This window comes from Uloborus diversus, unplaced genomic scaffold (assembly GCF_026930045.1).
Source record: "Uloborus diversus isolate 005 unplaced genomic scaffold, Udiv.v.3.1 scaffold_652, whole genome shotgun sequence".
NCBI classification, from domain to species: domain Eukaryota; kingdom Metazoa; phylum Arthropoda; class Arachnida; order Araneae; family Uloboridae; genus Uloborus; species Uloborus diversus.
In genome coordinates this window covers 1-111,446 of record NW_026558849.1, presented here as the reverse complement: position 1 = coordinate 111,446, position 111,446 = coordinate 1, and the positions used below count along the sequence as shown (strand labels likewise).

At 33.0% G+C, this 111,446-nt stretch overlaps 1 protein-coding gene across 1 annotated transcript; it reads right to left on the bottom strand.

Annotated features, from left to right (window-relative positions):
* Window positions 1–36,547: 36,547 nt before the first annotated feature.
* On the bottom strand, window positions 36,548–107,890 carry LOC129233720 (uncharacterized). The gene is made up of 11 exons (XM_054867698.1): window positions 107,039–107,890; window positions 102,123–102,200; window positions 99,685–99,771; window positions 63,115–63,188; window positions 62,096–62,333; window positions 57,976–58,124; window positions 52,016–52,192; window positions 45,215–45,324; window positions 42,361–42,554; window positions 38,590–38,957; window positions 36,548–36,659 (listed from the first exon to the last, which is right to left on the bottom strand). The coding sequence occupies exons 1-11, from the start codon at window positions 107,888–107,890 to the stop codon at window positions 36,548–36,550; spliced, it is 2,439 nt and encodes an 812-aa protein (XP_054723673.1).
* Window positions 107,891–111,446: the final 3,556 nt, after the last annotated feature.

Here is a 111,446-nt window from a genome sequence, read left to right as displayed (position 1 = left end):
ATCCGCGTTCTCATTCCTAATGTAATGTAATATAAAATTAACTTTATTCAAATTAGAATAACTTCTCAACTCTTTCGGCACGTGTAAAGTTTCAGTTTTAGGTTGGCATCCTTTGATGCCCAATCATATGCAAATGAGGCAAGTATAAATAGTGAACGATTCCAATCGTTCTCTCTCTCTTCTTTTGTGTTCGTCAGCCTCTTGTGAGTGAGGTCCGATAGGTGTTGGGGGGTTGCGAACTCCGCCTCCACTTATGGCCGGGTTTTATTCTTAAGAACTTATTTTTGTTAGTTATATTTATTTTAGTTACTATTGACCAATAAATTCTTGGTAAGATTTTAACAAGTTTCCAATGTTCATTTCTTCACATTAATATTTGATTCTGCACCTTCCACTGTGTGATATTATCTCTGCTTGTATAAGCATGTATCATTGTTGACTGACTTACGAACTTTAGCCCTTCGGCTTTTCGTTTAAACATCGTAAGTTATCACAGGAAACATGTTTTCTTGCCCAGCATAAGCATGTGGTTTTTCAACAGTTTTGAATTGATGATATTTGTTGCGCTGTTCCCTCCAGATCAGTAGACGCCCTGAATAATCCAATGTACATCTGGACTCGTCTGTGATCAGCACAGAAGCCATTGCTGCTGGGTCCAGGAAACATGTTTTCTTGCCCAGCATAAGCATGTGGTTTTTCAACAGTTTTGAATTGATGATATTTGTTGCGCTGTTCCCTCCAGATCAGTAGACGCCCTGAATAATCCAATGTAAATCTGGACTCGTCTGTGATCAGCACAGAAGCCATTGCTGCTGGGTCCGGGAAACATGTTTTCTTGCCCAGCATAAGCATGTGGTTTTTCAACAGTTTTGAATTGATGATATTTGTTGCGCTGTTCCCTCCAGATCAGTAGACGCCCTGAATAATCCAATGTAAATCTGGACTCGTCTGTGATCAGCACAGAAGCCATTGCTGCTGGGTCCAGGAAACATGTTTTCTTGCCCAGCATAAGCATGTGGTTTTTCAACAGTTTTGAATTGATGATATTTGTTGCGCTGTTCCCTCCAGATCAGTAGACGCCCTGAATAATCCAATGTAAATCTGGACTCGTCTGTGATCAGCACAGAAGCCATTGCTGCTGGGTCCGGGAAACATGTTTTCTTGCCCAGCATAAGCGGATCCTTCGCTTTGATCCGTTGTGGGGAACACACACAACTGGTCGTCTTGCATACAGACCTGCATTGAAAAGACAATTTCCCACCGTAGTAGCTAAGAATCTTCTTCCTGTTGACACAAAGTGGCACAAACTTGGACATAGTTACATACTGTGGCGTGTTGGTAGTATGTGTGGCATGCTGAGTGGGAAGCAAGTAGTTACCAGGGGTAAACTTAACATTTTTTATTTACACAGCTACAGTAGAAGACCGTTATAACGCTGACCTATATAACGCAATTCTCTATAAAACGCGCAACTTTTCAGAAGTGAACAATATGTTTTGAAGTTTAAAAAATCCCTCTGTTTTGCTTTGCAAGCATTAAAATTGTAAGGCAAATCAAATTTTGAAATAGTTTCTCATCTTTCCATCTTAATTCAAAGCTTTTAAAGGAAAATTAGTACTTACAGTAAATAGAAAATACCAGATGGCTCTTGAAAATGCAGCTGTTATGCAAACCATGAAGCTAGCAGAAGTGCAGAATAATGCACTTTCTTTTGATTGTGAAACATATTTATTTGTGAACAACTAATTGTAATATTGGTGCTTTAATACTCATTGCAGATAAAACTCATTCTGAAGTGCTAATGTATACATATTGATAACTTACGATGTTTAAACGAAAAGCCGAAGGGCTAAATTTCGTAAGTCAGTCAACAATGTTACATGCTTATACAAGCAGAGATAATATCACACAGTCACACAGTAGAAGGTGCAGAATCAAATATTTATGTGAAGAAATGAACATTGGAAACTTGTTAAAATCTTACCAAGAATTTATTGGTCAATAGTAACTAAAATAAAATATAACTAACAAAACTAAGTTATTAAGAATAAAACCCGGCCATAAGTGGAGGCGGAGTTCGCAACTCCCCAACACCTATCGGACCTAACTCACAAGAGGCTGACGAACACCAAAGAAGAGAGAGAGAACGATTGAAATCGTTCACTATTTATACTTGCCTCATTTGCATATGATTGGGCATCAAAGGATGCCAACCTAAAACTGAAACTTTACATGTGCCGAAAGAGTTGAGAAGTTAATCTAATTTGAATAAAGTTAATTTTATATTACATTACATTAGGAATGAGAACGCGGATAAATATCGTTTACCGATGTCTATCATATCCCCCCTTCTCATTCAGTAATGTTATTAAACTTTAAATTTTTATACAATTTTAATAGATTCAAAAATAACCCAAAAAATCCACAAAGGGCCAGGCTTAATCTTTTACAAAAAATTTAACAATAAACAAATAAACAAATATGGATATATATCCATCATAATACATCATCCATCAGCAGCTGCAGCTCAATACATCACCGCTTATTTGATTGAAGTTCTTTCTCAAAAAAGTCCTTCTTGCCTATTGATGATCCACAGTCCAAGGAAATAGTAAGTCCAAGATTAACATTTCCACTGCAAACTATCTTCTCAAACTGTAATTGACAAAAATACTCGAAACAGTATCTTTGAAATAGATGGGCACAATGATTTTACAAAAAAAATTTTTTTTTTCACAATGACAAAATTATTTAAAACGCTTAGTTTCCAAAAATAAACTCCTGTCATTGAATCAAATTCCTCCATCTCAAAGATTACACCAACGAGAAATTTGAAAAGAATTTCAGTTGTTACAAAAATATTTATACTTTAATACCCCATTTTATTTATTATACTAAACAATTTAATACCATTAAAAATTAACAAAATATTTGTTCACAAAAACGATTCAGTTCAAAACGGGTCTGCGGCTTCGTAAAAATATCGGCCCTATTGGATTTACTACCTACATGTTTTACGGTAAAAATGTCCCGTTGAATCAAATCACGAACAAAAAATAATTTTACATCAATATGTTTTGTACGGTGATTTTCAATCGGAGATTTAACAAAGTCAATGGCTGATTGATTATCAACATACATTACAGATTTAATTTTACTTTTTCTAACAATTCCCCAGCGTAAACATTCGTTTAATACACGGTCAAACCACATAAGCTCTTTAGACACTTCACAAAGGGCCACAAACTCACTTTCCATAGTGGAAAGGCTAATACAACGTTCCTTGAAGGTTCGCCATTCAATCGGCGCATTATCCAACAAAATTAACTGCCCCCCGAGTGAAGTTCGATCATCTCGATTAGCTGCGTAATCGGCGTCAGAAAAAGCTATTAATTGGGTTCTATTACAATTTAATTTAAGTTTTAAATCTTTTGTTTGAAAAACATAACCCAGAAGTTTTAAAAGACCGTTCCAATGAATGACACCAGGGTTGCTTTGAAATTGACTGAAGATATTGACCGCATAACAAATGTCCGGTCTCGTTCTGCTCGCAATGAAAGAAAGACAACCCAACAAATTACGATAAGGAATCTTTGACATTTCAAATTTTTCATTTTCTGTATTAGGACAATTCGATTTCGAAAAAACAGTACCTTTACAAATCGGCAATGATGAAACCGGAAAATTAAAATGTTTGAATTTTTCAAAAACTTCAATGATATATTTAGTTTGAAACAAATTCAAACCATTTTCAGTTCTTTCAAATTCAACACCTAACAGTTTTTTCGTTTTACCGAGAACTTTTAAGTCAAAATTTTTCCTAAGTAAATTTAAAACATGATTTAAATTCTTTTCTTTCCGTGCGAGCAAAACAATATCGTCAACATACAACAATAAAATGACACATGAATTATAAATATAAACACAATTACATTCTTCAAATTTCTGAAAACCAATTTTCAATAAAACACTGTTTATCTCAAAAAACCACATACGGCCACTCTGGTGCAAACCGTAAATTGCTTTATTAAGCTTACAAACTAGATTTTCTTTCCCTTCTATTGCAAAACCCGGTGGTTGTCTCATAAAGATGCATTCTTTTAGAGGTGCATATAAATAAGCATTTTTCACATCGCACTGCAAATCGAACCAACCTTCTGATATTTTCAAGGAAAAGAAAAACCGAACCAATGAAAAATGAATCGTCGGACTAAAAGTCTGATCGTACGATTCAGGGGATTGTGCATATCCCTGAGCAACAAGTCTCCCACGATATCTAACAATTTTTCCCGATTCATCTCTCTTAACATTGAAAACCCATCTCGATCCGATTGGTTTTTCATTTGCAGGCAAAGGTGTTAAATCCCACACTTTTCTAGAATGCATAACCTCTAATTCATCCCTCATTGAATCTAACCACTGGTCCTTTTGCTTAGATTTAAGAACCTGTTTGTAATTCTTAGGAATTACAATTTCATCATCTAGTCATAAGTTACATAAATTTAAATGAACAGTTTGATCAGAAATTTCACCTTGATATAAATTTTTACCATTAAAATCAAATAAATGTGGCTTAAACAAAATAGCATTTTTAGAACAATATTTTTCAACATCATTTAAAGAACGTAATCGTTTAGAAGAATGTTTCTCATAAAAATAAATATCAGTACGAGATTTATCTGACCTTGGGATTGCTTTCCTTACCCATTCTGTTTCACGCAGCTGGGCGCGTGGTGGGTTTTCCCCATTTTCACTCAAGTCAGAATTCGAATCTGATTCATCCCCGCTCGTCTCCCTTTCACTCTCATCAGAAGATAAGAATTTAGACGGCGTACTCGGGCTTTCACTTCCGTTATCAGATTCGGAATTCGATTCATTTTCTGAATTTTGAGAATTTGATTGAATATTTGACCATTTGAGACAGGGACCCAGCACAGCTCCACTAGAGTCACTCTCTGATATATTTTTAAAAGCTTCTTTGTAATAAACATTTTCATTAAAATTTACATTTATACTTTCAAAAATTTTTCCGCTTTCGGGAATCCAGATACGAAAACCCTTAGTGTTAAATGCATAGCCCAAAAATATACCTTTTTTGGCTTTAACATCAAGTTTATGTCTTTGCTGACGGGGTGTTCCAAGATAACACAAAACACCGAAAGGTTTGACGTGCCTAGCACTTGGCTTACGTCCACCATATAACTCAAAAGGTGTTTTAGTTTGTCCTGAGTGACAAATCCTATTCCAAGTATAATTGAAATACAGCATAGCATCCGGCCAAAATCTTTTACTTAGCCCGCTTTCTTCCAATAATACTGTTGCAGCATTAGCGGCTGAGCGATTGTACACTTCGGCCAAACCGTTCATCTCTGGACTGAAAATATTGGTTAACTCATGTTTTATACCGTTATCCAAACAATAGTTGTCAAAAACTTTATTTACGAATTCTCCCCCGTTGTCAGTTCTAACAGCTTTTACTTTAAGATTTAAAAATCTTTCAGCACGCTTTATGTGCCTTATGAAAATTTCTGGTACTTTGCTCTTTTCACTAATTGGATACAAAGCAGATTTACGTGAAAAATCATCAATGATTGATAAATAAAAACGTTCCCCCTTATTTCCCTTAATATTACATGGACCCCACACATCAGCATGAAGTAATTCAAGGGGACACTTAGACCGTATTTTACCTATTGGTTTAAATGAAACACGTTTAAATTTACCAATTTTACAATTTTCACAATCTATTTTTACATTTTTGAATTTAGGCAGGCCATGGACACACTCAAATTCACCGCTCTTTCTGATACTATCGGTGTTAATATGTGCCAGCCTTCTATGCCACAATTCTAATTTTTCTACATTAGAGCATTCAATTTTCTCATTTTCGAAATGATCATTACTTTTATTTGGTTTTATACTTTCTTGATACGATTTATTATACAAAATTTGAGGTTTTACAAAATAAATGCCATTTCTTAAAATTGCTCTAAATATAAATCCATTTCGACCAGATATCGTCACGGAGCCGTTTCCCCCTTCAAACTTAGCACCCCCCTTATCGAATTTAGTACCCGATAACAAATTTTGACGTAGATTAGGAGAGTACATTACATCTTTTAAAACAATGATAGTATCATCAAACTTTAATTTCACAGTTCCCATCCCCAAAATGGGGAAAGTTTCATTTCTAACGGCTACAGCCATTTCTTTGTTTCGCAATGGTTTAAAGTCCTCAAACGCACTACGAATGTTGACGAAATGATGGGTGGAACCAGTGTCAAAAATAAATTCATTTGGGTCTTCTGATACTTCATTTAGATGTACTTCGGAAATGAAAAAGTTCTGGTACTCACATGTTTCCTTTTCCACTGATGGGGAACTGCACCTCGCAGTTTTCTTGTTCGCCTTCCTCTTGTTCCGGATTGGTGATCTTGACTTTCTGTTACGTTGTTCGAGGTCCTTGTCAACTCTATGTTGACACACATTCCGCTTGTGGCCGGGTTTATTACAGTTAAAACAAATTAGTTTCCCTTTTACTCTTTTCTTGTCAAAATTACCCGGTTTCTTTACAAAGTTAGCCCTGCCGATAATTTTATCGTCCTCATCTTTTAGTCGAATTCGCGATTCCTCGGCAATAAGTTCGCTGACTACTTTATTAAATGTGAATTCCTGTGCAGTAGTTCTAAGAATAACTTGACAAATATTGTCGAATTCCGAGGGCAAATGACGCAAAATTTGAAAAATCAAATAGTTTTCAGAGAAATTCGCGTCTATAGCCTTAATTCTTTCGAAAATTTGCCGAGTACGGGCAGCGAAAAGATTTATCGACTCTTCCTCTTTTATACGACATTGGGATAACTCTGAAAACAATGTCATGTGCTGACAACGATTGTCAGGAAAGAAGTGATCTTTCAAAGCCCTCCAGGCATCAGCCGCGTTGACCTGATTTTCGATTATCTTTTTGAAATTTTTCTCCAAATTTAAATAAATTATGGATAGAGCCACATCCTGTCGATTTTGAAAATTACGAATCTCTTGCTCAGTAGCCTTTTTTTTCATCATTAGAAAAAGGTTCTTTTTCAACGCCCCTAATAATATTCCACAGACCTCGTTCCATTAGGACAAATTTAATATCAGATGACCAACTCACATAGTTGTCAGACCTTAATTTTTCGATAGGAACACTCTGGGATGCCATGATTGATAAGAATAAGAAAAACGCCAAAAAATAAAAAAACCTAATTGCAAAAAACAACCAACAAAATCTCAAAATATCCCCGAAAAAAAAACCTAAATAGTGCAACTGTTACAGCTTCCCCCCTGGAACAAGTCCAGGTCTTCCGCTGAATTTAGCAGCCACTATTCTGCCTAACACCAAACCAACTATATCCCCCCATAAAATGCAAACGAAACGTCTGAGAAAATTATACTACACATGGCTTAAAGATTCGATACAAATTTCCAAAAAGTAAAAGAAAAGCTTCTATTTTCAGTTTTCATTCAACGCCGATGCGGGGAAAACAATTTGAAAAGATTTCCAAACACTTGTCATCTACCGATTCAGCAAAAAGACAAGTCAGTTACAACATTCCATTTCATCACAAAAACACGAAGTCTAATACTCTACTCTGCTGACAATTCGAAAACATCTTAATACATCATGATACTGAACACGTAATTGTTATGATACAATTGGGTAGGGCTGGGCCCATAACCTTTATGATAACTTACGATGTTTAAACGAAAAGCCGAAGGGCTAAATTTCGTAAGTCAGTCAACAATGTTACATGCTTATACAAGCAGAGATAATATCACACAGTGGAAGGTGCAGAATCAAATATTAATGTGAAGAAATGAACATTGGAAACTTGTTAAAATCTTACCAAGAATTTATTGGTCAATAGTAACTAAAATAAAATATAACTAACAAAACTAAGTTATTAAGAATAAAACCCGGCCATAAGTGGAGGCGGAGTTCGCAACTCCCCAACACCTATCGGACCTAACTCACAAGAGGCTGACGAACACCAAAGAAGAGAGAGAGAACGATTGAAATCGTTCACTATTTATACTTGCCTCATTTGCATATGATTGGGCATCAAAGGATGCCAACCTAAAACTGAAACTTTACATGTGCCGAAAGAGTTGAGAAGTTAATCTAATTTGAATAAAGTTAATTTTATATTACATTACATTAGGAATGAGAACGCGGATAAATATCGTTTACCGATGTCTATCACATATATTCTGAATATTAGTTTCAAAATTTGTGAAATGATCTATATAACGCAAAAATCTGTATAACGCAAGAGCTCTGGTCCCAAGGTGTGCGTTATAACGGTCTTCTACTGTATTTACAAGATGCAGAAATACACAATTGATCCGTAGTTAGATAGATTTCTGGAGAGTCAGAAAGCATGACTGACCTCTCCATAGTTTTTGAATGTTCTCCTCGTTTCCAAGTCAGCCGCGCCCCAGCCCCGCAAAATTCATCTCCCCTTTTTCTTGGAAAACAAACGGGGATTCTCTCTTTCCTTTCCCAAGCTGGCTGCAGGTCCATGGATGCAGGTGGCCATTTTGGGAACGGAATGTTAAACTTGAGCCAAAATGGCCAAAGGTCAGCTTGGGGGCGGAACATAGTATTTTATGGATTTGAAAGAATTCGATGCAGCTGGCTTCAAAGCGTGGGAATGAGTAAAAAAGTGTGGGAAACAGTGGCATCCGTTGACAAAAAGCGTACTATGCCACAATACGCTCCGTTTTTAATTATATAAGATAAGTCTTTTGTGCGTAATTAAGTGTGGCACATGTCATTATATCTATATAGCACATAAGAAAATAGCTATGTGATATTCAAGGAATAGAGGAGAGACAAGCTCAAAAGTTACTTAATTCATAGCGTAGTTAAAAAAAATTACGAAATTGAGACTCCATTTAGAAATTTACAAACCTAAGCTCCCCGAAGAGTAAAAATACTCAGAAGTATAACTACATGTTTAGGGTTTTTTTTTATGAGCTGAATTTTATTGTAAAAAATACAATTTAAAATGTTTTTAAAAAATGTAAAAACAAACTTTTTTTTAGAATTAAGCTGAAGTTTTAAACGTTTTTTTATATTTTGGCGACGATTAAAATATTTAATTGATCTTTAGGGGTAGAAAAGAACCTAACTTATAATAGACTTATTATGGGTTGAAATTTGACTCTTTTGTATTGCATTAAACACGTGTTATTTTTACATTGATATTCTTACTTATTTAAGTAGGAAATAGGATTTTAGACTCTTTTAGAGTTGGTTTTTCTTACCTCTTCCCACTAAATCTTGGAGGGAGGGGATGGTAGAATTTAAACTGCTCCTATTTGGTACTAATAATAGTTAGCATTTATTAATGTATGATGATTAAGAGTTTGAGATTATGAATGAGGTAACATTTATATTAATTAAATTGCTTTCTTTTCAGCCAATTTTTTTCCTTTTCCCTTCTCTTAAAATGTCCCATTTTAATTAACTTGGAACCTAAAACAATCAACAGAGAGATAGGGCTGTTGTTATAAACATGGGTGCCACTCTAAAAATTGGCCAGGACTGAAAAGCGCGTGGCTCCATTTCGCGACACCAAAACGTTAGCGCTTAGTTTGTTTGATGTTTTAGACATATATAATGCTAATTTTTGATGCTGTAACTACATAGGGAAACCGAATTGGAAGATTAAGTAAAAATTAAAACCTAAAATAAAAAAAAATAACATATCATTGTCCAAGATTTTTTGGAGGTAAAAGCAGAAAAAGAACTTAATAATAAAATACACTAAAAAACTTACTATTTGCTACAGCAGAAAAAAAGTTTCAGATTTTATAGTTCATATTTCATACAAAAAAATAGTAGTTAAAAAAAATTCAGGTATGAGATTCTTGGCTATAAGATGCATTGTGATAAAAACTTTAATAAAATTTTCCAGATTAAGATAAGAATGGTTGGAATCAACAGATTGAGTGACTTATTTAATTATTTTTTGGAAAAAAAAAACAGCTTATCTTTTTAACTTTAGCACATGGGCCAGTTTTTTGTCCTCAGAAGAATAAGACCTTTTTTGAGAGTGAGAGATTCAAAAGTAAAGATTTGTTTCATCTATAAAAATGATTTTGAACATGGGAAAAAAAAATTCGATGTCCGAAATTTTTGAAAAGACGGAATTCCGTCCCTTGGACGGAAGTGTGGCAGCCATGGTTATAAATATGATATACACATATGAAAAAACAGGCTCGTTTGGTTCTAGATAAACAACTTTATATATATTGCAACAATTTAGCCTCAGAATAGCAACGGTATTTAATGTCAAGCAAAACTGCAAGCCTCAACAAATGCCTAAATCTTTTGCCAACCATTATCTTGATGAACTTTACTCTGCAGTTGTTTGAACTTCAATGTTTAACAAAATTAAATATTTGTAAATGTCATTAGCATGTCTCTCTTGTTTCAAACTTCATTTATTTTTGATCAAAATTTAATTTTAAGAATAGAAATGCTTTAAAACTGAAGCCAACAGTTAATTAGGTGTATTTCGAGTTTATCTTATATAATCAAAAACTGAGCGTATGTACCTCTGTATGTACCTATAGGATAAGACCATTTTTTTAAATAATTTGTTTAAGTGTAATATTTTTAAAAAATTACTTTAACCAGCGCTTTTTTTTTTTTTTGAGAAATCACGATTGCTTATTGTCCTCACTTGACCGTCTTTGATGTCCAATTCCTTTTTCAGCCTGGACCAGGGGCCTCTGCAACACCACCGTCCACCGACCTCTGCAGGCGCGGCTCCTCTGGTCCTGAGCTATCCGCTTCTTCTGGTCAGAGCTGTCCATGTCCTACACACACGCACGCTCACACACGCCTACGTGCATACACACAAGTCTATGCGCACACACAACTATGAACACGTAACCGCCCAGGAGGAGGGCCAGACTTGGGAGGACAAGAGCCGTTTCTAGAAACAATAACTCCAATGAGTAGGGTCCTGTCGCAGTTCATGATTGCGAAAAACATAATTTGAATTCAAAATTTCAGAATTCAAATTAATTTTCTTTTTTTTTTCCAATCTTGACAATCATACAGCCACCAGTAAAATCATCTAAGGGATATCAGGAAGACAAAACGAAATTTGCAAGTTTGACAGTTGATTCTTTCCAGGAAAACTCTGCCTTTGAGAAACAACGATCCTCATAGGCCAAACCTTTTCAATCGCTTATAAGCACTATCATGTGACGAACAACGTCGTGAATCCAGAATTAGCAAACGCACAACACGTCACACCACGTATTAAAATGAATCTCGTGAGCCAGGACGCATTTAAAACTTCAAAATATTTTTCAATGTCGTAATTAACATGGAAAAATATGGAAAGGGAAATGAAATTCAAAACCAATAATTGTTGTTATCGATGCTTCCTTTTTTAATTGCGTCTGTTTTTCAAAAAACAACTTCCGACTATTTGGCTTCAAATTTGTAACATTGTCATTAATCGTGTTTTTTTATTTGTAACATTAATAAAACTGCGGACCACAAGCCGCCGGATGTAGCCCGCGGGCCGTTGGTTGAGCACTACTGCAATAAGCTAAACTGGCGAATAATAGGAAAGGTTATTTTTTCAGAAGAAATAAAAAATTCCAAAATAAACAAGCGAATCAATTTAATGTCATTGATGTACGAAATGGGAGAGTTCAGAACCAGTGAAAACCTATAATTGGGGCAAACCCAACCTGGCAGCATTGTAATGTTGTGGTTAGGATCTGCGTAGCCTTCACAATGCTGCCAGGTTAGGTTTGCCCCTTCTATGGTGATCTTCATCTACTTTCCTGGTGCACCTCGTTTCTTTACTGTTAAGTTTCGCCATGCCCGGAAGCATTTAAACAACCCTTACTCTGTCAGGAGACTATGTTAAAGTTCTGAGGCCCCTGATTGGACAAAGCGAAATGACTAGCACGCACATACGGCGGCCATGTTTTTTTCTTTCGTCCAACACGTATAAACAAATTTCGTTTTCATTTAATTCACACTTTAATGGATACATTTTCTTTTTCAGTTTCGAATAATGGCTACCGAATCTTGTTTGGAAATGAAACTTCCCCCTTCTTTTAGTAACTGTATTATAAATAAGAAGTGTAATATTATTACTATACACAACGACATAAAAAATGTGAAGCAGTGCAACAAATGGGTGAAAGAATTTGGACTTCAGGCAAATACGAAATGGAACTCAAGGTCTTCAGTTCCTCAGGGAAAGAGAATTGTGTTCGTTAGTACTAATGTTTTCTTTGGGTTTATATTCTAATAAATATTGTGTTTACGTAAACTCTGATAAAATTACCAATTCATATTCGTTCTACAGTGCTGCCATCTATCTGTGTATTAATATGTGAAAATTTTAGAAATGCATTAAAATAAAACCGGAAACACATTCTGCTTTTTATATATTTGTAATGCAACTAAAATAAAAGTTGCTTTGAAGTCATTCTTTCATTTATTTTTTTCATTTCAAGAGCATTCATTTCTTAAGCTGATCAAAACATGCTAACAACAACACGTAATCAATTTGAAGTATTACATTTAAAGATAAAATTTTAAAACCAAGCAATAATTTTTTTTTCTGTAAAAATTTTTCAATTTAATTTACGCTAAATGCTGCTTAAAGACAAAAACTACCACTAAATTTAAAAATTAATGTTTCTTATTTTTATATCTCGTACGTTTATTTTCCTTATAAGAAAAAAATAACGATTAAAACCCCTAAAATGCATTAGAATGCAGTAGACCCTCGTTTTACGCAGGGGTTACGTTCTACGGAAATGCCACGTAAATTGAGACCTAATAATAGCGTTAAAATAGGGGTTTGGTTCGGCAGATAACAAAATACTTCATGCTGGTGATGACTAATTCTGTGATAAGCTTAATGTGTACTTATATCGACTTTTATGCACAACATGCATAAAGAAAACATAAATTAATTTCGTGTTCTGTTTATAAAGAGGAGCTGGCTAGGATAGTCTTTTGGCAGTCATTAAGAATTTTACTCTAAATCTTTGCAGAACATTATAACGCATCCATGATCACTTGTGTCATTTCCATGATAGAATCTTCTTCCACTAACAAATCAGAAAGATCATTTCTATTGCCTAGGAATGGCTATAAATTTTCAATGTGAACGTTTTTGGTTGTGCGTTACCGACGTCGGTATCCTTGTTGGTTTTGGCCTCCTGTGTCACTCCCGAAAGCTCTTCTTCCCCAGTGAGTTCTGAACTGTGTGAGTTTAATAACTTTATTTCTGGAGAAAGCTCTGGAACAAATTGCATAAAATGTCTCCAGTGGTCCAAACTCGATTACTAGCTGGCCACGCCAAAATGCAGTTGATTACGCATAATCTGCAATTTTTAGGAGTTAGGATTTTGAAAGAGGCAAAAAATTTATCTGTTTGCATTGCCGCATCCGCGTAAAACCGAAACTCATCCGTATAAAATAAAATAAAGGTGTCAAATCTTAAACCGCGTATAATCGAAACCATGTAAAAGAAACCCTTACTGCACACCCTCAGTTCAAAAATAAGTTTACTGCACTTATTTTTGATGTGAATTTCCTTATTGATTTAAAAAAAAGAAACATTTTAATTCAAAATGTAAAATCACCAAATTCAATTTAGAACTACTCTTTTTAAAATTTTAGCTTAAAAAACACATGCATTTTATATATTGTATTTTCTAATCTTATTAAAAACACTAAACATTATTACCAAACAATACAAAAACTAGTTAAAAATTATTTTGTGGAAGAAAATCTTTTATAGAAGAAAAAAATTAAAATTTAAAAGTCTACATAGTAAATTTTTCCAAGTGTTTTAAATATATACCAAAACTGAGTTTATGCGAGTATAAAATACTACAATGTATACATAGATGGCAGCACATAAAATTCTTCCCCTTTTTTTTCAATTCAAAAAGTCAGCAAAGAACAAATTAATAGAATTTTTTTTTTCTAATGAGTAGTATTCAATGAATGCAGAAAGAAATTGCAGAGTTGAAAGAATAAACAGGTAGTCATTGTTCGAAATGGAAAAGGAAAATAGATACATTCAAGCATGAATTGAATAAAAACAAAATTAGTTCAAATGTGTTGAATGAACGAAAAAACATGGCCGCCGTATGTCGCTTTGTCCAATCAGGGGCTTCAAAACTTTAACATGGTCCCCTGACAGAGTAAGGTTTGTTTAAATGCTGCCCGGAACATCATACCCTCGATAACCCCGATTTCTTGCTGCTCAGCTTATGTAGTGACTACTCAAGGTTGAAATTTGGAACTGCGGTACTAGTTACGGAGGAACTGCAAATACATTTGCAGTTCCATGGTAGTCTCATATCATGCAACATGATAGTCTCATAGGTGGCTTGTATGGAGGGCACTTTCAAACGTAAACAGGTTTTGCTCTTCCAATTTTCGACGTTCAAAATTAACGATCGATCGAAGGATGATCAAATGAATCTATTCATGTGTTTAACAAATAATTGACTAGAAAAATGTGTGTTGTATATTGTTCTGATGTTGTTACTTCAAAAAATAAAAATGGAACTTTGAATTGGAGAAGGAAGGTCTTACAGTGGCCATCCTTGCGATTTTTGGGGTCGTATACCCAATGTTTTAGAGAAAGCCATGAAAAGTTCAGTTCCGCAATTTAAAAAAAAAAAAGTCAGCTTCCGGGGAGCCACCCACGTAACCTGCCGCCTCCCCCATACACATTAACACACTTATTGGCGCACCGGTCGCCTATGGGTAGGCCTCCCGCCGGTGATCTTACCATTACAAACTCATTTAAATATGACACAGTAACACCCACCTCCCTCCAAAAAATACATCATTACGTTAAGTAGTAATAAGTATATAAAGTAAATTTGTTACTACTTAACTTTAACGGCAGTTTTTTTTTGTTTTTTTTTTTACATAAAATATGCAGCTAAAAGAATAAAAGAAAAGGGAAGACACTTGGATATTAAATTTTGCAGTACTTTAATTTCTTTTCTAATTTAACATTGTTGAATGTGTACAAAAGGATGACGTATTTAATAAAAAAAAAAAAAAGTACTTTAATTTCTAAAGTGTTACACCATTTGATGTATTAAACATTGTTCAAAAACAACTTAATTAAAATGAATCATTGTATTCAAAGTTTTATAGTCCTTAGCACTTAAAGATAAAAAGTAAAAAATCAAGCAATATTTGAATTCACTCCTCAATTTTAATGATGATAAAATTATTCATTAGTTACGGAAGAGACAAAGAGTTGACTGCTAGAATGAATTCTTAGGCTCATCTTCGGGATTCCTGAATGAGGAAACTGCTTGGAAGAAATTTTACAAGAAGATAGTTTTTACTAGAATAGAACCTCAAATGTGCTGGCTGCGAACATTTTTTTAACAAACATTTCAGGATGGATTCCCTAGAAGTCTTAAAATTGCTGAATGAGTAAAATCCTCAGATCAAACTTCACAGTCATCTGGTTTTTACCAGCTTATAGACTCTGGTGTCTTTTAAAATTTTCTATTTGAGACAAATTCTCACACAGCCAACTTCACAGTCACATAGTTTCTACCATCTTAGATTCTTGGTGTAAGATTTTTTATTTGAGAAAACTCTCACAAAAAACCTCAGAGTCATCTGGTTTTTACCATGTTATGTTCTGGTGTCTTTTAAGATTTTTTATTTAAGAAAACTTCACACAACAAACTTCGCAGTCATCTGATTTTTACCATCTAAGATTCTGGTGCCTTTTACGATTTTCACACAACATATTTCATAGTCATCTGGTTTCTACCATCTTAGATTCTGGTGTCTTTTAAGATTTTCACACAACAAACTTCACAGTCATCTGGTTTTTACCACCTTAGATTCTGGTGTCTTTTCAGATTTTCTATTTGAGAAAACTTCTCCCACAACAACCTTCACAGTCATCTGATTTTTACTATTTTAGATTCTGGTATCTTTTAAGATTTTCTACTAGAGAAAACTTCTCACACAGCAAACTTTGCAGTCATCTGCTTTTTACCATCTTAGATTCTGGTGTCTTTTAAGATTTTCTGTTTGAGAAAACTTCTCACACAACAAACTTCACAGTTATCCGGTTCTTATCATCTTAGATTCTGGTGTCTTTTAAGATTTTCTATTTAAGTAAACTTCACGCAACAAACTTCGCAGTCATGGGTGCAAGATCTTCCGTCTCAGGGCGGATTTCCGTCTTGGACAAATTTCCGAGACGGAGGTTGGGACGGAAAGAAATTCGATGACTTTCTAAAAGAAAAATTGAGTGTTTGAAAAATATGCTTTAATTACTGGACCGTTCCATAACCACGAATTGACATCGACATTCTCTCGGTTTCCGCCATGGGCTTGTTTTGTTTGCAACGTGCTTTTGGAGGAGTGGCTTCTCGGCTCGGGCTGTTTGACTTTTTTTAGGTATAGCTCTGTTATTTCCAACTCACTTCATTGCAGACCGAGGAGTTGCTCGATATTATCCCTGATTTTTCGAAATAATCGACTGTAATTGAAAATTTAGCCTTCTCTCACGCTATTTTCGATCATTTTTCGTTTTTTTCATTTGCGGTTTTTTTTTTTGCAAACTTTACACGCATAAATGAAAATTATGTACGGTCTTAAAATGTCTTAGCGTTGAATCTGAATCACCGATTGAGAGTGATTGCTGACAAGATGAAATGTTTTCGCCACAGCAAAGGGCGTCCACATAGCAGGTAAAACGGAAACTATCAGGGATTTTGAATATTTCAATGAAAATGGGAATTTTGGATATAATCGAGGGGAAATTTCAAGCTGGTTTGAAACACCAATGGGCAACCGTTCCTGCATTTTTAACAAAGACTCCAGGAATCACTAAATTCCAATGTCATTGAATCTAACACTCGCTAGAATGGAAATATGGCAGGGGGGGGGGTAGAGAAAGGAAAGGAGAAAAATAACGGCAGCACGAATTTGCGAAAAAACGCTGCTCTTGCAAAGAGGGTAATCACTTCGCAAATTAACCCACGATACTGAGGTCTTAAAACGTTGATATCTTGGACAATCTAAGAGGGGGGGGGGGAGGTGTCACTCAAGGGTTACAGTATAAAATATCAAAAAACTGAATTGAAAGCCATTTTTGAAGCTAGGAGTGGTTCGATATTTCTCCTCTGCAAACTCTTAAAAATTTAAAAGTCAAAGTTTTAGGCTGTCTTTAATGATGTAAAAGGGGAGAGGGGGAGGTTTTAAAAAAAAATCAAAAATTGGATTCTTAAAAACACTAGTTTAGGCAATCTTTGGTGAATTTATGAGAAATGGTTTTGGTGTTTTAACATAAAAATGTTTTGTAGCTGATGTATTAAAAACTATTTGAGGCTATAATTAAATGGACTTGAGTGAAATGGCATTTAGAACCCTCTCCAGAAAAGTGTTTGTAATTGAAGTCTTAAAACTTTTAGGCTGTCTTTGGCAAGGTCAAGAGGGAGGGAAGGGGCTCTCTTTAGGCGAAATTCCGACACTGAAGTCTTAAAAGAGCAACTTTAGACCGTCTTGGGGTTCGGGGTTCCCCTTTCCCAAAAAATATTCAAAGCTGAAGTATTCAGAACTCAGTTTTAGGTAATCTTTAAAAGACTTAAGAAGAGGGAATTCAAAGGCTTTTTCTCAATAACTTTTAGAATTTAAATTCTTAAAGCTTCGGTGATGGAAAGGGGAAACCGCAAATTTAAATCAAATTTAGTGAACTTAGGGGAAGGAGTTTGGGGGGGCCTCTCTCCCCGAAAATTTCTTCATGCTGAAGTATTGAAATGCTATTTTGGCTATTTTTGAGTGAGTTAGGGAATTCAGAGTTCTTTCTCGAAACATTTTCGAAATCGTAGTCTTACAACTTTGGGTTGTCTTTGGCGATGTGTTATAGGTAAGAGGGGTACTATTACTACAAAACAATTTAGAAACTGAAGCTTTAAAAATTGAAATTTAGGACATTTGTGGTGAATTCAGAGGAAGGGTTTCGGGAGTTCTCTTCCGAAAACGTTTTGATGCTGAAAATTTAAAGCGCTACTTTAGGCTATATTTGAGTGCCTTAAGAGGGATGTGATTCGGGAACCCTGCCTGGGGTTAGGATTCAGTTCCCCTATTTATTTTTTTAATTAATGAATATTGGAAAGCATACCTTGTTTAAAAAATATATCTAATTCACTGAAGCGATTTTTTATTGCTAATTTCACCACCTGCTGTCTTATAAAAGAATTCTTTTTCAAATGAAGACTGTGGGGGAATGGTACCAATTCATTATCATTTAGTTGGCCATACCCTTCCCTCACCTTTCCTTCATTTCTGGTTTGTTGGCGCTACCTTATGTAGACATTCCGATCAGAACTGATTTATGTTGCAAAAGTGAAAACCTTATGTCCTAAGCGATTTTATTGCTACAATAAAAATGTTTACGATCAGCAAAAACTAATGGTGCGGCGCTGCGAACCCTTTTACCCCTAAAATTATCCAACATCGTCTAAAATTGCGTTTTTGGAACTTCAATTTCGAAATGTTGCCAAAGGAGGGTTCCTGAACTCCATCCCTTCCATTATAGTGCATTCAAAAAGCGTATAAACGTTACGAAAGATGGAGAACAATTTCATTTTTGAAACTTCGATTTCTGGGAGAGCCCAGAGCACCCCCCCCCCCTTTCCTCTAATGTTTTTGAAGTTGCCCAATATATTTATTTTGGGACTATCGGTTTGAAATAATTAAAGTAAGAGTCCCTGAACCCCTCCTTTCCCAAAACTTTACCAAAATGGCCTACCATAGCGTTTTTTGGACTTCAATTTGAAAAAAATTTCTAGGGAGAGTCTCCCAGATCCCCCCTCCACTTATTGCCGGATTTTAGAATTTATGGAGTTACGATGTCAAAAAGCTTAAATATTACAAATTTAAATCAAACACAGATTCCAAAACTGGCATTGTTAAAATCTACAACATTAATACACATAAATTTTTCCTTAAGCCTGCGTGCGGACGGAGGGGGGGGGGGAAGCTGAAAATATTTTCCGTCTTGAACACATCACCAAACTTGCACCCATGTTCGCAGTCATCTGGTTTTTACCATCTTAGATTCTGGTGTCTTTTACGATTTTCACACAACAAACTTCACAGTCATCTGGTTTTTACCATCTTAGATTCTAGTGTCTTTTCAGATTTTCTATTTGAGAAAACTTCTCACACAACAAACTTTACAGTCATCTGGTTCTTACCATCTTAGATTCTGGTGCCTTTTAAGATTTTCACACAACAAAGTTCACAGTCATCTGGTTTCTACCATCTTAGATTCTGGTGCCTTTTAAGATTCTCACACAATAAACTTCACAGCCATCTGGTTTCTACCATCTTATATTCCGGTGTCTTTTAAGATTTTCTATTTGAGAAAACTTCTCACACTAAAAGCTTCACAGGCCTACTGTTTCTCGCCAGTATGGAGTCTCGTATGCGATTTCCAGGCGGAACCATCAGAAAATGTCCTTGAACAATATTCACACGCATAAGGCCTTTCGCCAGTATGAATCCTCAGATGCTTCTTCATGGATGACGAGTTAGAGAATGCCTTTGCACAAAATTGACACGGATATGGTTTCTCGCCAGTATGCATTCTTATGTGTATTGTCAAATCTGCAGCACGAGAAAAGGACTTCGAGCAATGCTCACAGGAATACGGTTTATCCCTGAGAGCATTGGGGTGAGTATGGGTCCTCACGTGTGTCCTTAAGTTTGAAATGTCATGAAATGCCTTTGTACAATAGTCACAAGAATACGTCTTGTCGCGAGTGTGAATTCCCATGTGTCTCTTCAAGTGTGAAGCGAAAGAAAACGCCTTAGAACAATGATCACAGGCAAACGGTTTGTCACCAGTATGGTGTCTCAGGTGTGCTTTTAAATTCGAAGCGTCGGAAAATGACTTTGAGCAATGCTCACAGGAGTATGGTTTGTCACCAGTATGGGTTCTCATGTGTGACGTAAAACGAGAAGCGGAAGAAAACGCCTTGGAACAATGTTGACAGGGAAACTGTTTGTCACCAGTATGGTTTTTCACATGTGCTTTTAAATTTGAAGCGTCGGAAAACGTCTTTGAGCAATATTCGCAGGAGTACGGTTTAACACCAGTATGGGTTCTCATGTGTGACGCAAAACGTGAAGCGGAAGAAAATTTCTTTGAGCAATGCTCACACAAATACTTCTTTTTTGCCGACTGGACACCCGAATGATGTTCCATTGCCAAACACGGTAAGTGTTTTTACAATGACCTATAAAGACAATGAATTCTCAAATGTTCTTTCACTCTTTAAACACTTGAAAATCCCTAAAGTCAGTTACAACATAACTTATTTGCATAAATAAGAGCTTACTGTCCGTAAAACAACTTGCGAAAGTAGAAACTTAAAAAGCACTGGTCTTCTTAACGCGGGTAGTCAATGTACCTTTAAAAAGGGGGTTTGAAGAATGTAAAAAGAACAAGATCTTCTTCCCATTAGTCTTGGCTGATAGATTTTATCACAGATGACAAGTCTTTTTGTTATTATTATTATTGACAAGTCTTTTTATTATTATTAAGTTGGAGTCATGAATATTTCGTTTCTTTTCATATTTCAGTTTTTCTGCTTACCGGTTATAATATATCTCATAAATAGCTATATTGTGATAAAGAACTATGTATTACAAGCTGGCACAAACCTTGACTTGGACGTTTTTTCATAAGCAGTCGTATATTTTTTTCAACTTACTGAACTTATAAAACTTACTGCATACACAAAGACTTCCAAATCACACTTTTTACTTTCTTGTTTTCTTGTCAGTCGAGAAAAAAAGTAGTGACTGGTGTGTTGTCACGAGATTTACTTGAGTGAATGGGAGTTTCATGAGAATTTTTAAACTACCTCACGATTGAATGCTTTTTCAATCCTTCAGTTTCAGGTTGCACGCGATTGTCCAAATCAGAAAAAAAAGAAGACGATAACAAGCAGGAATTTTCAGTTTATGAAAATAATGAAATGATGACAACAATGTGAAATGCTTAACAGAGCTCAAACGAGAAGTATCGTGTCAGGCAGCAACTTTGTCTCATCTGATTCAGAACGTCAGAGTTCACGCAAAACAAAACTTTTGCTGGCACGTAGAGTACAATACAATAAGGCTGAAAACCGAATTAGTGTACGTCAGATATTTCTTCTTTCGTCTATTGCACTAAGTTCATTTAAGCGTAACAAAGTGAAAGACGAGCCATGAAATAAACTGAGGTTCGTCAAACGATTTCTTGTCAGTGGTGACTTGCTTGTAGTTTTTCTCATAAATGATGAATACTTACACTTTCAGAGTGATCAAGTTGATTTTTCCAATGGCATTAAGATGAATCTAGTTTTTCCTGAGCAGGATTGAATATGTGAATTTCAATGCATAAAATTTACGAAAAGCGTGATGAACTAACCATAAAATTACATTTTTGAATATGCTTCTTCAAATAATTGTCTTGATAAAACTTCTTAGCTGAAACATGTGTATCAGGTGAGTATGAATAGAGTGTATTATAGTCTGACATCATCCTTCTTCAAATCTGACAAAAAGCATTCCATATAATTGCTGGAAAAAAACGAAAAGAATTAGAGTATAATAAAAAATAACTTTAAGTACAAACGAAACAAAATATTTCAAATTCTATATCGAAAGTAAAACTATTCTGATGGATAAAAAAAATTTATTGATAAAATGTAAACAAAAAAACATTAAACGGCTTACAAAATACCATTTAACGATTAAAAAACAAACACAAGGGTTACCGAACAGTTCTTTATGGCATCCAGATACAGTAAAAAGTGTCTACAACGATACTGTCGGGACCTAAAAAAAATATCGTAATAGACAGGTTATCATTATAGTCGGTTTGATTATTCATGCTGACATTTTGCTGGGGCCAAAAAAAAATATTGTTATAGACAGTATCGTTATACACAGGTTTCACTGTACTGCAATTTCGCCGTGTTACGCCTCATTCTCAATGTGTTATACAACAGTGTGTACAAAGAGATAACATTTGACGTTATGATTGAAGGAGAATCATTAGTGTTCCAAAAAGCAAATTTCAGATTACTGCAGACAAGTGTTTCGGCCTTACAAGGGACGCCCTTTTCAATGCAAAAGAAATGAGCTTACGGATGAGTTCTTCGAATGGGCGGAACAGATCTCGGATTTCCAGGTCCCTTTATCTTGTCTCAAAAACTTTTAGAAGTTTTATAAAATTTATAAGTTGTAAAACTTAGAAATGTAATCTTCACGGTCACAAGTTAAGTTTGTGACATCCAAGTGTTTGCTTCCGAAAAAAAAAAAGGAATATCAGAAGATATTTGGTAATTAAGTAGTTGGAAATTGTGTAAATTTAATATTTAAACAATTTAAACTAGCATCGAGAGACAATTCAACTTAGTTTAATTCAAAAATTACAAGCACTTCGGAGCTTACGAATGAAAAACCCCACAAAAACCAAAAGTCAGATAAACAAACAGCCTCAAATGAAAATAGCGGATTCACCAAACACCAATGAGAGAATTATAAACCAATGCAGAACCAATAGGAATGCAAACGAAGAGAAGGAGTTTTCTCACAGGTATAGTACAAGGAAAAGAAAGAATTCGATTGGATGAAGAATAAGCCTCCCCCCCCCCCAAAAAAAACGTCAAAAACTGTGATCTGCACGAAAAGAACTAATTCCAATTTTCTTAAAAAATTGGAGGTTGACTCAATTTTTTCATTACATTTCCCTCCCAACCAAATTCATTTGAAACGAGGTAAAGAGCTTGCGCCCATATGCCTCATTAAAAATGTCCACTCGCTCAAAGAAAAGAAAAAGCTGAATGGAAGAAAAAACATCAGGAAATAAAACAAACCAAAAACAAAAATTTTCAGAAAAAAAAAATAGAAGGAAAAGGGAAAATGTTAACCGCATCACCAAAAACAAGTTATAAATAAACAAAGCAAGATTGATAAAAATGAGTGAAAAAATAAAAATATTCAAAATAGAAACAAAATGGATGGGGAAAAGAACATCATTATGGATATGCAAGCCAGACAGTAGAAAAATACGAAACAGCTATAAGATCATTAACTTAGAACGGTTCTTCAATATTTGGATATATTCCCAAAAGTCAAGATCTGATGAATTGGGGCATTTTTGGGTAATTTGATAATAGTTAAAATCAAAAGAGTGATTCAAATTCCAACCATGCAGGGCAATATTTTTGGAAAATGTTCCCACTCTTTCAGATTTCCCCTCACTGTGCAGGAACTCTGTTTATGATTATCGAATCCGAAATTCCCTACGAAGTGAAAGAAAAAGCAATATTTTAGTTTGCACTAGCGCAAAAAAAAAAAAAAAAAAAGTAATAAGGCGTAAGTAAGTTTCTGTATAAAAAGTAAAAAATCAGAACCCTTGGTGTTCTCATTTGGCGCGACACTCCGATACTGTGACTTTGATTTGCCTCAAAATGGCGACTGGCGTCCATTTAATGGAAAACTACGAGGAAAAGAGATCGAAAGTTAAAACATTTCTCCAAAATTAGACATTTATTAGCTCTAATTAGCTATGTCGCCCAGCTTTGCACGGTCTACGGTCCACCTCGAAAATAGAAGTTATGTCAATAAACAAATAAATCAGTAAAGTTTCGGGGCAGATTGCGAAAAAATAACCAAAAAGGAAACGTTTTAAATCCCCCGATTACAGGAAATGCCTCATGGTACATTGGCAACTTCTGGGGGGTGGCAAATTCACTCTATTTCTATGTTTTTTTCGTTAAAACTCGACACAAAAACTTGAAGGAAGATGGTAGGGGTGGCAGTTTCAAGATTTGTCCCGGCCATGGAAAAATCGTAGATCCGGCGTTGACAAAAGGTCCATATATTCAGAGTTGCCAACTTTTGAAAAACTAAATTAGTGCCAGAGTTTTATGCGGGGAGGGGGGGGGGGACAAAGCGAAACATTTAATTACGAATGTAACAGACACAATGAATAATTTACAGTTAAATTTATTACAGGGTAAGAAACACTTTACTCTGAAAAAAAGTACTTACAACAGAAATTATATTTTTTAAACATGAGTTGTGGAAAATTTATTTTGTTTATTTTTTATCAGACATTTGGAATTTTATTCAGTCATTTAGAATGTTATTGAGAAAAGTAATACTATCTAAAGATTGAAAATCTTCCTGTGATTTTAAAAAACACACACACACAAAAAAAAAAAAAAAATCGTAGGTTTTGGACACGTTTTTGAAGCATCGTAGTTTAAGAAGAAACTACGATTTTTTCGTAGCAATTGGCAGTTCTGTATCATATATCGAACATTTCGGAAACAAAACTTGTGCAGTTTCATTCTCCAGTGAAGTCAGCATTGTTTACTGAATCGGTAATAATTTGTTTCAATAAAGTTTCTAAAACTCGGAGGGAATGTTGATATGCATTACGAAAGCATTAAGAGCATTAGACAGTGACTGAAAATAAATATATTTTTATAAAATGTATTTCTGTAACAAGGGATTATCTCACATATTAACAGCTCTGAACTAACCCGATTTTGTTGTTAATTGTTACAAAATGAAGGGCAAGTTTTGTAATTTTTCGGATTTTTTAAAAATACATTGCAGAAAAGTGTATGTAGGGGAATGTGAGGCGAAATGAAATAGACAAGTTGACTGAGCTTTTTCAAAGTGAACAAATAGGAAATTTATTTTGAAAATTACAGTGCATAAAGAAAGAACGTTGTATTTTATAATAAACCTTGCATTGAAACATTTTTTTTAGTTTTGGCACTAAGTTTGCCTTCAAAAAAAAAAAGTGGGAATTTTTCACTTTTTTTTTTTCATGGGGCAAAAGTGAGAAATAAAATATTTTTCTAAAGAAATATTTTCTATTCGATCATGAAACATATCTCTGAAAGTAAATCAGTAAGTAAAAGGTTGAATGAATAAATGAAAAGGTTCTGAAAGAATAAAAGAAAAATTAAATCAATCAGTTAATGTATGGAGAAAAAACAGAGACAGTAAAGAGTGAACAAATAAGAAAAAAAGAGAATGAATGAATAAATAAGTGAATTATTAAATGTAGGAATGTAAATGAATTGATTAATAAATGAATACGTAAATGATGTAGTAAATGATTGAGTGAGTAAAAAAAAGAAAACTTTTTCACTTAGCCCCGCAATGTACTTGACTAATTGTACAAAATATTTAAAATACAAATAAGCTTAATAATCTTATACATATAAAATCTGAGTATCTATCTATCTATCTATGTCCAAGCTTCTTCTCCCGAACGACAGTGAACTGACCATCGAACCAGGTATCGATGGATTCGTCATCTTCCCGTCTTCATGTTTGGCTATTTAACATAATCCTCCGATAATAATTAGCGGAGATATCAATTAAAAATTATTAATTATGACTCTTAGATTTCAAAATAAAATCCATATTTTTCGAAGGCTTTCCTCCATTCAAATTATTATTCAGTGCTTCAACTCAACTTTCCGGATGAACGCTTTTATTAAAATTTACAGCGTGAAGAAAATCATTGAGATGAAAGATCTGTTGCCATTTCTTTTTCTCGAATATAAAGAAATAAAATTAGGCTTTTGTTTTAAGGCTTTTCCTGTAATCAGGGTATTTAAGTTGTTTACTTTTCGATTATTTTGCCGTAATCTGCAGCAAAATTTTGCTGTTTTTTTTTTTTTTGTTCAAGCCTGATTGTTAAATACGCGTCACATGACATAACTTTCATTTTCGAGGAGGACCGTGCACGTCGTAAAGTAAATGAGTGATTTACAAGTTATTTGAGTTCTTTGAGGGTTTGTACCTGGAAAACGGATTGATGTAATTCTTGTACGACCATGTGGATAGAATCCATCCAAATATTTATCTGAGTGGTATGTTGCATTAATAAACACCCGGGCAACGCCGGGTAGTAGACTATTTTATGTAAAAAGCGGATTGTTATTGTGCATAAATATTTCCGATATAGTCTATCAGATGTAATTCAGTTTAACGTGAGTAAAGATTATAGTTGATAATGCATATATTTTCCCCTTTTGTGCTGACTGAAAATGTACTCATAACTTGTATCATTGATAACGATTATTAACGTTGATGAGGTGTTTTGGCAAAAATATGTTTTACTGGTGTTTTGCAAACCTTGCTTTACGCGCATTTATTTATTCCTTAACGCGTTAGAAGCTAGTGTCAGTGTACTACAAAAGCATCAACTGGACTGCTCTTATATTTTTTAGGTAGCCCGTGCAACGCCGGGCACGCAGCTAGTAACTATATAAATACTGCACCGAATATTAGAAGGTCTCAGTTAATATTTAAAATATTAATAACAATAACCTAATTATTCTATAATAACAAAATATTTTTTTACATTCTACAATATAAGTATCAATTTTTGAACATTGCCTGTATTATCATAATGCTTTAATCTTCGGTGGTATTTTTTCCTGACTGGGAAAGACTAATTAATGTCTTACTACATAATTGAAATATTACCAGATAAGTGGCGTTAAAAGCAGAGTAAATGTTTCACCACTTCACTTCGCCCTACATTCCCCTATTTAATGAAACATTGGTCAATGAGCTTAAAAAGCAATTTGTGATTGCTCAAAAAAAAAAAAAAGAAAGAAAGAAAGAAAACCCAAACTCATTGCAGTAATATGGAATAAAATTTGAATCAAATTTGCTTAAGGAGTCCGAATGAAGGAAAAGCCATTTAGTACAGATCACATAATTTTATTAAAACGTTGCATTGTAAAACATTTTCCTGTAATTTGACCATAAAATGTATTGGCGTTAGCAGTACCTTTTATCGTAAATTTTTATTTTACTGTATAACTTTACAGTAAAAAACAAGATTGTTGTAGCTAGATGCACCATACATAAAAAAGAATTTCAAGCAGTGGGGATTGAACAAGCAATTTCCTTTTCTGCATTATGACGCACTGGCCACTACATTGAAAAGGTTTGCTGGAGATCCGGGGATTGGAAATTAGGACGAATGTCCAGACATACGTTCCTATTACACACTTCAAACCATAAATCAGCTAGAGTACCTTTTAATGCTGTAATCACTTCCTTTTTCTGGTAAATTTTGTTTCAAAACTTTTCTTTATTGTAAACACTGTTTTACAGTTACAAAATGTGTGTAGATTTTTCCTGAACTTTTAACAGTGTACGTAAATCAATTGAAGGTAGTCCAGTATTGATCACTTCAGATAATCAAGGTTTTACCGTAAAAGTTAAATTGCTAGTGAAATTAGACATCACTATCATTTCTAATAATAATTCAAGACAATGCAAAAGGCAGACAATGAAGAAATCAACATTAACACACTTCTGTTCTACCAGGACATAAAAAAAAAAAGATTGAAGGTGGCTGTTCTACCAGGACAGCCACCTTCAATCTTTTTTTTTTTTTTTGCACATATGATGAAGAAATCAGAGGTGCCCACCTGGGGGGGTGGGGGTCATTGCGCAGACTGCGTCATTGAAATTTTTAGGGGGGTGTTTTGACTGGTATTTTCAGCATTTGTGGGGGGGTCTTTACCATATTTAGGGGGTGCACCCTTGTTCTTGGGGGGGGGTACCCCTGAAGAAATAGCCATAACAGTTGATTCTGTCATTGAAACCATTGAACAATTAGATAGTATTGTTGTTGTTTAGATTTTGTAAACAATAATTCAAACAATACTGAAACATGACAAATATGTAGAGCCTGTAACATGTTTATACACATGCAGATTTTTAGTAAACACTTAACTTTTAAAATACTTTTTGCCTTTTTGATACTTATTTTGGTACATAAATGTATTGTAGATAAACTGAGACACAGTAACAAACCTTCATTCGGTGAGAATGGTTATTACTTTCACAGAAAATTTGAAGATAGTTTGAGCAAAAATTCCCATGTCTTTTGAATGTAGAGTCCGTAGCATGCTATATACATATCTTTCTATATTTTTAGAAATTCAAAACAAAAATAAACTTTTTTAAATTTTACGAGTATGTTAAGTACACACAGGACCATAAATTTACAAAACGTTTAACTTCAATATTTGCAACAATCATGAGTACAAGGCTAAAACATCCTTATGAAGTGCAGAGTCCATAACAGCCAAATTCTGTGAAATGCCCGTAGAACATTTTTAAAAAGTTCTGGGATGATGAGAAATGTTAGAGTAAAACAACCTGCGAATCAAACTTTTTGATGAGATGAGAAAGGAAAAGCAGAAAAACAGATCAATGTGCCCTAACTCCCCCTACAGCCTACAATGCAAAAGTTTATGTAATAAATTTAGACAAAAATGTAGAGGAATGGATACATGTCATCACATATAGTTAAAAACTGGAAGAAAAAAAAAACACTTCTTCTCACAACCAGGAAATATATTCAAATATGCTCAGTGTCACTAATTTAAATATTGGAAGAGAAATTTCCCACTTCTTTTCAACGCAGTATTAGAAATTAACAGTTAATATTTAGAGATCAAAAATTTTGATTTAACAGATAGACTTCCAGTCGTGGACACCAAACTTCCCGCCCCATGTTTTAGATCACATTGAAGCTCCCTCCCCCGACTCATCACGACTATGTCCCAAAGAATTAATTTTTAAAAGAAATTTTAAAATGCAAACAATTTTGTCTTTAAAATATCATTATCTTTTGAATATTTTACAGGTCCTTTTAAGTATGCTATTGGCACTGTGTAGCATTTGTATTTTTTTTTTAATGCTAGGATAAATATGCATTTGATTCATTAAAGATGGCTGCTATGTTGTTTATTATATTTTGATGCCTAGAAATTTATACTTAGCGTCATAATGATGCCTAGATCTTAATGCTTATTTCTAACACTACTTTATGAGTGCTAAGAAGAGAAATGAAATTTCTTTCACAAACTTTCAACATTGTAGCTTTTACTTGAAAAAACATATTTGGTTAATAAACGGTTTCCTAAAAAAAACATAATGGAGAACTTGGGCAGTAAAAATATGTTTGATAGTTTGGTGTGGTACAGAAGAGAAAAAAAGGAAGAAAGAAAACAGGTAGAGTAGCTTACAGGCACAAATTTATTATGATAAGCATCACAATGAAAGGATCGTATTTTTGGGTATGCTCTCGAACACACGATTGTGTTTGCATCTTTAAAACCTTCTTGTTATTAGCTATGAAAGCATTTCTGTACAGAGTTTACAAAAGGAAAAAAAATCTGCACCCAACTCATGACTGTATTAGTGAAGCATTTAAAAGTTGTGAAAGTTAAAACTCACTTGTTTCAATGAAAACATAAGCTGTTGAATAAATGAAAAGTTCGGTCAACCCTTTTGCTGGATTCCGGTAATGTGTCAAACAAATATTATTCCCGGGCAGAATTTTTAGCTGATTTCTACTTTCGCTCCAGATTTACTACAAGGAAGTAATAAAATTTTCAAACACAACCCTTTTGCGAGTCAGCATTTATTAAACATCAAACTATCAAAAGTAACTTTACAAAATTCACGCTACCACAGTAATGTAAACAAAACGAAGTTTCTTCTGGCGGTTGCAGGTAAACAACAGAGGTTAAGAAAACCCACTGAGATATATAACTGTCTGGAGTGGCACCAAATAAGATGTAAGATAAAGGGACTCTAATGAACTCTAGCAAACAGGGCTACCATAAAGTAAGAATTAATAAGGACCAAAATGATTTGGAGGCAACTGGGCACAATGTGTAGGGTCTATTCTTTTAAGTCAATGCAAAATAATGTTTGACATTTCTACAGTTGCCAGTGCTAGCCTTTGTGTATATTGCCGTGGAGCCCTGTGCAGTAGCACTGTTTGCCCATGCCTAGCCTTAGAGCAGGAATTAATAAATGGAGGGAGCAAGTTCAATCATTGGCCTAGCAAAAAGCTGATCCAAGAACCCCAAGTCACGTGACTCGACAACGACGAACGGTTGCCACGTTTTGCGTGAAACAAGTGATAGAAACCTGATTTCTTCCAATGCCTTGCTATAAAATCTATCAGATGACTTGAGGTCTATGTTTCATGAATGAAAGACTTCACACCCTCCATTTTATCTCTTCTCAATATGCCTAGCACCACCATTGTTTTTTTTATCTTCATTTTATAACTTAATGCTTTTATAGCTCAATCAAATAGTGAAGAGGATATTCGCAACTCCAATAAACTATAGGCAGCGCTGCAGTCACTGTCTAATGGCGGATGAAAGAGGTAAAAACAAACGCATGCCGTAGCTTATAACTTGCTTTGACGCTTAGTGAATGACAGTAATTTTTCATTGTGTTTGTGGGAAGCTTTCTTTTCTATTCTTCTGAAATTACATTACATCATTAACTGTCTGAAGCCTGTAATTTACCCCAAAGAAAACACGTGGAATGGAATGTTTTACCTTTTTCTTTAGTAATGTTAATCACCGCTAGGTAGCGCATTTGAGCTCTGAAGTTGCGAATTGCCTTTCTCCTCTCACACAAATTTTCAAAGAAAGAAATTGATCATTTTCCAAATAATTCTTTTTTCAGTCTTCTTAGCTACATTAAGTTTATTTATGACAAAAAAAAAAACTAGTATACTTAATTTTGCATGGAATTCAAGAAATAAAGCTTAAAATAAAGCTAATCTAGTAATGTGCGGAGATTAAATAGTTCGAGTGTAGTCAGGACCTTTAGAGCAGGAATTAGTAAATGAGGGTAGCAAGTCCAATCATCGGCTTAGCAAAAGCTCAGATCGTGAACTCAACATCGACGAATCGTCGACACGTTTTGCGTGAAACTAGCGAAAGAAACCTGAATTCTTCTGATGCTCCGCTTTATAAACTCTATTAGGTGACTAGGGGTCTTCGGTTCAAGAAAGAAAGTCTTCACCCCTCCCTTTTATCCTTTCTGAATGCTCAGGACCCGCCTATGACTTTTGAGGACACTGGGTACAAACCTTTTTGTGCCTCCCTTTTCACTCCAGGGTCTCCCATACCTAGCACTACTTATGGTTTAACCAGTTAGGTGAGACCTTGAAGAAAAGCTCAAAGGGCGCCCATATGCAAAATTTTAAGGGGGGGGGGACTCAGATATTTTCCACATGGAAACCGATTTCAGTACAGATTAGCGTTATTAAAATTTGATGTTTTTAATAAATTATTCATTACTGGCTGGAAAAGAAATGTTTTTACCTTTTTGCAAAGAAAAAAAGTACTAAAAGCAAGGAAGTTCCAATTTCTAGGGGGGGGGGGGGTAGGGGCTTGAGATCCACTTGCCCCCTCTATATGGGCACCTTGAAAAGCTCTGATTTTTTGATCCGGACTAGAAATCGAGCAATCCCTGGATTCAGCATCCATAGAGGTATAGTTTCAATTGGAGGACTTTGTGACCACGAGCATATTTAACGTCCCCCATCAGTTACCTTTTATGAAGACGGTATGTCTTCGACTGGCTAGGATAGAACCCACGACCCCCTGATCACAAGTTCGATGCCTTATCGATCAGACCACCACGGTACCCTCCCTTTGTACTGTAATTATGTTTCGGAATCATAAAGCTTTTCTTATTTGTTTTGGGCTGGAAGCACAGCATCAATGAAGCAAAAAATATTTGGAAACAATCTTCCAGCAATGAATCACTATAAAATTTACCTGTAATGATTTTTGGAAAATGTCACTAGAAACGCTCAGTGCTTAATGAGAATGGGAGCTGTTGTGCTTCGTTTAAATGTTATGTGAATTCTTACATATTATTCAAATTCAATTGATGTATCAATTGTAATACTCATGCGGAATTGGGGGGGGGGTCCTAGGGTCGTGCAACGGAAAATTTGTTTAATCTTGGTTCTAAAAAAAACATAATTTTCAAAGATTAGTATAGGTAAGACGAGCTTCTGGAGCTGACCAGCGAAAAATTGTACAAATTGTAGTTTCAAAAATGGGATTGTTTACCATTCTTTATGGTTTTTTCAAAATTGGGGCAGTAAGTAGCAAAGGGATGCATGGCAATATTAAAAATTTGGAGATAACGTGTACAAATGGTTGAGTGAACCCTCTGTAGGCAGATAAACGGCAGTATCTGCATCGGCAGAAATAAGTTGTCAAGATATTTGGAGAAATGTGTGTTGGAATTAATACTAGCAATAGGGGAATAATGGAATTGGAAAAATTCTTCAGCCGAAACCAAATAAGCAAGCTTGTACAATAAAGCTTACAGACATCAGATGACAAAAATGCAAAAAAAAAAAAAAAAATAAAAAAAAAAAAAAATAAATAAATAAATTGCAGTTTCTGCCCTTTACCTGCCCATGGCAGAATATTTGAACGTATTGATGACTAGAATTACTTGAAGCTCCCAAAATTTCAGGCTTCCAGTGTGATAAAATTATCTGCAACCTCAGCCTAAACATGGCAATTCGTTTCACAAAGCTTATCCGCCATTTTAGAGCCCTTTTTTGGGAGATCTTAGATGCTCAGGATTTAGATCTTGGAAGTTTAAAATTTGCACAGGTGAGGTTCAAAGGCATTTCTGCACCTCAGTAAAAGTTGATCTAATTTGGAGATGGTCGGGTGCAGGGCCGGATTAGCCATACAGCAGAAGTAGCAAATGCTACGGGCCCCGCACCACAAAAAAAAAAAAAAAAAAAAAAAAAAAAAAAAAAAATCCAGAAAAAAAAAAAAAAAACTACTTTCTGTACTTTAATCCGTTTAAATTTATCTCTATCTTTCTCTTTTTATTTAGATCTAGCTTTTCTAAATGCTCAGGTAAAGTAAAAATCTTATTTTTTTCGTCGGATTGCTTTCCAGAAATTTCTCTCAATTGAAGTCTTAAAAACGCAATTTCATGTAGGATTGCATCTGATGAGAGAAGTTGGGGAAAATTACTTTTCCAGTATTCATAATGTTTCGGAGATCAAAACCCGTGTATGAGACTACAAAATCATTAATAAATAAGTTGGATTATACTTGTAGATTTTGTTGTATAAAGAGTAAAAATTCTTGTTGAAAAAAAAAATGCAATTTCCAGCACCATTCAAAATGATTCATGAAAGGGGTTGGAAATTCGAAATTTGCAACTGAAACAGTAAATGCATTCATGTACACCAAGATCTTAGGGAAGAGATTAAAGACAGTTATTCGGGATTACTTGAAATCTGCAAGTTGAGTGTTTCAACAAAGCCCCCAATGAAAAATATCTCTGAATTTTTTATGTTATAAAATTAAATTGGTACCTATAATTAGGCTTGCGAGATCACCTGGTTTTCAGACAAAATTCCAGTGTCCCAGGTGGTTTACTTCATGTTCCGGTAAAAGATAAATTTGATGAAAGACGACCAAAAAAGATTTAAAATAATCAAAGGTGAAGGATTATTTAAGATAGTTACTTGGTCACTTCTAACATTGACTTGTAAAATTACTAAAATCGGATTAGCTTGTCAGAACTTTTACAAGATTGAAACCAAAATATAATTTTTAAAAAACGTACCATACAATGAAAAGTATATGTATAAATATTGTTCAATTTTTTATTCTTCATTCAAAGTGTTCCTTCTTACTAAAATAACTTGCAAATCTTACCATGTAAAATAGAAAATGTTTATCTACTTGTGTCATTTCTTCTTAACCCTATTTTAAGTTCATAATTAGTAACCATTTATTTATAGCATTGAGATTGCATTGCCCTAATAAAACTCTAAAAATTAGTCAAGGGTGTGTACCCTTTTGAATATTTTCCTTACTGGGGCGGGGGGGGGGGGGGGGGAGTATTCCGGTGCTCCCAAGTATTAAATAAAAGCTAAACATTCTAGAGGCAAGATTTATTTATAATTGATTTTATGGCCCCAATTACAAGTTCTCGTCCTCGAAACATTACAGACATAAAAATGGCAATTTCCCCCCTTATTAGATTATTAGTAGGGGAATGGAGGGCAAAGTGAAATACTGTCAGCCCCGCTTAGTCGGGTAACGGATAATTGAATACCCTGCTTATACGAATAAAACCCCCCCCCAGAACCGAATATTTCTCTACTGGTGCAATGTTAAAGATCCCTGCTTAATCGAATAATTTCCCCGGATAATTGGAGAATATTAATCAGTTTTGGCAAATATTTTTGCTGAGAAAATTTTTTAAAAAATTAAGCAAGTTAAATTATTGAATTAAAAAAAAATAATATTTTTTGATAACAATGTTCGAGAATAAAAGCAACATTCACATTCCATCAAAGTGTTTCCAACATTCTATTTTTTTTTTTGTAGTTGTCATTACCAAAAAAATAGGTGGCACAGTTGATAATTAAATTAAATATTACAAAGAATTATGGGCATTACAGACAACAACAAACTTATAAATATTCAATGTAAAACACAGCAGATGAGGAGAGAAAAAAAGAATTAGAAAAATGTCCGCAAAATAACTCGAGCAAGCAATCCACTATCATGGAGTTGTTCAAAAAAAAAAAAAATGTACTGTAAAAGGGTGCTTAGAACAAAGCGTTAATATCTCAAATTGTAAGTTACATATTTACAACTTTCATACGTACTTATGTATGCTTAATTATTATTATTCATATTATTATTTTGCTTATTTAAAAAACTTTTTACCAATAACATCAATTGCTTTCATGTTGATTTGTTATTATCACATTTTGAAACAAATGTAGCCAATTAGGAAAGGCAAAAAAAAAAAAATGTACCTGCTTAATCGAATAATATTTCTTGAAACTGATGGTATTTGTTTAAGCCGGGCCAACAGTAGTTAAGATGACTGAGCTTTTTCAAAATGCACAAATTGGAAATTTGGTTTGAAAATTGCAGTATGTAAAGAAAGAACATATTTTCTATTGGATGGTGAAAAATATTTTTAATCAAATTAATCAGTAAATAAATGGTTTAATGAATAAATGAAAAGATAACGAAACAATAAACAAATAACTAACTGAATAAATAAAATAATATATGAGGAAAAATGAGTGAGTAAAAGAATGAATGAATAAGAAAATAAGTGAATTACTAAACGAAGGAAGGTAAATAAATAAATGCATAGATGATAAATAGATGAAGGCGTAAGTGATTTTGAAAATGATTGAACAAAGAAACGAAAAAAGCTATTTCAGTATGGCCCCACATGTATTTGACAAATTGTACAAAATATTTAAAATACAAATAAGCTTAATATTAATGGACTAATTAATGCACATAATATTAGAAGGTCTCAGTTAATATTCAAAATGTTAATAGCAAGAACTTTATCATTTCATACTATCAAAAATTAATTTTTAACTTACAACAAATATTACAATGAGGATCAATTTTTGAAAATTGCCTGCATTATCATATGCTTTAATCTTCAACGGTATTTTTTTCCTGACTGGAATAAAGTACATGTGCTGCTACATAGTTAAAATATTACCAGATAGTTGGTGCTAAAAAGCAGAGTAAATATTACATCATATCCCTTTGCCCCACATTCCCTACTCTTTTTTTTAATGAGATAATTATTAAACTAAGAAATAAAAACAATCGAATTTAAAGTAACATGGGTTGTAATAGCTTCCATTTTTCAAAATAATGGAAGACTTTACAGGATGCAAAAGTATTGAAACTTAAAGCAAGGCGAGTAGTTTTCTGCAAGTAACAAAAATATGAAGAATTTTCGTAAACCCATTTTTACTTATTTGCTCTTTTATTGAGTTTCAATGACAAGTGCTGTTTATTTCTTTTAGTGAATGTTTGTGTATAATAAAATCTCGCAGTTTGGAACAAAATCGTGAATTTGGCCACTTTGTACCAGTATGTATCATAAATTGAAAATTAGCGCAGTTGTCCGATTTTCCACATCTGTATTATAGAAATAGTTTAATTTTTCTTAAGTTCAGTTTAGAAAATCCATTATGGAACGTTTGAACAACATTAAGTTACTATATTGCCATGGGCTCCCATATGCAAAATTATAAGGGGGGGGGGTGCTCTCAGATATTTTCCCCATAGAAACGGATTTCAGGACAGATTCGAGTCATTAAAATTTGTCATTTTTAATAACTTATTCATTAATGGCTGTAGAAGAAATTTTTAACAATTTTGCAAAGAAAAAAGTACTAAAAGCAAGGAAGTTCTAATTTGTAAAAGGGGGGGGGGGGGGGGGGCTCGAGCCCACACTTGTCCCTTTTTTGGGGCCTTGTATATTGCTATTTCTACTAAAGAAAATTGGCAAGGGAGATAACAGGAAATAACAAATATCTTCCTAGCTCTTGCTGGCCATAACATACTTTGTTTTTATATTTAATTTGATGTAATCGAAAATATCTTGTTCTATAAAAAGATAAATAATGTAAAAGATATGCACTCTATGTATGTAAAATTGCAAATTTTATTATCAAATATACAGTTTTTTCTTTTGATATACAGAACTGATTTAAAAAAAAATGAATGAAATATCACAATTAATTTAAAAACATGTTGCAACAACCACCAGAGATGAGGAACAATACTTTACGAAATATGGTGAAGCAAAAAGCCTTGTGGCAGATAGTTGAGGAGATTTGTTCTTTTCCTTTTTTCTGAAAAGAAAAAAATGTACAGTAGGATCAAAACAAAATTGGAAAGTGGAAAAATAAATAAATAAAAATCAATCTACCGTAGAAACGCCTCACACAGTGTGTCAAAAAAATTATAAATGCTCAGAAATTCCAAACTTAAAAATGATTGACTCACCCTTGGTACATCAAAGTAGAAAGTACCCGTTCACAACTCCAGAGCTCGAATACGCTACCCTTGAAGTGATTAACAATACTACCAAAAAAGGTAAAACATTCCATTCCAGGTGTTTTCTTTGGGGTAAATTACAGGCGTCAGACAGTTTATGGTGTTACGTAATTTCAGAATAGAAAAGAAAGCTTTTCACAAACACAATGAAAAATTACTGTCATTCACAAAGCATCAGAGCAAGATCTTAAGTTACGGCATTTGATTGTTTTACCTTTTTCATCCGCATTAGACAGTGGCTGCAGCGCCCCCTATAGTTTACTGGAGTTGCAAATTAAAAAGCATATTAAAAAGAAAGAAATTACTGTAAAAACTTCAGTATGGCTCTATCTTCTAACTTTTAAAGGAAAAAGTGAGGAAAATAAATCAGAATCCTTCATTTAAATCTAAAAAGTAGGAGAATTGGGAACATTTCGCCTTTTTTTTGTAAATAAACTCTTTACAAAGAAAGAAAATAATATTTTATGTTTGTAATCTAGAAGGAACCACAATCATATTTCTGTATGAAAGAAGTTTGTTTTCACTGTTTTTTTAATGGTTCATTTTTGCGAATATTTCTGTTATCTGTCGCTTTTATTCTTTACTAACATCAATAAAATAAGTACAAGTTTTTCACTTTTTGCTTCCTTACGTTCAATTAAAGATTTATATTATCTTCTTGCTTAACAAACGAGCTCTATTTTACTACTAATCAACTATACAAAAAATTCTCAAATAGGGAATTCAGCTTTTCTCAATTTTCCAAACAGTCCGTCATTTACTATAATTGTACCATTTATTAGGAATTCATGGAACTAAACAATTAATTAAACATTATTTTATTTCGGTCAATCTAATTTTTTTTTATTTATTTAAATAGCATATAAAAGAATTTTTCAATTTGAACCAGTAGTTCCTGAGATTAGCACGTTCAAATAAACAAACAAACACTACAGCTTTATATTATTAGTACAGATTGTTTATATGGTATTTAATAATAAGGTTTCAATCAATAGGGCATTTACTAGTACCTATGATGATTAAACGCGGGTCCAGTGGCAGCTTAAAGTGATGGAGGATACATCTGTTTTGAGTGTAAGGTAGCAAGTTGGCTTGGCGAGAAATTGACAACAATGACCAAGTTGGCATCATTTTGGACCCCAAATTTAGCAGGAAATTGCCAAGTTTGGCGACTTTTTAAACTTACAGGTCATCAATGACACATGCCATCATCAAGGTCACGTGTGCATCCAATCAAAATCACATCATCAATTATATTATCCACATACAAATATGATACAAATATATATATATATATATATATATATATATATATATATATATATATATATATATATATATATATATATATATATATATATATATGGTTGGATTTTGATTGAATAGATTTTGATTTTTACAGTCTAGGAAAAAGTGATCAATTACTGACGGACACTGGTCATTTTCTGAATGTAAATGGTCAATTACTAACAAAATCTCCTTTTTAAACTACTGGTGAAAATAATTCAAATTATAGTAAATGAAACAGAAAAATAATTAATTATCATTAATCCTGATACATTTACTGAAACAGGTTTCCCTGTGACTTTATCAGGAAAACTAAATAAACTTTTAAAAACTTCCACTAAATTCAATTACTGGCAGTTCACCCAACGTAGTTATAAAAGCATAGGCTAAAATAAATTTTGCAATTAAAATATTCATATGTTGTTTCAAAAATATTACCTTTTCTTCTTTGGTAGATACTTTCTTATTAGCTTTTTGTAATCATATGTTCTAACACAGTGATCATAACCAACAGATGCCAGAAAAGTTCCAGTTGAGTCACAAGACAGAGACAAAACACGTTCTTTGTGATCGTGCAATATTGAGGTTGATTCTCCTTTTGCAATATTCCAAACAAAAATCTTTCCTGACATGTCCCCTGATAATAAGAATTCACCGTCAACTGAAAAATGTATAGTAGTTATTTTAGCCTCATGTCCTACAAATAATCTGACAGGCTTGGCATCAACTGTTCCAAACAAGCGCAATGTTTTATCTACCGATGACGCTGTGGCTACATGCAAGTTGTTGGGGTGAAAGCGGCAAAACTGTAAAAGAGAACATATTGTTAGAGAGATTATTTCAAACCAAAATAAATAAGTAAATAATACGGACAAAGCAAGTATAAAATACTGACTCACAAAACTAAACAATGCTATGGAAAAAACTAAAGAAACTTGTTTTACATATTACTGAGTAAGTTTTAACAAAAAGGACAACTCCATAAGTTAACAAAAACAAAAAAGAGATGCATGAAATACCATGCCTTGCCTTCAATCTTCGAGTTGAATTGAACCATTGCTTTGGTTACTCGTCTCGTCAGTGCTAATTCTATATTAGCTACCAGTTTGTTTCGCACTCTTGGCTTCCTTAAGAGGTTTTCCACCTCCAGCTCAGTCATTTCCTAAGCCGGGGCTGATGAGTGCTAATAAGCACGAAACTGCAGTCCTCGGCTGGAATGACTGAGCTGGCGGTGCATTTCATGTAATTCTGCCTTAGCCCTGGCTATAGGGCGGTAACTTACTGAAAAAAGAGATGGTTTTGTTCCACTCACGAGGCAAAGCTGACATTTTGCAAAGGCTGACAAAAGAAATTAATAAAATAACAATGCACATAATTGCGTAGGCAATTCTAAACCAAAAATCTCTCAAAATGTCTCTTGAATTCTCTCCAAAGCTAGAAGGTGCTGTTTTGACCCTCTTCCCTTACATAATAAAATTAATTAAATTTTAAAAATAATTGCATGTTATTTTGGAAAATAGAACTTTCTTACGATTGAGGAACTTAATTATGATTTTTTTGCTTAATTCCAGATTTAATAGATACACAAACAAAGAATATCAGACGAGAAACGATAAAGCATTCAGGGTTTGAGACTTTGCCCCAAGTTCAATTTACATTTTTACAGGGTTCAATGAACACACAGAGTTTTTCTTTTTTTCTTTTTTTTTAAGCAGGGAAAATCGAGTTTTGTAGCAGGAGAGAGCGCTAATGTAGTAGAAAACAGAAATGTAGCAAAACCTTTTTGGTGCTTCAAGAATTTAAAAAAGAAAAAGATTTTTTTATATGAGACCTGAAAAAAAAATAGTTGACCTAAATTTTCAAACTAACGCCCCCCACTTTATGTTATTGATTTTTTGAGAAACATGTTAGCTCACAATTTATAAACCCAAATTGAATGAAGTCAGCAAAGACAATATATGTAAAATAATAAAATTCCTAAAAAAATGGCAAAAATTCAACTAAAAATCTTTTCACATCTAAGTTTGAAATCATTTCATTCAATTCATGTTTACCTTCATCCAAAATAAAAAATAACTCAAATGTAATTGTTTAAATATTGCTCATACAATTCTGCTAAATGTGTCTTCACATAAAACAAGTTTTAGTCCTTTAAAAAAAGAAAGAAAGTGGTATAGAAGAACACAAAATATATATAAAACTGAAATTCGAATAGAAGAAAAATTTTTAATAATGCAAGATTCCTAACTTCAACCTAAGTTGAACATCCGTCTATTGCCATTACCTAAAAAGAATTTTATTTTGAATGAAATATTATTACAACTATATGATTGCATAATAGACAACAATGGTAGAGTGTTACGGAAGCGGATGTATTCAGATTTCGAAATACAGAAGACCCTCGTTTTACAAAGGGGTTATTGCCCCACGGAAATGCCGCGTAAATCGAAACCGCGTAAATTGAGACCTTGTACTAGTGTTAAAATATAGGTCTGGTTCCGTAGATAACAAAATACTTCACTCTAGTGATGACTAATTGAATAATAAGTTCAATGTGTACATATATCGACTTTTATGCACAACATGCATAAAGAAAAGGTAAATTAACTTCATGTTCTGTTTATAAAGAGGAGCTGGCTATGATATTTGGCAGTCATTAAGAATTTTTCTCTGTAATTCTTTGCAGAGCATTAACGCATCCATGATCACTCTTCCTTCACTAACAAATCAGAAAGATCATTTCTGTTGCCTAGGAATGGCTCAAAATTTTCAATGTGAACGTTTTTGGTTGTGCGTCACTGACGTCGGCATCCTCTTTGATATTATGTGGGACATTGGTTGAGAGTAATGCGATCTTTAAAATGGTAGGATTTTGAAAGAAAAAAAATCTAAACTCTTTTCTTTTTTTGGCGCAGAAAATGCTAAAGTAAGACTTTTTTTTTAAGCAGCTTGTAACAGATTTTCTTGTTACGTGCCATTCCGCACAGGAGTGTGGCCTCTGTAATTACTATTAATATGATTTATATATTTAAATTTTATGAAATTGACAACAAATGTCTGGTCTATTTAATACGTAATGTTTTTCTTTTTAAATCAGTGTAAAATACAATTATTGATAGCATTATTAATTTTTTGTGACGTCACTGGGTTTCCGCTATAGTCGCATTTTTTGCAAAAAGCAAAAATATAATCTCAACTACTAAAATAAAGCAAAGCATTTTTTTGCTTTTTTGCTCAAATAAATAATTTTTCAAAATATCTTTACCAATAATAAAGCTGCAAGTCTCTCTGTCTGGATCTCTATAAGGATCCCCGTCTGTCTGGATGTCTGTGATGCGCATAGCGCTTAGTCCGTTTGACCGATTTCCATGAAATTTGGCACAAAGTTAGTTTATAGCATGAGAGTGTGCACCTCAAAGCAATTTTTTGAAAATTAGATTTTGTTCTTTTTATATTCCAATTTTAAGAACATTTTACCGAGCAAATTATCACAATGTGGACAAATAAATTACGAAATTATCATAACGTGGAACCGTAACATGGGCGAACAAATGAATATAGCAAATCGGCAAGAAATTCATCATCCATTATTTGTAAATATAGAGGCGAATCAAAAGACCTTTTAATTTTCTACTACGGGCAAAGTCGTGTGGGTACCACTAGTTAATAATAATAAACGATGTACAACCCAAGAGAGGAAGCAAGGATGGCGATAGTCAACTTAATCTTTTTTAAACATTAGAAAAATGCTTAAATTACTATTAAGTGAAATAATTATGAAAGTCTCTCTATCTGAATCTCTCTCTGTCAGGATCTCTGTGACGTGCATAGCGCCTAGACCGTTTGGCCGATTTTCATGAAATTTGGTACAAAATTAGTTTGTAGCATAGAGGTGTGCACCTTGAAGAGATTTTTGAAAAATTCAATTTTGTTCTTTTTATATTCCAATTTTAAGAACATTTTCCCCAGCAAATTATTACAACGTGGACGAGTAAATTACGAAATTATCATAACATGGGCAAGCAAATGAACATAGCAAATTGGCGAGAAAGTCACCATCCATTATTTGTATATATATATAGGTGAACCAAATGACTTTTTAGTTTCCTACTTCGGGCAAAGCCGTGCAGGTACCACTTGTTGTTAAATAAATTCAAAGAATCTTAAAACATGAGACAAAAATGTATGAAGATTAATGTATATACATACATCGACTGCATTAGAATGACCCTTGAATATATTCTTTGGACTTGTAGGATCTCCAACATGCCACAATTCAGCAACCTTTTCCTTCGAAGCGACCACAAAAAATTCAGCACAACTGCTTACATCGATGTTCAAATACATTGAAGAGTGTAGAAACTCTCCAATTAAATTAAAATCTTCAGTGCTCCATAATTTCACTGAAAGATAGAGGCATAAATATGTACATTGAAAGTAATGAAACAGTTTAACTCATTTAAATTATTAAATGAAAGTTTACTTCAAAATAATGAACATCCTAAAACCCTTGGCTTGTAGAAATTCAGTTAAAAATTATTTAAATTTTTTTTTAAATCCATAAATTCAATTAGCTGAAATTTATTCATGAAACATATTTTTTCCCTTAAAGAGGTAGTATGGTTAATTTGATACAAAAAAGCATATTTTTGACAATTTGTTTTGACAACACAGTCAATATATATTTATGTGTACAGTGACAACACAATAAAGTAACATTTCAAAGAAAGGGATGGGGGCAGTGCAATGTTGAAAAAAGATGATCCCCCCTTTTTTTTCTTTTAAAACAACATTATAAGGATTTTTTTTTTTTTTTTAATGGAAAAGGTTTTTAAATTTAAAATGATTTAAACACTTTAACACAAGTATTTTTCGAGGTAAGCAATTAGCATATTAAAAGAAGTTGCATTAAAATATCTTAAATTCAAATAAATAAATGATAGTAATATGACAAATTACTATCATTATTGGTAAATGAAAACAAATCAGGCTTTAATGAAGCATATATAAAAATTTTTTCCCATTATAGTTATTGAAATAAATGCAAACACATTAATAAACTACTCCATTTCACTTTCAATATACTTGCTTGCACTGATGAAAAAAAAGAATACTGGGCACCCTAAAAGAGTACATAAGTGCTTTATTATTAGAAGGAATATTGTGGCTTTTAACATGCTTGAGTTCAATATATTGTAAGTATATCATGGGGTATATTTGTGTGTATATTTCAACAGGCTTCCGACACTGAAATAATTTAAATGTTAAAATTGCCGAAATAAGATTATGACATGTTCAGTAAGTAAGTTCAATAAGTTGAGTTTCAATAAGATTGGTAAGTAAGTTGAATAAATTCAATAATTCAAATTTGCCACACTTCTATAAATTCTAATATTACCTTACTATAAAGACATTGAGATTTATAAAAAAATAGCAAGCTGAAGGATTGCACTTCTTAGCAGTGGCAAACGCAGGATTTTCTCAAGGGGACGATTCATTTTTTTCACAAACTAATGTGAACACTGTTTGTCCCCCCCCCCCCTCAACTCCAGTTGGAAATTTTAGCTAATATGCAATCTTAGAAATTACTTTGGGGAGGCAAAAACAAATTTTGCAGACCTTTCTAATTTATCTTAGTTTTTAAGTCACAAATGCTCAAATAAACAAGGAAATAAGTTTCATTACTAATAATACCTTTTGTTACTTAATTACAGTGTTATACTCTTAATATGAACCTAGTTGAAAGTGCAAGTTTTGCACAAAAAATGAGGGCCAATGCTGTTCTGCCGTGAGAATTTATCGGATCTGTAGTTCAAAAAAAAAAAAACACAATTTTAGTCCATCTTTGGTGATGTTGGAAATTTCAGAGGCCCCCTCCCAGAAAATTTGGGAAATTTATTTCTTAAAAATGTAATTGCAGGCCATCTTTGGTTAAATTACTAGTAAGAATATGTTTAAAGATGCACATATGGAAAATTAAAAAAAATTGCACTTTAAAACACACTTTCAGACAATCTTTGATAAAGTTAGAAACAAGGAGGGTTTAGAAACTTTCTGCTCGAATTTTTAAAAGTTGAAATTTTGAAAACATGATTATATTGGCCATCTTTGTTATGATAGGCAAGGTATGGGGTTCGAGGAAACCTACCCAGCTATTTATCGAAATATTAGTCTTAAAAACTCAATTTTAGATGATCTTTGGGATATTAGGGGAGGGAAGGTTCGGGACTCTTCTCCAAAGATATTTTGAAATTATAGTTCAAAAAGACTAGTTTAGATGATCTTTGATGAGATGTTAGCAGGAGGAAAATTTCGTGGACCGTCTCCCTTTATAATTTTTAAAATTGAGCTCTTAAAACCCCAATTTTTGGCTATCTTTAGTGGTGAGTGATGTTTTCATAACTTTATTTTAAATAAATGAATACGTCAGCAGTTTTGTTACCCCTAGCAGTGTTGCTTCCAGGAGAAAATGTTACTGCCAGACCCGTCTTAATCCAGCCATGTGGATCTATTTTTAAAAAATAAATATAAACAAATGTATAACTAAAACAAATCTGAGCAGTGATAATACATTTTGGACAATGTAGTAATTTTTGAAGCAAACTCAAAACCTAAAGGGGGGACGTTAAACCTGCCCCCCCCCCCCCCGCATATTATGCTGCTTGTTGGGTTATTGAAATGTATGCAATCGAAACTACATGCTTGCAAACACTAACTTTTCTCTTTGTGAACCCATCTAGGATAAATTATCAGTTTAAGAAATGCTGTTTTAGAGCATAAAGACAAGCACACTAAAAAGTTGTATGGTTCAGAGGAAACATTTTAAACCAGCATTTACAGTATTACACTTCTGTTTTTCCTTTTTTTTTTTAAATTTACATGGTGGAAAATGAAGTTTCTTTAGCATAACCTGTAATTTATAGCTAATATAAGAATCGAGTGTCCAAGCAATGAAAAGGTTGGAAAAAGCCCACTCTTCTTCTTTTCAAATGCAATCAAGTTTTTATTAAAGAAGCAATTCAAAGAAAAACAGCAAACATGCAACTAAAATCCAGAGTGATACCTGCATCATAGCCCGCAGAAAACAGCAGAAGGTTTGGAATATATTCCTTAGAAACTGCAAAACATAAGCCATATACAGGATGTCGATGACTTGCTAGCACCTTGAAAAGTCTATGATAACGGAAAGGAAAACTTAAACATAAAATCTAACATACTTTAGCATTTGGGTGGTTTGGCATGCAATTGATAAAAAGAAACATTTCATTTAAATGCAGTCAAGCTCCAATAATCGGAATTGATCGAAACGGATACCATTCTGTACTATTGGAAGCTCAGAATATGGCAGGGTTTGTGATTTTTTTTAAAAAATCAAAAAAGTCGGATTTTTTTATTTTAATCGGATTTTTTTATATTTTTATTAAATTTATAATTATTTATTACTTTACATTTATAAACATAATATATTATCATACAGTAGATGAATCTATTCAGCTTACTTTTCCAACTAAGATAAGTTCTCTAATTATTCAATACATGTTTAAGCTTTATTATTACGTTATAATATTTCGATAAGAAGCGATTTTGTTTTATGCTTTGCTTTAAAATATGGTTTCCATCATCATGTACATTTTAGTATAAAAGAATATGTTGAGCAATTACTTTTCTTAATTATATCAGTGTACGAGATAAATTCAAAATTTTTATTTGGTTCTATACTGAATTGAACTGAAATTTTGGAGTAAAAGCAATATTGCAAGAAGGATAATCTGTTACACACACAGAAAGATTGATCTATGTAGTTTTTTGCCTGTTGAAGTTATGATTGTATAATGCAGTGTAGTTAAATTTAGAGCAACACATTCTGAAAATGCAAAATTAATTTATAAAAATAAAATGAACTGATTTTAATTCAAATCAATTGATTTAAATCAATGATTTTTTTAAAAAAAATCAATTGGTTTAAATTATGATTTTAATCCTGATTTAAATCAAGCTGATTTAAATCAACGAACCCTGAAATATGGAAACTACACAATAAATCTGTAGGAACTTTCGAGTATCCGAGCAGTTGTGCAATTGTGGAACCATGGGGTAGTTTAGGTAAAGAGCTGCAAGTTTACAGCGATCTTTCGGCTTAGGTTGGCAAAAACTAAACTTGACAATGTGTATAAATAAAATTAGTTACATTTTCTGTTTGTTTAATAACATTTCAAAGCACAGTTTACAATAATATATATAATCTTGAGCTTTACCGATTAATTAGATTGTATTGTTCTGATGACCTGCTATATATAATATTCTAGGATTGATATAAACCCTTGTTGTTTCTAGTGCACACAATGCACCTATATAACAATAGTAGGGTAATATTGGTACAAAGTCATGTTTCCTACTGTTCTTAATAGAGATAAAGCACTGTCCCAATGTTACCCTAATCATTGGGGTAAGATTGGGACAAATTAAGTTTTATTTCATATGAAATACCACAGCAACTTGAGTTGTTCTTTTGCCATATCTTGTAAGAAGATTACTCAACTTACACACTGACGTTTTTTTTTGAGCAATCACGATTGCTTATTGTTTTCATTTGACTGTTTTTGGGGTCCTATCATTTTATTTTCCCACTGCCACCCTCTGCACCAACACGCACACACACACAAACACATACACACACAAACACACACACATACACACAACTACCCACACACTCATGCCTGCACACAGACACAAACACATGTTCCCAAACACACATACCCCCCCACCCCCCCCCCACACACATTCATACACACAACTACCCTCACACTTATGCCAGCACACAGACACAAACACACATGCCCACACACACAAACACATACACACACAAACACACATACACACAACTACCCACACACTCATGCCTGCACACAGACACAAACACATATGCCTACAAACACATACACATACCCCCCCACACACACATTCATACACACAACTACCCACACACTTATGCCAGCACACAGACACAAACACACATGCCCACACACACATACATACCCCCTACACACAAACACACATACTCCCCACACGCAAACACACACGCCTACATATACACAATCGTGATTGCAAAAAATATAATTAAATAATTTGAATTCAAGATGTCAAAATTCAAATTAATTTTTTTTTTCTTTCAGCTTTTATACTTTCAAAAAAAAAAAAAAAAAAAAAGATAAAAACAGAGTAAAACTTTGAAAAAGTGTTCAGACTACATCATCTCACCGTATATAAATGACAAAAAAAAAAAAAAAAAAAAATCAAAAGCTAGCTTCAGGAGTCTCTAAAATTTGAGGGCTTTAGGTCAATACCCACATTGCCCATGAGATAGTAAGGTCCAGGGATGGGGCCCCTTGACCTTTACGTTATTGCCCACAGGGCAGTTCTCAAAAGGTGGGAGCAAAAAGGTTAATTCTGAGCAATTTTTAAAATTTTGAAATTTGACATCAATTTTGTTTTTATTGCATAATATGTACACCTAGAACATCATGTATCAACAAAATTAATAGGTCAGTAGATATTTATAAAATTATTAATTAGCAAATTTAATGATCGGTCTGTAGGTAACAGATTTTGGACATTGATGCCCACTAGGTAACAGATTTTGAATACCATCATACAGTTGACTCTCTGTTTAACGACTTTCAAGGGACCACGAAAAATCGTCCTTAAATAGAATGCTTTTAACACTATAGTGGGCCATCTGGGACCGTGAAAAGCCGTCGTTAAATAGAGAAAGTCGTTAAATAGAGCGTTGTTAAACAGAGAGCCAACTGTAATTTAAAAATTTTGAACTTTTCCAATGAAAGTTTTTTTTTTTTTTTAATTTGGCTCTTAAAAATTAAGAGGATTAAAAAAGTACTAGAGTGGTTCTGAAAACTGGTCTCCACAAAAAGGAAATTTTGCAGACTCCATTTAACACTTTTTATTAAATACTAGCAAAAATACCCGGCGTTGCCTGGGTTAGCAATAGTTATCAGAAACAAACGTTACTTGCATTTGTTTTCTCAGGGTGGCGACAGGAACTGTGAAAAAAAGTTCCCTGACTTTTCCCTGATTTCCCTGATTAAGTTCACCAAATTTCCCTGATTTACATTACCAATAATAATGGTTTTCTTTCTTTGCTCTACTTGAAATCCATTGTATGTTTGTATAAAATGCAGTATTGTAAACATATCAAGTCAATTTTTTTGAAAAAAAAAAAAAAAAAAAAAAAACCCTACGAAACAGTATATTAAATTTTTCTACATGGAAAGATTAGAGAAACTTTACTTCCAGAAACCATTTAGCACAATAATTTTAAGAAACTATTAAAATTACTCTTAAAAACATGTGTACTTATGATAGAACTAAAAAGTAATTGAAATTATTTTGAACTAAGTTTCCAAACAGTATAATAATTGTTGCAATAATAACAAGTAATAGTGAAAGAATAGAAGTAATGTAGTTATTCTTATATAATTAATTGACATATTTATGTAAAACAGATGAAACCATTTGACATCCATTAATAGGGAGCTTTTCTCTAATCAAGAACATAGGTTTTAATGAATGAATACAGCATTTTAACAATAAAAAATAAAGATATTTAAAGTAAGAAAAAACAACGTCAAAAAAGCACAAATTGCCGAATTCAGCAGACACGTGTTTTGGCGTTTCAGGGAACGCCTTTCTCAATGCAAAACGTAATGAGCTTATGGACGAAAGACACTGGACAATGGAATAAAGTCAAGGAGCTAAGGCATTAATGAAGGCTTCCTCTTTGCCTGTATGGTTGTTTATTTTACGTAGCATTGAAAGCGTAAAAGGAAATTACAAGCTAGGTAAAATAAACAACCTAACAGACACAGAAGCAATCTTAGGAAGTTCATCCTGTGGTTAATAAGTAAGATTCAATACTTTGACGTTGAGGAAAAAAGATGCACAAATGCGGCAGTTTACAATCGCACCTCATTAATTTTACTTTTTTTTTTGAACAGATGATTGGCGGAAAATTCGTAGGGAATTAAAGTACTTAATTTTGTAAAGCAAAAAAAAAATTTTTTTTCTTCATAAAATCAATTTTCCCTGTTTTTTTGTAATTTTTTCAAAATTCCCTGATATTTCCCTGACTTTTCCCTGATTAATAAAGTTCCCTGACTTTTCCCTGATCTCCCTGATTTCCCTGATCTGTCGCCACCCTGTTTCTGTTTTAAGCGAAAGAACTTAAAACACACCTTTTTAACGTGACTTAAAATCTAGCTTCTTCCTTACTCATAAAACTAAAGTAGCAGTAAGTAAAAAGAGCAAAATAGTATTCATATAGAAACGAAAACACGAAATTTAAGCGTATACAAATTTGAAGAATTTCCGAAATATGTGAAATTAAACTTCACATGTTTAAAAAGATTCATCAGTTAATATTTATTTCTTTATTTATTTTACATTGAGTCTTACCTTCTCTGTATGTATATTGAAGAACGAACTGTTTAAAAAAATGTAACCGCGCGCCCGTGATCCCCTTAAACTTGCTTTAGTTATTTTGGAAAATTTCAATTATTGTGGGCTCTTGGTGAGATTTAAAATATTACCGAATTTGCGAGAATCGTTTTGGGATACCTTGGATAATGCTCCCCCTCCTTAATTTGAAAAACGGTATGTTACTAATTTTTGTTAAAGAGATATTGTCCCCATATGCTAAGATACTTTTGGTCACCATAAAATGGCGCTAATCAATTTCCTCCGAAATGTTTCCAAAATAAGTAGTAAAATTTGGCGATGGTTTGAATTTGTGCCAAGTTACATTAATGGAAGTTTTTGTGGTGTTTATGGATTTGCCTAATTTAGTTGCTGGATTATTTTACAGTAAAAAAAGCTTTTAAAGATTCTTTGATTGACGATATTTTGTTTGCATGGTGACAGCCGACAAACATTATTACGTAGTCTTTGACTTCAAAAACCGTGACAGTTGAAAAAACTGCCAAATGCATCCGCTACTGAAATCAACCTGCATAAATTTTAGCGAGGTTTCTGCTGTTAGATTGGATAATGATTAAAAAATCCAATCAGCACAAATAATTAAAAAAAACCATTAATTACACTAAAGTTCCGTTTAAATGGAAAATAATCAACCAAATCTATAGTTATTATTAGCCAATCTTGGGGAAAAAACGTTAATTTAAGATTTGGGTTGAGAAAAGCCTCAAACAGTCAGACGAAACACAAAAGCATTCAACAATTCTAACTATGAACTGGGAGTTGAGATGATACACTAAATAATGAATTGGGTTGAGGAAAGCCTTCGAACATGGAACAAAAAAAGCCCATAACTCGTTTTTCATACAACTTAGAACTTTCTAACAGATGCCATCTTCAGCAGAAAAATAAGCGCTTTCGATGGACACATAATTTTAATATGTGCACGTACTTTTTAACCGTCATATTGGGGCATTTATGCGAAAATTTGGACAAATTAGAATAAAAAAGGAACTATCAATCGGATTTTTATCGAACTGGTCTAAAAACCTCCCCAGTACCAAAAAGAACAAACGGTGAAAGTTTCAGCCAAATCTGCCGGTTAGTTTCTGAGATCTTAGGGAACAAATTTACCAAAGTCCATTTTTATATATATAGATTTTTTTTAATGATAACAATATAAATAGCACTTTTTCTTTGCAAGAGACAGTTCATATCAGTTGTAGTATGCACTCAAGGTGATCTGGGGGGGGGGTAATCAAAAAGCAGTTATTTTAAAAAACGTAAAATGGTTTTTCTTACAACCTTTTCTCATCGATACAGGGTGGTTATAAAATAACTTGAGGTGTTCAGAGCCCTCTAGCAATTGAAGTAGTGGAGGAAACATCGTCAAATTTCATGGGCATACATAGTAGACCATGGAATTTCGATTTCTACAATAAAAAAATAGTGCCTAAAGTCACCAACCAGGGGGGATTTTGGCGCTGGCGCTGCAAAAGTGTATTACTTGCGAATACTAAAGAATTAAATGCCAAAAAAATGCAAATTAAAAGCAAAGTGTTGCTTACAAACGAGGTTCAATAAAACCAACAAGAAATTTCAATTTGTAACAAGAGAAGAATTTTACAAAAAGTCGTCAGGAAGAAATTTCGGCGAGGCAGCAAGGATTTCTTTCTGAATAATATTCATGTAAGATGGTGCACCACCCCATGTTGGGCTTTAGGTACTGAGTGTGTGGCGGCAACATTTCTTTGATAGCAGTTTTATTAGTCATGCATTTCGTACCGTATGGAGACTGTGGTCGCCCAATCTTTCACCTTGTAATTTTTAACCATGGGGATTTCGTAACGCTGTTGTGTATCTGCGACATGTTCCCAATATCTCAACTTTCAAAACTAGAAAAATGTTACAGGTAGGCAAAATTACCCCCCCCCCCCCAGACGTGTGAAAAATGTATGCAGTACCTGAAAAACCTCAATGTTGGTCATATTGAACCTCACTTGTTGGTAAAAATCATATTTTGTGAATAAAATTGATGCATATTTTATCAGTTAGCATTTAATCCTTCAACAGTCACAGTTTCAAAGCCAAAATTCCCCCCTGGTGGCGATTTTTGGTACTAATTTTTTTTATTTCAGAAATCGAAATCCCATGGTCTGCTGTGTATGGCCATGAAATTTGGCAATGTTTCGTCCACTACTTCACTAGCTAGAGGGCTCTGAACACCTCACGTTATTTTATAACCACTCTGTATTTAAATGCAGTCTAAAAAATTTCACCAAATAGGGATAGTTAAAACTTTCCGACACAAGTGAACAAGAAAACTTTTTAAATGTACAAAATATTCAGCAGAGGTTTCACAACAAGAAATACCTACTCGTATTCATTTTCATCTTTATCAGTAGCTGAACACACAGCAGACTCAAAATCTGCTAAAGATGGGTGATCACCTACAATGTTTGTAACATCCTTCCTTCTAAATACTTGAATTAAGGAATCGTCAAAAGAGCAGGCAATGTATTTATGGTCTACTGTAACATCTACAGCACTGATGCTACAAAGAAAATGGTTTAAAAAATTTTACCACATGATTTAATAAAAACTTAGAAATTGAATTGCTATATTTCTTTTAATAAGAAATAATTTTTTTATTTCATGTAAATTGTTAGTAGGCACTTTATTTTTTCTATTCGCACACTACACAAAAAATAAAAAAAATATGTAACATTTTAAAATACAGTCGAACTCGCTTATAATGCACCCTGATTTAATGAGAACCCGGATTTAGCGAGGAAATCAGAAAGATTTGGTTGGTACAATGTTAAGTCTATAGGAGCACAACTCGCTGTTAGCGAGTAAACCCCCGCAAAAAACGAGCAACATTTTTTGGTTCATAAAATTTCTATTGACTTTCAGCTCAGCTTATCTTTTTTGAAAAAAATCCTTTGGCATTCTGAAGTCAACTGAAAGTTAGTGATAAGTTATTAAGTGATTTCTGATTTGTGTGCTGTATCAGTTTATGATCTTTACGCACAGTATCTTTTTTTTTTGAAGAATTGTTTCAAGTTAAATAAATACAATAAAGTATTTTATCACACTCAGAGGATATTGTAACTCAAATTCAAGCTAATTCTGAGGGGGAAAAAGATAATAAGCCAACGACAAATGGGAAGAACTTCAACAGGAAAAAACCTCAATATACACCATAGCTTTTGATCTGTAGAAATCATTTTAAAAACCAGGGGTGCAAATCACCAGAGTTTTGGGGCAATGAGCACTCCTTGAACACAATAACACAAGAAAAACACAATAAAACAGTGCAAAGCAAAGTAACCAACTATTTTGATACTGTACGCAACAAAGCAACTATGTCCTAATTCTTAGAAGCTTTGGGCGAACCAGTTTTTAAGAGCACTCGGTTATAACAGGCAAATATTGCAGTCCTTTTGCAATTGTAATAACTGTTTGACTGTATTACCATGACTTCCAACAAATTATCTGCAGCAGCATGCAATTTGCAGGCCTTAAAACCGGCCAGCAGAAAAAAAGAATCCTCACATAATCTGCACCAGTCTATAATCTATTGATAATATGTCAGCAAAAAAACAAAAGTTTATTTTGACTAAATATAAAATCTTAGCAACTAAATTAAAAGTGTGAAGAATGTGTAATTTTTAAGCTATGAACAATTAATCTAAAATAATACTGATTCCTTCTTGAAATCATAAATACAGTATGCTAATTACTTAAAAACAAAGAGTAAAGACATAAGCCTAAGTCAGTAATCTACAAATGGTTAGTGCAAATGGAGACTGCTTCTTCTTTGCCTGTAGGGTTGTTTATTTCACGTAGCCTGAATCATGTAAAAGAAAAATTCAGGCTATGTGAAATAAGCAACCCCAGAAGCAACAAATTCTGCTGTAAATTGAAATTCAACACTATGGCATTGAGAAAAAAGCAGATAATCTGCAAAAGCATATCATTTGCCATGTAGAATGTTTTGCCTAGTGTTGTGAACATAATAAATATTTTGTCTACGAAATGGCTGTCATTTTTGACAGTTCACAACATTACAGGCCAAAAGTAATAAAGCTTGAAGATTTACAAATTAACAAAATGCTTGTTTCATCTACGAAATTGAAAATGTAAAAATAGTATGGTGGTAATACAAGTACAATATTTAAAATATTACTCCAAGTAAAACTTGAAGGTTTATGAATTGAAAAAAAAAAAAAAAAAACACATGTTTTGATAATTATATTAAAATTGTTAAAACACTATGGTAGTAAAAGGCATAACTGGATGAGTGCATTCAGTTCTAGAGGTACATTTAATGCGTTCAATGTCTCAGTTGAATCATTGGAATGGGGGGTACTGAAAATTTCATTTTTCCATTGAACTCTGCACTCTGTCTTGTGTGAGAAATCAAACTTATTGATGAATAGTTTTGTTGCCTAATTCACAAATTTTCATCTGTATAATATGGTGGATATTGGAAAAGTAATTTTCCATCTATCAGGTACAGACTTACATGTAAAAAATTTGGCATTCAAATTTTGGATTGAACTGGGAATACAGTGGTGGTCAGAATTAAAAGGACAGCAGAAAAATTGTGCAGAAAAAAAAAGTTCTGAAATAATTCAGTGAAACTTATACACAAAATGTCTTTTTATGGTAAAAATCATTGTGTAATGCAGAACATTTGAAAATACAAAATATAAATGTTTTGCCGTGATTAATTAAAAAATGTCATTGTTAAAACTGGACAAAATTATAAGGACAACGAGCATTTTGACCTGAAAACCCTAGTAATCAATAATACCCCCCTTTTCTTTAATCACTTAAATCAGTAATTATGTAATGGAAGTTGAAGAACATTTTTGGAAACTTTAATCCTGGTTTTATTGATGGATGAAATGAGTTCTTGCTTGTTTCGACATTGAGTACCAAATAAGTAATGATTTTGATGTTTGAGAAACATATAGTTAGGCATTATTCTGCTGGAACAAATAGTTTGAACTCATAATTAACGATGATTTTTGGTTAAAAAAATACTGCTCAGTACATCAACATTACTCTCAGAATTCATTCCTCCCTGCACAAAAAATATTGATATAGTTCCCGTCCGTTGCAAAACTTCACTCAGACCATTACTGACTCTTACTTCCAAATGAACGCTTGGAGATTTGTTTTTTTTCCTCACAGAGATCGCAACAGAAGTAGCAAAAACCATCTAGTCCAACCTAATTAAACTTTTTCTCATCAGAAAACATTATTATCCCCCTTTTTACCCATAGCAATGCATTTTTGGCATACACAACCCTTGGTCTCTCATGAACTTTTTTAAGAGTCTGTCATGACATTAATTTCACACACTGAAACTATTTCTCTTTTTGTAATAGATGTTGAATAGTTTGAGAACTGCATCGTAACTTGAATTCCCATCTAATATCTCTTGATGTTTGTTTTTTGGAACAAGCTCGTCGTATCATCATTAGTTTCACACAAACAGCAACAGAAGATTTCCTACCTTTTCCTCTTTGTTGACCATATTTTCCGGAATTTTTGAGAAAACTCAAAATTACCAATCTCAATCTATTAAAATTTGTTGCGATTTGACGTACAGTACTCCGTGAAAATTTCCAAGCAACCACTTTCCTTTTCTCAAATTATTTTAAGTTTTGTACCTAGCGGGATGACTAAAAATAAAATTTAACTTTCCTGATCGCTTACTAAGAATTTATATCGTTATGTAGCGCAGGTTGCAGAACAAGAGATATGCAAATTTTGCTTTTTAGAACACACAAATCTAATTGTCCTTATAATTTTGTCCATATCACACGGATGTCTAAACTCAAACTTCCTTCTATGAGTAAGAAATTCCTCGGCATTTACTATTAGTTACGAGTCATAAAACATACTTTTCAAACAAATACAGCAAAGATGTGGTAGTTTTTCAGTTTGTCCTAATAGTTTTGACCACCACTATAGCACTGACTGAAACCACATTGAAACTGGCAAGGGAACAATAGAATAGGAACCATAGTCGTCCATATGCAAAATTTTAAGGGGGGGGGGGGTCAGAAATTTTCCCCGTGGTTTAGAAGGATATTTTCTTTGTGGAAACCGATTTCAATACAGATTAAGAGTTATTAAAACTTGAAATTTTTTTAAACTTATTCACTAAAATGGCTGCAGAAGAAATATTTTTACATTTACAGAAAGAAAAAAGCACTAAAAGCAAAAAAGTTCTAATTTCTAGGGGGGCTTGAGCCCCTCCCCCCTCATTTGGGCGCCTATGATAGGAACAAAAATGGACACTAAAAAGCCTGCTGCCAAGATAAACCGCAGAAAAGCCCTACTAAGTTCTAGTTTCATGAAATTAAGTCCTGACAAACTGCCGCAAGGCTGTCCTTGCAACTTATGAAGGATCTACTGTAATTTCGGGTAGATAAGCCGCCCTATCGTATACGCCGCAGAAGAGCATATCAAACCATGGCGCCCCACACCCTCTATATATACATATGTACGGATGCGATCATTTATTTTAGTTAGAAAAAAACTGTAACAAGCAACTGCATTTGTTAACAGATAAAAATGGAATAAACTTCGTGTAAAAAAAAATCAGAAAATGCTACAGTTTCACAAAAAAACCAGTGTTGCCAGATGACATCTACAATTGGTTGGATAAAAAGTTTTCAAATCATTGTTATACTTAGCAGTTCATTAAAAAATTGTTTACCCTTTATCAATTGATTCTTTTTTTTTTTTAAATTTATCATCGAGACATTTTAAAACATTACTCAGACTATAGGGACTCTAACTCAGAAAAGCTAGCGATTCCTCCATTTTTCAGCCTAGTGAAACGTATGTTATCATCACGAATCTGGCAACACTGGAAAGAACAACAACAGCGAAAGCGGTAAAATCGGCGCAAACTAACGCAGGTTTAAGGGTGGGAGAAATTAAATTTAATGAAAAACCTGTTTCATGGTGCAATTTGAGAGTTCTACTAGCGTTTTTTAATGAATTTTAACATTGCCACTCGATTGGGCGAACATGAAAAGCACTAAGAAAGAATGGTGGGGGGGAAATTTCTTCAGATACGCCGCCCTGGCAGATACGCCGCAGATGTTAAATTTCAACTTCAAAACACGTATAAGCCGCGGCTTATCTACCCGAAATTACGGTACTAAAAATTCCAATGGTCCTCATGGGTGAATTGAGTACAAATCTCAGTATTTGTAATATAACTGCAGCTAAGCGACATTTACATTAAGTACAGAAATAGTGTACCTGCTGCTATTCCATGCTTTCTTAAACATTGCACTTTTTACACTTTAAATAGTTTTTCAAATATTTAATATGCTAGTTGCGTTGCTTGGCTTTGCATGGTCTACATCGAAAATAAAAATTAGGTTCAGTGAAGTGTGTTAAACAATCGGGCTTGAACAAAAAAAAAATCTGTAAAATTTCTCGATATATTGCAGAGGAATAACCAAAAAGGAAAAACTTTAAATCCTCTGATCACAGAAAAAGCCTCAAAACAAAAGCAAGAACTTTATTTGTTCACGGTTGAGAAAAAAATAGCAACAAATCTTTCTTCTTAATGATTTTATTCACGCAAATTAAAACTGAGCACATGGCAGACAATAAATTTTCGATTGAAAATCCATACTCTTTTGCTTAAAAATGCTTACAACTTTTCTCCTGGAGATTTTACAGCCTTGGTGGTTTTGAAATCAGAAGGAAGTAAATCTACTTCAGGGGTATTTTTTGCAAACCATTCAAATGAGATTGAAATCAAGAAAATCTGATAATTATTTCAGGGTAGAAAGAGCGAATTAATGCCATTTTTGGCTCTCAAAATTAAAATTTTAGCTGTTCGAAACTTTTTTGGTGTTTGTCGACCGCCCCCCCCTCCCCCCCCCCCCCGTTAACAAGTACCTCGCTGCCAAATTGGTTCGAGATTTGACATAAACTGTGGATTTGTACAAGGAGCATACACACATACATACACACATAGCTATATATTCTTTGTTTTATTCATATAGATAATTCATCAACCACAGTAAAATTTGGATGAGTTTTCTCCAACAACTCTATTCTATTGAAACATCATTGTATAAAACATATACATAAGTTTTTTTTCCTGCCACGGTAGGTTTCATTTTACTTTGAAACAACACAAACTAAATGTACAAACTGAAAATATTATTATCAAATGTACCTTTATGAAATGATTTAAAAAAAAAAACTAAATTAGAAAAATAATGAAATTTTGAGCATGAAAATGACGTTAAAAGAAAGATGGAAAGAGTAAAATTTCAATAATACTTGTATGTTCCATAGGGATCCTTGTCTGCTAATTTCAGCAGTTTGTCTTTAGAGTTATGTTGCATCTTAAATGAATCTTCGGAGCCAAGCTCGTTCGAAGGAAGTCTTTCAAAAAATTTGCTAGAATTCAAGATCTTAAATATTGAATTCTGGAAAAAAAAAAGGTTCATTAAAAAACGAAAATTTCAATTATAGCTGTAGCAAAAATTTGAGATTTAATTTCTATTTCAAAATAAGAGATCCTTGATAAAAAAATGTTGTACTAGAATTAAGTTTAAAAAGTAATTGAAAAACTTCCAAATTTTGGAATTATATGTACTTTGGCAAAAATGTTGGCAGGGGTGTGAAAAAAAAAAAAAGAAGAATAGGACAACTACAAAATAATTTTTCTTGGCGAAAATTCCTTCATAACAAAACGCTTTTGTGACATTAACAACAGGGGCAATGTTCCTGACCCAAATGAGTTGGCATGGCACCTCAAAAAAAGTGGAAGATTTAGATTTACAATATTTCTTACTAGTGGTATCCGCATGGCTTTGCCCGTAGTCGAAAATTAGAAGGTCATTCAGTTCACCTGTATATTTACAAATTATGGATGACGACTTTCTCGCCAATTGGCTATGTTCATTCACTCTCCCATTCCACGTCATGATAATTTCATAATTTACTCGTCCATCTTATGATAATTTTGCTCCGGAAAATGTTCTTAAAATTGGAATAGAAAAAGAACAAAATCGAATTTTCAAAAAACCGCTTCGAGGTGCACACCCCCATGCTAAAAACTAACTTTGTGCCAAATTTCATGAAAATCGGTTGAACGGTCGCGCGTCACAGAGATCCAGACAGCCTACAGACATCCAGACAGAGAGACTTTGATCTTTATTATTAGTAAAGATTTACATTTCTACAAAGGTTGCTATAGATAAACTGCTAATTTTAGCTTCTGAGATTATGTGCTCAAGAATTTTTAAACAACTTTTTAATCAATGTAAGGAACAATTGTTTTTTTTCGCTTCTTTTTGTTTTTTTTCAAATCAAGTCTCATAATCATTTATTTTTAAAACAATTTTATTAGAATGAAAAATTATTTCACTCATTACACTTCATTGAGTAACTTTATATGAGCCTAGTGCAATAATTTATTAATTTTATTTAAAAACATGGTCTTGTGTATTGCAATAAATGGGCACGGAAAATTCGTATTTTCTATCACAACACATAAAAATCGACTATTTTGATCCAATGTGGGGAAAATTTTTAAAATTCAGTTTCTTATTGATACTTTTGCACATTGATAGTGCTTATCCGTTAAAAAAATGATAATTCACAGAGATTTTGTTTTGTACTAAGATGGCCAAAAGCTTGATCGACAAAAATGTCATTCCGTCACAAAACAAAAAATGACATAAAGAAAAATAAATCAATAAAAGTTATTTTTCCTGTTTTTGTTTCCATATTTTAACTACTAACAATGATTTGCAAAGTAAATAAATGTATGTTTAAGTGAAAATAATTTCACGGTAAATGCTTAAACTTTTGCTTATCATAAAAAATGTCACTATGCTACATATAGAATAGCCCTATAATAAACTATTCTACTTCCATTAAAAAAGACTTATGTAGAAAATAATGAAATTTTCTAAATTTCACATGATCAGCTATATTGAATAGAAAAAAAGTTAAGTTAGCCCAATGGGGTCATTTCCAAAATTTTAAAAGTATTTTTTTCTGAAAGAGCATGCTTGAAAACATAGGATCTGACTATTTTTTAAATAAGTTATTTAAGTTTAATATTTAAAAAAAATTACTTAAATCAGTGCAATTTTATTGTTTACACTTCTGTTGTGTGACATCACAAATGATGAAATGCCATTCAATGTTGCCATTCACAGAACAAAATATTTAATCCGCATTTTTACTCACAAGTATTTGCAATGATATGGTTGATAGCAAGCGTAGAGCGCAATTTTAATTCCCTGCTTGATTATCATAATGTGGAAACGTAGTAGGAAGATGCGCCAAATTGCATCATTTGCGACGTCATAAAGACCCCACCTTGTTTTAAAAATCGGACATTTAAAAAAATTAATTTAAAAAAAACTGTTGGTAAATGAAAGTATTTTCTGGGTCCATGTAATTTTTTTTTTTTTTTTTTTGCTCATTCTATCTATTTCAATGACTAAAAGTAGCACTTTTGACTGAAGGAAACCACCCCATTCAAGCAAATTGTTTCATTAATTAGATTGAAAGGCAATACAAATAAGAAAATTTTCAATTAGCAAAATCATGATGAAGGTGGCATTAAACCATTACTAGAACAATGCAGAAAAAAAAGTTTCTTTAGTTAAATCAAAAAAATTTCAGGTCAGAACTCACAATAATCAGTTTTGATTAGAAAAATATAGTGAGTGCCGGATAAATTTGTATCGGCCGCTTTAATCAACTAAATCCACAAAAACGCACTGAAATTTAGCTTGAACATTGAAAAGTTGCCGGATATTTGAATCAATTCCGCCACTTAAATGGATCAAGGGTATGTGACTACCCATTTCCCGGAAACATGTGGTACACCAGTGTAGTCTTTAATTCTTTGCCCTCTTTCAGTAAAATGTTTTTTTTTTTTTTTTTTTTTTTTTGTAAACAATGAAAATAGGGGGAGGCAAAGTGTAAAGAAAAAAAAAGAAATATGATGGAGTATTGAATGTAAAGTAAGATGGAGGGAAAAACAGTATTGATGCAATCTATAGGCTATAGGTTTCATCATTGATAGCGTTGACATAGCAGCAGCGAACTCTTATGCCTATAGTTAGTTTTATGACGTTGAATAAAGACTGCCTAAATTAATTACAACCTACTTTTAGCCATCAGCAACAGATAAAATTTTCAAAGCAGATAAATTAAAATTTAAATTTTGTAATTGCTTTTTCATCCTGTTTTACGATAGAGTTCTTTAAATTATCAAAGAATCAAAATTTTAAGCGAACGGCATAGTTTTAATAATACAGTACACTCTTGAAAATCCAAGTTAATTGGGACTCATGTCACCTCAGATTACTGAAAACTCTGATTATCCGAAAAATTCAATCAGATTGAAAATTGACACTATTCGGACGAAAAAGAAGGGACACGTTTTATTTTATTGGGCAAAGAAACAAGAAGTTCTTCTAAAAAAGGAATTTGAGCAATATGTTTTTCTTCATGCAAAACTTATGGCTCAAATTTCAACATAAACTTACCCTTTAATTGCGTCTAAACGAATTATAATTTTAGTTTTTCAGGATATCAGCCCGTATTTATGTGCTCAGTTTTAAGCAACCAAAACATCACTTTGACTGCACCTGTTACCATATTGATGAGTTGTCTGTATCTATCAGAGTGTGTATGTACAAGGTGTATCTTGCATAACACAAAAACGGTTAGTCGTGAAAAATTTCCTTTTTGAAACTCATGTTGCATTGAGTTGTGCAAATACTTTTTTATTGCACTAAGATACTCCAAACGGGATGTTAACACGTTCTTTGTCAAAAAAGAATGTCAATTTTGCGTATCAAGTTATTATCTCCAAGGCATCTTTGAATACATATCTTGTAGTCGTAATACATATCTTTAAGTCAAATATTTCGTGTCTCTTTGAGAGTTGTTGAAACAAACTTCTCAATGTCTTTTCCTCATTACCTGTTGGAAGTTAATTAGTTTTACAGAAGCAAAGTTTCTGTTCTCATATTTTAGTGAAAATATTTTTTGAGCTACTAAAACTTAAATTTAAAATATGAATGAAGCACCACAGATTAAGCAGAACCTCAAATACCCTTGATTTGATAACACTGAAATAAAGTTCTCTTAAATTGTATGTATAATTTGACATTGAGGGAAAAAAAGAAAACACAAATTTTTGCTTTATTGAATCAAAACTGTTTGAAACAAACATGATTCAAATAAACGGTGGTCACTATACTTGATACATATTATTTTAAGCATTTATCTTGTTTTAAGATTTTACTTCAGAGAAAGTAAGAGAAAGATCAGAGAAAACATCAAGGTATATTTTGACCATTGTAAATGTTAACAATGAAAGATCACATACATGCAGTAAACCAAGAAATAACTTGTTGTTACTAACCTGCCAGCTACGATCAGCTAATTTAAAATATGCATAACGTGCTGCTATATATTTACAAATTTCTGAAGGAGTCATTTCCATATTTTCAACCGATGAAAGTGCTTGCACAATCAATTGTGAATACTGAAAGCGGGGTTTTGTCGCTTCATCAGGAGAAAACTTAGCAACTAACTCTTTAGCATAAGCTTCTTCTTCCCCAACATGAAACAACTTTGAGAAAGGTTCTTCTTTGGGATTACTGGAAAAAAAAAAAGTTGTGGAGACTAAATAACAAAATAATAGAACCACAAAATGTCTTTTTTAAACAAACGCAAATGAAATAAAGATAGATGAAAAGGAGTAACCGAGGATAGATAATTGAAAAAAAAAAAAAAAAAAAATGCTAGATAGTCTACACTGCAGATTTATATTTAAGATAAAATAAGCATTTTCATTTTGGAAACAACTGTCGTCATTTTGCAGCATATTTTGGAATGGAAATTCCCATTTTATCTTTGTTTTGGACAAGAAACTTTTCTACAGTGAGGAGGTTTAACATTAGCACATTAGCTAAGAATGCTACTTTCCTAATATGTTAGCAAAGTTAAAAATTAACACACTTGAAGTTTGATTTTACTAACAGTTCACTAGTCCCAAAAAAATTTTGATTGAAAAATTGTAATATTTCAGTCCTTCTTGACATGTCTTTGAAAATGGCTAAAATATCTTTTTTACGAACTCAAAGTAAGGTTAAAGTAGTCTTCCTTAAATTTCTAGCACCAAGTACTAGAAATTTCAGGGAAGAAAATAGTTCATTTAAATTGCAGTTTCATCTTTCTCAGCCTTTACTTTCATTTCCATAAAGAAATTATTTTAAAAGAGGTCCACAGACCTTAATCTTACAGTCTAAATTTCTAGGTTTAAGTGCTTTTTTTGTATGATGCAAAACTAAAAAAAAAATATCCATAACTATTGACAGAACTTGGCATGGAAATATGTATACCATGCTTAGTACATAGTTTTTGAATACTTGGCTTTACCAATTCTCATTACTATGAAATTTTTCTGTGGTCCCAAGGACTTTGCAAAATCGAGCATCAACTGCTGATGGAACCTGGTGAGAATAAAATTTGTAATGTGAAAAAGAGATGAAAGCAGTGGGTTAATTCCATGTCTTACTCATACAACAAATTAAGAATTTTAAGATACAAATCTCTTTATCTCAAACTTATTGAAGTATTATCTCCTATTTTTTTCCCCTCATCATTACTGATTAGCATTGAAACAAACTATTCAACCTATTATTATTCATTAAAAGCTTTTCGTGACAGTTGGAAGTGTTAAAATACAAATGTGACTCACACTACATGCAAAAGGAAGTGATATTTTTGTGATGTTTATATCTTTGGATATCTTCCTCTTTAGCAAAATTAAAAATAAACCATTCATGTATCCAGAAAGTTCAAAATTAAGAAAAATATGCAATATTTATTAATATTATCAATTTTAAAGTACTAGGGGGCTTTTCCATATGTGACTCTCAAAAATAAAAAAATCTTTTCCCAGGGGAAAAGTTTTTATGACAAACATTACTGATGTGGGCAGATGAACGGCAGTATTTGCAAAAATAAGTTTTCGAGAAACAACTTTTGAATTCAATATTAACAATAGGAAAATTCTGGAATTAGATTTTTTTTTGCACTTTTTTTCAGCTGAAATCAAATACAATGGCTTGTACAATAAAGCTAACGTACAATAGGTGATAAAAATGCAAAAAGAATAAAAAATTTGCAGTTACGACTTTTACCTACCCGTGGCTGATTAGTCTTAGTTAAGTAATACACAAACCTTGGAACAGGCTTTACAATATACTGTTGAAATGAAAATTTGGTATTCATCAAAATCTCTTTGTATTGAATAAAATTATTCAAAGTGTGTTTAATGGAAGAAGGATCATCAGAGGTGGTTGAGTCCATCATTTCTTTCGGACCTAAAAGAAAAAAATAAAAGGATAGAGTAAGGATTTGTTCCATCGGTTAATTTCTTTTCAGGAGTAAAGTGTTAACCAAAGATGATCAAAGAAAAATGTTACAACTGATTGGATCACATTTCTTGAGTCACGTTGCACTTGCACTATTCTGGTTCCGCAAAGATATTACAGCTACCACGTACTTTAGTCGACAAATATAATCACAATTATAACAACTAACAAATTAGTTTGTTGAACATGCTTATCTATTGACGAAAGGTATCAGGAAAGGAAAAATATTTAGAAAGTATTAAAGGAATGGTAATACTTAAAATTATGAAAAATATTTTAAATGTACTACCATACTATTAGTGACAAAATATTCGAAGTGTCCAAAATTCGAACTTTGTCCACATGAAAGTTTCAACAGTAACAAAAGAGGAATCAAGCACATGTACACACACACACAGACACATTGTTGCTTCAAAGCAAGAGTAGGATATTTTACTGTTATTCCTGGAATAAAATTCTTCATTGATGTAGTGAGATAACAATATATATACCAGGGCATGCTGTCTATGGACCAGAAGGACTAGGCTAGTCCCTTGAATAATTATCCAGTCAAAAAGTTCAAAAAAATGTTCTTTAAATTTTTTTTTTTTTTGAAATAAAAGAACACAAGTAAAAAGGTGGGTGGGATAGTTTTGTTTCAATCAAATTCTTTTAAAGCTTTTCCGATTGCTCTTTTCCCTTTTTGCCCCACATTATTAGCTGGACTTGCTCAAGGGACTAGTTCACAGAAGCCAGTTCCTACGAACTCAATTACAAATCAAGACAGCTTGAAAGATCCTTGGCACTTGCTTTGAAACTTATATTTGATCAAATCATCCAGGCAATCTTCGCTTTAGTACCTCTTGTACTGGTTTCAAAGTGAGTTTTAAAACCTGCAAACAACTTCGAAAAGACATTTTCTTCTCTTCATTCTACCCTTCATTTTAATTTATGGAAGGGGACTTGCTTGTAGAATCAAGGCCTCTGCCCCAAGTCAATGACAAGCATGCACAGTACAATACCAGGAGTTTTGGCGAAACTTGCAGTGTTGTGAAAGAAAGCAGTGAAAACTTTCTCTTTCCTTTCTTTCTTTTTTGAATTTCCACGTTTTGGACTCCAAAGAGAAGGCAGACAATTTAGACCCTTGATCAAGAAACGTCAATTGAATTGACAATTTCAAACAGATTACATAAAATTGTTAAAAACTTTACTACTTGTAGCACCCATCGTTGTGATCTGTATTTTTGAATTTCTACATGACTATTGCACCTCTCCCCTCATCCTGTTTACTTTGCTTTTTTTTTCATTATTGCGTGTAAATAAAAGACCTCAGAATTATTAATTTTGTTATTACATGAGCAAATAATGGTAATAATAATAATAATACTTTTACCTTATTTAAGACGAAACATTTTTAAATCCAGCTCAAACTGCATTTGATATTCAATTATAAATTTATTCAAAAATAAATAATGTATAGGGGTTTTGTTTGCATCTTGATTCATCAAGTATTTTGAATTTTTTGTTCAGTCCCAACATAAGAAGTAATAGGATAACTTAAAACTGTTTAAATTTACTAACTTCTAATTCTAGTATGTGCTCCAATTTTTTTTTTTTTTTATCCTTTGAAGAAGTTTTAATCAGCATGCAAAAATATATTACATGAAAATAAATAATTTTTTCTCGGTTAAATGGTGTCTGAATTTCTTTTCCTTGGTTTTTAATAAAATTGCACTTTTGGTGAATAATAAATGCAATATACGAGGGCAAATCAAAAAGTCTTTGCACCTAATTTTTTTTTATGGCCAAAATACGGTTGTGAATACACAGTGAACATATACATTTTCAGGAGTGACCGTTACTTGAATCGTACCAGCTGTATCTGCCTTTTGCTTTGATGAGCGGAACTGCTATCAGTCATTTAAGATGGCAGTTGTTCTTTAGACGTCCACAGCTTATGAGCAGCAAAGTGTTATTCGTTTTGTATGAAACAAGGTTTGTATGAAAAAACCAATTAATCAATTATTAAATAAAAATTAAAATAAGCTAAACTTTAGCAAGATACATTGAAACAACTTCCCATTGGTTGAAATGACGTAATGTTTACAATTATAAGATGCAAAAGTATTGAATTTTCAAACCCAGGAACGTGTTCAATGCTTGAAAAATGATATAATTTGGAATGCCAATGAAACAGAAAAATTGTTTGAAAAGGATCTAAGAAAAATAAAACAATTTATACACTTTTTTCTTAATTTAGTTTTTTTTTTTGTATAATTACAACCAATGCTTAGTTTTTGCTTCAAGATGCGCAATGCATAATAAGCTAGATAAATATAGTTTCTATGCAAAATAAGTACTAATTGGCAGCCCTGACTATCCCACGACCATATTCGTTTTCATTAAAATGGTTCAATGTTCTCTTAATATAAGTAACTCTTACCTTCTACAGAAACATTTTTAACCACACGAAAGTTGAAGTAAGTACATAGTTGCAACAAAACAGAACTTTTTATTTGCTGATGCTGAAAAAAAAAAAAATAAATAAAATTAGAAAACTAAGTAAACACTACATCAAATTTGAAATAAACATTATCATTCTTTTCAACCTTTTATCAAAACACTAACTTTTCATCAAGTGCACATAAGTCATTTGTTCTTACTTGTGCCACCAAACACCTAAATTAAATCAATAATAATATTTAGGCCTTTGTTTCTGCTGTTATTTTAACCTTTACTTATACCAGTAGCGTCGCTATGGGGGGTAAAAATGCTAAAAAGCTCTTATATAAATGGTTTTTTTTTCCTATATTAAACCAATTGAGGATTAATACATTTGCACAGGCCTACCTCTTAGGCAATCAGAACTGGAATTTTAGAGCCCTTCATTCACTACAAAGCTGAAAGGAGCTTTTAGAAAGTTGAAGAACCATGAGTGCAGGAATTTACAAAAATTGCTTTTAAGCAGTTTATAATTTTTTTTTTATTAAAGGTGGGTATATTTAATTTCTCTCGTGTTCAACGATATTAATAGGATGAGAAAAATGAATAATCGAATTCTCAAAGCGAAAGTTGGTTTTGATCAGCACCGAAAACTTGGGAATTCAAGGTTTTTTCTTTTTTTTTTCAAAACACTCTACAAAAAATGTTCTCTTAGAAATTAATATTAATTAGTCATAAATGGTCTGTAGAAAGACCCAGAAAAGGAATTCGCTGCGTAAACCTGCAAACTTTGCACCCTGAGCCCAAAAACAATCGAGAAAACTCAACATGCCTGTGTAAACAAACGAACGAGAGAGGTAGGTTTAAAAACATTTTTAAGCGCTTTTTGGCATTTTTGCCCCATTTCGGGGCGGTCCTTCTCGGGTTTCACTCATCTAAGGAGTGAAACCCGAAGTGGATTGGCCCACAAATGGAGTTGTTTCTGAAAACTGGATGAAAATTTGATGTTTTTATGAAATTTTATTATTTTTTTTCTTTTGCGTTTGTGTGTGTGTGTGTGTGGGGGGGGGGGTGACACCACAAATTACCGCCCTAGGTGCCACCCATGCTAGGTATGCCACCGAATATACTAAATGTTTATATGCCCTTTACTTACCTTTTAGTAATGAGTTCTGACAGCTGAATGTGAAAAAGCATTTGTTGACAGTTGGACTAGGTTGAATGACAGTGGTTCAAGTGAGAAAATTAAAATGATTTGAATCAACATACATTTTTGTTCCTTTTTAGACCCTGTAATAAGTGTAACAATGGCTAGTACGAGAGCAAAAATTGAGCACTAACCTGAACTGCTGTTGAGAATAGCACAGGTGTATTTTCCAGACATTGGTGGGTATTTACTAATAAGTATATTTACCATTAGCATTCTTTTAATGTTTTGTTTGTGAGGTTTTTTTCCCCATTACTGGAAATTTATTATGGTAATTATGCCTAAAAACGCTAGTTTCATTCATTTAATCTGCAATAAAGTTAGTTATGCACTACACTACTAATGTTATGAGCTTTATGACCTAATAGAGCATATAACATTAATATAAGTTACTACATCTGAAGAAATAGCCCCCGCCCCCCTTTTTTTTTTGCATAATGAACTAGAATCAAAGAAGAAAAATTACTAATTACACAACCCTGCAAATTTAAACTTTTGGAAAAATACAAAATAAGTTTTTGCTCATCTTTACATTATTTGGGGTGTTGATTTCGAAAATGACCTCCATTTTCTACATCATGTCAAGATTTTTTGTAAAATGGATTTTCATTTTTGTTCAAATCTTCCACCAAAAAGTAATCCCTTAAACAATCTATCGGGCAAAAGTGGGTTTTTTGCCAATTAAATGTACAGAAAATATCCTATTGGTGAGACATATTGATTCTTCAGCAATCACTTACTTTTTATTGGTCTAAATGGAAGAAAAAGGATGAAAAATTGCCAAATTTTACTCATGCACGGAGCAAAAAAAATGGCTATATCTGAGAAATAAAAAATTTTTCAAGGAATTTTGGGGGGGCGGGGGGGGGGGGGGGAAATACAGAATACTGATTCAGATTGACTACAAAATTTCATCAAAATCAAAAATGGTACAGGAAAAATTTTTTTTTTGATTTTGTTGATTTTATATGGAATGGATCCTGTAGCCAGATTGCACTAACCTCCTCTGGAAGAGAAAAAACTCTAAGTTCTCTTGAATTTAAACAACAGTTGGCTTTCTGTTTAATGATGCTCTACTTAACGACTTTCTCTACTGAAAGACGGCTTTTTGCGGTCCCAGACGGTCCAATATAGTTTTTAAAGCATTCTATTTAAAGACACTTTCTACTTTAGGATGATATTTTGTGGTCCCTTGAAAGTCGTTAAACAGAGAGCCAACTGTATTTACATTGCATTATGGTGCAGATTCTTTTAAAAAATCACCAACATGCTATTGTAATTTGTTTTTATTAGGGTGTAACACACATAAAATGGACCAAGAGGAGCAAATATTGTGCATTAAAGTTTGAAACAAATTTGAAACAGCAAAAATTAAAACAAAAAAAGTTTCTATTTACATATATTTCTATTTATATACATAACTTGATGTAAAATTTTTATACTCAAAAGAACTTTGAGTTTATCTCTCCGAGTGGAGATTTGTGCAATCTGGCTACAAGGTCACTTCCATATAAAATCAGCAAATTTTTAGAAAATTTCGTGCCGTACCATTTTTGATTTTGTTGAAATTTAGTAGGCACTGTATGAACATTCTGCACTCAAAAATGGTTTCATTTTTTTTGGTGAAAATTTTTTTTTCCAGATATATAGCCAATTTTCCGATTTGTGGAAAAGTAAAGTTTGGCTTTTTTTATCCTTTTTCTTCCATTTTGACAAATAACAAAAAAATGTTTTAGAAAATGCTTTTTGATGGAAAATTTCAGCAAAAAAAAATAATAAATTTAGCAAAAAATCCTTACGAAATAGAACTGTTTCCATTATTTTTCCTGGAATCAGCCCCAAAAAGTACATAATATTCAGCCATTACTTTTTGTGTATATTTTTCATTGCAGGCCTGTGTTATTATAACTGATGCTCAGGATATAATCATTGTATGCCAATCTCTTCATTTTGGTGCTGAACAAGATGTTGAACAGAACAGAAACTGATTTATGGTAGTGAATCTGGTAACTATAACCAGTGGTGTTCCCATCAATTTTTCTGAGGGTACATTCCCGGTAATCCATTACGAACAATTTGTGTATGTGTTACATAAAATGCTGTATTATGTTTCTCACTTCTTACTGTTCAATCTGCATTGTATTAATCTAGTATCAGCACTTTCCTACATCGTATTTTTCACAGATTCCTAATCAGAAATTTATCAGATGTTATCTTGCTCCCTTTTCACCGGCACGTGTGAAGGTCAATGAAGGGTGTGGCATGAGTGTGGTGCTGTAAAGGTGTGGCTTATCTCCTAATTGCTGACTCGAGCCAATTGCATTAGACATGTGTAATGGGCGTTGGCATCTGGTCTTACATGGCTTTAGTGAATGATATAGTAATTAGGTGGAAGATAAAAGAATCTTCTCTTAGGTTTTTGGCCACTTGCACTCAGCGATCTGATACACGATGTTTGTGTAGTCAGAAGACTACTCTTTTCCCCTCACAATGGGATTGTATTAAAAACTAGTTTAACAGAGCTAGTCTATTAAATAATAGGAAATGATTCTTACCGGTGATATTCATTTTATCCAGGCAACTTGTATAAATAGTGCAATAGTTTTTTATAAAGCTTTTTACTTCATATTAAGAGAAGAAACAGGTTGATCATAGTAGAAATATTTTATTTAAAATGATTATGTTTTTATTTTAAGTGTTGATAGCAAATAAAGCTATTTCTTCCTTTAAAAAGTTTAAAGTCATTTAGTATACTATGCTAATTTACAAAATTATTAAAAATGGGTTTCATCCCATCATCAGTATGTGATCATATACATAGTATGTCATAATATGAAAATTTATGAAGCTTGAGGATATACGCTATATGTATAAAAAAATATTTGAGAGTATACGGCATATATGGAGTATACCCTATGGGAACACCACTGACTATGACTATATTTCTACTTTATAAAAGGCTACAAATTTGAAAGTGCTTATTAACCATTTTGTCTCTTCTTCTCTCTTTTTTAAATAATTATAGAACTGGTAAAAAGAAAAGGTAAAAGTGGAAAACAGGGAAGTTATTTTAAAAAAAAAAAAAAACTAATTTCAAGGGGGGGGGGGGAAGCTACTTTGAGATGTGTCTCTTCAGCATTAGAAATCTCAAAGCATCAAGCTCTACTAAGTTACATTAAAGAAATAATTATGCCAAAGCACTGAAAACCACTTTGGAGAGACAGCTAAAATTTTGAAAATAAAAAGAAAAGAAATTACTTATTTAAGTAATTTTAGCTGTCCTCTTCAAAGTTTACATTCTTTGGATTTTCAGTGCATAAGCTTAATTATTTATTTGATGTAGCTCAGTAGATCTGGTACTTGTTACTTTGTGATTTCCAATGCTGAAGAGTTCAATCTCAAAGCACCTTGTCCTTTTTTTAATTTTTTTCAATTTAATTTTCCGGTTTTCAACTTTAAATTTTTTTTTTGGTAGTTTTATTACAAGTTTGCCATTATTTATATATACACACAGTGAACTCACCTATAACAGTCTCTCTTAAGTGAAATGGATAATGTATGCGAATTTTTCACATGGAGCATATCTCAGAAATTATAAATTAATCTGAGGAAAGTCTAAAGTCAGAAGTTTACTTACGTACACAAAAAATGAAAAATCAACACTAGAAAAGTTAATTTACATACTTACTGTCAGAAAAGATACTAATGCTTCCATCGACTCAGGAGTAAATGAAAACATTTTTTTTAGCCTAAATATACAAATAAAATGTTAACAAGCAAATTTTCAACATTTTAAAATACTTAAGACAATTGATGCATAATAAACTGAACTTCAAATGAGCTGATTATGATGATAACAAGTAATGAAGTAGAATGTACAGTTAAACTAATTACTTTAAGACAAAATACAGGAAAAAACTTCTAATGATTAAAACACAAATGCCTTAAGTTAAAAAACACTAGCTTTACATAACTTCAGTAATGCATGCACAAATTGTATAATAATGAAAAGTAAATATAAGCAACATAAAGATTCATTAAATAGAAAAAAAATTTTTTGAATAAATGAAATTTAAAATGCATATATTAACAGTAACACTGTATAGATTTCAAACTGACGACTGCTTGCAAATATGACCACTGGTATCACTAGTTAGTGTAAAATTATACTGTGAGGCAAAAAAAAAAAAAAAACTCTCAAAATTTTTTAAGGTTTCTGACACCATTTTTGTGAATTCTTACATGAAATGACTACTTGAGTTCAAACATGATCACTGTTTTTCCATCAAATGCCACTTTTTGGGGGATCCCCCCCCCTTTCCAGTTTTTAGAGCCATTGTTTTTATTTGGAGAGGAAGGGAGCATATACTTAATTGAAAACATTTTTCTGAGTGAAAATTTGTAGAAAAGAAGCAAACTCATTGGAGTATGTCAATCCCCCCCCCCCCCAAAAAAAAAGTTTTAAAAAAATCATCAAAAACATGTTTTATAGATCCTCCATCCCTCTTATTGTATTTTTTATTTATTTATTTATTTATTTATTTTTTTGAAGTAAAATCAAAGTATTGGTCTCACTCCTATGAGCCCCATGTCTGAAAACATTGTGACATTATTATTATTTTTTTAATTAAATGTTAGAAGCATCACACCTTGCATACAAGTATCTTCAGTAAAGAACCTTTCTGCATTTTTTTTATTAATTCAAATTACATTCCCAGACATAATTAAGATTAAAAATGAACTTGCTCAGAATGTAGCATTAATATATATTTATATTTTGGGGGATGCATCGCCCCCTTGCTTATTACTTTTCAATTATATCAAGAAGTGATAAAAAATCAAGACAAAAACATGATCCCAGCTAAAATGCATAAATTGTGTAGGATTTTGCAGATTTCAGGCCATACACAAACTAACTTTAAGTGCTATCTTAAAATTGAAGAAATAAAACAATAAAAACTTCAAAGTATTTATGAATTGCCTCATAAGACTATTAAATAATTTACAATCATTTTAAAAAATTAATTTTAACTAATTATTTCAGCTGTTACTTAAAAAACTTTTAAATCCAAAAGTAATAATTGCTCTTGAAGCAACCACCACCACAAAGAACCAAAAACCAATAAACGGCGCCAATTTGGTAGGATTTTCACTAGTTAGCTAAGTCTTGTTTCCTATCAAAATGTCCGAAATCATCAGCATTTGGTTTTTACACGCTGAAAAGTTTGTATTTTTGTGTTTCTATGACGCCACGTGCCAAGCGAAATGTAAGCATTTTGCACTAACACTGCAGCAATCTTTCAGTATTTGCTTTTGGTTTACGATATTTCTTATTATTTCTTCAGTAGTATACAGTATCAAGCATATTCAGCAAAAATACAAATGTATTTTTTTGCATAAATATCTTTCTATTTTATTCCATCACTCAGCATGCATAATAATAAAACAGAACAAATACTGCAAATTATATGTAAAAACAATTGTTTGACCACTGTATCGCAATTTGGATTATTATAAACTGAAATAAAACAAGAATGGAAAATAAATTGTAATGTCAATAAAAATTGGAAAAAAAAAATCAGGAAAAATCGATGCGGATTTTGAACTTTGGTGGATTTGTGGCGCTCCACCGCATTTAATATATTTAATAAGAGTACCTTTGATATTTTCATTGTATCAATCCACATTTCGTACTATGTATGATTATAAAAACCATGTTATCCATGGATCATACGCAGCTCTAAATTGCCCTCAAATTCATTTTTTTGCACTGTATGCTATTAAGTGTTATATTCCGGAAAATATGGCTTAAAAAAATTTTTGTTTTCCTTCACCCAATTACGCAATCTGCAGACTGTCTCACGAATGTTAGTCAGTCATCGCAGCATCACCCCCGTTTAGCTTAACCAAAATGAACTCGAACGATAACACACAACTTCCTAGGATTGAATACTTTACCTATATACGGGCAAGGATGGCTCTCTTTATAATTAGCTCATTTACTCAGTTGACTCTTGTGATAACTCTTGCCATCAAATAATGTTATGATGATTGTTCTCAGTGTCTTCCATTGTGTTTGAAATTTACACAGATAATTATATCAGATTTCAATGGGTTAAGAAACATACTTGATTACCCAAATTTATCATTACAACACTCATTATTCACAATACAAATACGATACTGTAACCAGCAAGTATATAAATGAATTTAATGAGAAATAAATGGCTATTGATAAAGAACAAAGATTTACTTTATCAAGTACCTAACAGAAATTAGCATCCAGAATTCTTTTTCGGAACTTAACTTAGAACATAAATACATTGAGAAACAAAATATTCTTAATATTATACCTAATATACTCTAATATACAAGTAAAATGAAACCTGTGAATAACAATATCGTCAATAACAATAAACCTGTCTATAAGAATATCATCCTTGGTCCCAGCAAAATTTTAGCATAAATAATCAAACTGTCTATAACGACTAGCTGCGTCGCCCGGCTTTGCACAGTCCATCTTAAAAATAAAAGTTATGCCAAGTGACGCAAGTTCAACACTCAGGCTTGAACCAAAAAAAAAAGTCAGTGACATTTTGCGGCAGGTTGCGGAAAAACCCCAAAAAGTAAACATTTTAAATCCCCTGATTACAGGAAAAGCCTCAAAACAAAAACAAGAATTTTACCCGTTCATATTCGAGAAAAAAAAATGGCAACAGATCTTTCATCTCAATGATTTTCTTCACCCGCTATACATTTTAATAAAAGCGTTGTTGCGGAAAGTTGAGATGAAGCACTGAATAATAATTTGAATGGAAGAAAGCCTTCGAAAAATAGTGATTTGATTTTGAAATCTAACAGTCATAATTAATAGTTTTTAATTGATATCTCCGCTAATTATTATCGGAGGATTATGTTAAATAACCAAACATGAAGACGGGAAGATTACGCATCCATCGATACCTGGTTCGATGGTCAGTTCACTGTCGTTCGGGAGAAGAAGCTTGGACATACATAGATGCATAGATACACTCAGTGTTTAATTATATAAGAGATAACCTATATCAATATTTTTTTAGGTCCCAAAAAGTATCGTTGTAGACAGGGTTTTACTATATTTGGATTATAATTGATTAGTTAAATTAAAGGCAAGATTCTTAATTATGAACAGAATTTTTAGTTGCTGTTACAAAAAAAAAGGCTTGTATTCACTTGCCTGAGGATGATCTTTAGCAGTCATCACAGAAATCAGTCCTTTTTGAAACTTTAAAAAAGTAAATACATACAAACCAGTTCCACAATACGCTCTTTATTTCTTTATTTTCCTCAAAAGCACTTACCCTTGTAATGTATTTTCTTAATAGTATGCATGAGTTGGTTCTTTAAGCAAGGTTCTTCAATGACCAGAGACCCACCCAATAAATGAAAAGCACTCACACATGCATCTTAACCATGGATGTAAAAAACAACTCATTATGTTCTTAGATACAGGAGAAGACATTGGGTTTGTGGGAATTTGAGGTTGAAATGTGTATGTTTTCTCTTTTTGCAACAAACAATACAATTCAAATTTAAAACACCATTTGAAGGAAATAAATAACAAAACCTAAATCTCTACTTAATAAATTTTTTTGACGAACTTTCTTGATGTGTTTTCCAAAGAGCCCAAAAAAGGATCTTGATCTTGGCTTTTCAAGGTTCAAATTAGGGATGCACTGATTAATCGGGCATAATCAGTCAGCCGGCACCTAGCCCATTATTTAAAATTGGACAATATTTAGCAATTAATTAGCTGAAAAAATTTATGAGAATTTAGAACAAGAAACTGCTGAATGAATTTATTACATCTACTAACCAGGCTGCAGAGTTATAGTCTGATTGATTTTGGAGTAAAGGAGTCAGAGTCGGTGTCAAAGGCTCAAAAATTCCCCAAGGTTAGTCATTTTCCTCCAACTTTGCAGCCCTGCCTACCAATAGATTCCAATTCTTGCTGTTGTGCCCGAATTTGATCTAAATTTAGGAATAATCATGAAGGAGTGTGAATAACACATTTCTTTTCTTTTCGTTTTTTTTTTTGGAGAGGGGGGGGGGGGGAGAAATACAAATATATAAAACATATTTCTGGGAAAAGCGAAAATGAAACCAAAATTGTAAAGGGAAAAAATGAATCTAATTTTGAAAAACCAGACTTTCAGCAACTTAAAACAAAAAAAAATCTCTTAGGGGAAAAAAGGGACCACTTGCGACCCCTGACATATATAATAAATTCCACTAGCAGCATAACTTTAACAGTAAAATTCATATTTTTCCTGGAAAAATTGAGATCAAATATTTCAACCTTTAATAGTGTTTGACATATTTAGGGAAAGTAATAATTTAAAATTCAGCCTATATGTAAAAGTTGTTTTGGGCATTACTTTAAAGATATGCTTCACACCATACATTCTCTTTTGAGTTATTTGTCTTTTAACTTAGTAGCTACTTTCCAAAATTTAAAATTTGCCTTTTAGGAATAGAGAATGGGGATGTTTTCATCAGTCTGAAGTACTATTTTTGGTAATTGAAGTTGATAGAATAAGCAAAAAAAAAAAAAAAAAAAAAAAAAACATGGAACAAGAAAATCTTTTATTTTCAAAAGGTTTAATTTTTAATTATTTTTTTGAATGTCCGATTTTTCAAATAAGGCGTGATCTTTATGACGTCACCAAGTGATGAACTTTGGTGCACTACTCCACTGGCACACTGAATGCTGATGCTTGCCATCTACAGCATTTTCAGATGATGATAATAAAGAAGTGAGTTAATATTGCACTCAACGCTTGCTATCAACCATATCGTTGCCAGTACATGCGAGTAAAGAAGTGAATTAAATATTGCGCTCAGCACTAATAGCATCAGTGAATAACATGTCATCACTTGTGATGTCATGTGCATAAAAAAGGAAATTGAATCTGAGCACCGATTAAAATAATTTTTTTTAAATATTAAACTTTGTCAAATTACTTAAAAAAAGGTCAACTCTTAAGTTTTTAAGCATGCTCTTTCAGAAAAAAAATACTTTTAAAATTTCGGAAACAACCTCATTGTTTTTGTATTAAAACTTGATTACATTAGCATATTTTTGGAATGAAATATTAATTTAAAAACATGTATATATATACCTAAATTTTTTCAAAAAGTGCTGCTGTTGAAGGATATCATATGGTTCATTTTGTTTCGACTTATTTTCACAAACAGATGCAATCAGTTCTTCAAAGGCAGATTTTATGCCTGTAATTTTCTTGTCTTTTTTACCATGGAATTTTTTTTAACTGTTTGAACACTATTGCTACAGATTTATATTCTTCTTTCATTCTTGGAAATATTTTCTTCAAGTAATCCAAAGATCGTAAACCTACAAAGAAAGTACAAATATTAAAAAAATGGTTAAACTGATTATATGAACTTTTTTCATTGATTAATTGCCAGCATCGTTAACATATTCTGAATCTGTACATATTTTAAAAAATATATTCTAATACATTTTTAAGTCATTTCATAAACATGCAAATGATTTAATAAAATCAGCAGTTTCACAAAACTAATTTTGGAAATTGACACAGTCACAAAAACAATATTAAAAAATCGGAAGAGTCACAAAAATCTGCAATTTAAAATAGAAAATTTGTTTCTCTGTTTAAAATAAAATTTACAGATAAAATAAAATGTTAAGCTGAATCACAAGAACAATCACTTAAGTAGCAACTTTTATGCTATTTTTTTACCATATTGCATTTTCCAAATTTTATTGCAATCGTTTAGCATCTGTTTTGAGGGGCACTTTTCTGACAATATCCTGAATTGTCCGAAACACCAAGCCTATTGAGCTGAAGTACGATGAAATTTTCCATACCTCTTTAAGTTTTTAGCTTCTCATCCCCCTCTTCCCTTGCATCTCCAAAAATAAATCTATTAGAAATAATAGTAGATGATACTTACACTTTTCAAACTAAAATTTAAGTTGCTGTAATTTTTCTGTAACAAAAATTAGAACGTGCCTTTAAAAAAATCACTAAAACAATGCCAATAGAAAACAAGAAACAATGTCGATGCAATGCTTTCACAAAAATAGGTAGTGCGAAAAAAAAAATCTGTATTGGCTCCTGCTAACAAGAGTTTAAATTTACAAGTAACGTCAACAGCCCAGGCAAACACAGAATTGCAAACAAATACCAAACATGTCATTACAGCACACAGAGACTGCAGTTTTTTCTCTTTTTTTTTGGGGGGGGGGGGGATCACCAGTCTGGAATACCGTAAGAGAGCTGAAAACGAAAAATGTCTTAAAGGAAGTTGAGAATATTTTCACATTGATAGCTAAAAAAATATTTCAACACAAGGCCTGATGCTAAGGTGTGGGTCTTTAGTGATAGACGTCGGTAAACAATATTCAACCGCATTCTCATTCCTAATGTAATGTAACATCAGCTTTATTCAAATGAGATTGACTTCTCAACTCTTTCGGCACATGTAAAGTTGCAATTTTAGGTTGGCATCCTCTGATGCCCAATCATATGCTAATGAGGCATTAAAGTATTAATAGTGAATGATTCCAATCATTCTCTCTCTTTCTTTTTGCTCAGCCTCTTAGGTGTTAGGTCTGGTAGGTGTTGGGGAGTTATCGAACTCCTCCTCCGCTTATGACCAGGGTTAATCCTTATTAGTTTATTTGTTCGCTTATTTATTTTAGTTTCGGATGGACCAATGAATCTTTGGTAAGCTTTTAAACAAGTTTCTAATGTTCATTTCAACACACTGACATTAATTCTGTATCTTCTACTGTGTTTTATCATCTCTGCTTGTATAAGCATGTAATAATGTTGAGTGACTTCGGCTTTCCAGTTAAACGTAAGTTATCATTTAGGGTTCAAACCCTCTTTAAAAGTTTTCGATATTGTTCCAAAAATTTCGTTTCATCGCACTTTTTCTTTTTTTTTCTGCTGAAAAATGAAATTGTTATTGCTGAAGAATTAGACAACCTAACTGCTTTATCTGCAATATTTAATTTTCATGTATTTACTGCGAAAATCATTTCTTACAAAACAATTCAGTGTTTTCCTTCAGGTTTTGAATGCCCGACGCCAACAAAAACATTCAAATTCTTTGAGTTTGAAAGTACGAAACTCTCAAATGACATTTTAAAGGTATCAAAAAAATATTAATTTAAGAGGTGTGCATATCCGAATGTGCATGCATGAGTACACATTAACATTCTTTTGGGTGAGAAAAAGACATCAAATATTTAGCAGGGGTTATGTACTGTAACCCTCAGATTTTTTTCCTCAACTTTTACATTTGCTCATGTAAATGCCTTAGAGCGGCTCTCCTCATTTAAATAAACAATTGCAACAAAAATCATTAGAATATACGAATGAAAAAGAGTTTAATTGTTTATACAAATTTTGTAAGAAATGTGGTTAAAACCCTCCACGAAACAAAATTCTGGCTACGGCCTGGTTTCAGCATATCATCAATGATGATCATTTCAATAAAATGTTATGAATCGTCTATTGTACAAAACATTATTCTGGATAAATCAATGTTTTGTTTATTTTGTCTACATTATTTTGAATAAATTAATGCATATTATATAGGCGTAGCTAGGGTGGGGAAGAGGGGGCAGTCCGCCCCGGGGCGGCATATTTTTAAGGACGGCAATTCAGTGCCTTTGATGTGGAAAAAAATCTAAATGAGGGTATCATACTTTCAAAAGAAAAAACCCCTTCTAAATGTAAGTTATTGTTGTGACTACAACTGCGCTTCTCAGTGTTCAAAGTTGAAATATTTCCGTTGTGAGCCTCCCTGAACCTTCCTCATTCCCTTAACGTCCACTAAGACAGACTTGAATTGTATTTTTAAAACATAAATGTCAGAAAATATTTGAGAAAAGACCCTGACTTCCTAACGTCACCAAAAGCTAAAACTGACTTCAGTTTTGATGAAGATTCGGGAGAGAACTCCATCTCCCTAAATGTTACTCTTAACTGCGATTTATGATGCAAATTTAGAATATTTCTCCGAGATAGATGCCTAACATCCCCCCCCCCTTTTTTTTTCGTAGAAAGAATACGGATTAAATCAGTTTCCCTTTTCTTCCTTAAATGAAGTTTTCAATGTGTTCAATAACTTTTTGACAGTTTAATGTATTAGAGGTGTCTCAATGAAAGGGCGGCAAATAGAGGAACTGCCCCGGGCGGCAGAAACTAGCTATGCCACTGATTATATTATGCCTTTAGTACAGTGGTGGACAGAATTATAAGGCACCTATCTAATTTGACAGATACTGGAAGAAAAGATTCAGAGCTTAAAAATATGTTATCAAATATGTCAAAAGCATCAATTTATTCTGTTGTTATACATATTTATTTTATATTAATGATATTTTCATACAATTAAATGAAAAAAACTTAAAAACATAATGGACAAAATTATAAGACACCAAAATTTTTTTCCAAATACTGTGGTCAACATATTTAACAAATATAATGGTCATCATCTAACACGGTGTTTTAATATTTGGTAAGAGCTGCCATTGTTTTTTATAACACGAAAGATGCGATTTGGCATCAAAGCTATCAATTTTAACGAAATATCGCAAGATAGTTCTTCCCAAGCACATTTTACAGCATTCTTTAGGTCTTCGACACATATAAACTGCCTCCCATTTCGGTAAGCAGCACAAGCTAAATTCCCCCTGAGATTTTGATGTGATTTAAGTCTGGCGAGCGAGAAGGCCACTGGAGAATATCGATACTTTGCGCTGAAAGCCACTTTTTTGTTTCGTGTGATACATGAATCGGCGTCTTATCGTGCTGGTTTTCTTTAATCTTTTATGTTTTACATTTGAAGCATTGTGCAACACACTGAGAATAATTCTCCTTGAACAAATCAGTTTCAATGCATTTTTAATGCCTGTTGTAGTCTGTGTATTCTGTGTAGCGAGTGAAACCACTTGGCGTTTGTCTCCCTAAGACAAGCAAGGAGTACGTCCAGATCTTTTACTCATTGATCCATTAACTTCTTTATTCAAAACATTTCTAATTGCACATCCAGAGCGTTTAATAACTTTTGAAATATTACTACAGTATACTCCCGATTACCTGTGTGCGGATTATTCGGTTTGCGGATTATCCGTGCATCATTTCGGAATCACACTTTTCTAAAGCTTTGATGATGTTATCGATAATATCGATAACATCATTGAGGAAGTTAAAGAAATCTAAGGTTTCGAATCAGTTGACGCTGAAAATGTCGAAGAGTGGTTTAAAAGCGACAAGTGTGAATCAGGATTTCAATGTCTATCTGACGAAAATATCATTGAGCTTGTTACTGAATCAAACGCAAGTGATGCTACTGAAAACGAAGATGAAGAACATGAAGATTATACAATTTCACATTCTACTGCTCTAAAATCTGTGGAACATTTACTGGATTACATGAGGGAAAGAAGTTATTATTACGGAGAAATAATTGCAGTAAAAAAAATCGTACGGACATACGCAACAATTTAAACAAATAAAGAAAACAAAAATGTATCACCCATTTTTTTAAGCAATAAATTTCGAAGAAAAGTTCGTGGTTTGTGTGAGTATTTAGGTTTTTCTAATTTCCCCTTAAATAGTTACCCTGCATATTCCTTAAATGATTTTTCGGATTATCCGTGTTTTTCGATTATCCGTGCTAGGCCGCCCGGGTGATTAGCACGGATAATCGGGAGTATACTGTAATTGAAGCATGGTTGCATTAGATCTCCGAATTTCACTTTCTTTTAACTCTGCACCTTGTGGAACGTTTGTAATTCGGTTATCATCTGCTTTATTTAACTGCTGACGCCACAACAGTGTGCAGAAAATTAGAATAATGCACATTATTTTAGAAAAAAAAAGCAGTTGTTTTAATTAAAATGTTAAGGTGTCTTATAATTTTGTTGCATGGTATTCTTATTTATTTTTATTGAACTCCATCAAAATATTATTTCCGTGAAACAATTACGTGTGATAACAGAATAAATTTATGTTTTTGAATTATTTGAATAAACATTTTTAAGCTCTGAATATTTTCTTTCACCATTCACCAAATTAGATAAGTGTCTTATAATTGTGTCCACCACTGTACAAATAGTACTCAAACAAGCAGAAGTTTTTTTTTTCCTTGTCAGGAAAGTACCTTAATTTTTCCAGACCCATTGCATTTTCCATCTTCAGATCGCATTACATATGGTTTTGACCTTTTATGATGTAGACATGCACATCAGCATGTGATTTTGGCTTTAACTTTTACATAATACATAATAACAAAAAAGCTTTATATAACTCAACTGAAAACTTGCAGAAATGAAAACGAACATTATCTAGAGACTTACCATCAGATATACATCCATTTTTCAGGAAATGGTAAATTATACAAGTGAACAAAGGGAGCAATAGCACAGCTAAGTTCTTTTTTGAAGGGTCATTTGACTCAACGAAGCTCGAAAACCTTGAAAACAATAATAAACAATCATATAACCAACTGTGTGCATGAACATTTAAGATTAATGCATGAAAGATATAGATTGCAAACAAAATACTTTACCTTTCATACTCAAAGATAGCGTAATCATAACTAATTGGTGTTAATAAAGACTTGATTTTGTCATTTATGGAAAGAGGGAAGAAGCCCTGGGAGTAGAATGAAAATTCAGTGGCGTTCCATTTAAGGGTCGTTGAAAATTTGTCATTTCGAAGGTTCAAAAGTTCCTCCAAGGACAATTCAAAACGATCTTCACCAGATGTTTCAGTATCCTGGAAAAAAAAAATTATACTTTAGAAAAAGAAGTTCTAAATCGCTCCTTTTCATACAGATTGAAGTTAATACTGGAACATCTTTATCAAACATTTACACCAAGGATGTGAAATCAGAATATGAGGTTAACTTGTGGAGTTTGGGGGAAAAAAATTGGAGCTGTTGAATTTAAAAAATACATCAACTCCAAATCCTGGACAGTTCGAAATGAAAATTAAGTAAATTGGAAAAAATATCTATTAAATTTACAAAGTTAAATGTTTTCATTTATTGACTATATACATTAATAAATATTTATTTATTTTCTAGTTTATTGATGAGTTAATAAATAAATATAAGGGAGACTTTTTAAATATAATTTTGAGCATTGTTTCTCGACTTCATAATGTTCAAAAAATGAATTCTTGAATGATGAAATGAATCACTTCGTAATATTCATTTTTTTACATTTATGTATTTATTTCAAATGTTTAATTCCCCAAAAGTATCATTTGAGAAAGCTTCTTTTTTTTAATATGTGAACACTGGATTTTCAAACTTGTTGCTTCTACTCAAGTCAACTCAACTTCTACACAGATAAAATAAACAATATTGTATACATATTTATGCCTCTATTTATTTATTTCTTTTTTAAAGTTTCTTATACCTATATTATGTTTGAAAAAGTAAATAAATATATAAAGTTGTATCCCCCTCCCTTTACTTGTAATTAGTTTTTTCCAACAGTTTGTTCCCTGTTTGCAGTTACTATATTCAGAGCCCAACGCTTCACTGCAGGGTACTTTAAAGGTTAACTCTTTAATTGTTTCTTTATGACAGGGATGCACAACTTATGGCTCAATAGCCAAAAGTGGCCCTTGAAGCTTGTCGAATTGGCCTGCGGCCAATTCTGAAAAAAATATTTAAAAAAAAGTTTTTCGAATTTTTTTTTCATAAAAAAAATATAATAATTTTAGAAATGCTACACTCTTATTTAGAAATGTTCATCGCTCTAATTTATAATTTCAAAGTCCAATACAAGTTGATTTTACTCCCATTCATAACTACTACTACTTTCCCAAAATGGAGATTGGGTCAAAGTTACAAGGGAGAAAAAGGGGAGACTTTGAACACCATTGTTTGAGGAAAATACATGGTTTCATCAAGTATTTCTAGTTTAATATACTAGATAAATTTTATACTATCTTCGGATTCTAAAAAAATCCTTGCAAAATAACAAATGCAATTTATATCAAGGTCAGTAATAAGAAAAATTACAACTCAGTAAGGTTGTGGGTACTTGGAACAGCTTACTGGAAGAGACTGTTGTAAGCAAGGGGGTAGATAGCCTTTTAAAGGGCCAATGATCTTCATTGGAGACTAATAAATTGATTAGGACAGAAGTTCCCAAATCTCCGCGAACCCTCTCCGTAAAAATTGATTGTTCTGTATATTTTTCAGAACTCTTGTCTGGTTTTCATTTTTTACATTATAATTATTTTGAGTTATGGAAGTAAAATTCTAATTGAAATTCAATTAGAAATAAAAATGTTTAATTTGAAATATAATATTCCAGCTGTAAAAATGTGCCTCAATGTTTGCATTTTACTTAATATAGTTTTGCAACAATATGAACTTCGTCATGTACATAAAATTAATTAATGTGCTGTGTGTTTACAGCCAAGAATTCCGATGGGGGGGGGGGGGGCTTCCTGCATAAGGAAGAACTTCTTTATTTTTCATAAATGTGCTTTCTTTTTGAGTTAAAATATCGTTACTCGTCCTTTAATCTCAATTATATTTAATTTAGCTGGATAGCACCGCAGACGTTTTGGCATGGCCTTGCGGACCCCCGGGGGTCCTCGGACCACTTTGGGAAACTCTGGATTAGGATCAGCGTAGTTGGGCCCAGAGCCTGTTGCTGATCACATTTGTATTTGTATCATATTTAGCATTACTAAGACACTCCCTTTGATGCTGATACAGTTAAAAGGTGTTATACAAATTACAAAAAAAAAAAAAAATTATAAAGCAAATAGTAAATGCTCAAAGAAGAAAAAAGTCAAAGAATATTCTACAGCATTTGAAGCAGAATATTGAAAAAAAGGGGGGGGGGGGTGACCCAAGAACAGAGAATGCAAGAAATACCTTTGTATTTCAACTCAATAGGCTTTGCAATGCATAAAATTCAAGAAATTATCATGAAAAGGACAAATCAGAAACAGATGCTAAAAGATTGCAGTCCAATTACATGCAATGCGCTAAAATTGTGTAAACTTATTTTCCACATGCATACAATTAACTGTTCAGATCAGTAGTGTTCTCATGCCTTGGAAGGGTCTATAAGGCTTAGAGGTATTATTTTCTTTGTAAAACAATTCTCGATAAATTTTCAAGAAAAAAAATAATAGTATAATTTTAAAATCTAGTGAAAGACAGGAGAAAGTGATACTTAAATGAAGCCTGGGAGAAACGGGCAACAAACGGAAGAGCTGGCCATACATGGGGCAGGCCTGCTGCATGGGGGAAGAGTTAGGAGGATTGCAATAGCCAGGGTTCGAAAATATCATATTTTCAAAAGTATCCGACATTTTGATATATGTGTCATGTAGTTGCAAAACCGGCCAACTCCTCAATGTTGGGAAATATGTTTTTTCAGTGTTTTGGGTACTAAGATACATGTTGGGTACTAAGATACATGTTCCACCTATAGGATACCTAAAGTCACTGCAAAACCAGCAAAATCCTCATTTAACATGCATTTGAAAGTCATGATGTGCTGCAAACCCGGCCAAATCCTCTCCTCTGTGAGTTTCAAAACCGGCCATGTCCACATCCGCTAGATCTGGAATGTTCCTTTTCAGCTCGCATCAGTTTGTTTACCTTTCCCTGTGCTTTATAGTCGTCGTACTTAATATTGGTCAGTGGTGCGTGTTGCTTGACGGCTGGGGTGGCCAAAAAAAAAAAACCAACAATGATGTTCATGCTTCAATACTGGATGACTCGTTAAGCCCCAACCCATCAAAAAAAGTGGAAGTCATTTTCCCCATTCCTGGTCATTCTTTCATTCCTCCAGATTGTGTTTTCGCCCAAATTGAGAAGAAGTTGAAAAAAAATGAGACCCTCATTCAGCCTTCAGGATTTGACGACATTCTCTCGAAAAGTGGAACAGTGCACAAGCCAGGAAGATATTACACTGATCTTGATTGGAAGAGAACCAGCAGTACCATCCTAAAACCCACAGCACAATGGCATTTCTAATTCGCACCAATGAAGAGATTTTTCATAACCAAGCAGAATAATAAGGTGCTGGTTCAAGGAGCGATTTTCTATAGATCCTTGGTTGGAGCAAAAAAAGTCTTTATTTCCAGGTTTAGTGGTGAAGCTTCAGAAAGTGCGCAATGTCCAAAACTTACTGACCAAACATTTTGTACCAAACTGGGAGACTGACGAGCGCTTGATTTTTTACAAAAACATCTTGATGGCATCATCTGCTCAAGGTGATGGAAGCACAGGCGAAAAGGAAGAAAACAGTAGTTATAAAGAACATCAGGAAGAAATGTGTGAGCCTGTTGAAGACTATAATGCTGCAAGAGTATAAGACTGTAATTCTTAAATGTTGATATTATTTTATTTTTTATATTATTTTATTATACTTCAAAATAATTCTGGTCAGCTGTTCTGGTCTGTTTGATTTTTCAAATTATATTGTCTTACTCTTGAGCAGCAATTTTTAAGTACAAATTAGTAGCAAAACCGGCCAACTCCAAAATGAGTTGAAAAAGCGGCCAAATCCAAAATGAAAATATGAATAAATACCCCCCTCCACATACCACCATCATTTACATAAACGTTTTCCAACACCCTTCCCTAATATCACTAAAAACCGAAGAGATTTAGTTTTGACCTCGATTACGCTTGATGTAATAATAAAATGGCTTTCCCCAAAAATTTAGCTTTTTGGAGGTGGCCGGTTTTGCAACTGCACGACACATATATCGGATAGTTTGATATACATCCAAAATTTTCAATCAGCACAAACTAAAGTCTTCAAAATAGTAAATATATCTTCAAATTACTCTTGATTTTCTTACATTCTAATTGCAATATGAAGACTTAAAATTAATGTTTCTTTCATTATTTATATCTAATATTTCATTTTACATTTCTATCAATTTTAATGGAGTTCATTTAGCATTAGCTGTTTTGTTCATTTTTCTTCTGTTAGCTACTTTTACAGTTATATAGTTCAGAAATAACTAATATGCATTAGTCAGTGCACAGTCATAAGACATTTTCCTTTTTTCTGAGCAACGTCTAAAATTTAATTAAGCACTTTCAATATGAATTGAAGTTGTTACATTGCTAATAATTTTATGAATATAAAATACAAGTTAAAAAGGAATATCATATTACTTTGTTATATTGATGATGTGATTATACATTGTAAAAATATAGTACATAACTTTTTGGTTGTTTTTAATAATAAATGAACAATTTTACTATGATTAATGTGCTTTTTAAATTGAAAATACCATAGTGGAAAATATAAATGTCCAAAATATCAAAATATCATGATATTTTCAAAATAAATATTGGATATATATCGTGATATATATCGGTGAATCCTGGCGACACCTGTGTTCTCGTCTAATTAAAAACAAAAAATTATTTCTAGCTTTTGTAGTAGATGTAGCTACTTTTAGACAATTGTTTGATTCTAATTGTTGCACCAACAACAAGATTGCTTGTGTTTAATACAGAAAACCTTATTTTATACTTCAGAAGTAAATATAAATTCTGATTTCCAAATGATTTTTTTTTTTTTTTTTGCAGTCAAATTATTTGTAAAACTAGTATCATGGATGTATAATTAACTCAATGGTATTTGTAAACCAAACTATCAAATAAGCCTGAATTTGGCATACAGTAAAACCTGTAAAGTTGACCACTCTTGTAAGTTGACCACCTGTCTAAGTTGACCGCTTTTGTCAAGAACGGAATTAGTCCTATCTTATATAATGAAGGAAAACCTCTGTAACTTGACCACCTCTCTATCTTGCCCACTAATATACACCAGCTTTGGTTTGGAGTATTGTAAAAAACCCTTTGTAAGTTGACCACTAGGCAAAAGCAAATCTTTATCAGTTATGCCTCAAATAAGAAACCAGACATTTTAGAAAAACCTATGAATATTTATGCTTCCATCAAAAAACATTGGGCTACTGTTAAGTTCCAGAAAATGAGCCTAACTTCAATAAGGAGTTACTTTGTTGAAAAGTAGATTTCCAATGGTCACAAATGAACAAGAAAAAAAATCAAATGAAGAATTTGAGTCACTTTTGACTTGTTATGATTTTTTTAGGAATTGTTAATATCAAGTAAGTAGTTTTTCATAAGCAAATGAGGCATTTTTTTTTTTTTTTTTGATCAATTCACAGAAATTTTAAATTTGTATGATACTTTACACGTCATTCTGGTAAATAATTTCTAAAAATTTTTAAACATTTTTTCTTATTGTTTTAAAGTAATGTTAAACAATGAAGGTGAGTTTAAAGCATTCCAATTAATTAAAAAATGAATGCATTGGACAAGAAATGACAAAAAAAAATAAGTTTTCATTACTACCCTCTATAAGCTGACCACCTGTCTAAGTTGACCACCAAAGTAGTGCACCGCAAGTGGTCAACTTACACAGGTTTCACTGTACTTTAAGTGATAAGCATTTTTTAAAAAATAACCTGCAGCGTGTTGTATGGGACAACATAAAATGAGGACTTAAAAGATTGACGAAAGCCATAGCTGGGAGCAGTTAATTTACTGACATAAAGAGTTTTTTTTAGAAACTTTATAAATGTTGCTATAATATAAACATACCAACTAAGTTTTTTCACAGTAAATTCTTGTAATCAAGAGAAGATAGTACAGTGAAGCCTGTGTAAGTTGACCCCTTGCGTTGCACTACTTTAGTGGTCAACTTAAGCAGGTGATCAATTTATAGAGGTTGAATTACAAGATCAAATTCTGCGCCTGAAAAACAGCAGTCAACTTAGACAGGTGGTCACTTTTACAGGTTTTACTGTATAACCATCCTGCATGTGTAAACCGTATCGATAGCTTTTTTGTGATTTTGCAATTATCATACGGATAATAGTGCAGAATCTTTAATTTAAAAAAAATAAATTTAAAAAAAATGACAAAACGAAGAGCTATCTCATAGCAAGAAAATTTTCTGGAAAACTTAAAATATTTGAAAGCAGCAAATGTATCTTTTTTCTTTCTTTTAAACAGAAAGGACTTGTTCAAAAAAAAGGTAAATAAAAAAAACTTTGAAACTTGGCTATTTATGCACAGTCAATACAGAAACATTGCTCTTTCAAACCATTGCAGATAAAATTTGGTTTAATGGATCAAAATATGAAAATGAGTTTGAATAAATTTATACTAAAACTGAACAAAAAAAATATAAAATGAACTACTAATCAAAATTGTTCACTTCAATTTTATTTACAACACTTCTAATAACTTTTAAATATATGCAATATGCAAGACATGATTAAAGAAACTGTAAATTCCTAAAACTTAAAATTCTTTTTTTCCATAAATACTTACTTACAAACAGTGGACATGAGGCCCCATTAATATCATAATCATTTTCCTCAGCAGATGATTCCGAACTGGAACATAACTCCTCCTCAGGAAACTGAAATATTTATATTGTTAAAATGTATGCACATTAAGTTTTTTGAAACAAACAATAAAATAATTGCAACAAAAGTGAATTTTTAAGGAAATATGAAAAAACTGAAAGAATGCATTATGTCTACAATACTAGTATACCCCAAAGCAGAATACTTGACGATGTTCTGCAACGTAAAAACATTTGACCAAAATTGTTCTGCAATACTTCAATACTCAAGCAACGAACATGACCTTTTCCACAAATCGGGAGCCCTAAATCAAAATCGTTTCAGACAGGAAGATTTCTCTTTTTTTTTCCAGTTTTTAAAACTTCACTGTTCTATGCATTTCTGTGGAATCTAAACGGATTGAGATTCTCCAAAAATATCTTATATGCTTTCTAAAAAGCTTTTTCAAAAGAGCAGAGACACAAAATTTTTATAAAAATCCGAACCCAGTTTTCAAACTATGTTAATTTTCAAGGCATGAAGAAGCAATTAAAATAATGTTAATAAATGAATATAAACTACAAAAATAATAAACAAAATGAGTCAAGTTAGGGTAGCACATAATAAAACACTTCAAAACTTTCTAAAATGTGAGTAAAGTTTTTTAAAAACCTTTACTCACTAAACTACTTTACGTTCACTACTTTTATGCTCTAAAGTCTGTCAAATTTCTGCAGTTTCTGCAGAAATTTCAAAAGAGATCTTGTAGAATTTCTGCAGAAATTTTGTCTGAGTTTTCCTCTCACATTTGAACAAGAATTGTTCTGCAGTTCAGGCATACATAGCAAATTTGGTAGTATTCTGCTTCTGGGGCTAGTATATAGTATTACTTATGTATGTACTTATACTTATGTGCTGGTTATCAGTTCTCAAACAGCTTGTTTCTTCACCAATCAAAACTATTTTTGCAATCTCTATCAATGGATCTTTTCAGTAAAACATTAGTACAGGGTTTTCCAATAAGTTGACTTGTAATGGTTATGAAATAGGGATGTTATTTCCAAAAAAGTAGGGGTCTGATGGGGGGAAAACGTCAGTCACATTTGGATTCAGGGAATGAGAATCAGCAAGATGAGCATCCAAAGCATTTGTGAAAAGAGGGGGGAGGGTTGCTGTGCAGTGTTATTATTTTGTTCTATTGGTTTTTCTTAAGGAAATTCTCGATCTAGTAGTCTTATATTTGACATGGATTTATTACCATAATAAAGACAAAATTTGAAATATTTAAGAGTAGTCAAAAAAAAATGGATACTTTAATAATTGTACCAAAAAAGTTTAAAAGAGACCATTTCAATTAAAAAAAATTACTATTAAGCGATCCAGAAAGGGGGGGAAGAATTACTATTTGTAATAATAGCAACCACTAAAAAAAAAACAAAAAACAAGTGTAGGCATGTGCAAATTGTAGAACAAAATAGCTTTTTAGTAGTTACAGGTGCAGTCTTAACACAGTATTGGCCAGTGTTCAGATTAAAAAAGAAAGAAGATTTTTTTAAAATAATAAATAGGAATATCAGGACAAAAGACTGAAAATCAAAACAAAATATTTTTCATTACAAAAATCAACAATATCAGGAAAACTACACATTTGCCACTGCGACTCTGGCTAAATTCTCTTGGATCTGGATACATTGAACAAAACAGACAAGCATTTTTTTTTTACTGAACCGAAAGCAATACAGTACAGAAAGCACCGGTTATACGTTTCTCTTTTTATAAGTTACTAGTGGCACCCGCACGGCTTTGCCCGTAATAGAAAAAATCTAAAGGTCCTTTTGGTTAGCCTGTATATTTACAAATAATGTATGGTGAATTTTCTTCGCCAATTGGCTTGTATCCACGTTACAGTTCTACGTTTATGATAATTTCGTATCTCGCCAATTGGCTTGTACCCACGTTACAGTTCCACGTTATGATAATTTCGTATCTCGCCAATTGGCTTGTGCCCATGTTACGGTTCCACGTTATGATAATTTCGTAATTTATCATAGTTTTGTTCTTAAAATTGGAACAGAAAAAGAATTACTTGGAATTTTCGAAAAATCGCTTCGAGGTGCACACCCCCATGCTACAAACTAACTTTGTGCCAAATATCATGAAAATCGGGCCGAACGGTTTAGACGCTATGCGCGTCACAGACATCCTACAGACATCCAGACATCCCAGACATCCTCCGGACAGAGAGACATTCAGCTTTATTATTAGTAAAGACTAGTGGCACCCCGCACGGCTTCGCCCGTAATAGAAAAATTAAAGGTCTTTTGGTTCGCTTGTATATTTACAAATAATGTATGGTGAATTTTCTCGCCAATTGGCTTGTACCGACGTTACGGTTCCACGCTATGATAATTTCGTATCTCGCCAATTGGCTTGTGCCCATGTTACGGTTCCACGTTATGCTGATTTCGTAATTTATGATAGTTTTTTCTTAAAACTGGAGTAGAAAAAGAACCACATCGAATTTTCGAACAATCGCTTCGAGGTGCACACCCCCATGCTACATACTAACTTTGTGCCAAATTTCATGAAAATCGGGCCGAACGGTTTAGGCGCTATGCGCGTCACAGACATCCTACAGACATCCAGACATCCTCCGGACAGAGAGACTTTCTGCTTTATTATTAGTAAAGATTATCAATTATACGTGTTTTAAATTGGTCCCTGCAGAGTCTAATACATATTAACGTACACCTTTTATACGTTTTTTCATTTATATGCTCTTTTCATACAGTCCGTTCAAAAACGTATAAACAGTACTTCACTGTAACTGCATATCAATCAATGAGGATACATTTCTCTAACAGGGTTCGTACTCAATTTCAGTAAGAAAATGAAAGAGTTTTGGAGGAGTTTTGAAGGAGTACTTTTGGGCTGTCCTTAATGATGTCACGCCTTTTTCAACACATTTGACCCCCTTTCCCCTTTGTCAAAGTATCACACTTCACCTTACTCCCCATGACACATGTCATACTGTTCATAAATATATTGTTATAATAACTGCGTGATTTGACTTTTTGTAACCCTCTCTTAGCCTCTTGTCACAATTTCATGAACTTGTCTCCCCCTCAAGGCACGACATCACTTGTAGATGACCCTTTTTAAAAGTCAAAACTTTGATTTACAAAGCAATTGTTCTTTTTCAATCTATTTATGTATTTTTAAATATTTAAAATAACTAGAGAAATTGACTTTTGCTGCTGAGGTGGAAGGAAAAGCAAAAATCATAAAACTTAAAAACATAGGTAAGCACAATTAAAGCATGTTTTACTTCACTTATGAAATGTCTTAGTCACCTAATACTATTTTCACCTTCAACTTTTATGGCTTCTATAACCAATTTGCAAATAAAAAATCTACGAAATTACTACATTAAAATTGTCTTTTTACCTTGGCCCTTGTGACGGAATTAAGTTGTCAATCGAAGTATTTTAAGTTACTGTCATAGAGGAAGCTGTAAAAGAAGAAGTTTTGAAGGAGTTAAAACCAAAATGAAGGAGTTTGAAGGGACCTTCAAAAAAATTTCCTGAATGAAGGAGTATTGGAGGAGTTTTGAAGGAGCGTACGAACGCTGTCTAACAGTGCTGTAGCTTTTAACATGAAACCTTAGGGTTGCCACACAGCGCGGACGTTCTTCCCGAACCGGAAATTGAGATAAGGTCATCTGGTGAAATACATCAGCTCACTAAATCCACAGAGGAATCAAGCAGAAAATTTCAGCTTTTTCCCTTACACTTTTACCAGACTTATGCAAAGTATTTGGTCATTATGTACGAAGAATGAGGAGCATGTGTCATAGACAGTTTATTTCCAAATTGAAATTTTTCAGAGATAGCCCAGATATAGGTAGAAAACGAATAGTCAATGTGGTCAGAAGGAGAGCAGCTCCTTTTTATCCAGACGACCCGGGCTTCATTTCCACAAGGGGAGAAATCTACCAGGTCCCACACCTCAATGGCGATTTTAAAACATCATGCTAAAAGGCGGGGAGTTGTCAGAGAAAAGTAGAAAATAATAAATTTTAGACTACATCATGGGCACCCATATGCAAAATTTTAAAGGGGTGGCTCAGATATTTTCCCCGTGGTTTAGCAGGATGTTTTTCCCATCGAAACCGATTTCAGTGCAGATAAGAGTTATTAAAACTAATAACTTATTCATTAATGGATGGAGAATAAATGTTTTTACATTTTTGCAGAGAAAAGAGTACTAAAAGCAAGGAAGTTCTAATTTCTCGGTGGGGGGGGGGGGGGGGCTTGAGCCTCCACTCCCCCTCCCCCCATATGGGCACCCATGGACTAGATGCGATATACTGACAGCCAGGTCATCCCATCCAGAGACTGCAGTTTTGTCCTTGTTTATGTACTCATCAGTTTGGAATCTTTACTAATAATAAAGCTGAAATTCTTTCTGTCTGGATCCCTGTGACGCTCATAGCGCCTAAACCGTTAGGCCGATTTTCAAGAAATTTGGCACAAAATTAGTTTGTAGCATTGGGGTGCGCACCTCGAAGTGATTTGAAAGAAAATTCGATTTTGTTCTTTTTTATTTCAATTTTAAGAACATTTTTCCTCTCAAATGATCATAACCTGGACGAGTAAATTACCAAATTATCACAACGTGGAACCGTAACATGGGCCAGCAAATTGGCGAGAAATTCACCATCCATTATTTTTGTAAATATACAGGTGAACCAAATGACCTTTTAATTTTCTACTACAGGCAAAGCTGTGCAGGTACCACTAGTAAGGAATAACAAAGCTGGAGGCAGCTTTGGCAATAACTTACTACTTATAAGTAGACTTGAAATTAAAATCCAGTGGTCGACATCCAATGGAATCTACTTTTAATTTTCTTTAAATCCTAACCTTTGTCGGACAAATTTCACAACGCAAAAACATTATTCAGTTAGATGTCTTGTAGTTCTAAGAAATAAAGGTTACTTAGATGCATATTCTTCAATTAAGAGTTTTTCTCATTAGGTTTATTAATGCATAAAACTAGAAACATACCGAGTACTCGGTAACTACTCAGTACTCGGCCTACTCGGCCAAATTCTGATCAGATACTCGGCCAATACCGAGTAGTCGCAAAAAATTGAATATTGTTCAAGACAGATACTAAAATTTATATAAAAAAAAAGAGCAAGCATTATATTCTGCAATCATTTACAATTGAAATTTATAAGTCAAATTTAAATTTTGAGAATAATGAAGTTTGTAATGCTTCAATGAAATAAATCTTTATTTTAATGTCCCCAAAGTTAATAAAACTTATTTATTAAAAATTATGCAAAAAAGTTAAGTATAGAAAATATGGAATTTTTATATTAAAAATGGATTTTTGCTACAAACAAAAATTAGTTATAAAAAATATAAAAATACCGCTGCTTAAAAAATAAAAGGAAATAAAACAACTATAAAAGCACAGTGCAGACACGTGTTTTGGCGTTAGAAGGAATTCCTTTTGCAATGCACAAAATGGGAGCTCGTGGATTTAAAAGCATCCGACAAAAGTCGGATTTTTTTGTCGAAAGTCTTTACATTCTTTAGCTCACATGTTATGCACTGAAAAAGAGGTTCCTTGTAAAGGGGGGGGGGCAGAAACACGTGTCGGCAGTGTTCCTGCACATTCGTTTTATCTGCATTTAAAAATTATTTATGTTTGGCGGACTAGAACTATAATTGATGTAATTTGCTTTAATTCCAACTTGATTAATCATACCTTTTATTTATTTATTTTTAATTTTAAAAACAATTTTTTTGTAAAATTTTTGACACAAACAAACTTGTTTATATAATGCGTAATTAAATTTCAGCAGGAATTTATTTAAAAACTATTATATGGACAAGGAGGTCTATACTACTATTAGGGCTCGACCGATGGCCTTTTTTGGCCGATGGGCCGATGCCGATTGTTCAAAGATGACCGATGGCCGATTGTTTTACTCTAAATGGCCGATTGCCGATGGCCGATGCCGTTGGCCAATGGCAAAAAAAAATATAACGGTAATAAATTGATAACATTGTCAGGGAGTTAAAGGATCATTTATTCATTTCACTTTACTTCCTTTCTACGAATAAGGACTTGTAATCAAAAAAAAAAGTCAAATTTTGACCTAATTTCTATTTTACGATCCCCCAATTTAAACTTCAAAGTTTTTTCGGCACATCTGTACACGCATATGTACCAAACAACATATAGAGAACCAAATTATCCATTTTGAACACCTCCTCAGTTAACTATCGCAAGTTCTCTTGTGATGTCTTCATACGCGTAAACTTGCGTCACTTAAAAACGTTATGAAATAGTAAGTTGAAAACTCATACGTACGTAGTATGATCTAAAAGTTCGAGGACAAGCAATATAAAACCTTACCCTGAATAGTTCACATTACCGAAGCACATCTATCTACAAAATAATCACCTTGAAGGACTACACACTTCTGCCAACATTCGTATAGCTTTTCGAAGCACTCCTGGCAGCCATTTTTCGCAACCTCCGGTAAGATTTCTTGCGCTGTTGCTTTAATTTCATCGTGGGGAAGAAGGCGACTTTCATGTTGAGGATGCACGGTTTGATTGATCAATGTTCTGATATGACAAACAAATAACATAATGTTTCGTCGGATTTAGCTCTGTGTGACTCTTACCTGTTTCAAGCAAAAAACATTTGCATGGACGTCGCTTTCTTCCGTCAGGAGAAGATAAAGCTGCATCATAGTAGATTACGATAAAGGCTTCCAGGGAGTGTTTCCAAAAGTTATATGAACACTGGCAGAAGTACATAGTCCCTCAAGGTGACCCTTTGAAGGTGGACGTGCTTCGGTAATGTGAACTATTCTGAGTAAAGTTTTATACAGCTTGTCCCCGAAATTTTAGATCGTACTACGTACAATCTGTATAGGGTGCAGTTGCTTCTCGTTTTTGACTGTTGTATGATGATAGAGAAAGAACAACAGCCAAAAAAAAAAGGAAGAAAAACAAAGAGACAGTTTAATAATCAACTGATTTGTTTTTTTTAAATTGAGCATATAACTAAGATTTCAGCAATATTGTTATTAATGTATGGATTATGTACACTATATATAGTTAAAACACTTTAAACTATGTTGTTTAATCATTAAAGAAAAAAAAAAGAATAAAAATATGAAACCGTCAACAAATTAAGCAATTAAAGTGGAAAGATTGCACGTAGACATTTTTTAGTCATGAAATTAAACTAAAAAAGTAACAGATTACAATATTAAATCATAATAGGAACATTTTTATACTTATTTAAAATTTTTGAATAGAAAAAAATTGCATTTTTCATAAAAGCTATAACAGTGACATAATTTTTTTTCTGAAAAAAGAAATAGCCATGAAAAGAGTGAGGTTCTTAAAACGCAGCTACAGTAAAAAAAACTCGATATTTACTCCAAGTTAATAATAACTGAATGCATAAACTACTTGATATGATATTAGCACACCTAATATTGAACAATTTGATTGGTTAAAATCTTTTATGAAGCACTACAAACAAGTTAAAATTAAATTTTTCAGTTTAACAATAATTTGCTGAAATTAAAATCACTTAATAGAAAATCCTTGAAACTTTCCTATAACATATTATTAAAAATATGATGAAAACGAAAATAACTCGTTCATTGATTTTATAAAAATACATGAAAATAGTTACTTACAATAGAAAAAAATCGATCGCTATAAATGATGCAAAAAAGATGGCGCATTACAAAATAAAGATGAAACACAAATGAGAAATACGCAAAATGATATTTCTTGAGCAAAATAAATAATCGCTAAATATTTAAGAAGTGCTTGAAACGACGAGGACGGGCTGGGGAAGGGGGGTCACCCGCTGATTTTGGAGTAAATCACAACATTAAACTTCTTTCCCTACTTCGGCCTCATTTGTTTAGTACAGAACTGCTATCACCAACGTCTCGGAAGAGTTTCTGAGTCGACTTCAGCACTTCCGAAGAAAAAATTTCAAAAGTCCCTTTGATTTCCGAATTATGTCACCATTCAAAACGTAATTAGTCAATTTCTTACATTAATGCTTTAAATTCTGCCTAAACAATAGATTAAGTTTGAAAAAAAAATCTCTAATTTTATGAATGGTGTTAGTTTTAAACAACTTGGATGTGCAACTAGAGTTTAATTTCAGAAATACAGAGAGGGGGAGGGGGGGCATGCAAGAGTTCTAAAAATTACCGTCGGTTCAACGAAAATCTAACAAAATGACACAAAAACCGGTTTTGCCATCTCATATTTGTTTCCATGGTATCCAATTCAGCAATATACACTCTATAACAAAAAAATCGACGCATCAAGAAGCAATCATCCGATTGCTTTGAAATTTTGTATGCATGATTGTTTTGACCAGATCTGCAAATGATTAAAATTTGGTGTCCGATGAATGAATAGTTTGATCTCCAGGGCATCGAAACTGTGCTTCCAGCAGATGTATATAAAGAGCAGTTCTTGAACAGTTGTTAAAACTTTCAGTTTGATTGCAATTCAGATTACCTTTCCACAACTTAAAAATGCCTCGCCTCATGGTTCGTACTCATTACGAGCAACTGTCAGAGTTTAGACGAGGTCATATCAATGGATTGAAAGAGGCCGGTTGATCAAATTGGAGAATCGCTCGTCATTTGAGTTGAAGTGATGCGACGATTCGAAGATGCTGGCAAGGATGGGTAGAAAATGGCAGAGTTCAGCGTCAGGATGTTAGCGCTCGACCTAGGGTCACAACAGATCGTGATGACAGTGATTGTCCGATCAGCTGTCACAGAGCTTTCTTCATCTCTATGAACCATCAGACGTTAAACCTAAACACCAATGTCCATCATGACCATTTACAGACGACGGACAACGAAATTTACGCTCGCGCCGACCATTACACCACCTGCCACTGACGCCTACACACTGCTGAGCCAGATTACAGTGGTGCATGACTCGATCAGGTTGGAATGGTGCCGACTGGGGATGTATAGTTTTTAGCGACGAATCCTGCTTCCATCTGTGTCATGACGATCATCGAAGACGTGTTCGAAGACAACCAGGGCAGAGGACGGATCCTGGTATCCCTTTTGCACGCCGCACTGGCCCTCAACAAAGCATTATGGTCTGGGGTGCCATTTCCTTTGATAACTGGGCCCCTTTGGTCGAAATTAGAGGTACACTTACTGCACAGTGGTACGTCGAGGACATCCTAAGACTTGTTTTGTTGCCGTTCCTTTTGCAGTACCCTCGGCTGGTTTTCAGCAGGACAATGCAAGATAACGCGCGGCATGTGTTGCTATGAATTGTCTGCAAGCTTGTCAAACTCTTCCGTGGCCTGCCACATCGTCAGATCTCTCTCCCATCCAGCATGTCTAAGATATGATGGGATGGCGATAGCATCTGGCAAGGAATGTTGGTAACCTCGTCCGACAATTAGAGCGAATTTGGCCGGAAATACCGCGGGAGAACTTCCGCGAGCTTTATCGATGTTTCCCACGTCGTGCTTCAGCTTGTATCTAGGCTAGAGGCGGGTCAATACCTTATTGAACTTGTTACTGTAACTCTAACATAAATTATTCAATTTTTCTAAGAATTTAATCATTTACTATTCTGTGCATTGTCTTCCTATCCACCAATTTTCGTCTCAATCGGATCACTCCTTTTTGCTGCGTCGATTTTTTTCTTATAGAGTGTATCACCAAATGATCGTTAGTCTAAGAGGCTATATTAGTTTTGTATTGAAATAAGTAATTAATAGACATAAAAAATGAGCAAATAGGCTTTTTAGAACACCCGATCGAAAACAAAAAATGAAGTGCACAACTGGAACGTACGCGCACCCCACATGCGAAATTTTAACCTTCTACAGCTTACCATTTTTGAGTTATGACTTATGAGAGATACATACGTACATCCAGCCGCAAGAAACAACGCAATAATTAACTTGTTTGCTACCTGAATGCAGTATTAAAAACTCTTTCAGGGGTGGATAAAATAGAAATTCATACTGAAGTTTAAGTAAAAAATTTTATATGAAAACAATAACTCCGTTTACTTTGCATTAAAAAGTAAAACAGCAAAAGTCTTTTTTTTTTTCGAAAACATCGGCTAATTTCATCGGCTTTACGACGTTTTTAAGGCCGATGGGCCGATGTTTCCTGCAAGTTAGCATCGGCTGCCGATGCCGATGGCTAAATCGTTGAACCATCGGGGCCGATGCATCGGTCGAGTCCTAACTACTATTCCAATAAGATCAAAATTCATCACATGTGTGTCAGTGGTTCTTCTTAAAACATAATTGGTACTTGATAACTCGGTCGAGTAGTGAAAGGGCGAGTACACAGTACTCGGCTACTCGAGTGCTACTCCGTACGTCTCTGCATATAACAGTATGGAACAGAAAAATTTAGCTATTTTATTAGAAAAATCCTCAAAATACTTACTATAATAGATTCATCTTCACTCATACTTTCAGGTTTATCTGTAATCGGAGATATTTTTGGTATTTTTCTCAAGCAATGGTTGAAATCCTGCAAAAACACAAAATTGAAATGAGATTATCTAATAAATGTTCATTTTTATATTTTTGCATTGAATTAAAGAAAAATTACGAAACCGATTTATTAAAAAAATATAACATTCAAACACTCAACTTTTCCTTAAAAAGCTCAAATCAATTTTTAACTTTTAAAACTATGTCGGACTTTAAATGGAAACATAAAATGAATATCAAAAAATAATAATAATTCGGAACTCCAGCGCTCGAATACGCTACCTTGCAATGATTTACAAAACTGCAAATGAAACTAAAACTTTGCCACGTTGCGTTCCACGTGTGTCTGTTGACGTAAACACAGGCAGTTTGTTCTGAGTATTTATTAACGCAATCGATGTGTCTTAGTTTGCTTTCAGCTACAGAAATTAATTCGTCCCTTAGTAGTATTCTCGAGCTTCTCAAAATAATGTTAGTTTTCATTATTTCCTTAATAATTGGTGAAAGGGAAAATTCTGGGTTAACAAACTTGGATAACGTTATACAAGGTAAAAAATTTTATTGTTTTGTATGAATTTGTAAGAATATGGGGTTTTTTTTTATAATTAAACTTACCATATTTTACAGCAGCATTTAATTGGAATGGACAGTATGCAAAATATTTTCTTGAATATATTATCGTAGAACAAAATGAATAATCGAGAAAGAATTTACTTTATTCCTTTTATTCTCAGCTGAAAGGTTTCGCCAAATTTGTTTAGGGTTATAGTTTTAGTATTGTGCGAGCAAAATAGCCATGGCTAGATTTTGCGTTTTCAGTTAAACCATTTTTAATTTTTATCATGAGTAGAATAAAATGGTAGTAAGATTACAGAATTCGATAAGTGAAAAGAAATAATGGTCAATCAACTGAAAAGAAAACTACCACCATATATCCGTGAGAATTTTGTTGATGATTTGCATAACATGACACAATTAAATCGTAACTCAGAAATTAGAAAAATCGAAACAGAAAATTTTTAAATTAACCAATTCGGGAATTCGAGAGAAATAACTCAGCTACAAATGGAAAACAATAAGCGCTAGCCAAGCAAGGCAAAAAAGTATCATCTTCTTTCGATAAGTTTGTAATGTCATATTGAATTTTCTAGCATTAATTGTTATTCTTGTCAGGCCACAATTATTATTTAGTTTTATCAAGAATTGATAAATATCGAATTCAACATGGTGGAAATAGCTGCTTAGAACTACGAACTACGTAGTTTGCATTAATCTTTGACGTTTAGTAATGCTTCTTGAATTCTCATTTCTTTCTACGTGGGCCAGAATATCCACAGGACTTTGAAAATTAATTTAAAAAGAATAAAGCGAAAAAATCATACGTACGAACAAAAATCACAACACTTTTAGCATTTTCTTCGTTACCATGTGCGTTTGTTTTAGTTTTTAAGTCCGTCATTAGACAGTGACTTCAGTGCTCCCTATAGTTCGTTGGAGTTGCGAATAACTTAGTTCTAACGGGTGATCAGAAAGTGACTATACATTTGAAAAATTAATAATACACGGAGTAATGTATATAGACGGGCAAAAATTTATACGCATGTTTGAAATGACATAGGGTGTTTTTGCAACCACGAAAAATATGTTGAGACCTTGGTGTTGGATGTTATCTATTAACATCTTTATTGATGTTGGTCAATCAATGTAGACTGTAGACTTAAGGCCTCATCAGAACTAATAATTGCAAAAAGAGAGATATGGGGACCTGGTACCCATATGGCAGCCGCTGCCTGTTCCCAACCTTTTTTCTCTTGCGAATCAATTTAAATATCCGAAGGATTTTGGCGAACCCCTTGAGTAATAATTAATAAGTAACAAGCAAAAAAAAACTCTCTCTTGCAAAAACATTTGCGAGCATTTTTTACTTTAATGCTGCTCTATAGTTCAGAACAATTACGAAAACATAACTGCAAAATAAAAAAGTACAAAAATTGCTGCAAACTAAAATTATAACTAGAAAATGAATGCATAACAAATTCAACGAAAAACAAACCCAGTGATTATTTTTTATTCGGCACTGCATATAAGTTGAGCCCCTAACTTTGAACCTCATTTTCTGCAATAAATTTCTCAACTTATACGTGAGTACCTCTACCTATATATGGTAAGCGAAAAATTAAAAAAAAAAAATTCAAAGATGGGAGTCCTAATCATCCCATTTAGCCATCCAAATAGCATTGTAGTGTCCACTGTACTGTTTTTATCCTCAGCCAGGTGGCTCCAAAATTCACAGCATAATATTAATATTACTTAATGAACACAACATAATGTAAAATTACGTAACAAAACAATACTCATAATAACATCCAAGTTCAATTATGAACTCACCACTGATAAATCAGATCTTTTCTTGCTGCGTGCTTTCCAAAATTTAAGGGATTCACTAATTGGATCCTCTGATTTCTCCTGATAAAAAATAAGGAAAAAAAAAATAAGGATACATTATAAAAATGAAAATAATGTAATTTTGGCAAATATTTAAGAAACACAAAGCAGATAGGAAAGATAAAACTTACAGGACGTTCAGTCATTTTTTCAACTTCAACAGATTCATCCTAATAAAAAAATTTAAAAAAAAGAAAGGAAGAAATTGTTTAATATGTCTAACTAAACAGCATAATGAGGTCTTACCAAACTTCTATATAAAAGCATGGAAGAACCTTCTAACATTCGTTTGAAATAGATCTACTGATAAACCCATAAGACATAACATCCAGTTAAGACGAGTCTATCTGAATGAAGGGGAAAAGTAAAAATTTGATGTGCCTGCTCCGCTCGTTTGAATATGCCTCTGCTTAATTTAAAGGCTAACATACAATCTGCAAAAGCTGAAATCCCTGAAAACTAATAGACCTATCCATTTCTGCTTGTACACTATTTAATTGGTGATCAGACTGTTTATGGCGATATTGTGGTTGTCCAAATTGGTATTAAAAAATAATACAGTAGAAGACCGTTATAACGCACACCTTGGGACCAGAGCTTTTGCGTTATACAGGTTTTTGCGTTATATAGGGGAGATTAGGGATGGATGGGACAGTTTTCACAAAAATATTTCTTATAAATTATTTTCTACTGATATAACACTGAAAGTTTCAGAATAACAAATTGAAACATTTTAATATATTTAAAAAATATAAATTTCACGGTAATTATTAAAATGGTCATTTCTGAAGACAATTACAATAGCAGTAAAAATGTCCCATCCCTCCCTCATGTAAGGGAGGGATGGGACATTTTTGGAAGTTAAAATGCATATACATAGTTTTCAAAAATATTATGAAAAATGACAAAGACAGCATGTCATTTATTTATGTAAGGTTTATTGAACATTGGGAACATCTATTTTATCTAACATTATACTTTAATGAATCAGCATCAAATGAAAAATTTCTGTGCTCGACTAGTTCCACCAACCATATTTGGTGGGGGCAACTTGGCAATAATGTCTGTTTTATCAATCACAGAACTATCTGTTGTTTGTGGAAAGATAAAGTTTCCTTTTTCATTTTTCCTCATAAAGAGTACTTGAAAGGTCTCATCATTATCCTTGCTTTTAACTCTTCCAACATAATTGAAATTCCTAGATTTCTATTATCAGGGCCCGATTCAATTCATAAAATACCTTCATCAATTATTTTTATTTATTAATGTTTTAAAATGTCTAATCAGAAAAACAAAATTAATTAGTCTGAAACTTTAACACAAGTTATTAAAAAGGTACCTATTAATTTTATGGTTTATATTTGAGTAACTGGATGTTATTTTCCAATATAAAATTTCATTTTACAAAAATCTACTACATTTTCGTAAACAATACGTTTTTTCTTCGCATAATGTGCTTCATGAGAAAACAACCTGTAATGAAACCACTGTTATACCTCTTACAAAGAAGTACAGCTAACCAATTGATTGAAAGTATATTATATAGTACATAAAAGTAATAATTACATTGATAAATATTACAGGAGTAAGGAAAACTTAGTCATACTGCTGTAAACTTTCAATGTAAAGAAATTAGTTTCGAAAAAAAATCATAGAAGTTGATACAATTGTTATACATCAAGTTGATAACTTCAATGGCTTTTTATTCTGCAATTCAATTACAAAACAAGATAGTATGCCAAAAATAAAATATTAAAAAATTTGGACAATCAGTATAATTATTTAGCTGCAGATATTAAAAGGGAGGGATGGGACATGTCCCATCCCTCCCTAAACCATCCTGTCCCATCCCTCCCTTTACACAACATTTCAGTAAAATAGCTTGTTACTAGAAGCATGCTACTTTTAGGTTTAACTTAACTATTACTTTATAAAAGCTGTATTATTAGGTGCATAAAACAGCAAAAAGAATTATGTTAACATCAATAAATAAGATTGAAAACTTACCTTGAAAACAAAGTAGTTATTTACTTTTGGTGTTGTAAAATAGCTTTTTTCTGGTATACATTCATAGAACTCTGCAACTAAAATGATTTATAGCAACAAACATTGTTTTATGGTTGCTCCATTTAGTGGAAGAGTCAGAAATTGAAAACAATGTTTATTTTAAGAATAATTGAAGGAGTCCCATCCATCCCAGTGTCCCATCCATCCCTAATCTCCCCTAGATCATTTCACAAATTTTGAAACTAATATTCAGGATATATCTATATATTAGCACTTCAGAATGAGTTTTTTCTGCAATGAGTATTAAAGCACTAATATTACAGTTAGCCATTCACAAAAAAATATGTTTCACAATCGAAAGAAAGTGCATTATCCTGCACTTCTGCTAACTTCATGGTTTGCATAACAGCTGTATTTTCAAGAGCCATCTGGTATTTTCTGTTTACTATGAGTACTAATTTTCAATTTAAAAGCTTTGAATTAAGATGAAAAGATGAAAAACTTTCAACATTTAATTTGCCTAACAATATTTATGCTTGCAAAGCAAAACAGAGGGATTTTTTCAACTTAAAAATCTATTGTTTACTTCTGAAAAGTCGTGCGGTTTATAGAGAATTGCGTTATATAGGTCGGCGTTATAACGGTCTTCTACTGTAATTAAAAACACTAATCTCCACATTGCTGCCCTTATTCTACTAAGCAAAATAAATTACCAAATCAAAACTTTGATGAGTTATTGTCTGTTTAAGAGTCGTGACAAATTGAAAGTTTTAAACCTTTATTGCTTGTTTAAAAGCTCAGTTTACCAGGACCTGATCAAGCCAAAGTGATGTCCAGGTCCTGGTAAAATTTTGGTGCCCCTCTCACAAGAAAATTCACTCATATTCAAAGTGGCTGTTTCTAAAAGAGGGAACAAATGAAATGTTAAACTGTGAGCTTTTAAAAAGTGCTCAGCTTATTAACTTTAAGTGGAAGCTCAACCAGGACGTATGATACTTCTTGAAAAGACATATTTATCTTGTGCAACACCATGAAGAGCCAAATTTAAAAAGTAACTTGTTTATTATGGCTATGATATATACAATGACATGTTAAAGGAAATATTGAGAATACGCTCTTTACAATATTAAATAGCTCATAATACTTTAAATGACTTCTGAATCTAACATTCTAAGTCAAAGTATGAAACGTTATTTTTAACATATAGAGCTATGATATTCATGTCAAGAGCAGTAAGCCGAAACTATAGGCAAAAACGGACAGACTCAACTGAGCTGCCGAATAAACAACCAAGTCTGACTTGGGTTGCAAATTGAAAAGGGAAGAGAATGAAGCAAAGTGCCGGGAGCTTAAATGCTACCGGCAATTTGCATATTCTACTGACGCGATCTTGTTGCAAGAAGGAATGAACGAATGAGAAAAAACCTAATGCAAATTAAGGTTGCCAACACTTTTGGAAAATAATTTACTTCCTTTCGTAACATGAAATTTACCCCGTTTTGGTGCCCCTCTCATAAGAAAATTCACTCATTTTCAAAGTATCTGTTTCTAAACGAGAGAACAAATGAAAATTACCCCGTTCTGGTACTATTAAAATTGTATTGCCGAGGTCCAGGGACCTGTAGGACGTGCGTTAATAAGGCTTGCAGTTTGCGGGTTACTTTGCAACAAATCCATTAACCATTACAATTCACCAATTTGAAATGAACAATAGCACACTGACCTAGGACCACAAAAACATCCATCGCATCACTAGAATACAAATTTTATTGGTCCTTGATGCCAGTGAAGTTTTATTTCCATTTTAATTTTAAGCATCATCATTTTTTGAAACTGTCAAGGAAAAGTTTGCATCTTTATTTAAAAATTATCGATTTTTTTCACTAGAAAAATAGATTAAGAAATTTCTGCAGTATTATAGCATACTGTTTTTGCTACCCAACAGACTTTCTCCTGCAATATCAACTCAGATAAGATTTTATTCACTAATGCCTCCGCCAGTATTGGAATAAAAAATATGCTTGTTGTTGATTTCTTTCCCAGTAGATGTCTATTGAAAATAGCTAATTGATTCTATTAGTTAATTTTGTTTTGTTTGTTTTCTTTAATTTGTCATCATTTTAAAGCAGGATGCAAGACTGGACCATTAAAAGTATGTACGGACCAGTGAAATTTTGCAATTACTGGTATATACTGGACCAGTGACTTATTTTCTAAATTTCTACTTCTGAAATTCCCTAAAATTTCAAAGAGATGTCTTGTGAACACCTTCCTCAATTATTTTTACCACACTGAAAAAAAAAAATTCAACTCCCAAGAAGTTGACGCTAAGGGCTGATCAGATTTGCTTAAACATTAACTTCAGAAACCTGTAATATGATGCTTGCAAATATAAAATACCTCTTCCACAATAGTTCTGTGGTTAATTCATACCCAATAATAAAAATTATTCACCAAAACATCGGTACTTTTGTAAAAACCTCACTTTTTCCGCGCTAAACTAACATCTTTAAATGTTAAAACTTTGTAATCTCTAAATATTGACCAATTCACCTGTTTTTTTCTTCTTTAATCTATAACACCATATGGAACAAGGGCAGGCTTGTGGAGTATAAGATTTCCAAAATTTTTATTTTTGGACAACCCTAGGCGACATTTACGATGAAATTATTTTTAAAATTTTATATTAAACTCTATTTAGAGTTTAATATAAAATTTTATTGCAATATTGCAACAAAATTAACCTACAGTTCCTTGAAATTTGTTTCAAAAATGAAATTATACTGTTTAGCCATGAACTGTTTTATAATCGACCCAAGAACACCTTATCAATAAAAATTAATTTCACTTACTTTTTGTTTCTTTACTTTTTTGTCATCCTCATTTACAGCAGTGTGTGATGAAATTTGAAGCGAAGACACGTTTGTCTTAACAGGAATATGACTTTCGACCCCTTTATCTTTTGAAGGTCCCGCATGTGACAATAAAGAATCTATGTTTTTACTTAAGGATATACTGAGTGCTTTCTTTTCACGATATACAGGAATAATGTCCCCTGATTCTTTTTTTTCACAAGCATGATCAGAAATATCATTGGATGGAAAGGGAACAAAATCAGTTTTTTCAGATCCTGAATTCAATTTTAGAACACAATCTTCTTTGGCTGATTTTGGCAATGCTATCTCAGTTTCTGAACCTTTAGTCGATTTTGACAACCCTGTCTCATTTTTTGAAATGCTCGGTTCTTCCTCTACTGTTTTATTCCTTTTCTTTAAATGGTACTTTTCCTCCTCATCAGAGTTTTCACTTTCACCCGAAATACACTCAGATGTACTTGAACTCCCAGGTGCAAGTTTCGGCCTTTTCTTACTCTGCTTTTCTCTTAAAGGTTCAGCAGATTCCTTAACTTTTGAGGTTGTATCATCTGTTTGCTGCTGTGGGAGACAAGAAGCAGGCAGTAACATAGAAGGAGCCGGAGCGTCTGGTGCAGTAATACTTGAGATACTCGATACTTTATTTTCACCGGAAATAAGTGGGACAGGTGTATGAATAGAGAAAGCCTTTTCTTTTAAAGGCTCTGAAACAAGGCTGGAACTGGCAGTTTCCCTTGAATCACTCAATGTAGCAGAATCTTTGATACCTACTTCCAAAATGGATGCTACATCGAAGTGCTTCTGCTCATTTTCAAGAGGAATCACTGCCATTGGTTCCAATTCATTGACTTTTTGTGTTGTAATACTTGTTGGTTGTCGTTCAAGACCAGGGGCAGGCAGTAACGTAGAAGAAAGAGTCGAAGGGTCCGGTACGGAAGTGCTTGGTTCTTTATTTTTACTCAAGAAAGGGGAAACAGGTGCGAGAAAAGAATGAGCAAAATTTGTTTGATTGACACAGTCCGGTTCAGAGGAAGGCTCTTGTAGAAATTGTTTATCCGATACACATGACTGGCTTTTGTCGGCAAGGGTATTAGCATTCTTCTCTGAAGAATTTGATCTTTTCTTACAATACTTTCCTCTTAAACGCTCTGAAAGCTTAGAACCACTTTCAGCTGAATCGATCTGATCTGGTATAATTTCAATAGTAGCACTTAAAATCCCTGATTTTTTATTTTTCCATGAAAAATGTAAAACCGGAGGGTCTGGCATCATTGAAATTGAAGCGTGGAAAGAGTCTTCTGGAACTGGGGGAAAAGCAGGATATTTCTTTCGAAGTGTCTTATAATCAAGTTCTGGTTTACATGTCATCCATTTCTTCCTTTCACTGAAGGTTAACACTTTATATAGTTCAGGATTACAAGAAACCGTTTCCTCACCCTTTAATATTATACGTTTATTAAAATTATCCGCTAAAACATTTTCATCAAAAACAAAAGGGCTTGTAGAACGTTCACTGCATTCATTTTTCTTTTCTTTTGAATGTATTAGACCTGGGTTTTCGTTATCCTTTGAACCCATTGTGTGGGACAGGATTTCAATTAACTACTATCAAAATAAATCACCTCAATGATTTACTGATTGAATGAGTCGGAAAAGATTTTTCACATTTTTAAAAATTTCGCTTTCAACGTTCGGTTAAAGAACGAAAGATTCTGAAAGCGTCAGGGTGAAATAGTGCAATATCTTCGCTTTTCTGTATGATTTTTCTTATCGTTCATGCTGCCATCTAGTGGATAAATGTATGAGTATCGATCAATAATTATTATAAAAATAAGGTTGCAAAGCCTTATTAATGGAGGTTCTCCTTCTTTCTTTTTTTAGTATTCATTTATTGTTTATAATTAGAAAAAATATAAATATTCGAATAATTAAAAAGGCTAATAATTTTTTTACGGTGGAAAAAAATGAAAAAATACTTTTTCATTTACATGCATGATTATTTACATTAGATAGTGCAATCTTATAAAGGAAAGAGAAGAAGAATGCATTATTTTTGGCTACTCTTGGTATAAATTTGTAAATAAATAAATTTTCAAATTCAGTAATATTTTAACATGATAAAATTTAAATCGCCTGCAACTGATAGTAATAGTAAAATTATTCAAATAGACAAGAATAAGGTAGGGCATTATTAAAGGTTTTTTTTTTCATTTGCATTATTCTGAATAAGTATACTGCGCATTCACATGAAATAGACTTAATTTATGTAATAGCTACGATTCATGAAAACAGTAATTTAAAATTGGACGAAAAAATTGCAAACATTGAACGTTCTTGGGAATTATGGTATTTGTTACATTTGGAAGATGTAAAATTAATCCTCGCTGAACAAAAAAGTTCATGTAACCTCAACTGATGAAAGTATTCAGTCAACTTCGCTAAAAAGTATTTTAGAAATGAAAAAAAAAAAGCATTAATAGATTTTTTTTTTCTTCTATTCATTTACTCTTTACAATTAGCATTCATATGAATTAATGCCAGGTGAAAAATAACTTCGTACAATAGAATAAAAGTTATTAAACTAGTTTTTTTGATAATCATATCTTTAAAAAATGAAAAGGGTGCTGAAAAAATGTCAGTTAATTCAAAGTGAGCAACAAAAATTTTTAATTGGAAAAAAAATTCAAATTCGTTTACAACAAATTTAATGATGATCATATCAGTTAAAAATATGAGTTTCAGTTTTACATCAACTACAGACAAAAGCACTCAAATATTTTACTGTGCAAGACTCTCTATGTGAAACACATTTTCTATGTTAAAATTCTATATGCAAATAGTTTGTGATAATGATAAAGGTTAGAAATGACTACTTAACATCAGGAATTGTGTTTTTTATAATTTTTTTAAATCGAAAAATTCGGATTTTTTTAATTTAGATTTTTTGTTTTAGTCTTGAAACATTAGTAGATATCAATTATCATTATTGATCTTTTAGTGCAAGTCCAGAGGCATAGTTCATAGTAAATTTTTATCATAAAATGTTTGTACATTGTGCATCGCAATCTAGAATTTTTTCTAAGTCCCTTCTCTCCCCTTTTTAACCGACTTCAAAAAGGAGGCGGTTATCAGTTCATACCGTATGTATGTTTTTTTTTTTTTGTTTGTCCACTCATAGCGTCTCACCTAGTGAACCGATTTTGATGATTCTTTTTTTAATAGATAGGGGATGGCTCAACTTAGGTCCCATTACTTTGTTTGACCATATTTGTTCTGTAGAAAAAAAGTTATGGGCAAAAAACAGTAAATTTTATGCAATTAAAATGATATTGTAGCGAAGTTCGCACTTTTCATCCGTGGATAACGGTGGCTCAGTGGTAGAATTCTCGCCTCCCACACGAGCGACCCGGGATCAAATCCCGACTAGGACACAGTGAATTTTACTAAAATTTCGTTTCTACTGTTTCCCGTATTTTCTCGAATGTTCTATTAATTTCTGTATCTTTCCAAGTCTGGAAAGTTACAGCACTTTCTCAAGTTGTATATAAGGAGATGTAACGTTCATTCGTGGTTCTGAATAAAGATCTCGAGTTGAGACTATTCGCTTCATTTGACTTTCACATTGTCTTCGCTATCTTCATCTACGCGACAATATGAAACACATTGTTATTAAAGTTTGGTGCCATATAACAGTAACATTAATAGTAATTGTAATGATAATTTTGAATAAAGGCTTTTCTAAAGCAATACAGTGATATAGAGCCGAACTTCTTCTTTTTAGTAGGTAACTTCTTACTTTTACTGAAATATCTACATTTACACTAAAAAGAATGAAATAAAAAAATTTTGAAAAAAAAATAGAACCGACTTCAAAATTGCTCTAAAAAGTGAAAAATAATTTTATTCTTTAAACACCATCGATAATACTTTTAAACATAATTTTTGAAGTTGGCGCAAAAACAAAAAGTAAAATCCATTGTAACCATGCTTCGTTCATATTTTTATCAAAAAATCATCCAAAGTTAGGAACGAAACATTTATATCGTTACTCAAATATGCTGTCATCAATGCGTAATGCATGTGGTAGTGAAGAAACTGGACCTGGTAAAATTTATACTTGTAGCTGAGTTATGGCTGTGAATGATTTTATCGATCGTTTTTGCGCCAACTTCAAAAATTATGTTTAAAAGTATTATCGATGGTGTTTAAAGAATAAAATTATTTTTCACTTTTTAGAGCAATTTTGAAGTCGGTTCTATTTTTTTTTCAAAATTTTTTTCAATCAGTTTTCAAACAGAATTTTCTCTTTTTATAAAAAGAAAAATGTCGCACATGATAATAGAAGTTTTACAATGACAAATAGAAATCCTTGTGTACAAATTTCGTT

Coding starts and splice junctions, on each gene's coding strand:
- LOC129233720 (XM_054867698.1), bottom strand. CDS start 107,890: ATGGCAGTGATTCCTCTTGAAAATGAGCAGAAGCACTTCGATGTAGCA. Junction 62,334..63,114: donor TTTCATAGTAATGAGAATTG/GTAAAGCCAAGT, acceptor TTTTTTTTCCAG/TAATCCCAAAGAAGAACCTT. Junction 52,193..57,975: donor GATCCCTATGGAACATACAA/GTATTATTGAAA, acceptor TTTTCTTTGTAG/CATCAGTGCTGTAGATGTTA.